The sequence below is a fragment of the Bubalus bubalis genome, chromosome 5 (assembly GCF_019923935.1).
Source record: "Bubalus bubalis isolate 160015118507 breed Murrah chromosome 5, NDDB_SH_1, whole genome shotgun sequence".
NCBI classification, from domain to species: Eukaryota; Metazoa; Chordata; class Mammalia; order Artiodactyla; family Bovidae; genus Bubalus; species Bubalus bubalis.
The window spans coordinates 42,469,299-42,613,477 of NC_059161.1; the positions used below are offsets into that span (position 1 = coordinate 42,469,299).

Sequence of the window (144,179 nt, forward strand, 5' to 3'; positions counted from 1 at the left end):
TTCTTATCATATGATATTTTCTGTTCTGCCATCCAAACTTTTTTGATGTTGGACTTGGAAGTAGGATGAAAGTCCTTCTTGCACATGAAATTGGCGAAGGATTTCCCCATTTTGGAGGCTGAGCTGGGGTATGCAACTGCTAGATCTGAGAGCAACGTAAACAAACTCTGCCGCCTAACTGGAACTGCCAGAACTGACTTTTATATGAGCATTTTATAAATTGGTGAGCATAAATATCAGTGATAATTTCTAAAATCTGTGTTTTCTTAGAACATTTTAGGATGGCACCAAATATCATTTATTTTTAATCCCAAATCTCCTTAGTTTCTCTGTAAGAGGTAATCAGTGTTTGGTAGTAAATGCTTCAAGTTCTAATTTTATTTGGATATGACTTAGCTATTCAATAGACTTCCAACACTTAGTTTAGCACAACTCTTAGAAGTTCAAGGGCAGTGGCCAAGAGGAGCTACCCCACATCCAAGATCAGGGGCGGTGGCTGAGAGGAGCTACCCCACGTTCAAGGAAAGGAGCAGTGGCTGCACTTTGCTGGAGCAACCATGAAGAGATACTCAGGTCCAAGGTAAGAGAAACCCAAGTAAGATGGTAGGCGCTGAGAGAGGGCATCAGAGGGCAGATAGACGGAAGCCACAATCACAGACAACTAGCCGATCTAATCACATGGACCACAGCCTTGTCTAACTCAGTGAAATTAAGCCATGCCATGTGGGGCCATCCAAGACAGACAGGTCATGGAGGAGAGGTCTGACACAATGTGGTCCACTGGAGAAGGGGACGAAAAACCACTTCAGTATTCTTGCTTTGAGAACCCCATGAGCAGTATGAAAGGGCAAAAAGATAGGACACTGAAAGATGAACTCCCTGAGTTGATAGGTGCCCAATAGGCTACTGGAGATCAGTGGAGAAATAACTCCAGAAGTAATGAAGGGATGGAGCCAAAGCAAAATCAACACCTAGTTGTTGATGGGACTTGTGATAGAAGCAAGATCCAATGCTGAGCAATATTGCATAGGAACCTGGAATGTTAGGTCCATGAATCAAGGCAAATTGGAAGTGGTCAAACAGGAGATGACAAGAGTGAATGTCGACATTCTAGGAATTACTGAACTAAGATAAACTAGAATGTGTGAATTTAACTCAGATGACCATTATATCTACTACTGCAGGCAGGAATCCCTCAGAAGAAATGGAGTAGCCATCATGGTCAACAATAGAGTCCAAAATGCAGTACTTGGATGCATCTCAAAAATGACAGAATGATCTCTGTTTGTTTCCAAGGCAAACCATTCAATATCACGGTAATCCAAGTCTATGCCTGGACCAGTAATACTGAAGAAGCTGAAGTTGAACGGTTGTATGAAGACCTACAAGACCTTCTAGAACTAACACCCAAAAAAGATGTCCTTTTCATTATAGGAGACTGGAATGCAAAAGTAGGAAGTCAAGAAACACCTGGAGTAACAGGAAAATTTGGCCTTGGAGTACAGAATGAAGCAGGCCAAAGGCTAACAGAGTTTTGTCAAGAGAATGCATTGGTCATAGCAAACACCCTCTTCCAAAAACACAAGAGAAGACTCTACACATGGACATCACCAGATGGTCAACATCAAAATCAGATTGATTATATTCTTTGCAGCCAAAGATGTAGAAGCTCTATACAGTCAGCAAAAAAGACCGGGAGCTGACTGTGGCTCAGATCATGAACTCCTTATTGCCAAATGCAGACTTAAATTGAAGAATGGGGAAAACCACTAGATCATTCAGGTATGACCTAAATCAAATCCCTAACGATTATAGAGTGGAAGTGAGAAATAGATTTAAGGGGCTAAATCTGATAGATCTGATAGAGTGCCTGATGAATTATGGATGGAGGTTCGTGACATTGTACAGGAGACAGGGATCAAGACCATCCCCAAGAAAAAGAAATGGAAAAAACCAAAATGGCTGTCTGAAGAGGCCTTACAGATAGCTGTGAAGAGAAGCGAAAGGCAAAGGAGAAAAGGAAAGATATACCCATTTGAATGCAGAATTCCAAAGAATAGCAAGGAGAGATAAGAAAGCCTTCCTCAGCGATCAATGCAAAGAAATAGAGAAAACAATAGAATGGGAAAGACTAGAGATCTCTTCAATAAAATTAGAGATACCAAGGGGATATTTCATGCAAATATGACCTCAGTAAAGGACAGAAATGGTATGGATGTAACAGAAGTCGAAGATATTAAGAAGAGGTGGCAAGAATACACAGAGGAACTGTACAAAAAAGAGCTTCACGACCCAGATAATCACGATGGTGTGATCACTCACACTCACTTAAGCCAGACATCCTGGAATGTGAAGTCAAGTGGGCCTTAGAAAGCATCACTACGAACAAAGCTAGTGGAGGTGATGAAACTCCAGTTGAGCTATTTCAAATCCTGAAAGATGATGCTGTGAACGTGCTGCACTCAATATGCCAGCAAATCGGGGAAACTCAGCAGTGGCCACAGGACTGGAAAAGGTCAGTTTTTATTCCAATCCCAAAAAAGGCAGTGCCAAAGAATACTAAAACTACCACACATTTGCACTCATCTCACACACTAGTAATCAGATCAGATCAGATCAGTCACTCAGTCGTGTCCAACTCTTTGTGACCCCATGAATCGCAGCACACCAGGCCTCCCTGTTTATCACCAATTTCAGGAATTCACTAAGACTCACGTCCATCGAGTCAGTGATGCCATCCAACCATCTCATCCTCTGTCATCCCCTTCTCCTCCTGCCCCCAATCCCTCCCAGCATCAGAGTCTTTTCCAATGAGTCAACTCTTCGCATGAGGTGGCCAAAGTACTGGAGTTTCAGCTTCAGCATCATTCCTTCCAAAGAAATCCCAGGGCTGATCTCCTTCAGAATGGACTGGTTGGATCTCCTTGCAGTCCAAGGGACTCTCAAGAGTCTTCTCCAACACCACAGTTCAAAAGCATCAATTCTTTGGCACTCAGCCTTCTTCACAGTCCAAATCTCACATCCATACATGACCACTGGAAAAACCATAGCTTTGACTACACGGACCTTTGTTGGCAAAGTAATGTCTCTGCTTTTGAATATGCTGTCTAGGTTGGTCATAACTTTCCTTCCAAGGAGTAAGCGTCTTTTAATTTCATGGCTGCAGTCACCATCTGTAGTGATTTTGGAGCCCAGAAAAATAAAGTCTGACACTGTTTCCACTGTTTCCCCATCTATTTCCCATGAAGTCATGGGACCGGATGCCATGATCTTTGTTTTCTGAATGTTGAGCTTTAAGCCAACTTTTTCACTCTCCACTTTCACTTTCATCAAGAGGCTTTTGAGTTCCTCTTCACTTTCTGCCATAAGGGTGGTGTCATCTGCATATCTGAGGTTATTGATATTTCTCCCGGCAATCTTGATTCCAGCTTGTGTTTCTTCCAGTCCAGCGTTTCTCATGATGTACTCTGCATAAAAGTTAAATAAACAGGGTGACAATATACAGCCTTGATGAACTCCTTTTCCTATTTGGAACCAGTCTGTTGTTCCATGTCCAGTTCTAACTGTTGCTTCCTGATCTGCATACAAATTTCTCAAGAGGCATATCAGGTGTTCTGGTATTCCCATCTCTTTCAGAATTTTCCACAGTTTATTGTGATCCACACAGTCAAAGGCTTTGGCATAGTCAATAAAGCAGAAAGAGATGTTTTCTGGAGCTCTCTTGCTTTTTCCATGATCCAGCAGATGTTGGCAATTTGATCTCTGGTTCCTCTGCCTTTTCTAAAACCAGCTTGAACATCATGAAGTTCACGGTTCACATATTGCTGAAGCCTGGCTTGGAGAATTTTGAGCATTACTTTACTAGCATGTGAGATGAGTGCAATTGTGCGGTAGTTTGAGCATTCTTTGGCATTGCCTTTCTTTGGGATTGGAATGAAAACTGCCCTTTTCCACTCCTGTGGCCACTGCTGAGTTTTCCAAATTTGCTGGCACATTGAGTGCAGCACTTTCACAGCACCATTTTTCAGGATTTGAAATAGCTCAACTGGAATTCCATCACCTCCACTAGCTTTGTTCGTAGTGATGCTTTCTAATGCCCACTTGACTTCACATTCCAGGATGTCTGGCTCTAGGTCAGTGATCACACCATCGTGATTATCTGGGTCATGAAGCTCTTTTTTGTACAGTTCTTCTGTGTATTCTTGCCATCTCTTCTTAATATCTTCTGCTTCTGTTAGGTCCATACCATTTCTTTCCTTTATCGAGCCCATCTTTGCATGAAATGTTCCTTTGGTATCTCCGATTTTCTTGAAGAGATCCCTAGTCTTTCCCAATCAGTTGTTTTCCACTATTTCTTTGCATTGATCACTGAAGAAGGCTTTCTTATCTCTTCTTGCTATTCTTTGGAACTCTGCATTCAGATGTTTATATCTTTCCTTTTCTCCTTTGCTTTTTCACTTCTCTTCTTTTCACAGCTATTTGTAAGGCCTCCCCAGACAGCCATTTTGCTTTTTTACATTTCTCTTCCATGGAGATGGTCTTGATCCCTGTCTCCTTTACAATGTCACGAACCTCATTCCATAGCTCATCAGGCACTCTATCTATCAGATCTAGGCCCTTAAATCTGTTTCTCACTTCCACTGTATAATCATAAGGGATTTCATTTAGGTCATACCTGAATGGTCTAGTGGTTTTCCCTATTTTCTTAAATTTAAGTCTGAATTTGGGAATAAGGAGTTCATGGTCTGAGCCACAGTCAGCTCCTGGCCTTGTTTTTGCTGACTGTATAGAGCTTCTCCATCCTTGGCTGCAAAGAATATAATCAATCTGATTTCGGTGTTGACCATCTGGTGATGTCCATGTATAGAGTCTTCTCTTGTGTTGTTGGAAGAGGGTGTTTGTTATGACCAGTGCATTTTCTTGGCAAAACTCTATCAGTCTTTGCCCTGCTTCATTCTGTATTCCAAGGCCAAATTTTCCTGTTACTCCAGGTGTTTCTTGACTTCCTACTTTTGCATTCCAGTCCCCTATAATGAAAAGGACACCTTTTTTGGGTGTTAGTTCTAGAAGGTCTTGTAGGTCTTCATACAACCGTTCAACTTCAGCTTCTTCAGCGTTACTGGTTGGGGCATAGACTTGGATTACCGTGATATTGAATGGTTTGCCTTGGAAACGAACAGAGATCATTCTGTCATTTTTGAGATTGCATCCAAGTACTGCATTTTGGACTCTTTTGTTGACCATGATATCCACTCCATTTCTTCTGAGGGATTCCTGCCTGCAGTAGTAGATATAATGGTCATCTGAGTTAATTTCACCCATTCCAGTCCATTTCCGTTCGCTGATTCCTAGAATGTCGACATTCACTCTTGCCATCTCTTGTTTAACCGCTTCCAATTTGCCTTGATTCATGGACCTGACATTCCAGGTTCCTATGCAATATTGCTCTTTACAGCATCGGACCTTGCTTCTATCACCAGTCACATCCACAGCTGAGTATTGTTTTTGCTTTGGCTCCATCCCTTCATTCTTTCTGGAGTTATTTCTCCACTGATCTCCAGTAGCATATTGGACACCTACTGACCTGGGAAGTTTGTCTTTCAGTATCCTATCATTTTGCTTTTTCATACTGTTCATGGGGTTCTCAAGGCAAGAATACTGAAGTGGTTTGCCATTCAATTCTCCAGTGCACCACATTCTGTCAAATCTCCACCATGACCTGCCCGTCTTGGGTTGCCCCACGGGCATGGCTTAGTTTCATTGAGTTAGACAAGGCTGTGGTCCTAGTGTGATTAGATTGACTAGTTTTCTGCGAGTATGGTTTCAGTGTGTTTGCCCTCTGATGCCCTCTTGCAACACCTACCGTCTTACTTGGGTTTCTCTTACCTTGGGCGTGGGGTATCTCTTCACGGCTGCTCCAGCAAAGCGCAGCCATTGCTCCTTACCTTGGACAAGGGGTATTTTCTCACTACCGCCCTTACTGACCTTCAATGTGGGATATCTCCTCTAGGCCCTCCTGCCCCCGCTCAGCCACGGCTCCTTGGACGTGGGGTTGGTCCTCCCGACCACCACCGCTAGTAAAGTAATGCTCAAAATTCTCCAAGCCAGGCTTCAACAATACGTGAACCGTGTACTTCCAGATGTTCAAGCTAGTATGAGAAAAGGCAGAGGAATCAGAGATCAAATTGCCAACATCCGCTGGATCATGGAAAAAGCAAGAGAGTTCCAGAAAAACATCTATTTCTGCTTTATTGACTATGCCAAAGCCTTTGACTGTGTGGATCACAATAAACTGTGGAAAATTCTGAAGGAGATGGGAATAGCAGACCACCTGATCTGCCTCTTGAGAAACCTGTATGCAGGTCAGGAAGAAACAGTTAGAACTGGACATGGAACAACAGACTGGTTCCAAATAGGAAAAAGTGTACATCAAGGCTGTATATTGTCACCCTGCTTATTTAACTTATATGCAGAGTACATCATGAGAAATGCTGGGCTTGATGAAGCACAAGCTGGAATCAAGATTGCCGGGAGAAATATCAATAACCTCAGATATGCAGATGACCTCACCCTTATGGCAGAAAGTGATGAAGAACTAGACAGCCTCTTGGTAAAAGTTAAAGAGGAGAGTGAAAAAGTTGGCTAAAAGCTCAACATTCAGAAAACTAGGATCATGGCATCCGGTCCCATGACTTCATGGGAAATAGATGGGGAAACAGTGGAAACAGTGGCTGACTTTATTTTTGGGGGCTCAAAAATTACTGCAGATGGTGACTGCAGCCATGAAGTTAAAAAACGCTTACTCCTTGGAAGGAAAAATATGACCAACCTAGACAGCATATTAAAAGCAGAGACATTACTTTGTCAACAAAGGTCCATCTAGTCAAGGCTATGGTTTTTCCAGTAGTCATATATGGATGTGATAGTTGGACTACAAAGAAAGCGAGCACCGAAGAATTGATGCTTTTGAACTGTGGTGTTGGAGAAGTCTCTTGAGAGTCCCCTGGACTGCAAGGAGATCCAACCAGTCCATCCTAAAGGAGATCAGTCCTCGGTGTTCATTGGAAGGGCTGATGTTGAAGGTCAAACTCCAATACTTTGACTACCTGATGAGAAGTGTTGACTCTTTTGAAAAGACCCTGATGCTGTGAAAGATTGAGGGAAGTGGTCAACAGAGGATGAGATGGTTGGATGGCCTCACCAACTCAATGGACATGAGTTTCGGTAAACTCCGGGAGTTGGTGATGGACAGGGAGGCCTGGTGTGCTGCGGTTCATGGGGTTGCAGAGTTGGACACGACTGAGCGACTGAGCTTAACTTAGAAGTTCAAGTTACTCCAGTCTGGATAGACTATTTTAGACAGTCATTTGTGAAGGATGCTGCTGCTGCTGCTGCTAAGTCACTTCAGTTGTGTCTGACTCTGTGCGACCCCATAGATGGCAGCCCACTAGGCTCCTCTGTTCCTGGGATTCTCCAGGCAAGAATACTGGAGTGGGTTGCCATTTCCGTCTCCAGGAGATCTTCCCAGGCTCCTCTGTCCATGGGATTTTCCAGGCAAGAATACTGGAGTGGGTTGCCATTTCCTTCTCCAATGCATGAAAGTGAAAAGTGAAAGTGAAGTCGCTCAGTCGTGCCTGACTCTTAGTGACCCCATGGACTGCAGCCTACCAGGCCCCTCCGTTCATGGGATTTTCCAGGCAAGAGTACTGGAGTGGGGTGCCATTGCCTTCTCCATCCTGAAGGATAGTTATTTTTAATAGAATTTATCTAATGGCTCATATCTTATTTACCTTTTTTTTTAGAAGTTTCTTCACTCAAGGTCATTTCTTTGCTGACAAACTTGTAACAGATATAATATTTAACTTATATTAAACCTAGATACAATGAAAATATTCTGCTTAATGTTAATTACTCTTAGACATGCCTACATTATTTAGATCAACAAGCAAATATTAATATCAGGTATTTAGTACTGGATATTTCCCAGTTCATGTGAATGTGAAATTCATTCAGGTTACTTTCTCTTGTATTTAGAATTATTTGATTTGTGCTTCCCTTTTTTTTTTTAAGGCCTATTAGATTAGAACTCATTTACAAACTGATCTCAGCAATTAGCAATATTATCAAAAAAATAAAGACATACACTGAGTCATATATACATCCAAACAGACACAAGAGATCCTATAGCTTTGTTTTCCAAACTTAGTTATGAATAAAAAAATGGTTGGAGTAAGATTTTAAAAGGCTTTGTTGCCCTTTTTGTTCCTTTTGGTTTCAGGAATTAAATATGGTCTAGATAAGTAGTCCAGAAAGCTCTGGTCTAAAAGTATCAGTTCAGTTCAGTTCAGTCGCTCAGTCGTGTCCGACTCTTTGTGGCCCCATAAATTGCAGCATGCCAGGCTTCCCTGTCCATCACCAACTCCCTGAATTCATTGAGACTCACGTCCATCGAGTCAGTGATGCCATCCAGCCATCTCATCCTCTGTCGTCCCCTTCTCCTCCTGCCCCCAATCCCTCCCAGCATCAGAGTCTTTTCCAATGAGTCAACTCTTTGCATGAGGTGGCCAAAGTACTGGAGTTTCAGCTTCAACATCTGTCTTTATAAAGAACAACCAGGACTAATCTCCTTTAGAATGGACTGGTGGATCTCCTTGCAGTCCAAGGGACTCTCAAGTGTCTTCTCCAACACCACAGTTCAAAAGCATCAGTTCTTTGGCGCTCAGCTTTCTTTATAGACCAACTCTCACATCCATACATGACCACTGGAAAAACCATAGCCTTGACTAGACAAACTTTGTTGGCAAAGTAATATCTCTGCTTTTAAATATGCTATCTAGGTTGGTAATAACTTTCCTTCCAGGGAGTAAGCGTCTTTTAATTTCATAGCTGGAATCACCAACTGCACTGATTTTGAAGCCCCCCCAAATCCACTGTTTTCCCATCTATTTCCCATGACATGATGGGACTGGATGCGATGATCTTAGTTTTCTGAATGTTGAGCTTTAAGTCAACTTTTTCCTTCCCCTCTTTCACTTTCATCAAGAGGTTTTTTAGTTGCTCTTCACTTTCTGCCATAAGGGTGAGGTCATCTGCATATCTGAGGTTATTGATATTTCTCCCGGCAATCTTGATTCCAGCTTGTGCTTCATCAAGCCCAGCATTTCTCATGATGTACTCTGTATATAAGTTAAATAAGCAGGGTGACAATATACAGCCTTGACGTACTCTTTTTCCTATTTGGAACCAGTCTGTTGTTCCATGTCCAGTTCTAACTGTTTCTTCCTGACCTGCATACAGGTTTCTCAAGAGGCAGATCAGGTGGTCTGCTATTCCCATTTCCTTCAGAATTTTCCACAGTTTATTGTGATCCACACAGTCAAAGGCTTTGGCACAGTCAATAAAGCAGAAATAGATGTTTTTCTGGAGGTTTCTTGCTTTTTTGATGATCCAGCAGATGTTGGCAATTCGATCTCTGGTTCCTCTGCCTTTTCTAAAACCCGGTTGAACATCTGGAAGTACACAGTTCACGTATTGTTGAAGCCTGGCTTGGAGAATTTTGAGCATTACTTTACTAGCGTGTGAGATGAATGCAATTGTGTGTAGTTTGAACATTCTTTGACATTGCCTTTCTTATGGATTGGAATGAAAAGTGACCTTTTCCAGTCCTGTGGCCACTGCTGAGTTTTCCAAATTTGCTGGCATATTGAGTGCAGCATTTTTGCAACATCATTTTTTAGGATTTGAAATAACTCAACTGGAATGCCATCACCTCCACTAGCTTTGTTTGTAGTGATGCTTTCTAAGGCCCACTTTCCTTCATATTCTAGGATGTCTGGCTCTAGGTGAGTGATCACAGCATCATGATCATCTGGATTGTGAAGATCTTTTTTGTACAGTTCGTCAGTGTATTCTTGCCACCTCTTCTTAATATCTTCTGCTTCTGTTAAGGCCATACCATTTCTGTCCTTAATCGAGTGCATCTTTGCATGGTTTGTTCGCTTGGTATCTCTAATTTTCTTGAAGAGATCTCTAGTCTTTCCCATATTGTTGTTTTTCTCTATTTCTTTGCATTGATCACTGAGGGAGGCTTTCTTATCTCTCCTTGCTATTCTTAAGAACTCTACATTCAAATGGGTATATCTTTCCTTTTCTCTTCACAGCTATTTGTAAGGCCTCCTCAGATGGCCATTTTGCTTTTTTGCATTTCTTTTCCATGGGGATGGTCTTGATCCCTGTCTCCTGTACAGTGTCATGTACCTCCATCCATAGTTCACCAGGCACTCTATCTATCAGATCTAGTCCCTTAAATCTACTTCTCACTTCCACTGTATAATCGTTAGGCGTTTGGTTTATATTGTACCTGAATGGTCTAGTGTTTTCCCCTACTTTCTTCAATTTAAGTTTGAATTTGGCAATAAGGAGTTCATGATCTGAGCCACAGTCAGCTCCTGGTCTTGTTTTTGCTGACTGTATAGAGCTTCTCCATCTTTGGCTGCAAAGAATATAATCAATCTGATTTTGGTGTTGACCATCTGGTGATGTCCATGTGTGGAGTCTTCTCTTGTGTTGTTGAAGAGGGTGTTTGCTATGACCAGTGCGTTCTCTTGGCAAAACTCTATTAGCCTTTGCCTTGCTTCATTCTGTACTCCAAGGCCAAATTTGCCTTTTACTCCAAAAAGTCAATATATAAGGTTTTGATGAAGGGGGAGTTTAATACCATGAAGCACTCAATTTGCAAAAGGTTTTTTGTTAGTCATGCGGGTCTGGTGTCACCATGAAGGGATCTAGTGCTTCTCTAGATATGAGGAGATGCAAGGACTGAGATCATAAAATCTGTTCCTAAAAACATCCAACTATCTAAAGACCTGTCCTACTAGATTCCCAGGAGCACAGAGTGCCTCACTCCACCCTGAACTCCCTCAGGGATTGTTGAAAATCAGCAGCTATAGCAACATATGGTTCAATCTCCATAGTGGCAGATGGCAGATGCCTTTGTTGTTCAGCCATTAGTAATGCTCCTGGTAAGTGCCAATTTATAGTTTACAAAATATACTTTGAGGAAGTGGTTGGAAACTTATGGAAATGCAAAGGCAAGCAGATGGGTATCTGTTTCCTTGTGGCAAATTTAAAAAAAAATTGCAGAGAAATTTTAGAAATCAATGCTAATGCTTAGAGAGAATAGTCTTAAAAATATATTTCTTCATTTAGTAAACACTTAAGTGTTTGAAATCCTGTAATAGCCTCTGATTGTATGGATTCTGCTTGTTTTAAACTTTTCTGAAGTTGTTAGAGAATATTTAGCTGTTGCAGTTATTTTTTGATTTTTAGTAAACATATCTGTAAAGTAATGAGCATTTTATGAGCAAGGAATGACCGAAAATACTCTCTAATTCCAAGATGTTATATAATGATTTATGCTATTAATATTGCATGCATATGAGGCCTTATTGATTTATACCCTCAGTATTTCTTGAAGAATACTGTGAATTACCAGGCTCATTTATTGTTATATATGTCATGTATTGAGTCACACAGAGTCGAACACGATTGATGCGACTTAGCAGTAGCAGGAGCACGTTTGTTTTAGCCACTGTTGACCCAGAGAATTCCTATTACTTGGAGATTTTCCTCCATTTTTACTTCTCTTCAATTAAAAAGTCATTTTGAGGGTTACTTTTGGCCTTAATTATACTCCCTAATGGAATACTTGGGGTGACGGCTGAGAGGAGCTACCCCACGCCCGAGGCCACGGGAGGTGGCCGAGAGGAGCAACCACACGTCCAAGGATCTGTGGCCGCACGGGTGAAGGAGGGCCAAGAGGAGCTACTCCACATTCAAGGTCAGGAGGGGCGGCTGTGAGGAGATACCCCTCGTCCAAGGTAGGGAGCAGCGGCTGTGCTTTGCTGGAGCAGCCGTGAAGAGATACCCCAAGTCCAAGGTAAGAGAAACTGAAGTAAGACAGTAGGTGTTGTGAGAGGGCATCAGAGGGCAGACACATTGAAACCATAATCAAAGAAAACTAGCCAATCTGGTCACACAGACCACAGCCTTGTCTAACTCAATGAAACTAAGCCATGCCATGTGGGGCCACCCAAGATGGATGGGTCATGGTGGAGAGATTTGAAAGAATGTGGTTCAGTGGATAAAGGAATGGCAAACCACTTCAGTATTCTTGCCTTGAGAACCCCATGAAAAGAATGAAAAGGCAAATGATAGAATACTGAAAGAGGAACTCGCCAGGTCGGTAGGTGCCTAGTATGGTACTGGAGATCAGTGGAGAAATAATTCCAGAAAGAATGAAGGGATGGAGTCAAAGCAAAAACAATACCCAGTTGTGGATGTGACTGGTGATAGAAGCAAGGTCCGATGCTGTAAAGAGCAATATTGCATAGGGACCAGGAATGTCAGGTCCATGAATTAAGGCAAATTGGAAGTGGTCAAACAGGAGATGGCAAGAGTAAACATCGACATTCTAGGAATCAGCGAACCAAAATGGACTGGAGTGGGTGAATTTAACTCAGATGACCATTATATCTACTACTGTGGGCAGGAATCTCTTAGAAGAATTGGAGCAGCCATCATGGTCCAACAAAAGAGTCCGAAATGCAGTACTTGGATGCAATCTCAAAAATGACAGAATGATCCCTGTTCGTTTTCAAGGCAAACCATTCCATATCACAGTAATCCAAGTCTATGCCCCAACCGGTAATGCTGAAGAAGCTGAAGTTGAATGGTTCTATGAAGACCTACAAGACCTTTTAGAACTAACACCCAAAAAAGGTGTCCTTTTCATTATAGGGGACTGGAATGCAAAAGTAGGAAGTCAAGAAACACCTGGAGTAACAGGCAAATTTGGCCTTGGAGTACAGAATGAAGCAGGGCAAAGGCTAATAGAGTTTTGCCAAGAGAATGCACTGGTCATAGCAAACACCCTCTTCCAAAAACACAAGAGAAGACTCTACACATGGACCTCACCAGATGGTCAACACCGAAATCAGATTGATTATATTCTTTGCAGCCAAAGATGGAGAAGCTCTATGCAGTCAGCAAAAACAAGACCAGGAACTGACTGTGGCTCAGATCATGAACTCCTTATTGCCAAATTCAGACTTAAGTTGAAGAAAATAGGGGAAACCAGTAGACCATTCAGGTACGACCTAAATCAAACCCCTAAAGATTATACAGTGGAAGTGAGAAGTAGATTTAAGGGACTAGATCTGATAGATAGAGTGCTTGATAAACTATGCATGGAGGTACATGACACTGTACAGGAGTCAGGGATCAAGACCATCCCCATGGAAAAGAAATGCAAAAAAGCAAAATGGCTGTCTTAGGAGGGCTTACAAATATTGTGAAAAGAAGAGAAGCCAAAAGCAAAGGAGAAAATAAGAGATATAAGCATCTGAATGCACAGTTCCAAAGAATAGCAAGGAGAGATAAGAAAGCCTCCCTCAGTGATCAGTGCAAAGAAATAGAGGAAAGCAACAGAATGGAAAAGACTAGAGACCTCTTCAAGAAAATTAGAGATACCAAGGGAACAATTTATGAAAAATAGGCTCAATAAAGGACAGAAATGATATGGCCCTAAAAGAAGCAGAAGATATTAAGAAGTGGTGGCAAGAATGCTCAGCAATACATGAACCGTGAAGTTTCAGATGTTCAAGCTGGTTTTAGAAAAGGCAGAGGAACCAGAGATCAAATTGCCAACATCCACTGGATCATCAAAAAAGCAAGAGAGTTCCAGAAAAACATATATTTCTGCCTATTGAAGATGCCAACCGATGCCTTTGACTGTGTGGATCACAACAAACTGTGGAAAATTCTGAAAGAGATGGGAATACCAGATCATCTGACCTGCCTATTTAGAAACCTATATGCAGGTCAGGAAGAAACAGTTAGAACTGGACATGGAACAACAGACTGGTTCCAAATAGGAAAAGGAGTACATCAAGGCTGTATATTGTCATGATGCTTATTTAACTTATATGCAGAGTACATCATGAGAAACACTGGGCTGAAAGAAGCAGAAGCTGGAATCAAGATTGCCAGGAGAAATATCAATAACCTCAGATATGCAGATGACACCACCCTATGGCAGAAAATGAAGAGGAACTAAAAAGCATCTGCTTGCAATACGGGAGACCCGAGTTCGATCTCTGGGTCAGGAAGATCCCCTGGAGAAGGAAATGGCAACCCACTCCAGTATTCTTGCCTGGGAAATTCCATGGATGGAGGAGCCTGGTGGGCTACAGTCCATGGGGTCGCAAAGAGTTGGACACGACTGAGCGACTTCACTTTCACTTTCAACATTTGTATAAGGCCCACTGTTGTTATGTCTATTTTTGTGGGGAAGAGTTGAGGGTGGCCGAGGTTGAATGGTTATGAACTGGTTTGGCTTGCTTTGTTTTGTAGAAATCTAGGTAGGTATATGAAGAAGGCAATGGCACCCCACTCCAGTACTCTTGCCTGGAAAATCCCATGGGCGGAGGAGCCTGGTAGGCTGCAGTCCATGGGGTCGCTAAGAGTCAGACACGACTGAGCGACTTCACTTTCACTTTTCACTTTCATGCATTGGAGAAGGAAATGGCAACCCACTCCAGTGTTCTTGCCTGGAGAATCCCAGGGACGGGGGAGCCTGGTGGGCTGCCGTCTATGGGGTCGCATAGAGTTGGACACGACTGAAGCGACTTAGCAGCAGCAGCAGCAGCAGCAGGTAGGTGTATTAGCTTCCTACTGCTGCTTTAGCAAATTACCACAAATTAGTGCTTTAAAACAGTACCAGTTTATTTTCTTATAGTTTTGGGACTCAGATGCCCAAAATGGGTTTCACTGGGCTGAAACAAAGTTGCTGGCGGTATTGTGCTCACTCTGGAGGCACTAGGGGAGGATCCATTTCCTTGCCCTTTTCAGCTTCTCGAGTTGTATTCCTTTAATTCCTTGCCTCATGGCTCCTATCTCCCTCTTCAAAGCTGGCATCACTGCATCTTCAAAAATCTTTCCTAACTTCCATCTTCCTTTTATAAAAAGCCTTGCAATTACATGGGGCCAGTCCAGATAATCCAGAAATCATTTCCCCATCTCAAGATCATGTCATTTAATCATGTCTGTAAATTTTCTTTTGCTATGTAAAGTATCATACTCGTAGATTCTGGGGATTAGGAATTGGTTCTTTAAAGAGGTTATTGTTCAGCCTACCACAGTAGGTATCCTGTTAGCTTAGAAGGTGGGAAAGAAAATTTGCTGTGATTTGGAAAAGTTAGGTCTGGGACATCTGGATGATATGAAATAATATGGGTTAAAAGGTAAATTGGAATCATCTATTCTGTCATCATTTCTAATATGAAGTAGCACTCATAATTATCTGAAAATTTTTATTGAAGCATGAGAGCAATATGTCACTTTAGCATTTTATTCATTTGGCAAGTATTCACTGAGCATATATTAGGTGCCAGACTATGAGTTCCAGAGTACTTAACCACGTGTAACATTTCCTTTCAGGAAATTTCAGATTTGTAGGGCAGAGAGAGAAGGACATTAATAATTTCACTACAGTGTGATGAATTTAATAATAGGTATTCAGAGCATTAAGGCAAAACATAGGAACAACATCCAACTATCTGATCAAAGAGGATTGGAAATGCATCTCAGATATATCAGTCAGGGTTCAATCAGAGAGGCAGAACCAGAGGTTTGACTGTAAGAAGCTGTGGAAGCAGGTGAAGAAATCTCTGCAAGGTTGCTGTGTTCACATCTGATGTTGGAGCTTGAAGTCTGCAGGACAGGCAACTGGGAAGGGAAGATGGGTGTAAAGTGGAGAGCAGGGATAAGGTAGAACCCACAAGCTGGGGACTGTGTCAGTCTCTTGCTGCCTCCGACACTGAGGATGTTGATGATGTAGTTGTCCTGCAGGATAAGTTGGTGTCTTTTGTAAACATTACTCAATCCACTTGGCCCAGAAGTGACAGAAGCTGGAGGAAGACCCAAGGGAAAGTACAGTGGCTGCTGCCCCACACCAGCAAGGTAAGCTGGCACAGAGATGAAAATGTGTGTGAACTGCAAGTTGACCCATCCCAAAGCCACAACACTGGAAGTGATGGAGGAAAAGGGGCTTTCATCTAACTATAAGTAGATGTCCCTGTGGCTGGGATGGTTTATATTAGGATGTGACACAGGTGGGAGGAAGGTAAGGTGAGATGAGTGAAAGATGAACCTGAAGCCTTAAGTCAGGCAAGATCACTGTAGATCAACATCTATATATCAACCTTCTTATAAACCAGAATAAAATGTTAAACAGGATCCTGATGGCAATGGGGACCACTAATTATGTTGATTATGCAGTTTTCATTTCAAAAAGTTTAAAGCCATTAGCAGAGCACACTCTTCCTCTCAGGTTTCAACTCTCCTTATTCTTCTCTCCTTAACCATCTGTATCCACAACAAACTCTCCAGCTTCCCCCAACACTCTTCTTGCCTCAATATCTCTATCTGGAATAGTTTGTCTGCTCTCAATCTTCTTCCCCTGCAATGCTATTTCTTTCTTTGTAAATACTGCACAAGGAGATCAAACCAATCAATTCTGAAGGAAATTAACATTGAATATTCATTGGAAGGACTGATGCTTAAGCTCCAATACTTTGGCCACCTGATGGGAAGAGCTGACGCACTGGAAAAGACCTGATGCTGGGAAAGATTGAAGGCAAAAGGAAAAGGGGGCAGCGGAAGATGAGATGGTTAGATAGTATCACTGACTCAATGGACATGAATTTGAACAAACTCTGGGAAATAGTGAAATACAGAGGAGTCTGGCATGCTGTAGTCTATGGGGTCACAGAGTCGGACATGACTTAGGAACTGAACAACAACAGGCAGCATTCAGTGCAGGATGGAAATAACAATACCATGTGTCTTCCTGAGGATGGAACCTTGTTGACATCATCCAAATATCCCCACACAGTGTCTGGCATTTGGAAGATGTTCAGTAGGTAAGTATTGACCACATCAAGCTCCAAGAGTTTCTCATCAAACACTTTGCTTATATGTTTTTTCAGTTTTATTAGTGGTTTTGATGAAGTAAGGCTTTTTAATCACTGTCAGACAGAGAGAGGCTGGACATTTCTACATTTGAGTTAGAGGATCAAGAAGAGACTATAAAAGTTTCTTGCATCCTTCACAAAAGCATCTAAAAAGGACTCCAGTTATCAAGGGAGAAAGGAAATCACTTCTCTTACGAGGAGTACTCCAAGGCACCGGGGAACCTTGCATTCTTTATCGATGCACCTTCATTCTTTATCAATACATCTTCATAATTATCTTTTGTGATGGCTTCTTTATCACTCCTGATTTCTTTAATCCCCATAGGACTGCCTGTCAGGTCCTTGGGCGGGTTATAATTATAAAGAAGCTTCAATTTTTTTAAGTAGATGAAGTTAAACAGTCTTTGGAAGCTTTGTTTAATATTTGAGGTGGTCAATTTATACGCTATTTCCATAAAAATTTTGTATGTTTTTTCTGCCAACTCTCTGATCACAGGATCTTCATCCCTAATCACTCGGTCAATAGCTGTAACAGTAGAAAGGCCATTAATTCAAAGCATTGCTTTCATAGTCTGAGAAGCTCTCAGACTCAAAACAGTCTCACCACCTTTCACAGGAGCCCCGCTGCCCTAATTTTTGTTACTTAGACAAATAGAATCCAGGAAGTTTTTGTCTTCTGTCCTCACTGGACCTCATTATGTGCTGAGGGCATATTATGTGTTGAGCATTCTGCTAGACAGCATAAACATATATTCATGAATAGGCTCAATATTGCTCAGAATAATGAAAAAAGTAGAATGTCTAAATGTTCATCAGCAGGAAAGGACTTAAAGTTATTAATGGAATATCATAAAGCCAAGTAGGACATACATGTTAACATGATGATATAGACTCATGTTTCTTAGCATGAAAAGATGTTTATGACATGAGTAAGTGAAAAAATTATAAAACAGTTATGATAGTTTAAAAAATAAATACACAATAGTTTATATTCTTTAAAAATACCTGCAATTAAATATATACCAAAATGCAAATATCATTATATCCAGATGCTGAGCTTGTGGGAAGTTATTATTTTCTTTCTTAATAAAAAGAAATAGAGATGGAAAAAACAGATAGATCCAGAAATGAGAGAAAAAGGAAAAGGAGCAGGAGGAGGAGGAAGAGAGCAAACAAAAATATCTGAGCAACATGGAGAGAGTGCTTAGCATTTAGCTGCTGCTGCTGCTAAGTCGCTTCAGTCGTGTCCGACTCTGTGCGGCCCCATAGATGGCAGCCCACCAGGCTTCCCTGTCCCTGGGATTCTCCAGGCAGCAAGCAGTCAATAAATATGAGTGAATGAAAAAATGAAAAAGGAAGAAAATGATGCGTCAGTGTAGGTTCATCAATTGTAACAAATATACCACTCTGCTGGGAGATGTTGGTAACAGGAGGAGGCTGTGCATGTGTGGGGGCAGGAGGTATACAGGAAATATCTAGTTTCTACTAATCTAAAATGTCTCTTCAATACAAAGTCTGTTACCAAAAGAAGGAAGGAAGGCAGCCACCTTATTTTCTGCTGCAACCTGTTTGAAATTCTGATCCCTAAGGGGAAATAGGCAGAGGCCGAGAGAGGTCCAAACATTTTGATAGAATAAGTATTGAAAAGTGAAAGTGAAAATCGCTCAGTCGTATCCGAGTCTTTGCAACCTTATAGTCCATAACACAAATGTAACACAAATTACAACATATGAGTGATAGTTGCTCCGTCCTGTCCAGCTCTTTGCAATCCATGAACTGTCACCTGCCAGGCTCCTTTGTCCATGGAATTCTCCAGGCCAGAATACTGGAGTGGGTAGCCTTTCCCTTCTCCAGGGGATCTTAAAAACCCAGATTGAATCCAGGTCTCCCACATTGCAGGTGGATTCTTTACCATCTGAGCTTCCAGGGAAGCCCAAGGATACTGGAGTGGGTAGCCTATCCCTTCTCCAGTGGATCTTTCCGACCCAGGAATAGAACTGGGGTCTCCTGCATTGCAGGCGGATTCTTTACCAAATGAGCTATCAGGGAAGCCCAAGTCACTCAGTCATGTCTGACTCTGTGACCTCATGGACTATACAGTTCATGGAATTCTCCAGGCCAGACTACTGGAGTGGGTAGCCTTTCCCTTCTCCAGGGGGTCTTCCCAAACCAGGGATCAAACCAGGGTCTCTTGTATAGCAGGTGGATTCTTAACCAACTGAGCTATCAGAGAAGCTCTTCTGATGCAAGTACATATTGCTATCTCCTAAAATGTAAATTCTCTAAGGGAAGGGACTTTGCTTTGTCTGCTGCTGTATGTCCTGCTCTTAGAATAGTGCTGTCATATAGTAGATGCCAGATAAATATTTGTTGAACGAATTAATGAGTGATTGAATTCTTAACTCTCTGTAGTTCCTAAGGATTCTAAGATGATAGCTTGGTCTTAGATAATGAGAGGGGTAGATGGAGAGATTGAAGCAGAGAAAGATAGAGGGAAAGAATAAAAAGTAAAAAAAGATGCCCCTTATCCCAGTCCTTCTACTGATTTCCCCTTAACCACCTAACTACCTCTATAGCACTTTCCCATCCCTGGCATCACTATAGAGCTCAGATATAAATGGAATCACAAATAGGGAAGTTATTTAGGCCTATATATAAAGATTTCATTATAATTTCAACACTTACCCTCAAGCATGACATCAATTTCATCTCTGAGCAGTAAATGGCCACCCAATTTTGCCAAGTACCCTATGCACAAATTAAAATTAAAGTTACCCCAAAATACATTATGAAAATACATTATCTGATAGTATCTACCTTCAGTGCTTTCTTCAAAGCAAAACATCTCTAGATTATTCTTGAATAATTAGTGATTTCAAATAATTAATAAATCTTTATTGAGATATATGTGTATAAATGTGCACAAATCACATTTGTACACCGTAATATATGACCAGAGTGAATACTTCTAGCTATCACCTAGGCCTTTAAATAGAATATTACCATTATCTTAGGAGCCTCCTTTATGCCCTTCCCAATTTCCTCCTTCACCTTTCAGAATACATTCTTTTGCTCAACACTACATTGTGAGATTCATCCTGTTTTTAAACATAGCAATAGTTCATTCATTTCCATTGCTACATGACAGAGGTTAGCAATGTTCTCTCGAAACAGAGCCATGCTTATTAGCTTATTTGCTTATGGATCATCTTCAGCTTTTCTCACCCTACAAACAGCAGAGTTGAGTGGTTGCCACAGAGCCTGGTATTCAAAGCCTGAAATATTTCCTATCTGGTTCTTCACAGAAAGAGTTTTCTGAATGCTTTTTGTATGATATGCCATCTTATTAATGCATCACTTTTTAGCCATTGTGCTTATGATGGACAGTGTGTTGTTTTTAATTTGAGGCTATTATGAATAGTGATGTTATTGTGGGCATTCTTGTACATGAACTTTGGTGTAGATTTATATGCATTACTGTTTGGTGTATAGCTAGGAGTGGACTTACTAGCTAATAAGTATGTTTATGGTCACCTTTAATCATTACTGCAGAAGAGCTGCCAAGGTGATTGTACCAATTTTCACTCCTACCAGCATTGTATGAACATTTCTACTGCTCTCCATCCTTTCTAACACTTGATAATTGTTAGTCAATCTTTCAGTCAATCTCATGGGTTTGGTGGTATTATTATATTGGATATACAAATTGGATATATAATTTTATATATGTTGAATATATAATTAGATATATAATTTGGTATATTGGATATACGGTTGTATATTTCTTTTGCAAAGCATCTGTTTCGTATGTCTCTTGCCTGTTTTTCTATTGAGTTGTTTTAAAATTATTTATTTTGGGGCATTTTAAATTCTGATTACTAGCCTTTTAAAAATATTACACCTATTACAACTATTTTCTCCTACCCCAGGGCAAAACTTCAGGGCAAAACTTTTCCATTTGTACTTTTCTTTTTGATAAGCAGAATTATTTATTTTTTGGCTGTGCTGGATCTTTGCTGCTCTGCAGGGGTTTTTCTCTAGTTATGGCTAGTGGGGGCAACTCGTGGTGGCTTCTCTTGTTGTGGATCACAAGCTCTAGAGCACAGGGTCCACAGCTGTGGCACACTGGCTTAGTTGTCCTGAGGCATGTGGTATCTTTCCAGACCAGGGATCAAACCTGTGACCCTTGCACTGGCAGGTGGGATTCTTAACTGCTGGTCCACCAGAGAAGTCCTCTAATTTTATTGCAGTCCAATTTACAATTAGTGAATTTGGGGGTCCTGATAGGAAATTTTTGCTGTCTCAAGGTCATAAAGATATTCTCCCATATTTACTTTTGGAAACTTTATTGTTTTACCCTTTTACATTTATGTATTTCAAATTCAACTGAAATTATATGGCATAAAATACAGGTTGATTAATTACCTATGTAATTAATCTAGCACTATTAAGAGAGAAAAAAAAGTCCTCTCCTTATTGCTTTGTAGGATCATTTATATCAAAAATTATGTGAGGGTCAGTGTCTTAACTCCATTCTATCATTGTGCCATTTCTATATTACCTTAATATATGATGGGTCTTGATATCTGATAGTATAAATTCTTCAACTTTGTGGGTTTTTTTTCAAATTTTCTTGGCTATTCTCAAACCCTTAAATTTTCATGTAAAAATTAGAATCAACTTCTCATATTTCATATACATACACACCCAAAACTCCTGGTGAAAATTTTTTTTGGGTTGTATCAAATATACCGATCAAGTTGAGGAGAACTGACCATGTTACAATAAAAATCTTCTCAGAATTTTCTAGTTTTGTTTTGTTTTCTGTGTGTGTGTATGTATGTTTATGATTCAGTCTTGTACCTCTTTCCTTAGTTTTATTTTGGGATATTTGATAAGTTTTGGTGTAATGTATTAGGCATTAAAAGATTAATTTTCTAGTATTTATTTTTTTATTTTTTTTATTTAATTTAATTTTATTTTTTAAACTTTACATAATTGTATTAGTTTTGCCAAATATCAAAATGAATCTGCCACAGGTATACATGTGTTCCCCATCCTGAACCCTCCTCCCTCCTCCCTCCCCACACCATCCCTCTGGGTCGTCCCAGTGCACCAGCCCCAAGCATCCAGTATAGTGCATCGAACCTGGACTGGCAACTCCTTTCATACATGATATTTTACATGTTTCAATGCCATTCTCCCAAATCTTCCCACCCTTTCCCTCTCTCTCAGAGTCCATAAGACTGTTCTATACATCAGTGTCTCTTTTGCTGTCTCATACACAGGGTTATTGTTACCATCTTTCTAAATTCCATATATATGCATTAGTATACTGTATTGGTGTTTTTTTTCTGGCTTACTTCACTCTGTATAATAGGCTCCAGTTTCATCCACCTCATTAGAACTGATTCAAATGTATTCTTTTTAATGGCTGAGTAATACTCCATTGTGTATATGTACCACGGCTTTCTTATCCATTCATCTGCTGATGGACATCTAGGTTGCTTCCATGTCCTGGCTATTATAAACAGTGCTGCGATGAACATTGGGGTACACGTGTCTCTTTCCCTTCTGGTTTCCTCAGTGTGTATGCCCAGCAGTGGGATTGCTGGATCATAAGGCAGGTCTATTTCCAGTTTTTTAAGGAATCTCCACACTGTTCTCCATAGTGGCTGTACTAGTTTGCATTCCCACCAACAGTGTAAGAGGGTTCCCTTTTCTCCACACCCTCTTCAGCATTTATTACTTGTAGACTTTTGGATCGCAGCCATTCTGACTGGTGTGAAATGGTACCTCATAGTGGTTTTGATTTGCATTTCTCTGATAATGAGTGACGTTGAGCATCTTTTCATGTGTTTGTTAGCCATCTGTATGTCTTCTTTGGAGACATGTCTATTTAGTTCTTTGGCCCATTTTTTGATTGGGTCATTTATTTTTCTGGAGTTGAGCTGTAGGAGTTGCTTGTATATTCTCGAGATTAGTTGTTTGTCAGTTGCTTCATTTGCTATTATCTTCTCCCATTCTGAAGGCTGTCTTTTCACCTTGCTAATAGTTTCCTTTGATGTGCAGAAGCTTTTAAGGTTAATTAGGTCCCATTTGTTTATTTTTGCTTTTATTTCCAATATTCTGGGAGGTGGGTCATAGAGGATCCTGCTGTGATGTATGTCAGAGAGTGTTTTGCCTATGTTCTCCTCTAGGAGTTTTATAGTTTCTGGTCTTACGTTGAGATCTTTAATCCATTTTGAGTTTATTTTTGTGTATGGTGTTAGAAAGTGTTCTAGTTTCATTCTTTTACAAGTGGTTGACCAGATTTCCCAGCACCACTTGTTAAAGAGATTGTCTTTAATCCATTGTATATTCTTGCCTCCTTTGTCAAAGATAAGGTGTCCATATGTGCGTGGATTTATCTCTGGGCTTTCTATTTTGTTCCATTGATCTATATTTCTGTCTTTGTGCCAGTACCATACTGTCTTGATAACTGTGGCTTTGTAGTAGAGCCTGAAGTCAGGTAGGTTGATTCCTCCAGTTCCATTCTTCTTTCTCAGGATCACTTTGGCTATTCGAGGTTTTTTGTATTTCCATACAAATTGTGAAATTATTTGTTCTAGCTCTGTGAAGAATACTGTTGGTAGCTTGATAGGGATTGCATTGAATCTATAGATTGCTTTGGGTAGTATATTCATTTTCACTATATTGATTCTTCCAATCCATGAACATGGTATATTTCTCCATCTATTAGTGTCCTCTTTGATTTCTTTCACCAGTGTTTTATAGTTTTCTATATATAGGTCTTTAGTTTCTTTAGGTAGATATATTCCTAAGTATTTTATTCTTTCCGTTGCAATGGTGAATGGAAGTGTTTCCTTAATTTCTCTTTCTGTTTTCTCATTATTAGTGTATAGGAATGCAAGGGATTTCTGTGTGTTGATTTTATATCCTGCAACTTTACTATAGTCATTGATTAGTTCTAGTAATTTTCTGGTGGAGTCTTTAGGGTTTCTATGTAGAGGATCATGTCATCTGCAAACAGTGAGAGCTTTACTTCTTCTTTTCCAATTTGGATTCCTTTTATTTCTTTTTCTGCTCTGATTGCTGTGGCCAAAACTTCCAAAACTATGTTGAATAGTAATGGTGAAAGTGGGCACCCTTGTCTTGTTCCTGACTTTAGAGGAAATGCTTTCAATTTTTCACCATTGAGGATAATGTTTGCTGTGGGTTTGTCATATATAGCTTTTATTATGTTGAGGTATGTTCCTTCTATTCCTGCTTTCTGGAGAGTTTTTATCATAAATGGATGTTGAATTTTGTCAAAGGCTTTCTCTGCATCTATTGAGATAATCATATGGTTTTTATTTTTCAATTTGTTAATGTGGTGTATTACATTGATTGATTTGCGGATATTGAAGAATCCTTGCATCCCTGGGATAAAGCCCACTTGGTCATGGTGTATGATCTTTTTAATGTGTTGTTGGATTCTGATTGCTAGAATTTTGTTAAGGATTTTTGCATCTATGTTCATCAGTGATATTGGCCTGTAGTTTTCTTTTTTTGTGGGATCTTTGTCAGGTTTTGGTATTAGGGTGATGGTGGCCTCATAGAATGAGTTTGGAAGTTTACCATCCTCTGCAATTTTGTGGAAGAGTTTGAGCAGGATAGGTGTTAGCTCTTCTCTAAATTTTTGGTAGAATTCAGCTGTGAAGCCGTCTGGACCTGGGCTTTTGTTTGCTGGAAGATTTTTTATTACAGTTTCAATTTCCGTGCTTGTGATGGGTCTGTTAAGATTTTCTATTTCTTCCTGGTCCAGTTTTGGAAAGTTGTACTTTTCTAAGAATTTGTCCATTTCTTCCACGTTGTCCATTTTATTGGCATATAATTGTTGATAGTAGTCTCTTATGATCCTTTGTATTTCTGTGTTGTCTGTTGTGATCTCTCCATTTCCATTTCTAATTTTATTGATTTGATTTTTCTCCCTTTGTTTCTTGATGAGTCTGGCTAATGGTTTGTCAATTTTATTTATCCTTTCAAAAAACCAGCTTTTGGTTTTGTTGATTTTTGCTATGATCTCTTTTGTTTCTTTTGCATTTATTTCTGCTCTAAGTTTTAAGATTTCTTTCCTTCTACTAACCCTGGGGTTCTTCATTTCTTCCTTTTCTAGTTGCTTTAGGTGTAGAGTTAGGTTATTTATTTGACTTTTTTCTTGTTTCTTGAGGTGTGCCTGTATTGCTATGGACTTTCCCCTTAGGACTGCTTTTACCGTGTCCCACTGGTTTTGGGTTGTTGTGTTTTCATTTTCATTCGTTTCTATGCACGTTTTGATTTCTTTTTTGATTTCTTCTGTGATTTGTTGGTTATTCAGCAGCGTGTTGTTCAGCCTCCATATGTTGGAATTTTTAATAGTTTTTCTCTTGTAATTGAGATCTAATCTTACTGCATTGTGGTCAGAAAAGATGCTTGGAATGATTTCTATTTTTTTGAATTTACCAAGGCTAGCTTTATGGCCCAGGATGTGATCTATCCTGGAGAAGGTTCCATGTGCACTTGAGAAAAAGGTTAAATTCATTGTTTTGGGATGAAATGTCCTATAGATATCAATTAGGTCTAACTGGTCTATTGTATCATTTAAAGTTTGCGTTTCCTTGTTAATTTTCTGTTTAGTTGATCTATCCATAGGTGTGAGTGGGGTATTAAAGTCTCCCACTATTATTGTGTTATTGTTAATTTCTCCTTTCATACTTGTTAGCATTTGTCTTACATACTGCAGTGCTCCAGTTTGGGTGCATATATATTTATAATTGTTATATCTTCTTCTTGGATTGATCCTTTGATCATTATGTAGTGACCATCTTTGTCTCTTTTCACAGTCTTTGTTTTAAAGTCTATTTTATCTGATATGAGTATTGCTACTCCTGCTTTCTTTTGGTCCCTATTTGCATGGAAAATCTTTTTCCAGCCCTTCACTTTCAGTCTGTATGTGTCCCCTGTTTTGAGGTGGGTCTCTTGTAGACAACATATGTAGGGGTCTTGTTTTTGTATCCATTCAGCCAGTCTTTGTCTTTTGGTTGGGGCATTCAACCCATTTATGTTTAAGGTAATTACTGATAAGTATGATCCCGTTGCCATTTACTTTATTGTTTTGGGTTCGAATTTATACACCGTTTTTGTGTTTCCTGTCTAGAGAATATCATTTAGTATTTGTTGGAGAGCTGGTTTGGTGGTGCAGAATTCTCTCAGCTTTTGCTTGTCTGAAAAGCTTTTGATTTCTCCTTCATACTTGAATGAGATCCTTGCTGGGTACAATAATCTGGGCTGTAGGTTATTTTCTTTCATCATTTTAAGTATGTCTTGCCATTCCCTCCTGGCTTGAAGAGTTTCTATTGAAAGATCAGCTGTTATCCTTATGGGTATTCCCTTGTGTGTTATTTGTTGTTTTTCCCTTGCTGCTTTTAATATTTGTTCTTTGTGTTTGATCTTTGTTAATTTGATTAATATGTGTCTTGGGGTGTTTCACCTTGGGTTTATCCTGTTTGGGACTCTCTGGGTTTCTTGGACTTGGGTGACTATTTCCTTCCCCTTTTAGGGAAGTTTTCAACTATTATCTCCTCAAGTATTTTCTCATGGTCTTTCTTTTTGTCTTCTTCTTCTGGGACCCCTATGATTCGAATGTTGTAGCGTTTAATATTGTCCTGGAGGTCTCTGAGATTGTCCTCATTTCTTTTAATTCATTTTTCTTTTATCCTCTCTGATTCATTTATTTCTACCATTCTATCTTCTAATTCACTAATCCTATCTTCTGCCTCTGTTATTCTACTATTTGTTGCCTCCAGAGTGTTTTTAATTTCACTTATTGCATTATTCATTATATATTGACTCTTTTTTATTTCTTCTAAGTCCTTGTTAAACCTTTCTTGCATCTTCTCAATCCTTGCCTCCAGGGTATTAATCTGTGATCCCATTTTGATTTCAAGATTTTGGATCAATTTCACTATCATTATTCGGAATTCTTTATCAGGTAGATTCCCTATCTCTTCCTCTTTTGTTTGGTTTGGTGGGCATTTATCCTGTTCCTTTATCTGCTGGCTATTCCTCTGTCTCTTCATCTTGTTTAAATTACTGAGTTTGGGGTGTCCTTTCTGTATTCTGGCAGTTTGTGGAGTTCTCTTTATTGTGGTGTTTCCTCACTGTGTGTGGGTTTGTACAGGTGGCTTGTCAAGGTTTCCTGGTTAGGGAAGGTTGTGTCGATGTTCTGGTGGATGGAGCTGTATTTCTTCTCTCTGGAGTGTAATGAAATGTCCAGTAATGAGTTATGAGATGTCTATGGTTTTGGGGTGACTTTGGGCAGCCTGTATCTTGAAGCTCAGGGCTGTGTTCCTTTGTTGCTGGAGAATTTGCTTGGTATGTCTTGCCCTGGAACTTGTTGGCCCTTGTGTGGTGATTGGTTTCAGTGTCAGTATGGAGGCATTTGATGAGCTCCTGTCAATTAATGTTCCTTGGAGTCAGGAGTTCCCTGGAGTCAGGGTTTGGACTTAAGCCTCCTACTTCCAGTTATCGGTCTTATTTTTACAGTAGTTTCAAAACTTCTCCTTCTATACAGCACCATTGATAAAACATCTACATTAAAGATGAAAAGTTTCTCTACTGTGAGGGTCACTCAGAGAGGTTCACAGCATTACATGGAGAAGAGAAGAGGGAGGAGGGAGTTAGAGGTGACCCAAATGAGATGAGGTGGAATCAATAGTGGAGAGAGTGGGCTAGCCAGTAGTCACTTCCTTATGTGCACTCCACAACTGGACCGCTCAGAGATGTTCACGGAGTTATACAGAGAAGAGAAGAAGGAGGCAGGAGACAGAGGTGGCCAAAAGGATAAAAGGGGGAAATGAAAAGGAGGGAGACAGATCCAGCCAGTAATCAGTTCCGTAAGTGTTCTCCACCATCTGGAACACACAGAAATTCACAGAGTTGGGTAGAGTAGTGAGGGGTTAGGGAGGAGATACAGGCGACCTGGTGGAGAAAATGGAGAGTCCAAAGGGAGAGAGAGCAGTCAAGCCAGTAATCTCGTTCCCTAGTGAAAAATGGGTCCTGAAGATTGGGTTCTTAAAGGTACAAAATTGGTAACAAATACATAAAAGCAAAAATTAAAAATCTAGAGTAGAGTTTGGAATTTCAAAAATACAATGTTAAAAAAAAAGAAGAAGAAAAATAAAGAGAGAAAACAAACAAACCAACAAAAACAATGTCGCAAAAATTATAAAGAAAATACAGGTACAAAATTGATATCAAATACCAAAAAGCATAAATTAAAAATCTTGAGTAGAGTTTGGAATTGCAGATGTACGATGTTATATAAAAGAAGAAGAGAAAGAAACAGAGGGAAAAGAAAGAAAGAAAAAAAAAGTCACAGAAATTATAAAAAAAAACTATATGTACAAAATTGATAACATATACCAAAAGGCTAAAATTAAAAATCTAGAGTAGAGTTTGGAATTTCAAAAATATGATGTTAAAGAAAAGAAGAAGGAAAAGAAAGAGAGAAAAAACAAACAAAGAAAAACAAACAAGGTCGTGAAAATTATAAAGAAACTACAGGTACAAAATTGATAACTAATACCAAAAAGCACAAGTTAAAAATCTAGAGTAGAGTTTGGAATTTCAAAAATACAATGTTAAAAAAAAGAAGAAGAAAAATAAAGAGAGAAAACAAACAAACCAACAAAAACAATGTCGCAAAAATTATAAAGAAAATACAGGTACAGAATTGATATCAAATACCAAAAAGCATAAATTAAAAATCTTGAGTAGAGTTTGGAATTGCAGATATACGATGTTATACAAAAGAAGAAGAGAAAGAAACAGAGAAAAAAAAAAGTCACAGAAATTATGAAAAAAACTATAGGTACAAAATTGATAACATATACCAAAAGGCTAAAATTAAAAATCTAGAGTAGAGTTTGGAATTTCAAAAATACAATGTTAAAGAAAAGAAGAAAAAGAAAAAAACAAAACAAAACAAAACACGGTCAAAAAATTATAAAATATATATATGAAGTTTGCTGAAGAAGAAAAAAAAAATAGGGTCTTTTTTTTTTTTTTTTGCAAAGTAATAGTTATAAAAGTGAAAATTAAAGGACAATAGAGGACTTAAAATTTTTTTTTAATTAAAAAAAAAGAAAAAAAAGAAAGAAAGATTGATCGTAAAAATAGTAAAAATATATCTAGGTCTTTCTCTGGTTTTGTTGTGAGTATTGTGGGTTCAGTTCATTTTTGGCTAGTTCCTTGGTCTGACTTATATTTCTCAAGATCCTATGTAGTCCGTAGTAACCACAGGGTTTTAATCTATGGCCTGTAGCTTCCAAGGCATTTCCCTCTGTTATAGCTTCTTCTGTTTGCTGGTCTCTTCAGTGTCTGGTTCCCGCCCTGACACAAAGGGGGAGGTGGAGGACACTATTTTTTTTAATTTTATTTAGGCTCACTTGTTCAGCCGCGCTGTGGGGAGGGAGGGAGGGATGCTGCAAATAGATAACACTGGCGTGCGCTCGCAGTGCCTCAGCCACACTGGGTCTGTCCCCGCTCACGGCGCGTGTAGCCTCCCTGCCCACACTGCTCGGGCTCTAGGTTGTTGCGCCGGGAACAATCAGAGGCCGGCCCTGGGCTGAGCTCCCAGGTCCAAGCCGCTCAGGTTCAGGCACTCGGGTAGTCCTCAGAGGCGCAGACTCGGTTGGGCCTGCCTTTTGTGCTCTTCCCAGATCCGAGCAGCTCAGGTGATGTGTTTGGCGGGCGCCAATGCTGCGACTTATCGCCTCCCCGCCACTCGGTTATCTGAGTGTAAAACCGGCGCACCTTCTCAGGCAGATGTTGACCGTCCAGACCCCCAAGAAGTTTTAGTTAGCAAAGAAGCCTGCTTACAGTTTTATAGATAGTGTCTCTCTTGGGCTGCGATTGCCCCCTTACGGCTCTGGCTGCCTGTCACCGGAGGGGGAAGGTCTGCAACAGGCTATCTCTGTTCAGTCCTTTGTTCTGTGCTCGGGCCTGGCGGTGTCTTAGGTTAGGGCTGGCTTTTCGTGTGGTAGATATCCCACAGTCTAGTTTGCTAGCCCAAATTATTTCGCTCAGATACCGCTCAGGACATTCGGGCCGATTCTTACTCTAAGGGACACAGCCCGCACCGCGCTTCCCTGCCCAGCCCCCGCTTGCTAATGCCGTGTGCAGGCGTCTGCGCTGCTTCTCCACTGGGGGAGTTACCGTAGGGCTCACAATCTGCGATTTTTAATTGTTTATTTATTTTTTCTCTCCCTTTTATGTTGCCCTCTGTGCTTCCAAAGCTCGGCACAGATTCAGCAGTGAGAAGGTTTCCTGGTGTTTGGAAACTTCTCTCTTTTTAAGACTCCCTTCCTAGGACGGAACTCCGTCCCTCCCTCTTTTGTCTCTTTTTTTGTCTTTTATATTTTTTCCTACCTCCTTTCGAAGAGTTGGGTTGCTTTTCTGGGTGCCTGATGTCCTCTGCCGGCATTCAGAAGTTGTTTTGTGGAATTTACTCGATGTTTAAATGCTCTTTTGATGAATTTGTGGGGGAGAAAGTGTTCTCCCCGTCCTACTCCTCCGCCATCTTGGCTCCTCCTCCAATTTTCTAGTATTTATTGTTAAGTGTGTAGAAACTCAGTTGATTTCTGTATATTGGTATTATATATAGAAAACTTGCTAAATTTAATTCCTATAGTTTTTCTGAATTCTTTCCAATGTTCTAAATACTCAATTATTTATCTGCAAATTTTGGAAGTTTTATTTTCTTTTTTTCCAAACTTACCCATTTTATTTCTTGTTATTACCTTATTTTAGTTTTGAAAAATTTTTGGTCATTATCTCTCTAAATATTTAGTCTTATTTTTTCCCACTATCCTTATGAAAGTGTATATTAGGCCTTTTAACCATATCTCATGTTGTTATGCTTTTTTCATATTTTCCATTTTTATCTTTTCAAGTTTTGATCTTGAGGCTGAATATTTTATTCTGACATTTCTATTTTTTCTCTTCCTAAATTTATTTATTTTAAATTGAAGGATAAGTACAATGTTGTGTTGGTTTATTCTGACATTTCTAATTCTCTTAATCTCATTTCAATTCTTTCTAATCTGCTGCTAACTTCATTCATTGAGATCTGCATTCTATCTCATTGTGTAATCTTTTGAACATACTAATCATATTTATTTTAAAGTTCATATCTGATAAAGTTGAATAACTGCATATACTAGATTCTGTTTCTACTGTTCTTCCTTGTAATTAAAAAAATCTAAATGATTTTTTAAATTAAATATCAGTTATAGTGTATACAGATTTGTGTTGATACTGTTAGTCTCTGGGCATTTTATCTTCTCCCAGAGAGGATTTGTTTTTGCTTTTTTGGCAGGCAGTTAGGCTAGAAGTATATCTCCTTAATTAGACCATGGAGTTAGATATTCAAAGATTCGATAATTATAAGGGTTGGTATATTTTTAGTTTACTCTTACTCCTAGGGTAGAGACATCAGGGATCGAGTGGAAAAGTTGGGTGTTTTTACCAGGATCCCTCCTCATTGTCAATCCACTCCAAGTTTTGTTCCACCAGTTCAGTGAAACAGCTAAAATTTCTTCATAGTTTATCAGCCTCCCACTACCCTTTTTGAATATAGAATTGGAAAATCCATAAAGGAAAATAACCCCCAAATATCAGGCCTGCTTCTTTTAGTTTTTCTACTTTTCACTGCCTTATAAAAGCTCTTAAATGTTTTCAGATAGACTTAAAAAGTATTTTTATTGATATTCTTATTATCTTCCTTTTACACATCATAAAAATTCATGTTATTATTGTTTAGCCACTAAGTCATGTCTGACTCTTTTGTGACCTCATGGACTGTAGCCCCACCAGGATCCTCTGTCCATGGAATTCTCCAGGCAAGAAGACTGGAGTGGGTTGCCAATTCCTTCTCCAGGGCATCTTCCCAACCCAGGGATCAAACCTGCATCTCCTGCATTGGCAGGCAGATTCTTTACCATTGAGCCACCAGGGAAGCCTGATAAAAATTCATAGGGATAAAGAAATTTGGTGAAGGTCACATGGCTAGTGGGTATTCATTCTGAGATTTCAATGGAAGCTTATATATTCTCACCAATATTTCACATTGCCCCTACCTCAGTTAAAATAGGGATCACAAAAATCACAGCAATACATTATTTTGATAATATGATTCACAGATAATAAAACTCGGGATATTCTCATTGACATGTGGAACATGGGCTTGAGAATTTAACACTGATGCTTAAAGACAAAGCCCTGTGTTGTGGAGGTATCCTTAACTGGCATACTTTTGCTTAATTTTGTAATCCAGAGTAATTCCTTTTAGAATTAGATTGAGGTTACAAATAAATGAATAAAAATTTCCTATGCCAGAGAATACTAATTTTCCCTATTGTCAAATTACTTCTCTATCTTTAGTTCTCTTACTAAAACTAAAGTGAGTTTTAGCTGGACACGTGGTTGTTCAGCATATGACTAGACTTTCAAGAGTTCTCTGCAGCTAGGTATGGCAACATGTCTATGTTCCGGGCAAATGATCATTTAGTAGGTTATAGTCACTCTTTACAGATATGGCTGTGTCCTCTTGATATATTTCCCTTCCCAGTTGACTGTTACATAGAAGTGATGGCAGGAGCTAGAGCAAACATCTTGGATCTGATGTAGGAAACTGTATGATGAGAATACAAGAGCAACAAAAGAACTGGCACTAGTCTACTTACACTAGGATTGGTAAATGAGAAAGAAAGCAGCTACTATCTTGTTTAAGCCATAATTAGGTTAACCCAGCGACACCTTTTGCCCTTTATGTTTTTGCTTATTTCTTGGTGTAATACTGCTAATATTGTCTGTCTGCAATGCAGGAGACCTGGATTCGATTCCTGGGTTGGGAATATCCTCTGGAGAAGGAAATGGCAACCCACTCCAGTATTCTTGCCTGGAAAATCGCATGGACAGAGGAGCCTGGTGGGCTACAGTCCATGGGGTCACAAAGAGTCAGACATGACTGAGCGACTAACACACACACAATACTGCTAAAATGCTGAAGTTAATCAGAAAAGACAAAGAAGGATAAAAACCACGTGCTAAGAATGATGGCATTATAAATCCAATGATGCAATGAATATCTACATACACATATCATTTCTCATGTGTGAATATATCATAGGATAAATTCTCTTGGGGGGAGATTATTGAGTCAAAAGAATATGCATCTCACATTTGGATGGATATTGCCAAACTGTTCTTAGATATTGTAGCTATTTACACTAACCAGTAATGTGATTGTCTACTTCCTGCAACCTGGACAGAACTGTAGAGTATAAATTGTTTTGTTCTTTGTCAGCTTGAGGGATGGAAACACTTTATCAATTCAGTTTGCATCACTTTTTGAATGAAGCTGTGAATATTTTATATATATGAATCAAATAAATTTTTTCATGTATTTTGTCCATTTTTCTAGTGGGTTGTTTCTTTTCTTAGGGATTTGTAAAGATTATTTGCTATGCCGTGTTTAGTTGCTCAGCTGTGTCCAACTCTTTGCAACCCCATGGACAGTAGCCTGCCAGGCTCCTCTGTCCATTGGGATTCTCCAGGCAAGAATACAGGAGTGGGGTGTTATGCCCTCCTTCAGGGGATCTTCTCAAACCAGGGATCGAACACAAGTCTTCCGAATTCAGGCAGATTCTTTACCATCTGAGTCACCAGGGAAGCTCAAGAATACTGGAGTGGATAGCTTATCCCTTCTTCAGGGGATTTTCCTGACCCAGGGTCAAACCAGGGTCTCCTGCGTTGCACGCAGATTCTTTACCAGCTGAGCTACCAGTAAGAACTTATTCATTTTTTATACATGATATGTGTTATAAACATGTTTTATTACAATTTGCCTTTTGATTTTGTTTACAGTGGTTTTTACTTGCAGAAATGTTTACTTCTGAATAGTGTGTCAATTTTTTCTTTATGACTTTTACTTTTACTTAGAATAATCTTACCTACCCCATGATTATAAAGCAAATTCTTCTACATTTTGTTTAATTTTATTTATTATTATGGTTTCAGTTTTAGTATCTGAGCCTTTGACCATCTGGAATTTATCTAATGTAAAAATTAAAAGAGGGATAAAGTAATCAAAATAATCCCAGATGGCTCACCAGATGTTCCCAAACCATTTAAGGAATATTCCATATTTTCATCCCTATTACTTAAAACCAATGATTCACTTTAAAAAATTGTATGTTTTAGCAGTTATTTTTGGATGGTATTTTATTCCATTTTTCTATTTATTCCACATGGTTATAATTACTGTTGTGTTAGTTGCTCAGTCATGCCTGACTCTTTGTGACACCATAGACTGTATAGCCCACCAGGCTCCTCTATCCATGGAATTCTCTAGTCAAGAATACTGCAGTAGGTAGTATTCTACCTTCCTCCAGGGGATCTTTCAGACTCCGGGATCGAACCCAGGTCTCCTGAATTGCAGGTGGATTCTTAACTGAGCCACCAGGAAACCCCACTGTAGCTATAGTAATATCTGATAAGGCTAGTCCGTTTTCTTTTTTGGTTAGAACTTCCTGGATATTCCTGCATGGTAACTTTTCTACATCAATTTTAAAATTAGCATGTCAGTTTTGAAAAAAGTCCCAGTGATATTTTAATTGGCATCTCATTCCATGTACAGACTGATTTAGGAAACAATTAAAGGACAGAAATGGTATGGACCTAACAGAAGCAGAAGATATTAAGAAGGGAGAAGGCAATGGCAACCCACTCCAGTACTCTTGTAGAAGATATTAAGAAGAGGTGGCAAGAATACACAGAAGAACTGTACAAAAAAGATTTTCATGACCCAGATAATCATGATGGTGTGATCACTCACCTAGAGCCAGACATTCTGGAATGTGAAGTCAAGTGAGCCTTCAGAAACATCACTATGAACAAAACTAGTGGAGGTGATGGAATTCCAGTTGAGCTATTTGAAATCCTAAAAGATGATGCTGTGAAAGTGCTGCATTCTATATGCCAGCAAATTTGGAAAACTCAGCAGTGGCCACAGGACTGGAAAAAATCAGTTTTCATTCCAATCCCAAAGAAAGGTAATGCCAAAGAATGCTCAAACTACCGCACAACTGCACTCATCTCACACACTAGCAAAGTAATGCTCAAAATTCTCCAAGCCAGGCTTCAACAATACATAAACCGTGAACTTCCAGATGCTCAAGCTTGTTTGAGAAAAGGCAGAGGAACCAGAGATCAAATTGCCAACATTGGCTGGATCATCAAAAAAGCAAGAGAGTTCCAGAAGAACATCTATTTCTGCTTTATTTACTATGACAAAGCCTTTGACTGTGTGGATCAAAACAAACTGTGGAAAATTCTGAAAGATGGGAATACCAGACCACCTGACCTGCCTCTTGAGAAACCTGTATGCAGGTCAAGAAGCAACAGTTAGAGCTGGACATGGAACAACAGACTGGTTCCAAATAGGAAAAGGAGTACGTCAAGGCTGTATATTGTCACCCTGCTTATTTAACTTATATGCAGAGTGAAGTGAAGTGAAGTGAAGGTCGCTCAGTCATGTCCAACTCTTTGTGACCCCATGGACTATAGGGTCCATGGAATTCTCCAGGCCAGAATACTGGAGTGGGTAGCCGTTCCCTTCTCCAGGGGATCTTCCCATCCCAAGGATAGAACCCAGGTCTCCCACATTGCAGGCGAATTCTTTATCAGTTGAGCCACAAGGGAAACCCTATATGCCGAGTACATCATGGGAAACCTGGGCTGGAGGAAGCACAAGCTGGAATCAAGATTGCAGGGAGAAATATCAATAATCTCAGATATGCTCAACATTCAGAAAACTAAGATCATGCATCCAGTCCCATCACTTCATGGGAAATAGATGGGGAAACAGTGGCAGACTTTATTTTTTGGGGTTCCAAAATCACTGCAGATGGTGACTGCAGCCATGAAATTAAAAGACGTTTACTCCTTGGAAGAAAAGTTATGACCAAAGTAGACAGCATATTCAAAAGCAGAGACATTACTTTGCCAACAAAGGTCCATCTAGTCAAAGCTATGGTTTTTCCCGTAGTCATTTATGGATGTGAGAGTTGGACTATAAAGAAAGCTGAGCATTGAAGAACTGATGCTTTTGAACTGTGGTGTTGGAGAAGACTCTTGAGAATCCCTTAAATTGCCAGGAGATCCAACCAATCCATCCTAAAGGAAATCAGTCCTGAATATTCATTGAAAGGGCTGATGAAGCTGAAACTCCAATACTTTGGCCACCTGAAGTGAAGAGCTGACTCATTGGAAAAGACCCTGATAAACTCCAGGAGTTTGTGATGGCCAGGGAGGCCTGGTGTGCTGCAGTCCATGGGGTCGCAAAGAGTTGGACATGACTGAGCGACTGAACTGAACTGACACATTTAAAATTTGATTCTTTCCATAAATGTCATTTATACTTTTCTATTTATTTAATTTTTCTTTGTGTATTTCAGTAATGCTTGCAAGTCCTTCATGGAAATATTGTGTACATTTTAAAGTTTCTTTTTAGATCTTCCTTCCTTCCATTAACATGATCTGATACACTTTGAATTGATTTTTGTATGGTTGTAAGATAGGAATTTGTGTGTGTGTGTGTGCGCATTTCCATTGTCCTAGCACTTTTTATTTGACAGCCCATCATTTCTGATCTGATATACATTGCCAGTTCTAATATTTATATTAGGTGTTTTTGTATGTGTAGATCTGTTTCTAGGCTTTCTATACTGTTTCACAGATCTCATCTTTCCTTGAGTGAGTAACAGATTGTCTACAATTTGTTAGTTATATTTCACATGTTGGTCTTGAGCTTCCACATACATCCAGAATCAACTTGTCAAGATTTATGGAATTATCTATTTTTTTAAATTATAATTGTATTTAATTTACTGATTAGTATTTTTCAATGGGGGCTCAGAGGGAATTCTAGATGGGATAAGTTGTTACTAGTACTGTTACAATTACTACTGAATACTAAGCATACTCCTGTAACATTAAATGCATTAATGGACATTAAATGCTATATGAACCTGAAGTAAGCAGACAAGGGAGCCTGGGGGATATAAAACACAGAAGTCAGCTTTTAGAGGCATGGAGAAATGTAAAAAATAGTGAAAAATGGATTGGGAGCTGGAAGTCCTACTGTTAAGCAGATACTGTATGTTCTTCAGTTCAGTCACTCAGTCATGTCCAACTATTTGCAGCCCCATGGATTGCAGCATGCCAGGCCTCCCTGTCTATCAGCAAGTCCCAGAGTTTACTCAAACTTATGTCCATTGAGTTGATGATGCCATCCAACCATCTCATCCTCTGTCGTCCCCTTCTCCTCCCACCTTCAATTTTTCCCAGCATCAGGGTCTTTTCAAATGAGTCAGCTCTTCACATCAGGTGGCCAAAGTATTGGAGTTTCAGCTTCGGCATTAGTCCTTCCAATGAATATTCAGGACTGATTTCCTTTAGGATGGACTGGTTGGATCTCTTTGTAGGCCAAGAGACTCTCAAGAGTCTTCTCCAACACCACAGTTCAAAAGCATCAATTCTTCAGTGCTCAGCTTTCTTTATAGTCCAACTCTCACATCCATACATGACTACTGGAAAAACCATAGCTTTGACTAGATGGACCTTTGTTGGCAAAGTAATGTCTCTGCCTTTTAATATGCCATCTAGGTTGGTCATAACTTTTCTTCCAAGGAGTAAGAGTCTTTTAATTTCATGGCTGCAGTCACCATCTGCATTGACTTTGGAGCCCCCAAAAATAAAGTCTGTCACTGTTTCCATTGTTTCCTCATCTACTTGCCATGAAGTGATGGGACCGGATGCCATGATCTTAGTTTTCTGAATGTTGACATTTAAGCCAACTTTTTCCTTCTCCTCTTTCACTTTCATCAAGAGGCTCTTCAGTTCTTCTTTGCTTTCTGCCATAAGTGTGGTATCAGTTGTATATCTGACGTTATTGATATTTCTCTGGCAATCTTGATTCCAGCTTTTTCTTCATACAGCCCCACATTTCTCATGATGTACTCTGCTGCTGCTGCTGCTGCTAAGTCGCTTCAGTCATGTCTGACTCTGTGTGACCCCATAGACAGCAGCCCACCAGGCTCCCCCATCCCTGGGATTCTCCAGGAAAGAACACTGGAGTGGGCTGCCATTTCCTTCTCCAATGCATGAAAGTGAAAAGTGAAAGTGAAGTCTGCTCAGTCGTGTCCGACTCCTAGCGACACCATGGACTGCAGCCCACCAGGCTCCTCTGTCCATGGGATTCTCCAGGCAAGAGTACTGGAGTGGGGTGCCATTGCCTTCTCGGGATGTACTCTGCCTATAAGTTAAATAAGCAGGGTGACAATACACAGCCTTGATGTACTTCTTTCCTGATTTGGAACCAGTCTGTTGTTCCATGTCCAGTTCTAACGGTTGCTTCTTGACCTGCGTACAGATTTATCAGAAGGCAGGTCAGGTGGTCTTATATTCCCATCTCTTTAAGAAATTTCCACAGTTTGTTGTGATCCACACAGTCAAAGGCTTTGGCATAGTCACTAAAGCAGAAGCTGTTTTTCTGGAACTCTCTCGCTTTTTCAATGATCCAACTGATGTTGGCAATTTGATCTTTGGTTCCTCTGCCTTTTATAAATCCAGTTTGAACATCTGGATGTTCTTATGCAATAATTTATCCATTCCTTCTTTAGTTGGCTAATTCCATCTATCAATGCTTTCTTTAAGGGTTCATGGTAAGGAACTTTTGCTGAGTTTTTGTGTTTTAGAAATATTTTATTATCTTTATAGTTGGATATAATTTTGATGGAGCTTCCCTGGTAGCTCAACTGGTAAAGAATCTGCCTGCCATGTAGGAGACCCTGGTTTGCTTCCTGGATCAGGAAGATCCCCTGGAGAAGGAATAGGCTACCCACTCCGGTATTCTTGGGCTTCCCTGTTGGCTCAGATGGTAAAGAATCTGCTTGCAAGGCGAGACACCTGGGTTTAATCCCTGGGTTGGGAAGATCCCCTGGAGGAGGGCATGACAACCCACTGCTGTATTCTTGCCTGGAGAATCCCTATGGCAGAGAGCTTGGCAGGCTGTTGTCCATGGGGTCACAAAGAGTCAGACATGACTGAATAACTAAGAACAGCATGGCATAATTTTGATGATCTAAAATTCTTTGGTCACATATTTTTCTACTAAGGATTTGTAGGTACTCTTCCACTATATTTTAGAGTTGAATACTGAAGTGGAGAAGTCTAATGGAAGATTTATTTATTTTGTAATGTATAGGTGACTTTTTACCCAAATGTTCAGAGAGTTCTTTAACTCTAAAGTCCCATAACTTTGTTAGGAATGTTTTATTCTGTATAAAATATGTCTTGAAAATTTTTACCATCTTCAGCATATTTAATTAAAAATTCTTTTAGTTTTTAAATTTTACCTTTGAATACTTTTTTTCTGTTTTAATTGTCCATTATTTCTTCAGGGATATTATCTTTCTGTAATCTGTCTTCTCTATCATTACTTCCTAACTTTTCAAACTATTTCTTATTGGTTTACATTTTATTTTGCTAACATTTCTCAACCCTTTACTTCTTGTCCCTTACTGGGTTATCAACACTATGTATTTTCTTCCATTGCCTGCAATGTAGGTTTTTTTTTTTTTTTTTAAATAATAGTTATATATTTTTCTTACATTTCCTACCATACTTTGAAAGATTATTTTTCATGTGCTCCCATTTTACCATTATATATTCCTGAGCACTTATATCTATAGACCTTTATTTTTAAAAGTTTTGGATTCATGAATATAATTATTATCATTTTCAAGTACTCTGTAGAAACATTTTTTAAGATTTGATTTGTCTCCTGCATTGCAAGTGGATTCTTTACCACTGAGCTACCTGGGAAGCCCACAACTATGATATGACTAAGTATTTTCTCATTCCTTGATGCCCTACGTACTTCCTGATGGCAAATGGGAACTCCTTCCTCTCATTCCAAATAAAGGATTATTAGTTTTGATCTTCGGAGAAGGCAATGGCACCCCACTCCAGTACTCTTGCCTGGAAAGTCCCATGGGTGGAGGAGTCTGGTAGGCTGCAGTCCATGGGATTGCTAAGAGTCGAACATGACTGAGCAACTTCACTTTCACTTTTCACTTTCATGCATTGGAGAAGGAAATGGCAACCCACTCCAGTGTTCTTTCCTGGAGAATCCCAGGGACGGGGGGAGCCTGGTGGGCTGCCGTCTATGGGGTCGCACAGAGTCGGACATGACTGAAGCAACTTAGCAGCAGCAGCAGCAGCAGCAGTTTTGAAATTCGTGGTAAGAAGCTAGTGGGAAAAAAATTGGTTGGTCAGATTTGTTCAAGGTCAAAAATTTTGGTTGTCTTCTTTTAGAATCTTACTGTACTCCCTCAACTCTACATTTTATTTTGTTGAACTTTATTGGATTTGGTAGCTCTTCCTCCTCTGTTGTGGGCTTCCCTGGTAGCTCAGATGGTAATGAATCTGCCTGCAATGTGGGAGACCCGGGTTCAGTCCATAATTTGGGAAGATACCTTGGAGAAGGGAATGGCAACCTACTCCAGTATTCTTGCCTGGAGAATTCCATGGACAAAGGAGCCAGGCAGGTGACGGTTGATGGGTTGCAAAGAGTTGGACAGGACGGAGCGACTATTACTCATATGTTGTAATTTGTGTTAGGGATGTTCATGTGTTGTTAAAGACTGGCATTTAAAAAAATGTATTATTCTTCAATGGGGAGAGGTGACTTTTAAGCAGCAAAGGAGAACTGTAGTGGTTTGCCACCTTCTTAAATTTTGAAATTCATCCAGTTGAATATTTTGTATGATAGTTTAATTACATACTTATACTCAGCTGTGTATTATAAAATAGAACTCTATTCTCATCATATATTTTAACTTCTGCTCATTATAGATATCATCGTGAAAATTAGAGTCCATCCTAAACAAAGAAAATCTATAATTTTTTCAAGGAAAACTTCTAGCTGCTATCCATTCATTACCTGTTAAGACAAATTAGGAAATGAGAATTGAATTTTACTTACCTAGTAAAATAACTGATCCTCTTCTCAGATATGTTCTGGAACTCTCCAGGAATCCTAAGGTCTCAGATATCAAATCTGTAATGTATTTTTGATGAGAAATAAGCTGAAAATAAAAAGGAAAAAAATTCTCTCACTTCTTGACAATACACATATGCTAAATTCAAAGAGGCTTCCAGGGAAACGAACTTGGTTGCTTATACCAAATCAGGGCCAGGTTAAAACTTGGGGGTTTCTATGTAGGAACATTACTCTCTTGCTTGCAGGTATTATTCAGCTTGTTATATGGTATCCAGTTTTTGGGTTTCCAACCTTTGATTAACATCCTTCCATCCCTACCTGTCTATTGTTGCAGTTTATGCTGATTTTCAGAAAACAAGCTCATTCAGCCATGGAAAACTAATTCCAGCTTTTCTTTTGGTGATCTGAAATGCTGTGCCCATCTTTAGACTGCTCAAAGTAGGTGGGTTGGAGGAAGAAAAAATAGATGATCCATGTAAAGGAGAAGAAAGTGGGAAAATTTAATTTTTGTCTGGTCTCAAGCCCTAGCTGTAATTGTCCACTTATTATCTTCTCTTCAGAGTCCTTCTAGATTCACCTTGTGCCCATTATGCTTTTCATCACTTTGTATATCCTTTAACATTGTCTTGGTAACTCTTAGGGTAGTAAATCTTGAGTGGACACTTACAAGATTGTTACAGATGTTGAGCACCACCAGCTCAAAATTGTAATATTCATCCTTTAGGAAATATAAAGTTGACCATTTTAATTCTGAGGCACAGATTTTTAATGTATATTTACATGCCTGTGAAGCAGAAAAAGGTCAGTAAAGATCCATTCCATCTGGTGTTATATAAAACACTGAGATTCTCTGCAAAACTAAGACAAACAAAATTTCAGGACTTACTTTAACTACTCTTTCCTCTGTATCTTCCAAAAACAGGATCAGAGGCACCAAGCCTGCATAAACCACATCATTTAGCATCCATGTGTACTGACTCATGTCCATGAGTAACTGACCAAAGTGGCGAATGGCCATACTCCGAATACCTTCATTACCCTAAACCATGCACACAGAAAAGACCTCATTTGAGGATATATATACACACACACTAAATATATACACACACTAACATATAGTATGTATATATACACACACACACACACTATGTAGTATATATATTTATATAATGTATATAACTATATATGATGTGTATATATGTGTGTGTATATATTTATCATTTGTATTTAGAAAAGATTCACCTTGGGTAAATTCACCTTGGGTCTAAGAAGTCATCTCTTCTTCTGATTTTAAAATAAGACTTACTTACCAAAATTCATATTACATGAAAGAAAATCCCCTGTGAAAAGTGAGCTTCTTAAATTTAGGAAGATAGTATTTAATAACATACTAAAGATATAATTGGGGATGGTCTTGATTACTGTCTCCTGTACAATGTCATGTACCTCCATCCATAGTTCTTGCTCCTTGGAAGAAAAGCTATGACCAACCTAGACAGTATATTAAAAAGCAGAGATATTACTTTGCCAGTAACAGTGCATCTAGTCAAAGCTATAGTTTTTCCAGCAGCCATGTATGGATGTGAGAGTTGAACCATAAAGAAAGCTCAGAGCTGAAGAATTGATGCTTTTGAACTATGGTGTTGGAGAAGACTCTTGTGAGTCCTTTGGACTGCAAGGAGATCAAACCAGTCAATCCTAAAGGAAATCAGTCCTGAATATTCATTGGAAGGACTGATGATGAAGCTGAAACTCCAATACTTTGGTCACCTGATGCGAAGAACTGACTCATTGAAAAAGACCCTGATTCTGGGAAAGATTGAAGGCTGGAGGGGAAGGGGACGACAGAGGACAAGATAGTTGGATGGCATCACCAACTTGATGGACATGCGTTTGAGCAAGCTTCGAGAGTTGGTGATGGACAGGGAAGCCTGGCATGCTGCAGTCCATGGGGTCACAAACAGTCAGACATGACTGAGCAACTGAACTGAACTGAAAGATATAACATGTAAAAATCCATATAACTTGGAGATAATTTCTATCAAAATACTTAGGGTGATGTAACCATGATGTATTCAAATGCTGGAGGCCTTTACAGAATTGCTACTGAATACCAACGCGAGTTCTTTGCATACTGGCATAATACTAGGTTTCCAAGGGTTTACTTAGTCCAAATAGGAAGGTGATTGGATTATAAGGATTCTAGAAGAGAAAAATTACAAGTCAGAGTAAGACGTTAATTTTTAAAAAATATAATATCACTTCCAGGTTTTACAAAAATATTATTCCATTTTGAAGATAATTACATGGACATACTAATTATCAGCTGTATGAATTTGGTCTAATATTCACTTCAGTTTGCCTCAGTTTGCTTGTATGTTAACTGGAAAATAGTAATAGAGTTGTCTTCTAGTGAAAGTGAAAGTCGCTCAGTCATGTCCGACTCTTTGGGACCCTGTGGACTATTCAGTCCGTGGAATTCTCCAGGCCAGAATACTGTAGTAAGTAGCCTTTCCCTTCTCCAGGGGACCTTCCCAACCCAGCGATTGAACTCAGGTCTCCCACATTGCAGGTGGATTCTTTACATGCTGAGCCACATGGGAAGCCCAAGAGAGTTGTCTAGAGAATTATATGAAATTGTCCATGTAATCCCTTAGAATAATGCCTGGTGTACAGTAAATGCTCAATAAATTTTAGCCAGTGTTATTATTACTATCATTATGTCCTTATAAAAATCTTTTCTGCCACTAAGTTTCCTCTTTCTATAATTTAATAATATTGAGCCCCCTTTCAATGAAATCTGCAGAACTAGTAAGAAGTTACAAATTTTGGCAAGATAATTTACTATGACACAGTTCTCTGGTTCACAAACAACTCATCGAAGGAGTCTTTAAAAACAAATAGATTTCTCACAGCATACCAATATGTTCTTGTTTATTAAAATACTATATTTTTAATAAACTATACATTTACCATAAATACTACACATTACCATAAAAATGAGAATTTTCAAAACACACAACTTTCTGATCAAAGACTTTCTAATTAATGTTTTCTATGATAATAAATTCATTTGGGGTATTACACATGTCAACTCTAATACCCATAATATGCCTGCTACTCACTCTGCTTTACAGATGATGTACTAACAGACTGAGCCACTTGCTCAAGATTTCACAGCTAGTCAGTGGCAGCACGGGGATTTGAACCTAGAAAGTCCAGATTCTGTGTTAACAAATATAGCCACTAAACTATAAATCCTCTTTCATCTAAGAATAAAGGCTACATTTTGACTCTCATTTCCTATGGTCAGACTTCTGTAGCTTAAAAACAAACATACAGGGCTTTCCTGGTGGCTCTGTGGTAAAGAATCTGCCTACCAATGCAGGAGACATGGGTTTGATCCCTGATCCTGGAAGATCTCTCTTGCCATGGAGCAACTAAGCCTGTGAGTCACAATTAGCCTGTGTTCTAGAGCCCAGGAGCCACAGCAACTGAGCCCATGTGCAGCAACGACTGAAGCCCACATGCCCTGAAGCCCATACTCTGAAACGAGAGAGGAAACTACAGTGAGAAGACTGTGCACTGCGACTCGAGTATAGCCCCTGCTTGCTGCAACTAGAGAAAAGCCCGAGCAGCACGGAAGACCCAGCACAGCCAAAAATAAATAAATACATAAAATTTTTAAAACGTGTAAAAATACATATACAAACCTAGAGCTTACTTGGTCAATATTATTATCTCTGGAAAACAAATGGCAGATCTGCACAAATTGACTGCCTTCTGTTCACTTATTCTGGAATGTAATATTATTGCCTTAGCTGGCGCTTCAGCTGAATGATGAAACCTAATGATCTCACATATCTGCGCAACTCACATGATCCATCAGAGGACAGTAGCTGGAGGCAATTCTGGTAGACAGGGAGGAGTAGGTCACCTTGTCCAGTCTGTCTAAAAGTTTTCTGAGGGTTATCAAGGCCCGGATTACAACAGTCATGTCTTTGGAAAGGAAGGCATCCAAGATGGATGTTAACAAGCTGCAGACATTTTCTATCTATGTATAACAGAAAGAAAATGGTGGGAATTAGGAACTAGAAGGAGACTGGAGGTAGTATTTGATACACACACCTCTGAGTTTGGGCACCATGCAGTGATGTGCTGGGGCTGGCTTATAGGAATCAATTGTCAAAAAAGGTCACTATTAAAAATTTAAATTTTATAAATTTAGAAATAAAAACAATGGTAGTAAATATTCAAGACTCATTTCTTCCTATTTCTTTTGCTAAATTTGCTAATTTTTTCTGCCTTTCAGGTTGTTTACATGTATTGTATCTGTATGGTGGAAATATTAACTAATAATGTGCTACTGTGCATCTCTGACCAGATCCATGTTTACTGATGTCCCTTTGATAGATTAAAATCAGCAATGGTGGGAGTATTTACACCAGGGAATAAGTGGTCTTATTTTCACAGAGTTGATTGTTTAGTAAATATTTACCAACACGCCATTGGCAGTACTAACGTCTAAACTAGATGACAATGACCTGTTTGGACATGAGAGCCACTAAGCTCCTGAGTTGTGGGCCTCAATTGCAGATCAGAGACATGCAGAGTATCAAGCCATTAAAACATGAAAAGGAGGCATCAAAAAAGAGAAAGAAAGGCTGGAAAGAAAAGAAGTAAAAGAAATAAATACTATTTGCCAAAGTAATAGCCAGAAGACACTTGTGTCATGCAGGAAAACTGAGTCCTTACTAGTAGATGGTATGTGAAACCTCAATCCAGATCACTTTCTACTGTGTCTCTCTTGGTCAGAGCACTAGACAAGGCAATAAAGAACTTTCTATTTATAATTCATACTATTGACTCCTATGATTTATCTAAAGCAAATTAACTATGGCTCACTTCATTCTAAATTTAAAATGAGTGCCCACTGACTGTCTTTAAGCTTTCAGAGACTATGCTTAATACATATACTGCTGCTGCTACTGCTGCTAAGTCGCTTCAGTCTTGTCCGACTGTGTGACCCCAGAGACCACAGCCCAACAGGCTCCCCCGTCCCTGGGATTCTCCAGGCAAGAAAACTGGAGTGGGTTGCCATTTCCTTCTCCAAATACATATACTAGGATTTATTAAATTTCTTATTAAATCAGTAACAATTTATGGAATATCTACAGTCTCAGCATTGTGCAAGGTACTTTGGAATTTGCAAGTGAATTACAAAACCTAGGAGTATGCTTTGATGTACTCTTCTGGGAAGACAAGCAGTATTCACATGACAGTGGGAAATGATATGGGACAGTAGTTCTCCAGTTTAGCCTGTACGAGAATCACCTGGCTAAAATCTTTAACTGTGGATCACAACAAACTGTGGAAAATTCTTCAGGAGATGGGAATATCAGACCACCTCACCTGCCTCCTGAGAAATCTGTATGCAGGTCAATAAGCAACAGTTAGAACCAGACATGGAATAATGGACTGGTTCAAAATTGGGAAAGGAATACGTCAAGGCTGTATATTGTCACCCTGCTTATTTAACTTCTATGCAGAGTACATCATGCAAAATGCTGGTTTGGATGAAGCAAAAGCTGGAATCAAGACTGCAGGGAGAAATATCAATAACCTCAGATACACAGATGACACCACCCTTATGGCAGAAAGCAAAGAGGAACTAAAGAGCCTCTTGATGAAAGTGAGAGAGGAGAGTGAAAAAGTTGGTTTAAAACTCAACATTCAGAAAACTAAGATTATGGCATCCGGTCCCATCACTTCATGGCAAATAGATGGGGAAACAAGGGAAACAGTGACAGACTTTATTTTCTTGGGCTCCAAAATCACTGCACATGGTGACTGCAGCCTTGAAATTAAAAGACGCTTACTCCTTGGAAGAAAAGCTATGACCAACCTAGACAGCATATTAAAAAGCAGAGACATTACTTTGCCAACAAAGGTCCATCTAGTCAAAGCTATGGTTTTCCCAGTAGTCATGTATGGATGAGAGAGTTGCACCATAAAGAAAGCTGAGTGCCGAAGAATTGATGCTTTTGACCTGTGATGTTGGAAAAGACTCTTAAGAGTCCCTTGGACTGCAAGGAGATGAAACCAGTCGATCCTAAAGGAAATCAGTCCTGAATATTCATTGGAAGGACTGATGCTGAAGCTGAAACTCCAATACTTTGGCCACCTGATGTGAAGAGCTGACTCTTTTGAAAAGACCCTGATAAAAAAAAAAAAAAAAAAGAAAAAAAGAAAAGACCCTGATGCTGGGAAAGATAGAAGGCAGGAGGAGAAAGGGACGACAGAGGATGAGTTGGTTGGATGGCATCACCAACTCGATAGACATGATTTTGAGCAACTCCAGGAGTTGGTGATGGACAGAGAAGCCTGGTATGCTGCAGTCTATGGATTTGCAAAGAATCAGACATGACTGAGTGACTGAACTGAACTGAACTGAGGATCACCTGGAGGAATTTTGAAGTCATAGGTTGGTGGGCACAACCTCTAGGATTTCTGATTCCATAGGCCTGTGATAGGGCCTGACAATGTGCATTTTTAACAAGTTTCCAAGAGACGCTGATGCTGTTAGTTTCAGAGTCATAGGTAGAGAGCCATAAATATAAATATTATATAAGCAAGTCTTTATAGTTGGTGTGGCTCTGAAAGGGATCAGGGTGCTAGAAAGCAGAATATTCAGTGAAATTTGACTTGAGATAATCATTGAAAAATAAGAAAAATGTGAATGGGTGAAGGAGGAAAGTAGTATAAAGGAAGAAAAAACTTGAACGAATGCTCTGAGACAGGAATTAATGTGTATTCATGTGTATATGTTGGAGCGAAAAATAACTTACAGGCATGTGGTTTAGACTGAAACAAGAGTGTTTATGCAAGGCAATTTTGATAAGTCCTGAGTGTAGTGAATAATCTTCTGGAAAAATATAAATAAGATGATAAAGCCTATTGACAACACATCCTTTCAATTCAACTCAGTTTCCTTATTGATAAAATACTTGACTTTGATATTGTTTTAATGATGTATAAACTAAAAATAATCAGTGTTTTGTCAGTAACAATATTGAGTTATATCAAATCTCAGATCATAACTTTGAGTGCTGGCAGACACAAATCACATACACATGCATACCTCATTGATAACTGGTGCCATACTGGCAATTTTCTGAAGGCTCAATTTGCAAACTGCAGGATCAGGGTCATTGACCCAGTTTCTGAAGAGAACCAAAAATTTTTCTGGGAATGGGTCCTTGAAGAAATTATTGAGAAGCTAAAAGAAAACAGTTAAGTTCGTAGATGGAATAATGGCCAAGCAAGATTTTTTTGCTTCAGTAATAAAAATCAAGACATGTTTAGTAAAACGAATACAAATCACACTAAAACTCTAAATACATACACATACTTTTACTTCACATATATTTCTGGGCCCATAGAGGGAAGGAGAAGTAGCAGATATAATAGGAAATATGTGCTTTGTTATATACATATGATGAAAGAAAATTTCATACATATAGATATGATGAAAGAAATTTTTCACATAGGATAATAGAGTTTATGTTAACTTTTTTTCTTAACTTTTTATACTTTTATGCTGCCTCCTCTTTCTCTTACCTGGAAAACCTTGGTGCCTAATAGTAGTTATATGTTTACTTATTCATTTTCTACCATGTAATGCATACCATGGGCTTCCCTGGTGGCTCAGATGGTAAAGAATCTGCCTGAAGTGCAGGAGCATGTGTGTGTGCTAAGTCACTTCAGTTGTGTCTGACTCTTTGTGGCCCTATGGACTGTAGCCCGCCAGGCTCCTCGGCCCATGGGATTCTCCAGGCAAGAATACTGGAGTAGGTTGCTGTGCCCTACTCCAGGGGATCTTCCAAACTCAAAGATCGAACCCGTGTCTCTTATGTCTCCTGTATTGACAGGCGGGTTCACCTGGGAAGTCCAGGAGACCCAGGTTCAATCACTGGGTCCAGAATATCCCTTGGAGAAGGGCATAGGAACCCACTCCTGTATTCTTGCCTAGAGAATCCCATGGACAGAGGAGCCTGGCCTGCTACAGTCCATGGGGTTGCAGAGAGTTGGACATGACTAAGCGACTAACACTTTCACTTTCAATGCATATCATAATCTTAAAATTATAGTATCAACACATATAACATCAATAAACCCTCTGAGGGGGGGGAAATATTTCTTTACAGATTTTTTTTAATCTTTGTGATTTATCTCACTAATGATGTTTAAAGTACCGTGTTCATATGTTACTTGATATCCTCCACAAATCTGTGGTGTGTGTGTGTGTGTGTGTGCGTGTGTGTGTGAGAGAGAATCATACAATTCATTAAGAAAAAACTAAGGTCATAGTAGCTAAATGGATAAAGATCAGGGTATCCATAATATGAAACTTTAATTTATAGATAATAATATTTTAAAAATGTTCAACCTCTCTGAAAGTTTTAACAGTAAGAACAAATCAAATCACCCGCAGGACATCTATTCTACCTCTCACATTGGAGAGCTTGTCCATGGTGGTGAAGTGCTATGGAATGAGCTCACCCATGAACTGTGTGGGGAGAACCGATGGCCCTGCCTTCCAGTTAACCGTCCCCAGCCTGAGAATGTTTATGTCGCTAAGTTGTGTCCAACTCTTCTGTGACCCCATGGACTGTAGACTGCAAGGCTCCTCTGTTCATGGGATTTCCCAGGCAAGAATACCGGACCGAGTTGCCATTTCCTTTTCCAGATGCTCTTCCTGACCCAGAGATCAAACCTGTATCTCCTGCATTGGCAGCCAGATTATTTACCACTGAGACACCAGGGAAGCCCAAGAATGTTTATACACTTAAGTTATTATTGCAAATTCTTGGAATCTATTATAAGAAAATAAAATACCAAAAGAAAGAAAATTGAGGCACAAAGATGTAAACTCGATTGCTATTTACAGTAGTAGAAAACTGCTGCTGCTGCTAAGTCGCTTCAGTCGTGCCCGACTCTGTGCGACCCCATAGACGGCAGCCCACCAGGCTCCCCCGTCCCTGGGATTCTCCAAGCAAGAACACTGGAGTGGGTTACCATTTCCTTCTCCAATGCATGAAAGTGAAAAGTGAAAGTGAAGTCGCTCAGTTGTGTCTGACTCTTAGTGACCCCATGGACTGCAGCCTACCAGGCTCCTCCATCTGTGGGATTTTCCAGGCAAGAGTACTGGAGTGGGGTGCCATTGCCTTCTCCAGTAGAAAACTAGAAATAACAAATATAAATATATGGCATGGGCATTGGTAATACTATCTTAGGTATCATTGGCTTAAAAGAACAAAATAAGGTAAAATACATAGATTGTGTGCTCAGAATAACTAAAGGCCAAGGGGCTGCCAAGGGGCTGAACTGGAAAGTTGACAATTGCCCAGAAATTCTAAACAGAGAAAGCAGTGGAAGAGTGTGGTCATTGCTGATTTCCTGGAAGGACAGTCATGTGACTCTCCAATTGTATTACATCCATGATGTAATACTACATCAAGTAAGTATTACATCCATGATGAGAGAGGCAACTAGGTTTCATTCAACATTATCAGGTATATTAATGATGCTTATATAAATTTTATGTAGTCTGTATGTTTATTTTTTGTTTTTTTTTCAGGCTCAAGGATTCTTATTTCATTCAAAGGATTTTAAGCCATTACTGTCAATCCTTTTGATGAACAGATTGTCATAGGTTTTCCTGGGGATGGTCCTTCAAGCTGGCTTCTGTGTCCTTTTGACCCATTCTGTCATTTTTTAAGTAAGTCTGGCAGAACAGGGTGTTTCAGATTCATTGCGTACATTCCCTGGAATCAACCATTCCTACAGGGAACCCTTGTTCCTTTTTGTGGGAAACAGTATGTAGAAAGCAAGATCTGAGGAGTAGAGGTACTCACAACTTCTAGGCCTTTCTGAGCTAAGAAATTTTTTTCTCCCTCCCTCCATCCTTTTTTTCTCCCCCACCACTTGTCTTTCTCTTCATCCATCTATTAATGTTAAAAACCTGAACTCATTTGCTTTATTTAAGATAGAAATTAAAAACAAATAGTAGGTGTAAATCTCTTTTAACTGTGTTATTGTAGGGGAGGGATTTTGTATGTTATGTTTTGACCAGTTCGGTATTTGTACATAATTAAAGGATAGTACAATAAAAATAATGAGTCACGTAATAAAATATGAGAGATTCAAATGTATTAAGCAAGTTTGAAAAACATAGGTGATTTGCTATTGCAATGTTAAGTTAAACTAATTCATGTATCCTTCTGAAAGCTTTAGAAGTACATACTATAGTGTAGGGGTATGCCTTTGTAATTTATTAACTATTTTGCTATGAAGTTTGAAATCATGTCATACTTTGGGAAATATTTAGCATCTAAATACCTTAGATAGAAACTTGTATATTATATATTACTTTTAGGGAAGATTAGATTTCATTTAGTTTTTTCATTTTATAGAATTTTCTACATGCCTTTTGTAAGCTAAAATCTTCAATTTGCTTAATTCTTTATGGCATTCCAATATTTGATGTAATGTTCATGTACAAAGTGATAGAGTTCTGTATCTTCATGTTACCCAGTTATTTAGTCCATTCTTTTTTTTTTTCCTCCATGCAGTCTGAAGTCTCATTTAGATCCAAATGTTACCTAGCACCTTTAGTAAACTCAATTATCCACATACTTTAACAAGCATGCAGAGATATATGAATTAGTGCTACAAAAATAATTAGTTTGCACAATTCACACCCCTTCAAAGTTCAACTTCTGGAACAGTCTAAAGGGACAACCCTCTCAGAGTCCAAATCTATCTTCACCTTACCCCCTCAGCTTCAGATATCTGTTATTGTCTTAACTTTTGGTAAGAATCAGTATATGGAGAGGGAGATAAAACACTGGAGTGTTGATTTAAGTTTGGATGAGGAAAGGAAATGAGAACCCAGTTATTCACAGTCTCCTAGTGAAACTCACTTCAGTGAGGAATATTATTGTGATGACACTGTCTTCTGACCTTCTAGGACCTTCCACAGCGAGTTTGTAGAGATAATGCAAGGTCTCTGGAAACTGTGGGAAGTTGTATTCACTGAGAGTTCTGTAAAGGAGAATAAGGCACTGAATTAGCAAAGAAGATTAAAACACTTTCTGCATCAGCAAATGCTAATGGTAGAAAAGGGAGAACCATTAGCCTTATATTTTGTATCATGCAGATAAAAAGAATATTCTCAAATATCCCTTAATCCAAGGTAAACTGCAGCCCCATTATGAATTCTATGCAGACTCTGGGGAGTTATATATACCTGGATCACTGATAATATCTCTGTCCTTAACATCAGTCCTCTTTCCTGTTTCTCCTATCCTGTGTCACAGTACAGACTGCCCTATGTTACTGCAAGCTCCCACCCATGCCTGACCAAAAGGAGAAAAAATAAATTATGCAAAATAAATATCTTGACAATCAAAGGTGACCACACAGGTTACATTGGTGGTTTTAGACCAAATCATTCCTTTGAATGATATAATTAAGAAGCTATCCTGGGAGATATCCTAGGTTATTAAGGAGAAGAGGTGGTGAGCCCTGATTCATTGAGCCATTCTCTACAAGACACTTGGGCCAGTGACCAGGCTCACAGTTATTCCAACATGCTGGCCTGATCAGATTGGCAGGACTGGGAAGGATCATGTAACAGAGCTTCGATTTGAAGATTCCAGGAAGAGAAGCACTAAAGTGTTGTTGTCCAGTTGCTATTTTGCATCTGACTTTTTGCGACCCCATGGACTGTAGCACATGGGCTCCTTTGTCCCCCACTATCTCCTGGAGTTTGCTCAAACTCATGTCCATTGAGTTGGTGATACCATCCAACCATCTCATCCTCTGTCACCCCCTTCTCCTCCTGATCTCAGTCTTTCCCAGCATCAGGGTCTTTTTCTGATGCTCAAATTTGAATGTGCATACAGATCAATCAGGGATCTTGCTAAAATGCAGCTTCTGATTAGTAGGTTTGGAGAGGGCCTTGAGATTCTGCATATTTCACTCCCAGGTGATGCTATTTGTATGTGGACCATGCTTTGAGTAAGAAGATTCAAATGTACTAAGGTACTGATGATAGAATGATTCTATCTGTAGGATGGAAAGGCACCACCTTTTGTTTTTATATAAAATAAGATATGTTCTTGAAATCTATGTGCAAACAAAATGTTGGTTTAAAAGCTCCAAGAGTCCAGGAACCATATGCACTGTACTTTCTGAGTCAGTCACAACTTCAAATGGTCTACTAAGTTGTCAAGGCCATATATCATGATTCTTGATCAGAAAATCTGATTCCTGTAATCAGAAGCTTGCTATTCACTGGTGGATTAGCTAGAAAAAGAACTGTGGTACAAGTAAAATCCCTTTTCTATTATACTTTCCCAAATTTATCTGTCTCATTAGGCACAGGTTTATATCAGACCTCTTCTAAGTGGGAGCACATGTATAACCATCTGATGTCTATAAAGCAGAAATCAGCTAACAACAGAGGAAGGAAGAAGCAGATTCCCCTCCAGTTCTCCTTATCTGAAAGAGAAACTTGTTGGATAGAGGAAGGATAATTTGTTATCCATATCATTAGGTAAGAGAGAAAGGCAAGGAAAAGTAAACTCCACCTCAAAAAAAAGTGAAAAAGTAGAAGTTGAATGGCAATTCAGATTATTAAGAGAGATTTGGAAGTTTGGAGTGGATACTGACCGTATTCCCACATGGCTCAGTTGAAGAAAGATGAAACAGGTAGGAAAGAGACAGAACATTTCTCAAAGCCCCTGCTCTTACTTGGCCACAAGGTAGACTCCGTGATGGTGAAACAGCACTTGGGAAAACTGGTTCCAGCAGTTCTTTCTCTTTAGAGCAGTATCCACCTCTTGAAGTCCAGAACAATTCAGCAGAACTCTCAGGGCATCCCGGGCATAGCTAAGGGCCCAAAGAAGAGAGTCATCACCTGCCAGTAACCGTTACATAACCAAATACAAATGACCTGGCTTTTCTACGATGGGCAGGATGCTGATTTTGGGAAAGGGGATGCTTCAAAGGAAAAGAGCACTAAATGGTCTTCATCTCTCCTGATTAACAGGGTGTGGGATGTGGAGTTAAACTGAAATTGTAGCATATAAAATCTAGGATTAATAATAGAGCAGCATATTAGTTTATTAAAAGCTTATTAGCAAAAGATGCTAAATGATGTGAAAACATGCTAAAGGTGCCTGTTGATTGTCTTCTTTGGATGCTTTAAATAAATAGAATACATTCTTACCTACTTGAGATGATTTGGTGTATGTCTGCTTGAAAGAGAGTGGATTTTATTAGCATACTTAATATCTTAATGGGACAGATTGTGTTTGAGAGTCCTGCCTGGCAAAGATGAGGGCAAATAGCAGACAGTTGGGTCCAGATTACCCTGCACAGTAGCAAAGCTAACTGTAATCTCTTGGGCAAAAGAGAAAAGCTGAATTTACCTTATGTGGACAGAATAACAGACTTCCCAGGTGGCACTAGTGGTAAAGAACCCAGTTGCAAATGCAGGAGATATAAGAGATGTGGGTTCAATCCCTGGGTTGGGAAGATCCCCTGGAGGAGAGCATGGCAACCCACTCCAGTATTCTTGCCTGGAGAATCCCATGGAGAGAATTTCCTGGTGGGCTGTATAGTCCATGGGGTTGCAAAGAGTCAGACATGACTGAAGTGACTTAGCATGCATGCACACATGGACAGAATGGCAGCATGCTATCATAAGCCCACTCATCACATCACCAACCACAAAGCAACTTTACATTTCACAAAACACATTTGGGCATATTATTTCACCTTACACCTAATTTACCCTGAGAGATCACTATCAGGGTAAATGGCAGTACATGTCCAGCTTTGGACCTGCTGCTCCTCCTTACTCTTTCTCTCTGTGTGGTGGCCTCCCTTTGTGGCAGGAATAAACTGTGTTCTGTGGGAGTGATTTTTTTTTATACACTACATACACATTCAGGGAAGGTCCTAGCTTACTTTGAGGTACTTAGGGTAATTACTTTTGCAAAGGCATCCTACCATTCAAAGGGGAGAAAACTATAATAAATGAATATACTGCACATGGGATTATGTAGTTCCAAAGGAACCCAAAGGAGTAGCGCATTTCTTATTCAGTCTGAAAAAAGCCCTAGTATCTCACAAAGGCCTGTCTTCTGTCATCAGTCTCAGGTTGCTGCTGTAAAAGAGTTGAAGCATGAGGGCCATCAAAAGCTGGGGGAAAAACTGGGCCACCGCTTTCTTGTAAGGACCAAGAGGCAGTAATGTGCACAGGGCCTGGGATGCCTGTAATGGAAAGGTTTGGCGTCAAGAATGTAACCATCTCCCTTTAAACCCAGTCAGCAGTGATGAGGGACGTGGAAAGGGAGGGACTCTGCAACCCTTCCCCCAACTTCCTTGAAGGAAACCTGAAGCGAGCATGTATACTCATTCATTCTATAACGGTCACTAAGTCCATTCTGAGGCAGGAACCGTGCCAAGCATTTTCTGGCCATGGGCTCCCAAAGCACTGTCAACAGTGCCTGACTGCCAAACTGGCAGGAAGCAAGCTGATTCCCAGGGAGGACACAGCTCCCCCGACTCCATGCCGACGTGGTTAATAACGCAGGTCCTCCCATTGCTTCAACAATCCAGGACAGTGAAATATTTAAGGCGGGGCAGGGCGTACCAGGTCACTAACAAATTGTTTGGTGCCCTGACCACTACAATACCTACAATATCAGAGAAACATATCTCACCATGTCATGTTTGTGGAACATTACCCATTTTTTCCTATTATATCTCTGTAAGACTTGAATTTACTCTCAGGAGTGCCAATGTGGATGCTTGGGAGATATATAATGATGGCATGAATGAGATTAGGCCTTCACATGCCTATCAAGTCTATGTGACCTGACTGGTGCCTACCTCTCTGACGATACCATCTCCTACACTTTCGCCCTTGCTTAGTTCTCTCCAGATGTTTTGACCTTGCTTCACTAACATAGCAGGTAAACTCCCATCACTACCTGGCTTTTGCCCTTCTCTCTGTCTAGGACTCTCATGCCCAGGTACCTGCAAGGATCACTCCCTCACCTCATTCAGGTCTTTGAATAGATTACTATAGTAGAGAGACCTACCCTGAGCAATTTACTGAAACCCTCCCAGCCACTTCGTTTTCCTACCCTGCTTTATATCTCTTCTAAGCTTTGTATCATCTGACATATGACACATTTTTTTGGTTCATTGTCTGTGTCTCTTATGAGACTGTAAGCTTTGTGATCATGGGTGTGCATTGAGTGAATGAATGAATGAGAGCCAAACTGTGTCAAGGAAGTATGACTGAGTCTGTGGGCAGATAGGAATTTTCATGATTAAGAAAACAATGACAACAAATAGAAATTAATCATTGTGTTATTTACCGCCACAGGCATCATATTCGTAGTGTCGAGAGAGAAAAGTTTTCTTTCTGTTATTATTTTCTCCATTTCTCTAGGCTTTCCTTTCAGTATCAACAAGATTGTCTTCAGTACATGAGGGACCACACTTGACTCAGAACCGGCTGCGTACCACATCAGTATCAAAATGCTGCAAACACAGACCCCCACCCCGATCATGAGAATCAAGTGCTTTTCATTTCCTGCTCAACAGTGCGACTCAAATCAGGAAAACAATCTTGGTTTTACATGTTTATAGAGCAAAGAAACTTCAGACAAGTCCAAAACAAACTGATATTCCCATTCCCAAATGATCCCATTAAGATTTTTGTCCTTGAAAACAGAGGAAGAATTTTAATAAGGTCTTATGGAAAATATAGTCTCTCAGTCTGCAAGTTCATTTCCTACTGTTATTTAAATATCTGTCCAGCTCAACGTCAGGAACTGATCAGCTTCTGTACCCCATACTCTTCCTTCCACCTTGTGACCTTGTTTGTCCAGGGATAATTGAATATTTTAAAACTGGTATCGATATACAAATTAATATATATGTAAATAAATCAATGTGAAAAGCTAGATAAGAAGGTAATTAAATAAAAATCTACATAACTTAAAAATTAGAAAGTTAAATTTAAAAACTAAGCCATTTCCCCAAATGTCACATATCTAATCAGTTCACCAGATGTGACTAGAACCCCAGCTTCTCAGCCTCCAATTCCCAAGTTCCTTTCCCTACATACCTGCTACTGTTCAAGATTATTCTTACTGTTGCTCATCTTAAAAACAGTCCTCTGTGTTGGTATATTCTTGATACCTTGTCAAGCCGTGCTGAGTTCTGAACTCTGTTGCTCATTCTCTCTGCATTTGGGTCTTAATATGGGGCCCTGGCACTTCAGAACATGGACACACTCAGCTCTCTAAAACGCTAGTACCAAATGCTTTTGTCTGCAAGGCTTATTCATAGAACCATGCTTAGAACCACATGGACATCAAATCTTTCAAGGCCTCTTCCTTTACCTCTTTATCATATCCTCTGGCTGACCAGATCTTCTTTCTGTTTCTCCGTTTAAGCTTACCTACAAATTTCAGTCTTTTTTACATCCATCCTCACCTACTATTACACAAGACCTGCTGGTGACCAGTTTAATAAAGTTCATCTAATTCTAATTATGTTTTCTTTCTGTACCTTCTCAGTTCATACTGTTTATGATGGACTCATTGGCAGCTTTTATCTTATATTCATGTGGGTATATTCACTCTCCTCAACAAAATGCTTGAAGGCTGGGAATACTTCACACACAGTGGGTACTCAGTTCCTACCTAAACAAGAAAACACTGAGTCTTATGAATATTTTTACTTTTCAAGAATTTCCTAAGTAGTAAAATCAGATCAGATCAGATCAGATCAGTTGCTCAGTCGTGTCCAACTCTTTGTGACCCCATGAATCGCAGCACGCCAGGTCTCCCTGTCCATCACCAACTCCCGGAGTTCACTGAGACTCACGTCCACTGGGTCAGTGATGCCATCCAGCCATCTCATTCTCTGTCACACCCTTCTCCTCTTGCCCCCAATCCCTCCCAGCATCAGAGTCTTTTCCAATGAGTCAACTCTTCGCATGAGGTGGCCAAAGTACTGGAGTTTCAGCTTCAGCATCATTCCTTCCAAAGAACACCCAGGGCTGATCTCCTTCAGAATGGACTGGTTGGATCTCCTTGCAGTCCAAGGGACTCTCAAGAGTCTTCTCCAACACCACAGTTCAAAAGCATCAATTCTTCAGCGCTCAGCCTTCTTCACAGTCCAACTCTCACATCCATACATGACCACAGGAAAAACCATAGCCTTGACTAGATGAACCTTTGTTGGCAAAGTGATGTCTCTGCTTTTGAATATGCTATCTAGGTTGGTCATAACTTTCCTTACAAGGAGTAAGATTCTTTTAATTTCATGGCTGCAGTCACCATCTGTAGTGATTTTGGAGCCCAGAAAAATAAAGTCTGACACTGTTTCCACTGTTTGCCCATCTATTTCCCATGAAGTGGTGGGACTGGATGCCATGATCTTCGTTTTCTGAATGTTGAGCTTTAAGCCAACTTTTTCACTCTCCACTTTCACTTTCATCAAGAGGCTTTTTAGTTCCTCTTCACTTTCTGCCATAAGGGTGGTGTCATCTGCATATCTGAGGTTATTGATATTTCTCCCAGCAATCTTGATTCCAGCTTGTGTTTCTTCCAGTCCAGAGTTTCTCATGATGTACTCTGTATATAAGTTAAATAAACAGGGTGACAATATACAGCCTTGGCGTACTCCTTTTCCTCTTTGGAACCAGTCTGTTGTTCCATGTCCAGTTCTAACTGTTGCTTCCTGACCTGCATACAAATTTCTCAAGAGGCAGATCAGGTGGTCTGGTATTCCCATCTCTTTCAGAATTTTCCACAGTTTATTGTGATCCACAGAGTCAAAGGCTTTGGCATAGTCAATAAAGCAGAAATAGATGCTTTTCTGGAACTCTCTTGCTTTTTCCATGATCCAGCAGATGTTGGCAATTTGATCTCTCATTCCTCTGCCTTGTCTAAAACCAGCTTGAACATCTGGAAGTTCATGGTTCCTATATTGCTGAAGCCTGGCTTGGAGAATTTTGAGCATTACTTTACTAGCATGTGAGATGAGTGCAATTGTGCAGTAGTTTGAGCATTCTTTGGCATTGCCTTTCTTTGGTATTGGAATGAAAACTGACCTTTTCCAGTCCTGTGGCCACTGCTGAGTTTTCCAAATTTGCTGGCATATTGAGTGCAGCACTTTCACAGCATCATCTTTCACAAATATTTTCACAAATACTTAGTAAAATACTTTGTGAATTTAAGCTTCCTTAAAAAAATGCAATCTCTCCGTTGAAAAAAGTCAACAACAACAAGAACAACCAACAAAAAACCAACAAACTTGGTTGGCTTGTTGAAAAAATCAACAAAATTGGTTTAGTGTTTTGTTGATTTCATTGACCTCTTATAGACATTAATTTAATCCATGTAACAGCTTCATAGATAAAAAGCTTCCTCATGTCACAGATTAGGAAATTGAGGATCATGATGTTTATGAAACTTACATGATGTCACACAGGATATAAAGGTCAATTTGTTTCCAAGGCCTGCATTCTTTCCATAATGTAACTTCCTGCCTATTACTCTCTTTTAGTAATAGAGAAGTAATGCCTTCCCTTCCAATGTATGAACTATAGAAATGGAGTAATGTGATTTAATAAGCTCTTCTAATTTGGCTGTTAGATTCATAAAGTCATGTAGGCTCACATTACCATCCTTTCTTCTTAAATATTTCTTATGATCCTGGATCATGAATTTCAAATAGACAGTTAAGGGACAGGGGACTCCCAAGTATACCTGGGAATTTTTTTGTTTTATTATCTTATTGGTGGGTGGAAATATCTTAGGTCTGTCCTTCATAAATGAAAAAAAAAAAAAAACCACTATGAATTCTATCACATATGGGGAAAAAACCATTATTACTTTGAGGAGAGGTTTTTCAATGTGGGATACACAACAGAACACAATTAAATCCTCGAATAAATAACAATTATCATTTCTTGATTGTCTACTGTGTGTCACATATTTTATGAAGCTACACATACTGTATATGATCTTAGTTAAACCTTACAATCATCTCATGTGGTGTAAAAATAGACATTATCTTTCAGGAAAAAAAGAAACGAGATCTGACCTGCCCTGCTCTATCTGACTCTCAAGACTGAACAAACCCTGCATGAGGGGCCTTACTCATCTGCTGGTACTGGATAGTCCATAAGTTGAAAGATGACCTTCTTTGGTGAAGTACGTGTCAACAAGGTGATGACCCGCAACATAGCTTCCCTCAAAATAGGAGAATCATCTCCACACAATTGCTTATAAATAGTATCCACAATTTTAGACACCTGTAAAAGCAATTTCACAGGCCAATTAGAGTCTCTTATTCCCTAGGCACTTATAAACCAAACATTTCTTAGACATTAAGAATTTAGTCTTTCTCAGAATAACCGAGGCAGCAACTAACACACAAATAAGCACCAATGGAAAGCATATTTATGTGCTTTTTTACACAATGAAATGATTATTTGCATGAGAAATTAACATGCATTTATTTTTTTCCTTGACTTTTTAAAAAATGTAATACTATTTATTTGATTTCAAAAACATTTAAGTACTCCAAACATACAAACAAAATTAATAGGACATTGCAGATCATGTTTAGTACAGAAGGTTCTTGAACTTTCATTGGTGCAGTGGCTCTTGGCTTTGTTGACAATGCAGAGTTCTATGGTTTGTTTAAAAAAGTTTAAAACTACTGTACTTCAGTGAAAGTGAAAGTCGCTTAGTCGAGTCCAACTGTTTGCGAACCTGTGGACTATACAGTCCATGGAATTCTCTAGGCCAGAATACTGGAGTGGATAGCCTTTCCCTTCTCCAGGGGATCTTCCCAACCCAGGGATCAAACCCAGGTCTCCTGCATTGCAGACGGATTCTTTACCAGCTGAGCCACAAGGGAAGTACTTCAATGAAAAATGATCCAAAACAATTCTCATTCCAGCTGACTCTCTCCTTTTCCACAGCTAATAATGGCAGCAGGATGCTATGTCACTATATACAAAAACAAGACAACCTTGGATGCCCACTGTAGTGTCCACAGATCCAGTTCCACAGTGCACGCCCTGAGCTACGGACCCTCTGGAAGGCATTGCCCCACAGCCTCCACACCAAACAAGGAACATTAAGAGTGTATCTCAGTTGCTTTGTTCTTTTACAAACTATGCATACATACAGTTGAGAACTTGGGATTTCTAGCCAATGACCATAAAGTTAACCCATAATCTTACAAATTAAAAAAAAAATGCCAGGAACATCTTAAAATGCCTTGTCACACCAACAGCAAAATGCAGAGTGAGGAGAATATGAGAGCCTTTTCATTTTAGAAATATGTTGTACAACACTGATACAGTTTTCATACAGTTTTGTACAGTTTGATACACCCATGGTCACTTCATGTAAACCACTGACAATTACTAGAACACTTTGAGAGACTAAGACATGATCATGATCCAATTGGGTAATTAAACCTAATGAGGGCAACAGACACATCTCATGCTTGCTGCCTCCATGAGAGTCGCTGCCTCCATGAGAGTCATCGCCTTCAAGTTTTATTGAGATCATAATTGACAAAAAGCATTGTATAAGTTTAAAGCATATAGCACAATGATTTGATGCCCATACATCATGAAATGATTACCACAATAAGTTTAGCATACATCCATCATGTAAAATAAAAGGAAAAGAAAAAATATTTTCTGGTGAAGAACTCTTAGAATTTACTCTCAACAACTTGCATATATAATATACAGCAGTGTTAGTTACATTTATCATGTTGTGCCTTATATCCCTAGTACTTATTTATCTTCTAACTGGAAATTACACCTCCCACCGGCCTTTGGCAAGCCACAAATCCTATCTCCTTTTCTATGAATTTAATTTGTTTTTGAAATATAATTGACCTACAACACTTCCTTAGTTTCTGGTGTACAACATAGTGATTCCATATTTCTATATGTTACAAAATGTTCACCATGTAAATTTCTCATCTGTCATTGTGTGAAGATATTACATTATTCTTGGCTATGTTTGCCACACTGTAACTTTCATCATCATTACTCACTCTAGGAGGCTCTCCAAGATCAGTGTGTTTGACCCACATTCTTTCTGAATTACTGCTTCTGCCCTGGGTCTTTGAGCATGTAAGTTTTACCGTGTATGCTTTAAGAGTAAAGTCTTCGTTTCTTACAGCCCTCTGACTCTCCTGAAAGCAAGGCTCAGAGGCCTTCAAAATCAGATATTCTGGGAGTTCATCTGTCTGGTGCAAACAGACCCCAAGCTGGCTAGCCCAATGTGGGCTTTAGATGCCTTACTCCTTGGACAGAACCTCTGAAATTGTGATTATCCTCTGCTTCATTGGTCTCCAACCTGGGGGTATGGATATTGACTGTATAGTGTGTCTGACTTCCTACCCATCTTATTGTGCTTCCTTCTTTAGTTCTTTAGTTGTAGATTTGTTTTTCTGCTAGTCTCCTAGTCTTTCTCATCAATAGTTGCTCTGTCAGTCAGTCAGTTGACTTGCTCAGTCGTATCCGACTCTTTGCGACCCCATGAATCGCAGCACACCTGGCCTCTCTGTCCAATCACCAAATCCCACAGTTCACTCAAACTCACATCCATCAAGTTGGTGATGCCATCCAGTCATCTCATCCTCTGTTGTCCCCTTCTCCTCTTGCCCCCAGTCCCTCCCAGCATCAAAGTCTTTTCCAATGAGTCAGCTCTTTGCATGAGGTGGCCAAAGTCCTGGAGTTTCAGCTTTAGCATCATTCCTGCCAAAGAACACCCAGGACTGATCTCCTTCAGAATGGACTGGTTGGATCTCCTTGCAGTCCAAGGGACTCTCAAGAGTCTTATCCAACAGCACAGTTCAAAAGCATCCATTCTTCGGCACTCAGCTTTCTTCACAGTCCAAGTCTCACATCCATACATGACCACTGGAAAAACCATAGCCTTGACTAGACGGACTTTGTTGGCAAAGTAATGTCTCTGCTTTTGAATATGCTATCTAGGTTGGTCATAACTTTCCTTCTAAGCAGTAAGCGTCTATTAATTTCATGGCTGCGATCACCATCTGCAGTGATTTTGGAGCCCAAAAATATAAAGTCTGATGCTGTTTCCACTGTTTCCCCATCTATTTGCCATGAAGTGATGGGACCAGATGCCATGATCTTAGTTTTCTGAATGTTGAGCTTTAAGCCACTTTTTCACTCTCCTCTTTCACTTTCATCAAGAGGCTTTTTAGTTCCTCTTCACTTTCTGCCATAAGGGTGGTGTCATCTGCATATCTGAGGTTATTGATATCTCTCCCAGCAATCTTCATTCCAGCTTGTGCTTCTTCCAGCCCAGTGTTTATCATGATGTACTCTGCATAGAAGTTAAATAAGCAGGGTGACAATATACACCCTTGACGTACTCCTTTTCCTATTTGGAACCAGTCTGTGGTTCCATGTCCAGTTCTAACTATTGTTTCCTGACCTGCATATAGGTTTCTCAAGAGGCAGGTCAGGTGGTCTGGTATTGCCACTTCTTTCAGAATTTTCCACAGTTTATTGTGATCCACACAGTCAAAGGCTTTGGCATAGTCAATAAAGCAGAAATAGATGTTTTTCTGGAACTCTCTTGCTTTTTTGATGATCCAGTGGATGTTGGCAATTTGATCTCTGGTTCCTTTGCCTTTTCTAAAACCAGCTTGAACATCTGGAAGTTCATGGTTCAGTATTTCTGAAGCCTGGCTTGGAGAATTTTGAGCATTACTTTACTAGCATGTGAGATGCATGCAATTGTGCAGCAGTTCAATTCTTTGTTCAATTCTTTGGCATTGCCTTTCTTACAGATTAGAATGAAAACTGAGCTTTTCCAGTCCTGTGGCCACTGCTGAGTTTTCCAAAGTTGCCGGCATATTGAGTGCAGCACTTTCACAGCATCATCTTCCAGGATTTGAAATAGCTCAACTGGAATTCCATCACCTCCACTAGCTTTGTTTGTAGTGATGCTTCCTAAGGCCCGCTTGACTTCTCATTCCAGGGTGTCAGGCTGTAGGTGAGTGATTACATCATCATGGTTATCAGGGTCATGAAGATCTTTTTTGTACAGTTCTTCTGTGTATTCTTACCACCTCTTCTTAATATCTACTGCTTCTGTTACGTCCATACCATTTCTGTCCTTTATTGTCCCCATCTTTGCATGAAATGTTTTCTTGGTATTTCTAATTTTCTTGAAGAGATCTCTAGTCTTTCCCATTCTGTTGCTTTCCTCTATTTCTTTGCACTGATTGCTGAGGAAGGCTTTCTTATCTCTCCTTGCTATTCTTTAGAACTCTGCATTCAGATGCTTATATCTTTCCTTTTCTCCTTTGCTTTTCACTTCTCTTCTTTTCACAGCTATTTGTAAGGCCTCCCCAGAAAGCCATTTTGCTTTTTTGCATTTCTTTTCCATGGGGATGTTCTTGATCCCTGTCTCCTATACAGTGTCACGAACATTGTTAGAAATGTTAGAAATATTATTATTTTACATGTAGCTGTTCAATTTTCTGAGCACAACTTGAAGAGATTGTCTTTTCTCCATTGTATATTACTTTCTTTGTTGTAGATTCATTGACCATAGGTGTGTGGGATTATTTCTAGGCTTTCTGTGTTGTTCTATTGATCTATGTATCTGTTTCTGTTGCCAGTACCATACTATTTTGATTACTGTAGCTTTGTAATATAATTTGACGTAAAGAAGTGTGATTCATTCAGGTCCATTCTTCTTTCTCTAGATTGTTTTGGGTATTTGGGGGTCTTTTATGTTTCCATATAAATTTAAAAATTTTTTGTTCTAGTTCTTAGAAAAATGCCATTGGTAATTTCATAGAGATTCCATTGGATGTATACACTGTTTGGGGTAGTCTACTCATTTTTGTAAAAAGTGTATTTATTTATTTTTGGCTATATTAGGTCTTTGTTACTGCATGTGGGGCTCTGATTCTGCTGAGCAGGGGCTACACTTCATTGCAGTACATGGACTTCTTATTGTAGTGATTTCTCTCATGTGGAGCATGGGCTGTGAAGCATGGGTTCTAGAGTACAGGTTCAGAGAGTTGTGATGCATGGGCTTAGTTGCTCCACAGCATGTGGGATCTTCCTGGACCAGGGATTATAACTATGTCCCCTTCATTGGCAGGTGTATTTTGAACCACTGGACCACCAAAGAAGTCTCAACCTAGTTGCTTTAATAATACTCCTCCAATCCAAGAATATGGTATATCTTTACTTCCCTTTGTGTCATCTTCAATTTTATCACCAACCTTTTAAACTTTTTCTAGTATAGGTCTTTTGCCTCCTTATTTTCAGTTCAGTTCAGTTCAGTTGCTCAGTCATGTCCAACTCTTTGTGACCTCATGGACAGCAGCACACCAGGTTTTCCTGTCCATCACCAAATCCCGGAACTTACTCAAACTCATGTCCATCAAGTCGGGGATGCCATCAAACCATCTCATCCTCTGTCATCCCCTTCTCCTCCAGCCTTCATCTTGCCCAGCATCAGGGTCTTTTCCAATGAGTCAGTGCTTCACATCCAGTGGGAAAGTATTGGAGTTTCAGCTTCAGCATCAGTCCTTCCAATGAATATTCAGAACTGATTTAATTTAGGATTGACTGGTTTCATCTCCTTGCAGTCTAAGGAACTCTCAAGAGTCTTCTCCAACACCACAGTTCAAACGCATCCATTCTTCGGTACTTAGGTTTCTTTATAGTTCAACTCTCACATCCATGCATGACTACTGGAAAAACCATAGCTTTGACTAAACAGACCTTTGTTGGCAAAGTAATGTCTTTGCTTTTTAATATGCTGTCTAGGTTGGTCATAACTTTACTTCCAAGGAGCAAGCATCTTTTAATTTCATGCCTGTAGCCACCATCTGCATTGATTTTGGAGCCTAAGAAAATAAAGTCTGTCATGGTTTCCATTGTGTCCCCATCTATTTGCCATGAAGTGAGGGACTGGATGCCATGATCTTAGTTTTCTGAATGTTGAGTTTTAAGCCAACTTTTACACTTTCCTCTTTCACTTTCATCAATAGGCTCTTTAGTTCCCCTTCACTTTCTGCCATAAGGGTGGTGTCATCTGCATATCTGAGGTTATTGATATTTCACCCAGCAGTCTTGATTCCAACTTGTGCTTCATCCAGCCCAGCATTTTGTATGATGTACTCTGCATATAATTTAAATAAGCAGGGTGAAAATATAGAGCCTTGACATACTCCTTTCCCGATTTGAAAACAGTCTGTTGTTCTATGTCTGGTTCTAACTGTTGCTTCTTGACCTGCATACAGATTTCTCAGGAGGCATGTCAGGGGTCTGGTATTCCCATCTCTTTAAGAATTTTCCACAGTTTGTTGTGATCCACACAGCCAAAGGCTTTGGTGTGGTCAATAAAACAGAAGTAGATGTTTTTCTGGAACTCTCTTGCCTTTTTGATGATCAAATGGATGTTGGCAATTTTATCTCTGGTTCCTCTGCATTTTCTAAATCCAGATTGAACATCTGGAAGTTCACTGTTCATGTATTGTTGAAGCCTGACTTAGAGAATTTTTAGCATTACTTTGCTAGCGTGTGAGATGAGTGCAATTGTACGGCAGTTTGAACATTCTTTGGCATTGCCTTTCTTACGGATTGGAATGAAAACTGACCTTTTCCAGTACTGTGGCCACTGCTGAGTTTTCCAAAGTTGCTGGCATATTGAGGGCAGCACTTTCACAGAATCATCTTCCAGGATTTGAAATAGCTCAACTGGAATTCCATCACCTCCACTAGCTTTGTTTGTAGTGATGCTTCCTAAGGCCCGCTTGACTTCTCATTCCAGGATATCGGGCTGTAGGTGAGTGATTACATCATCATGGTTATCAGGATCATGAGGATCTTTTTTGTACAGTTGTTCTGTGTATTCTTGCCACCTCTTCTTAATATCTTCTGCTTCTGTTACATCCATACCATTTCTGTCCTTTATTGTCCCCATCTTTGCATGAAATGTTTTCTTGGTATTTCTAATTTTCTTGAAGAGATCTTTAGTCTTTCCCATTCTGTTGTTTTCCTCTATTTCTTTGCACTGATCACTGAGGAAGGCTTTCTTATCTCTCCTTGCTATTCTTTGGAACTCTGCATTCAGATGTTTATATCTTTCCTTTTCTCCTTTGCCTTTTGCTTCTCTTCTTTTCACAGTTATTTGTAAGACTTCTTCAAACAACCATTTTGCCTACATTTCTTTTTCTTGGGGATGGTCTTGATCACTGCCTCCTGTACAATATCACGAACCTCTATCCATAGTTCTTCAGGCACTCTATCAGATCTAATGCCTTGAATCCATTTCTCTCTTCCACTGTATAATCGCTAGGGATTTCATTTAGATCATACCTGAATGGTCTAGTGGTTTTCCTACTTTATTCAATTTATGTCTGAATTTGGCAATAAGGAGTTCATGATCTGAGCCACAGTCAGCTCCTGTTCTTGTTTTTGCTGACTGTATAGAGCTTCTCCATCTTTGGGTGCAAAGAATATAATCAGTCTGATTTTGGTGTTGACCATCTGGTGATGTCCATGTGTAGAGTCTTCTATTGTGTTGTTGGAAGGGGGCGCTTCCTATGACCAGTGCATTCCCTTGACAAATGTTAGCCTTTGACCTGCTTTGTTTTGTACTCCAAGGCCAAATTTGCCTGTTATTCCAGGTTATCTCTTGACTTCCTACTTTTGCATTCCAGTCCCCTACAATGAAAAGGACATCTTTTTTGGGTGTTAGTTCTGAAAAGTCTTGTAGCCATTCAACTTTAGCTTCTTCAGTATTACTGGTTGCGGCATAGACCTGGATTACCATGATATTGAAAGGTTTGCCTTGGAAAAGAACAGAGATCATTGTCGTTTTTGAGATTGTATTCAAGTATTGCATTTTGGACTCTTTTGTTTACTATCATTGCTACTCTATTTCTTCTAAGGGATTCTTGCCCACAGTAATAGATATAATGGCCATCTGAGTTAAATTCACATATTCCAGTTCATTTTAGTTCACTGATTCCTAAAACATTGATGTTCACTCTTGCCATCTCCTGTTTGACCACTTCCAATTTGCCTTGATTCATGGACCTAACATTCCAGGTTCCTATACAATATTGCTCTTTATAGCATCGGACTTTGCTTCCAACATCAGTCACATCCACAACTGGGTGTTGTCTTTACTTTGACTCCATCTCTTCATTCTTTCTGGAGTTACTGCCCCACTGATCTTCAGTAGCATATTGGGCACCTACCGACTTGAGGAGTTCATCTTTCAGTGTCCTGACTTTTGCCTTTTCATGCTGTTCATGGCGTTCCCAAGGCAAGAATACTGAAGTGGTTTGCCATTCCCTTCTCTGGTGGACCATGTTGCATAGGTTTATTTTATTCTTTTTGATGTGATGGTAAATGAGATTGTTTCCTTAATTTCACTTTCTAATCTTTTATGGTTAGTGTATAGAAATGCTACATATTTCTGCATATTTATTTTTCATCCTGCAACTTTACCGAATTCATTGATGAGTTTTAGTAGTTTTCTGGTAGCATCTTAAGAATTTTCAATCTATAGTATCACATCATCTGCAAACAGTAACAGTTTTACTTCTTCCTTTCCAATTGGATTCCCTTTATTTCTTTTTCTTCTCTGATTACTGTGAATAATACTTCTGAAACTGTGTTTAATGAAAGTGGTGTTTAACTGTCTTGTTACTGATCTTAGAGGAAATGCTTTCAGCTTTTCACATTGAGTATTATGTTAGATGTGGGTTTGTCATATATGGTCTTTATTGTGTTGAGGTATGTTCCCTCTGTGCCCACTCTCTGAAGAGTTTTTTTTTATCATAAATGGATGTTGAATTTTATCAAAAGATTTTTCTGCATCTGCTGTAATGATCACATGGATTTGTTCTTCAATTTTTTAATGTTTTATATCACATTATGATTGATTTGCAGATTTTGTAAAATCCTTGCATCTGTGGGATAAATCCCACTTGGCCATGGTATATGATCCTTTTAGTGTATTTTTGGATTTGGTTTGCTAACATTTTATTGAGGATCTTTATGTCTATAATCATCAGTGATATTGGTGTGTAATTTTCTTTTTTGTGTTTTTTTTATTATTTTTTAAATTATTTTATTTTATTTTTTATCTTTACAATATTGTATTGGTTTTGCCATATATCAACATGAATCTGCCACAGGTATACCCGTGTTCCCATCCTTAACCCTCCTTTCTCCTCCCTCCCCGTACCATCCCTCTGGGCCGTCCCAGTGCACCAGCCCCAAGCATCCAGTATCGTGCATCGAACCTGGACTGGCAATTCATTTCATATATGATATTATACATGTTTTAATGTCATTCTCCCAAACCATTTTTGTCTGGTTTTGGTATCAGGGTGATGATGGCATTATAGAATTAGTTCTAAAGTATTCCTTTGCAATTTTTTGGGAACAATTTTAGTAGCATAGATGTTTAGTAGATGTTAGTAGTATAGATGTTTATTATAGTAGTTTTCTCTAAATATTTGGTAGAATTTGCCTGTGAAGCTAGCCATTCTGGAACTTTTGCTTGTTGAAAGTTTTTAAATCACAGTTTAAATTTCAGAACTTGCTATTAGTCTGTTCATATTTTCTATTTCTTCCTGGTTCAGTCTTGGGGGATTTTACCTTTCTGAGAGTTTGTCCATTTCTTCTATATTGTCCATTTTGGAGTGTATAGTTGCTTCTAGTAGTAGTATGATCCTTTGCATTTCTGTTGTATCCATTGTAACTTTTCCATTTTCATTTCTAGTTTTATTGATTTGGGTCCTCTCCCTTTTTTTTTTTTTTCTCTTTATGAGTCTAGCTAAAGGTTTATCAGTTTTTAAAATATTTTCAAAGAACCATCTTTTATTTTTGTTGATCTTTTCTTTCTTTAGTCTATATTTCATTTATGTCTGCTCTGATCTTTATGATTTCTTTTCTCCTATTAATTCTGAATTTTTTTGGTTCTTTCTCTAGTTGCTTTAGGTGTAAGTTAGGCTGTTTATCTGAGATTTTTCTTGTTTTTTTTGATAACCTCATATCGCTTTAAGCTTAGCTCTTAGAACTGCTTTTGCTGCATCCCATAGATTTTAGATCATTGTTTTAATTTTCATTTGTTTCCAGGTATTTATTTCCTCTTTGATTTCCTTAGTGATCCATTGGTTGTTTAGGAGCATATTGTTTAGGTTCCATGTATTTGTGCTTTTTGGAGAAGGCAATGGCACCCCACTCCAGTACTCTTGCCTGGAAAATCCCATGGACAGAGGAGCCTGGTGGGCTACACAGTCCATGGGGTCGCTAAGAGTCGAACACGACTGAGCGACTTCACTTTCACTTTTCACTTTCATGCATTGGAGAAGGCAATGGCACCCCACTCCAGTACTCTTGCCTGGAAAATCCCATGGACAGAGGAGCCTGGTGGGCTACACAGTCCATGGGGTCGCTAAGAGTCGAACACGACTGAGCGAGTTCACTTTCACTTTTCACTTTCATGCATTGGAGAAGGAAATGGCAACCCACTCCAGTGTTCTTGCCTGGAGAATCCCAGGGACTGGGGAGCCTGGTGGGCTGCCGTCTATGGGGTCGCACAGAGTCGGACACGACTGAAGCGACAGCAGTAGTAGTAGTAGTATTTGTGCTTTTTAGATTTTCCCTTATAGTTGATTTCTAATCGCATAGTGTTGTAGTTGGAAAAGATGTTTGATATGATTTCAATTTTATAAATTTAATGAGGCTTGCTTTGTGGCCCAGAACTATCCTGGAGACTGTTCCATGTGCTCTTAAAAAGAATGTATATTCTGCTGCTTTCAGATGGAATGCTCCATCTAAATATCAATTCAGTCTATCTAGTCTAATGTGTCACCTGTATTTCCTTATTGATGTTTTGTCTAGATGATCTGTCCATTGATGTAAGTGGGATGATAAATTTTCCCACTATGATTGTGTTGCTGTTATTTTCTCCTTTTGTGTTTGATAATGTTTGTCTGATATATTGAGATGCTCTTATGATGGGGGAACATAGAAATTTACAATTGTTATTTCTATTCCTTGGGTTGATCCCTCAATCATTATGTAGTGTCCTTTTTTTGTCTCAGATAACAGGCTTTATATTAAAGTCTATTTTGTCGGATAAGTATTGCTACTTCATCTCTCTTTTGATTTCTATTTGCATGGAATATCTTTTTCTATCACCTCACTTTTGTCTGTATATGTCTCTAGATCTTAAGTAGGTCTTCTGTAGGCTGCATATATATGAGTCCTACTTTTGTATCCATTCAGCCAATCTATGTCTTTGGTTGGAGCATTTATTCCATTTATACTTAAGGTAATTATCAATATGTGGATTCTTATTGCCATTTTGTTGATAGTTTTGAATTTGTGTTTTGTAGATATTTTCCTCCCTTTCTTCTTTTGTGATTTGATGACTATCTTTAGTGTTGTGTTTGGATACCTTTTTTGTGTGTATAACCATTACAAATTTTTGATTTGCGGTTACCATGACATTTGGGATAGCAGTCTATATATATGTGCATGATTATTTTAAGTTCCTGATCTCTTAATTTCAAATGCATTTTTAATATCCTGCATTTGTACTCTTCTTCTCTCATGATTACTGATTTTGATATCATATTTGTCTGTGGATAATCTCCTACATTTACTGGTGAGCTACTACTTTCATAATTTTTTTTGTTTCTACTTGTAGTCTCTTATTTTCCACTTTGAGAAGTTTCTTTAGCATTTATTGTAAAGCTAGTTTGGTGGTGCTGAATTCTTGTAGCTTTTGCTTGTATGTAAAGCTTTTGATTTATCTATCAAATCTGAATGAGATTATTTCTCTTTTATCACTTTAAATATATTATTCCACTCCCCCTTGGTCTACAGTTTCTGCTAACAAATCAACTGATAACTATTTGGGAATTTCTTTGTTATCTTATTTGTTGCTTTAAATGTTTTCTCTGTGTTTAAGTTTTGTCAATTTGATTACAGTGTGTCTCTGTGTGTTCTTGCTTGGATTAGTCCTGTATGGGATTCTCTGTGCTTCTTGAACTTAGGTGATTGTTTCCTTTCCTGTGTTAGGAACATTTTCAGCTGTTATCTTTTCAAATATTTTCTCAGCTTCTTTCTCTCCCTGTTTTACTTCTGGGACATCTATAATGTGAATGTTGGTGTATTTGACCCCGTTGTCTCTTAAACTGTCCTCACTCCTTTTCGTTCTATTTTCTTTATTCTGTTCTGCAGCAGTCATTTCCAATATTTTGTTTTCCAACTCACTGATTCGTTATTCTGCCTCACATATTCCACCCTTAATTCCTTTGAGTGTATTTTTCATTTCAGTTATTGTATTCTTGCAGAGAAAGCAATGGCACCCCACTCCAGTACTCTTGCCTGGAAAATCCCATGGATGGAGGAGCCTGGTGGGCTACAGTCCATGGGGTTGCTAAGAGTCGTACACAACTGAGCGACTTCACTTTCACTGTTCACTTTCATGCATTGGAGAAGGAAATGGCAACCCACTCCAGTGTTCTTGCCTGGAGAATCCCAGGGATGGGGAAGCCTGGTTGGGCTGCTGTCTATGGGGTCGCACAGAGTCGGACATGACTGAAGCGACTTAGCAGCAGCAGCAGCAGCAGCATTGTATTCTTGAAACACAAGTTGTACACACACACACACACACACACACACACGTGTGCACATGAAGTGAAATGAAAGTCACTCAGTTGTGTCTGACTCTCTGCAACCCCATGGACTGTGGCCCACTAGGCTCCTTTGCCCATGGAATTATCCAGGCAAGAATACTGGAGTGGGTAACCTTTCCTTTTTCTAGGAGATCTTCCTAACCCAGGGATTGAACTCAGGTTTCCCACATTGCAGGTGGATTATTTACTATTTGAGCCACCAGGGAAGCCCAAAGAAATTGGGCTTCGAAGAGATTGAAAGTACTCAAGAAATTGAGCACCGAAGAATTGATGCTTTTGAACTGTGTTGTTGGAGAAGACTATTGAGAGTCCCCTGGACTGCCAGGAGACCAAACCAGTCAATCCTAAAGGAAATCAGTCCTGAATATTCATTGGAAGGACTGATGCTGAAACTGGAGCTCCAATAGTTTGGCCACCTGATGTGAAGAACTGACTCATTAGAAAAGATCCTGATGCTGGGCAAGATTGAAGGCAGGAGGAGAAGGGGATGACAGAGGATGAGTAGGTTGGATGGCATCACTAACTTGATGGACATGAGTTTGAACATGCTCTGGGAGTTGGTGATGGACAGGGAAGCCTGGCGTGCTGCAGTCCATGGGGTTGCAAAGAGTCGGACACAACTGAGTGACTGAACTGAACTAAACTGATTGTATTCTTGATAAAAACTTCTTGTGACTTCTTGTTCTGTGAATCCATTCTTTTCCCAAGTTCTTGAATCATCTTTATGTTCATTACTTTGAACTCCTTTCTTGGATAGATTGCCTTTTTCCACTTCATTTCACTTAGTTGTCCTTCTGAAGTTTTATCTTGTTCCTTTGTCTGGAACATTTCTTTGCCATCTATTTCTCGGTCTTTTTTCTAAATTTCTATTTGTATTTTTATGCATGTAGTAGGTTAGTTATGTTTCTTGACCTTGGAGAAGTGACGCTCTGTAGGGGATGTCCTATGTATCACAGCAGTACATTTTCCTCTTATTACCCAATGGCCAGGGACTAACTGGCCCCAGGGTAGTTTCTGACTTGTGTTTGCACACTCAGTTCTGCAGGCTGTGGAATTATGATTTTCTTAGTCTAGTGTCTGCCCCCTGGTGGGGGAGGCTGGATTAGAGGCTTGTGCCGGCTTCCTGGTGGGAGGAGTAGGTGCCTGCCCTCTGGTGGGTAGAAATGGGTCATGGTTCTCTTGCGGACAGAGACATGTCAAGGGGTGTATCTGTTGGTGGCTGTGGGCTCAGGAAGTCTTTAGGCAGCCTGTCTGCTGTTGGGTGTGGCTGTGTTCCAACTCTGTTGTTTGACCTGAAGGGCCCCAGCACTAAAGACTACAGGCTGTTGCATGGGGCCAGGTCTTGGTGCCAAAGACCCAAACAAGACATTTTACTCATGTAGATGAACACTCCCCAATATGTCCACCACCAGCTTTTATGACCCCAGAGAGAGCCAGAGCTTCTCCTTGCCTTCTCAGGAAACCCTCCCAGACCAGCAGGTAGTTCTGGCCCAGGCTTCTATGAAATAACTACTTTTATCCTGGATCCTCTTACACACAAGAACTTGTGTGTACCTTCCAAGAGTGATGTCTCTGTTTCTCTTAGTCTTGCAGACCTTCTGCAGTCAAGCCTTACTGATATTCAAAGCCAAATACTCTGAAGACTCCTTCTCCTAATGCTGGTCCCCTAAGCTGGGGAGCCTGGCATGAGACTCAGAGCTCTCACTTCTGGGAGAACTTCTGTGACATTATTATTTTCCGGTTTGTGGGTTACCCACCTGAGTGCTATGGGATTTGATTATATCACTACTGTGCCCCTCCTACTGTTTCATTGTGGTTTCTTCTTTGTGTCTTTGATGTAGAATATCTTTTTTGGTATGGTCCAGTCCTTTTTGCCAATGGTTGTTCAGAGGTTAGTTGTGATTTTGGTGCATTTGTGAGAAGAGGCAAACTCAGGTCCCTCTACTCCACTGTCTTGTCTTCAACCCCTCTTCACTTTTAAATGAGTTTTAGCTAGACCTGGAATTCTTCTCAAACCAAAGGTTGTATATTCAACATCAAGCTTAATCTACACACCTCACCTCACTTCTTATTTCAAAAATGCTTCTCAGAGATTATAAGCTGAAAAGTTGGTTGATGTAAATTTATATTCCATTGCAGTTTCCTTATGTACAATTGAATTATCTGTGTACAACCCTTTACTCTGGGGCTTCCCTGGTGGCTCAGTAGTGAAGAATCCTCCTGCAATGCAGGAGTCTCAGGAGACACAGTTTCAGTTCTGGGATTGGGAAGATCCCCTGGAGGAGGGCATGGCAACCCATTCCAGTATAATTGCTTGGAGAATCCTATGGACAGAGGAGCCCAGCAAGCTACAATCCATTGGATTGCAGAGTTGGAATTGACTGAAGCAACTTAACATACATTCAACCCTTTACTCTAAACAAGTGTTTACTGTAAAATATTCATCCTACCAAGGTGAACATGAGATGGAAGACATAAACCATTGTTCTTCTCCACAGATCTCTTAACTATTAGGTTTGGAGCTTTTTCTTCTCATCCTCCCCCTACTACTATAAATTCAGCATGCCCCTAAAACAAGCCAGCTATGTTACTGTATGTTCAATTGTAGAAAAGATGATTTTTTTTCAATCCTCAAGGAAGGATGTGCTGGATTAGATTATTTAGAAATTGTAAGCCCACAAACTATATTTGAAATTTAGGAGATTTTCAGGAAAATTTTAATGTGATTTTTCCTTATAACTGACTTTAGAACCTAACCCTGTTCAAGATAAGAATCCACTGTATTCAGTAGTTCAATTGTTTGTGGGAGCTGGGGAAATACGTTCCTAACCCCCAGTTTGTTCATTTTTTCTCCCTAGTTAATGATTTTTGTAGAACAGGCTGGTTTTACACATCTAGTTTTCTATTTGGCTTCTCTTCCTCTCTATGACCTGATATGGCTTTACCTAGATTCCTTTCCTCACTGCATGAGAGGAGAACTTTATTTTGTTAAGGAAATGACTGTTGCCCTCAAGCTTGCTCTGCTTTGCCTTTTGGAATGCTCTGCTTGCCTTTTGGAATGCTCCTGACTATATTAGCATGGGAGTTTGTAAGAAGCATTACTTCCTTTTTCCTGCTCTCTGAATTTGCATGCAAGCACTCAGTTTATCTATAATCATGTAACACTGCTATGTCAAGAGAGGGAACTGGGAGGTCAGCCCTTATGTCTCCATCAGAGCTGGTTTAATGGGCCTATGACCTATGCAACTGCATAAGGTCCCATATGCTGAAGATCCGTCAGTTTGTTTAAACATCTGCTGTCACTATATTGAATTTTTAATAAGTTTTTCCTTTAGCTTGTGTTTTTAAATAAAGTCCCAAAGGACAGTGGAGCCTGCGTGTACATGGAGGAGATAAGTACAATATGTGAGTCAGTGAAAGCCTCTCAGTCATGTCCAACTCTGCAAACCCATGGACTATACAGTTCATGGAATTCTCCAACCCAGAATACTGGAGTGGGTAGCCGTTCCCTTCTCCAGGGAATCTTCCCAACCCAGGGATTGAACCCAGGTCTCCTGCATTGCAGGTGGATTCTTTACCAACTGAGCCACCAGATAGGCCCAAGAATGTGAGTCAGTAGCCCCTTTCAGAGGTAGCATTCCCAATGCCCTAAGGCCATAGAATTCCAGTGGCTACATTAATGTGTAGGGGTTCAGTGGGAAATCAAAACAGGTATAAGATAAGCATTTATTGATGCTTCAGTCAATTAGGCTGAAAATGACAACAGAGGAAAGAGAAAGATGTGGCAATCCATAAATTGTTTTCCTTCCGATCTTTCCGTATTCATGAGTAAGATGGTGATAGAGAGTGTTAAAGAATGTGTGAATGACAAGAAGTTGAATAAAGACAATTAAGTTAGTTTTGTGTAGTGTTTATAACTTTTTTGGCAAGAATAAAATGCATGTGCATGCATAAGCTATGAAATAGGAATTGTAGTATTTTGTTAAGTTGTGTGGTCTTATATTTGCATCTATAACTGGCGTTGCACAATATAAAGGTGGACTGCAGAATTCATGCTAAAATTTTAAAATTTTAGTTTTTTTTTTAAATTAGAAAATAACCCCATGATAAATTGAGGAGGGGGAGCTTCATATGCTTGTACATTTAATACTACTTTTTTCTATGTTTTGAATAAGAAGTTCCTACATTTTAGTTTGCACTGGGACCCACAAATATGTGGCCAGCCCTACAGCAAACTGAGGGCTCTTAAAACTTTCCTTAATGGTTACACAGGGTATTTCAATTATACTTGTACTATTTTATTGTTGTTAATGTATTTCTTTAAAATTTGAAGCAAGTATAGCAAAATGTTACAATTTGGTATGATTGGTGGTTGGATGTTCATTACACTAGTTTTTAAACTTTTCTGCATGCTTCAACTATTTCATACAAAAAGCTTCATTTGATTGAAGTGACATAATGAACAATGACAAGAAATATATATGAAAAGAAGTAGGCATATAACAAAGTCAGAAAAAGCCCATTTGAGAATGTACTCTGTACTCCTCCACTCATTGTGAAATATCTTACCATGGTGACCTTATGGGCATAACATTCCAGAGTCAGTTTCAGTATGGTTGCTGCCTCAGATGCAATTGATTGATCAGGTACAGAGAGTTTCATCAGGAGACTCCACACAAAGTCAGTCAGCAAGGGTGGCAATAAGGTTTTTCCTACACTCTGAAACCAAAAAGAAGAATCATGATCTCACACCTTACTTATATCAACAAAGACAGCTACATGATTTTTGTGGGTCTTAGGTACCTTTGCTATTGTCAGCCTCTTCCTCCATTAAACATATTAAAAATTACACTTTACACTGTGTTAGTATTAAGATGACTGTCATTCAAACTTAATCATATCTATTTTTCATCTTATTTTAAAAGCAATTAAAACGTTTTCACCTGAATAAGTTAGCTCTGGGGCAAGCCAGGGAGAAGTGGGAAACCATGGCATTAAAATTTAGGGGAACTATAAAATATTGATTTAACCCTATTTCAGCTATTCAAATACTAAAAACTATTGTGAAATTCTTCAGCTTTGGAAATAAGCTCATTCAGATGCAAAACAAGCATGATTTGTAGAAGATGAAGGAAAGGATAGGATAAGAAAGGAAGGGCCACTGAAGGGTGTGTATTTTTCTCTTTTTCAGAGAAGCATCAAGAAGTGGGAAGAGAAAAAAGGGCACATACGTCTATGATTGAGGCACAACAACTGTAATTCAAACAATCTCTTTTTAAAGTTAGAGGAACATCCACGGACCATAAAATGCGAACAGAATCACAGTACTATGGATCTCTCAGTTAAGAAAGACAAATGAACCACATTTTCTCCCTTTCTAAATGTATATGTATATATACAAAACTTCTTGTGTGTGTGTGTGTGTGTGTATGCCATTCTCGAAATACAGAAAGTATTCAATATTGCCAATAACAGCTTTTCAGCATCCCCATTAAAGGAATGGAGCATACATCTTTCTGGTCAGTAGGGAAGGATTGAGGTCTAATTGAAAACTGATGACCACCAGGCTCCCTCCTACTGAGCAGAGAGGTGAGGTATAGTATTTTTGGAAAGCTATGAAAGAAAGATAAAGGATGGTCACTAAGGCTTAGTGAGGTGAACAGAATATCATAATTGGCTATACTTTGAGAAAGTAAGATTTGATTATACAAGATGTTGAGTTAAAAAAATCATTGAAGAGGGGATATTCTTTTGGGATATTTGTTTATTCAACAAAATAGCTTAGTGTCTATTAAGAGTTGTGGAAGGAGAAATTCCTAGTGAAACTTAGAGATAGAGTTAGAAGTTTCTGTCATGTGAAGGTAGAATGGAGAAAAACAAACCTGACTCCATATTGGATCTATTCCTTTAACTCTAGCCTTTGTGCTCCATAACCTGTGATTAGAAATGCTGGCTTTGCACTTTTATCTCAAATAGTAAAAGAGTGTTGCCTATAGCCTGAAATATACATACTAGCCCTTTCTCAACAATGTTCTGCCTCCCAGGCTTGACCTTTACAGTATAACACATTTCCATTCATATAGAGGTTAAATGTTGAAGAAAAGAAAATAACAGTTGTTATTTCTGAAGGTTTATAGGAGCATTTTGACCAGACCAACCTGGACAGCTGCAGAACAAAGGATTCCAGTACCAATAAGTTTCCAACAACTAGCCACACCTCCTCCATTTTTAATATAAAAGAAGCTTAAATTCTAAGTCCAGTAAGATGGTTCTTTGGGATACTAGTCCACCATCTTCTTGGGTTTTCTAAATATGTTGCTATTTCTTATCCCAACACCTTGTCTGTTGATTTATTGGCCTATTGTGTGGTAAGTAGTATGAACTTGGACTCAGTAACAAAAGTATAGATATGACAGTAGAGTGCATCAAATGATAGACTCCCTTACAAAACGTGATCTAGCTCTCTTGGCTAAAAACCTTGATGCATATCCTCCTATTTGCATCCTCTGGACTTTGTTGTTGTAAATGGTCCTGTTGGTTTCCTTACTACAACCTTAGATTCTCTCACCTACCTGTCCCAATCTACCTCTGAAAGTCCCTACCTCCGGATTTTTTAGCTACTGCACTTGTACACAGTGCTGTCCTAGGCCTGTTTTGATCTCACAGTTGGGAACTGAGTAATAGAGGTCATGAACACAAGGACCCAGGGCACCCTCCCCAAATCCAGGATTTCTAAATCTTATGGACATTAAAGTCAGATGAGAGGACACCAAGCTGGAAGTGGAGATAGTAAGCTTCATAAACCACTTGAAAGAGACATAGAGTCTCATGATTTTCCCTAATGTTGGGTCAATGTAGAAATTACTTACTTAGTGCTAAGGTTTATCACTTAAACTTAAGAAATTTTTAAAATTTAATAGGTTTTTAAAGTATATACCAAATTATTTTGATGTTTGCTGAGTAAATTATAATAGCATTGAAAAACCTCTTAATTGCTGATGTCACTAATTTTTCTAGAAAACCAGAGGTTTCCCATCTTTAGTAACTTATTAGCCAAACAAAAAGAAGCATAACAACTAGGAAACACTTGCCTCATTTTGCTTTCTGTAAGAATTGCCTAGTAAATAATGTAAATTGCTATGTTCTCAAATAATAGGCATAATTCTTATTAACAGATGAAGATCGAGAAACCAAATACTCTATCATTTACTCTTTGCTTTACTGAATTTAATTTAAATAAAAGAGAAGAAATCTATTAATATAAATTTTGTTGAAATAAGTTGCCACTAAAAGTAATTTACACATGAAACAAAAGCTATAGGATAAAGTGGGAGCTAAGTTACCTGAGCAATTTTACTTTTGTCTTTTTGCAAATTCTTGGGTAGAAATTCTGTACCAGAGGAAGAAGGCTGGATACAATGATTTCCAGGCTTATCATACTTTTTATTTTTACTTTTTGAGGTACCCTCTGTATTAAGGAAGAAAGTTTAAGATTTTCATTTGATCATTGGTTCCTTCTATAACATTGCTATTTCTAGTTTCCTCTTCCTGCCCAATTCTGGGAATGTAAAGTTTTCTGAATGTTTAACTCTCTGCTGAAAGTTTAGTCACATAAAATATTAATATTATGACCAGAATTTATAAAGTGTTAAGAGAAGTCTCTGTGGAGGACATATATAATTTTAATAGGATGACCAAGTATCAAGTACATTTTGGCCATCAAATGCATAGTTCAGTGCAATGGAAGAGCTACTGCTAAGTTGGAAAGTCTATTGGTAAAAGAGCAGACTTGGAGGCATTTTGCAAAGAACTGAGGGAGTGGTATAGCAACAAAGAGAAAAGCTTTCACATAAGCTTCACGAGCAGATGTCTTTAGTTCTAGAAAAGGTAGATTTTAACTGAATTTTTATTTGCTAACAGCTTTATAGAGATATAATCAATATGAAACATATTTAAAGTGTATAATTTGGTAAGTTCTTAAAAGGAAAGGCTACCCACTCCAATATTCTGGCCTAGAGAATTCCATGGACTACAGTTCATGGGGTCGCAAAGAGTCTGAGTGTATTTCAGAAAGGACATGACTGCGCGACTTTCACAAATGACATATATATATATATATATATATATATATTCAGTTCAGTTCAGTTGCTCAGTCGTGTCTGACTCTTTGCAACCCCATGAATCGCAGCACGCCAGGACTCCCTGTCCATCACCAACTCCCAGAGTTCACCCAAACTCATGTGCATCAAGTCGGTGATGCCATCCAGCCATCTCATCCTCTGTCGTCCCCTTCTCCTCCTGCCCCCAATCCCTCCCAGCATCAGAGTCTTTTCCAATGAGTCAACTCTTCACATGAGGTGGCCAAAGTATTGGAGTTTCAGCTTCAGCATCAGTCCTTCCAAAGAACTCCCAGGACTGGTCTCCTTTAGGATGGACTGGTTATATATGTGTATATGCCCATAAGAGTATTACTGCAATAAAAAAGATTTATTCCCTCCAGAAGTTTCCTCCTGTCCTTTTATAATTGCTCAAACCTGCTACTGGATACACACTACAGCACTTCCTGATTCAAAGATACACACAGATCTGCATTCTTTCATTTGTATTTTCTAATTTCATGTAAGTGGAGCAATTTAGTATGTGCTGCTCTTCTGTTGCTTGGCATCTTTTATTCAGCAAAATTATTTGCAATTCATTCACATTATTGTATTTGTCAGTAGTTGATTGATTTCTCTGTGATGAATACTACCCCATTGTACATATATACCATCATCTATGTATTCATTTGCCTCTTGGTGGACATTTGGTTGTTTCCAGTTTTGGGCTATTAAAAATAAAGATCCTGTCAACATTCATGTACGAGTCTTTGAGTGGATATTTGCTTTCATTTCTTTTAGGAATGACTGGATCATATGGTAGATGTATGTTTGACTTTTTAGGATACTGCCAAATTATTTTCCAAAGTTGTATCATTTCACATTCCCTCTGACACTGTATGGTGGCTCAGATGGTAAAGAATCTCTGGCCTGTAAGGCAGGAGACCCACGTTTGATTCTTGGATCGGGAAGATTCCCTGGAGAAGGGAATGGCTACCTACTCCAGTATACTTGCCTGGAGAATTTCATGGACAGAGGAGCCTGGCTTACAGTCTGTGGGATTGCAAAGAATCAGACACAACTGAGCAACTAACACAGATGGACTGAATGGCACTAAAGTAATTCAGGGATAATTTTCTTCCTCCTGATGAGACAAAATCTCTTTGAGTAATCTGCTTTATTACTTGTGAATTATGAAGTTTCAAATTCTAGCTTATAGGCATGGGCACCATTTCCAGTTCTTTTGGAACTCAGTGCTTTTACCTCTTTAACCATTTTGGGTATTACCCCCTCACCCCACAAACCTCAGGTAGTTTCCTTACATAGCTAAATAGTTAAATGGACTCTCTGCAGATCTCTGGAGCACTCCTTTCTGGTACTCTGCCATGTGAACTCTAAATATCTTAATCTTTCTGGATTCCCAATTCTGTATCTTCAACGTGAGACCCTTGCGTTGCTCATTTCTGGGCTGCAGCCTAGAAACTTACTCTAGGTTGTAAACTCAATAAACTGTAGACTCTGCTTTATTTATTCATTTGTTCTCTTCTCTCAGGAATTATTGTCCTTTGTTATCTGTTGTCTTTAAACATTTTTTTATGGGAGGGCAAATCTGTTCTCTGTTTAAGTACTTAGGAATAGTTTGATACCATAAGGTCTTGCCGTCACGCTTTGTTAGGTAGACCAGAACAGCATTTATTTACATCTTTTTCCCCATCATTGAAGCAAGAATTTTATTTGATGCTCCATTAGAGACAAAAAGAATGCCTCTTTTTAAAGAGTCCCATATGGTTTTTCCAGTGGTCATGTATGGATGTGAGAGTTGGACTGTAAAGAAAGCTGAGTGCTGAAGAATTGATGCTTTTGAACCATGGTATTGGAGAAGACTCTTGAGAGTCTGACCTTGGACTGCAAGGAGATCCAACCAGTCCATCCTAAAGGAAATCAATTCTGAATATTCACTGGAAGGCCTGATGCAGAAGCTGAAGTTCCAGTATTTTGGCCACCTGAGGTGAAGAACTGACTCATTGGAAAAGACCCTGATGCTGGGAAAGACTGAAGGCAGGAGGAGAAGGGGATGACAGAGGATGAGATGGCTGGATGGCTTCACTGACACAATGCACATGGGTTTGGGTGAACTCCAGGAGTTGGTGATGGACAGGGAGGTCTGCGTGCTGCGGTTCATGGGGTCGCAAAGAGTTGGACATGACTGAGCAACTGAATTGAACTGAACTGATTGGTAATTTTTCTGCTCTTTCTTCCCTGCCTCCACCCAGCATTTCTGTCCCTGCCAGTAACACCCCGACACTAATCTAAGTATGAAAGTGAAAGTGTAAGTCACTTAGTCATGTCTGACTCCTCGTGACCCCATGGACTCTAGCCCGCCAGGCTCCTCTGTCCATGGGATTTTCCAGGCAAGAATACTGGAGTGGGTTGCCATTTCCTTCTCCAGGTGATATTCCTGACCCAGGGATAAATATTGAAGAACCAACTATAACATTTTTAAAATAATTCTAAAAGAGATTTAAAAATACATTTTGATAAATGGAGCTATAGATCTTGGGGCAGGATTTAGAAATATACAGATGTAGTACCTCCTTGGAACCCACAGTAGAATAATTAGGAACAGATTCTTCGTAACCCTTACAAAAGATAAGTCTTACCGCTCTGACACTTTGCAATGCAGAGGAGGTGATACATTCCCACAAATGCCTGTTGTGTGATTGAGGGATCAGAATGAGAACACAAAAGAGATAACTCTGCTGCCAGGACACCCAAACATGGAGCATTAACACTTGCCTAGTGAACAAAATAGAAAAACGCATTTGCTAAGCATAGTCAATGTTAAATGTTTGTGTCTGATATGCACACACACATGCACACACATACACACACACTCACACAGACTCAAACACACAGTAAGTCCTCCACATATGAACATACTCTGTTCTGAGAGTGTGTTCATAAGTCCAATTTGTTCATAAGTCCAAAAAATTTACCTTAGGTACAATCGGCTATAGAGTACTCTACTGTAATAGGTTTATAATACTTTTTACACAAATACATTAAAAAAACCACAAAAATATCACATCTAAAATCTTGCAGTACAGTATTTTGAAAAGTACAGTAGTACAGTGAAATGGCTGGCATATTTGCATTCACATCTTTGAATGATCACAACTTGAAGATTTATATGTGGGGGGCTTACTGTATCTGACTATGGTTACAGTTGAGTGTCAGAGTACACAAACTATGTATTAAAATCCTTGCTCTGTTACTGAGTCTCAATTTTCTCATCTATGAAATGCATATAACAAATGCTACCTTGTAACATTATGGTGGAAACTAAGGGGGTAACATTTATGACAAAAAGGAAAGTTCCTAGCAAAGTGCTTGGAAATACTAGAGATTCCACCTAATATTAGTTTCTATTCCATAAAGTAGGTACCTATTTGTAGGTAGCAAATTCTTAGGATACTGGGTAGGGGAGCAAATGTCCAAAACTTTCATGCTCCTTCTCCATGTATGAAACACTTCAGATGACTCTGTGAGTGAGTCACTGGAGAAGTGTGACTTTTCTTCCTACAATTGCTCTAATTCTTTCCAGGGAAATTAATTTTTTAAAAAACTCAGTACATTTGCTTCGGGTATGAAAGCTATTATCAGAACATTTATGTATCTCTCCTCCCACCTTCCCCCACCCCATACACACACAACTTCCCTGTGGCTTCTCAAATAGGCTTCTCGAATACTTAGGTTTTCATCTTGACTGATTTGTTTGGTCAGATCACATGTAAATAGAGAGGGAAGCAGACATGTAGAAGAAGAGATGGAAGAGACATTTTGCTTTTCTGAAGGTGTGAGTATTATTACCAATTTTTAAAAAACAATTAGGACTCTGCCCATATGTAGGTTTGCTCAACTAGTGGACCTGCAGAATCTTCTGTCTCTAAGATGAATTATTACTTTTCCTAGATAGATGTTTTGATGAATGAACAATGGTTGGTGGTAAAAGAGTCAAACCAACCTTCCAGGGAGATCCCAAGACCTGTTTCTCCTTCTTTGTATTACTCTCATATACCCTTATCTCATATACCTTCTCTTGTTACTTGACTCACTCACATCTATCTCAGTCTTACACACATTCACACACACACAGCACACACTCACACTTATATGGAGTCATTCCTGAAAAAACATGAGGTGACCTAGGTCATGTGCCAAGGGTATAACCAAGTTAGAATGCTGGGAGTGATGGTCTAAGTAGAAGGGAAGATAATCTCTTGCTTCTTTGGATGTCTTCCCTGGATTCTTTCTGCCTATACTTCTTTGTAAGGATACCTGGGGCTCCCCCCATCCTTAGGTGGCTCTGTGGTAGAGAATCCATCTGTCAATGCAGGAGACACAGGTTCGATACTTGGGTTGGGAAGATCCCCTGCAGTAGGAAATGGCAATCCACTCCAGTATTCTTGCCTGGGAAATTCCATGGACAGAGAAGCCTGGTGGGCTACAGTCCATGGGGATGCAAAGAGTTGGACAAGCCTCAGCACGTGATTTAGGAGAATCTACAAGCAGACAGTAAAGGTCACTGTTCAGGCCCTAGGAAGAAACCTTTTATTTCCACTGGATATTCTCCTCTTTTGGTATGCATTCCAAGTTTCTTTTTCCATTGAATGGCAAGATTTTCAGAACTGCAATTGTGTTATAGGTTTAAGAAAAAAGGGCAAGGTGCTCTTTTTCTCTATTGTGGGTAACGGAGGAGTATGTGTCTAGTATTTTTGCCACAAGCTTCTCAACCATAGAAATTTTTGCCACATACATTTCTGCTGCAAACATTTTAACACCTGACTAATTGGTAATAAGGCAATTTTACTGTGAAAGATAAAATAATTTAGACAGTTCGGCCTGACACTTTGGTTTCAACTGGTTGAAATGAGTCAGACTTTCTTTCAGTTAGCCCATTTATTGATGGCTTTATTGAGCTGACAGATGACAATGATTTGCCCCAAGAGTTGGTTTCTTATTTTGAAACATGCTACATTGAAGGAAAAAGAGGTTAAAAGTCTCAAAGGCTCAGAGGTGAACCTACATTTCCCATAGAATGTTGGAATGTCTACGAACAGACATGTGGTAAGATGCCAAAACAAAAAACAGGAAAGAGGTTTTTATGACACAATATAAAGCTCAGTTACAAATATGCATTCTAATACCCAGAAACCAATGCCTGTCTTAATGAAGGAAGAAATTTTGGCAAAAAAAGAGAAAAATTGCCATGCTGAATGAGGAGATGAATCAACAAGCAAAAAATGTATACTATGAATGAAAACCTTCAAAGACAAGTGCTTAAGTACCACCCACAAAATAAAATCCATTTTTTTGCAGGGGTAGGATTGACACGAATTAACACACATTTTAAATGTATTTAAGTTGCATTTCTCAAGAAAGTCTTTTAAATTTTGTTATTAAATTTTCAACTTTCATAACGACCTTTTCAATGTCCTCCTTTTATTTTTCATGAAAAAAAAAAATTGCCTCATGGCCAATTAGTTACACTACAAAGATATCTATGGCAAAGATGCTTATAGACAAAGTATCTAGAACCAGGTGAGTGTGTCTTACAGTTTATCTCACTGGAGCTGGGGAGCATTTACAGGGGATAGGTGTGGTCATGTCTAGATTGCATAGCATGTTTGAGGTGGAGGGGAGACATGACCTAGTATGGGCAAAGAGAAGAGTAAGGTTGTTTGAACCTCGGGGCACACTGATTATGCCCTGCACAGGTCCTTTCAGAAGTCTGCCAACCTCAGTCACACCTCCTTAAACACAAGACTTCGGGAATTTTTAATACAGTAAAATTCTGTCTGTTTTTTTTTTTTGAAAATCTATATAAAGTGCTGAAAGTAGGAAAGAGTTAAGATCTGGAGAAATGTAGCTTCTCTGTTTCTGTCCCTAAGTGCTCCTACTTAGTTTTCTGGCCCTTTCTTAATGGATTCCTTCTTTTGCACACCTCTGGCCTCTCCATTCCTTATAAGAATTATGAGAGTTTCAAGTGTTAACTTCCAAAGGCAAACATTTACTAAGTCATTTAGCTGCTTCTTATCCATCTCTAAACAATGGACTTCCACTTCAGTTCTCACATCAGTTTGGGGCATTGCCTATCTATTCCTGCTTGATGAATCAGTACAGAGGCCATATTCACTTTTTGTTGTTTCCTTTTGGAATATGAATATTTCCTCTTTACTCCTTTTGAGACTAGATACTCATCTGTACCCCAAATTATCTATTTTTGATAATCATTTTTGTACTCTTTATTTACCTGGGGCTATTGTATTTGGAGGGTTTTCTCAAATGCCTGCCAAGTGTCAGTTGTCTAGTCATATTTAAGAATGGGATGCTACTAGGGGATTTTGTATGTGAGCAAGACTTGTCAACCGGTCGACTTGGCTTTAGAGTAGCTGAATGGGGACACTGGGGTCATGCTGAAGTATGTCTAAACAACAGAACCAAGATGATTTTCTCAGGGAATTTGCAATTGTTTTGAGAAATAAGTCCTCACATTTTGTCTACCAGTGGACTCATTTCCCTGTGGAATAGTATAGGAGGATGGGATGCAATGTAGATCCTTCTGTAGGAGGTGAGTCTTTTCAGTGAGTTAGCACATCTTCAAGCTTCCTCTGCCTCCCACCCTTCATCATTACTTCATAGCTTCAGATTCTCCAGGGTCCATAGGGAAAACTACCTCCCTATTCAGCCATCCTCCATCCTGATGTTCACATCCCCCTGTCTTTCAGCTTCTCCTGCCAGACTTTATCAGTTACCATCTTCTATCTCAGAGAAGGCAATGGCACTCCATTCCAGTACTCTTGCCTGGAAAATCCCATGGATGGAGGAGCCTGGTAGGCTGCAGTCCATGGGGTCGCAGAGTCGGACACAACTGAGCGACTTCCCTTTCACTTTTCACTTTCATGCATTGGAGAAGGAAATGGCAACCCACTCCAGTGTCCTTGCCTGGAGAATCCCAGGGACGGGAGCCTGGTGGGCTGCCGTCTATGGGGTCGCACAGAGTTGGACACGACTGAAGCGACTTAACAGCAGCAGCAGCAGCAGCAGCATCTTCTATCTATTCTGTCATCCAGAAGTTTGCTGACCTCGCTAGCCCATTAGGATCCCTTTACTAATTCTCTTTGTTGGTGTAGCTTTATACATTCAATGCATTTTATTACTATCATTTTGTGGAGGGAGTGGAGATAGACATGTGGACAGCTGTTAGCTTCAACTGGAAATCTTTCATCTGTCTTTTGAATGCTGATATGCCAAATCTAGGAAAAATCTCCTTTGATAAGATAAGGTGACATGTTTAGCTCACATGTCTTCACCTGTTTGAAAATAGTTTAATCGAAAGGACAAATATTCTTTGAGTGGAGCCATTCCTTCACCCTGATGGGCACCCAGGTCATGTAAAAGGAATACCATTTTAAAATATATTTCTGATAGAATACAAATGAAAGAATTGTTCAATAGGACAAGGGCCTCTGAGAGTCTGGAAGACACAGGCTATGGTAATTTATGAAGAAAATAGTTTTGATTCAGTGAATGGCCAGAACTTGAGAACAGAATGGGTAGTTATATTCAGTTAGAGAATAGCAGAACAAATCTTCCTTTATTATTTACACTGTGTCAGATATAGATACACACAGACCTACACAGACCTTGCCTATGGGAAGTTTAGCTTTTAATTTGTTAATATTTTTGCCCATTGTATGTATTCGTCCCCTCACCTTCATTAATTTCACTGACTTAATTATCTTTAAAAATTGTGATCTTCCTGTGCTTCAAAGATGGCTTTGATGGTAAAGAATCTGCCTGCAACATGGGAGACCTGGGTTCGATTCCTGGATCAGGAAGACCCCCTGGAGAAGGGAATGGCAACCCACTGCAGTATTCTTGCCTGGAGAATTCTGTGGACAGAGGCTATCACCCATGGGGTTGCAAAGAGCCAGGATACGACTGAGCGACTAAAATAATGATTATCGTTAGAAGACATTATTTAAAGAGAATGTTAACTTAGCAAAGGTTTGTTTCCAAGACTGAGATAAGCTGCTGCTTGCTGCTATTGCTAAGTCGCTTCAGTCGTGTCTGACTCTGTGCGACCCCATAGACGGCAGCCCACCAGGCTCCCCCGTCCCTGGGATTCTCCAGGCAAGAACACTGGAGTGGGTTGCCATTTCCTTCTCCAATGCATGAAAGTGAAAAGTGAAAGGGAAGTCCCTCAGTCGTGTCCGACTCTTAGCGACCCCCATGGACTGCAGCCTACCAGGCTCCTCAGTCCATGGGATTTTCCAGGCAAGAGTACTGGAGTGGGGTGGCATCACCTTCTCCGGAGATAAGCTGGATGAGGCTATTACAGTTCCCACCATCTGGAAAATGTTGGTGTGCTTCCACCTGGTGGCATTCAGCAAACACTGCAGAACAAAGGAAAGCAATACTGCAGAAGCGCAGTCTTTAGGAGCAGGTGGCAAAGGAGCAGTCCCTGTGACTTACAGATCCCCTGACTTTCCTGGCTGCAAAGCTTAGCACTCTGCTGATCACCACCATGGCTTCCTCCTGCACGTACGAATTATCTTCATTCATCCATACAGCCATTTCCTGTTGAAAACACAAGAACCATCCTAGAACCGTGGTGTTTCTATTTCCACAATTTCCTTTCTTCTGCTCAGATCATCACCTTCACAAAGCCAAGATTCCCCATGATCTCCCAATAATTTCACACCTATTCTCTATGTATTTAAAAAGTATGACAATGAGCTTGTATACCACTGTCTATAACAGTATAGTACTTCATCTGCCATAGTAGCTACACCTGGGTTTTGTTTTATTTAATTTTATCCAACACGTATTTACTAATATCCACTATTAACAATCACTTTGCCAGACATCATGAAAAGTTCAGCATGGATTATTAGGATTACCATGATTATCATGGATTATCATGGAAAACAGGATTATCATCAACTGCTTCTCCTCTTTTTATTTTAAAGTGCATGTTAATTCTCTCTGTTAAATCATAGGATCTGATTTTCAGTTTTAAATAAGAATCAAAATGTTATCTGATCCTGAAATGTCATTTTATTCCAGAATTTCCTCTGCAAATTCATGATACAAATATTTTCTGTCTCATGGTATAAAATATATTCCTGGAGGCAGCTCAGTGAGAAAGTTCTTGTTAATTTTGATTCATTGCTAAATTTGGTGTGTCTTGCTGTGGCTTCTGCCTCTTTGTTCTAAATCCTCAGGTGCAAGGACATAGGTACAACCTTGGGAAAGGAATAAGACTGCATGTGCCTCGCATGTTAACCACCATTAGTAAGTAGACTTAAGACTGATTGTTGAAGTCCTTAGTATTTATGCCAATGGTTGGCTAAATCTCTTCCCTTTCACTTGCTCCCTTGTATAAAACTGTTCTGAAGTTTATTTCCTAAGAATGAAGAGTCTTTAAATCTCAGCCTCTTCCTTCTCCAGGAGTGAGGTTCAGCTCTTTTTGAGGATCAGGAGAGTTTCTAGATGTGGTACGTTTAAGAATAAGGTGGTCAAGTAATGGACTCCCAAGTTATAGTAGCGCCTCCACTCATTAGAGGCCCACATGTTGCTTCTCTCTCAGCTTCCATTTCCTTATCTGAAAAATGGGAGAAATAATTTTAACTTTCTCATAGGGTTATTTTAAGGATTAAATTAAATAACCCATTTATTAAGTATTCAGCTTAGTGCCTGATATAGAGTAAATGATCAATAAGCAGCATAGGGTGGTTGAAAAAGTATACATGGGAGTGTTAGTGAAAGTGTTAGTCACTCAGTTGTGTCCAACTCTTTGCCACCCCATGAACTGTAGCCCACTAGGCTCCTCTGTCCATAGAATTCTCCAGGCAAGAATACTAGAATGGATAGCCATTCCCTTCTCCAGGGAATCTTCCTGACACAGGGATTGAACCCACATCTCCTGCATTGCAGGCAGATTCTTCAGCATCTGAGCTTCCAAGGAAACTCTTGGCTTTACCTTTCACTTTCAATAACCACCTTAAAGTGCATGGAAAATAAATGGCTAAAATCAGGCACATATTACTAAAATCAGGCACTGCATATTTTATTATCTTTCACATTTCTATTTATCTTCATATACATCAATTCTACTTCTTTCCTTGAATGTATTTTATGATTTGCAAAACCCATCAATCTAGTTTCTCAGTATTTCCAGACAGCTGCCTCTGGAAGCTATCATATTAAAAATGCAAAACTGAAAATCATAATATGTCCAGATAAGTCTCTGTCTCTGGCTGGCACATTAAAAATATACTGAAGTCTTGGACTTGGGAACATTGGGATTATGAATGTTTATTAGATCTTCCTTGATACCATGATATCCATGAAGATAGGATGACCATGGAATTCCCTAGTCCCAGAGTTGTGAGGGAAGAACATGAATATTAACATTATCAAAATATGGCTAACTGTTACATGGACCTGAAGATGGTTTTGACCAATCATTGTATGTTCTGCTACCCTATATTGTGTTCACACTTATGTTGCCACATAAAACCTGGCTTCTTAAGTGTCTGTTGTTGCCATACTCCCAAAATTGAATTCTTAAAATTCTGTCTCTGTGGTTCAAATAAAAGGAAGGGATTTCATTTGGGAGATAATGACACATTCTGAAAGGCAAAGAAAATCTTTCAGCTGCCAGATACTTGAAGGACATGTAAGTATGGCAAATGGTAAAAAGTAAAATATAGTATGGGCTTCCCTGGTGGCTTAGTGGTAAAGAACCTGCCTGTCAATGCAGGAGACACAAGTTCAATCCTTGGGTTGAGAAGATCCCCTGGAGGAGGAAATGGCAACCGATTCCAGTATTCTTGCCTGGAAAAATCCCAAGGACAGAGGAGGCTAGAAGATTACAGCCCATGGGTTTGAAAAAGAGTTGGACATGACTTAGGGACTAAACAACAATAACAATATAGTATGCTCTTTAGCTTTATGACAAGAAAACAAAGCCATTTATTTTCCCTTTACCTTTAAGATCTGCAGTTTGTAGACATCTTTAGACACTAAGATCAGAAGAGTGTCCTCAAATATGTTTAAAATAGTTCGGTATAAATTCTGAAAAACAAGGAAGTTAGACAACCAACCAGCCAGTAGTTATGTAATCCTGGATCCTCAGTTCTCCCCATATATTGAAGGTAAAAAAAAAAAAGCAAGATGTAGCTATGGAGGTGAGACCTCATTCCATACAACATGCCATGAATTGCTTTAATACCTTGTAGGACAAGTGAACTGTGTAGCAAGACTGAGAAATAAAAAACCATGGATGTTACTGATCTTACTACAGAAGTCTGCCTACCTGCACTTTTCTTGGCTCCTATTTACTTTGAAGCACTTGCCAGTAAACTTGCTGGACTTGCTAAACAAATTAACCAAAATCTCTTCACCCATTTGCTTCTATAAATTCTATACAATTCCTTACACCCCAGGGATTGTAGAGTTCACCAGGAATCCAGGAAAAGAGATTAGTGCTGGAATATGCTATTTATCTATTATATCCAAAAAGAGTGAAGAAGAAAACATAGATTACAACTTGTGGGCAGACATTCTGTGGGATTGCTGTGCATAAAGATGTCTCATCATGATTAAAGGAAGCAGAGTCTTACTTCTAGGTCATTTTCGTCTTCATTCATCCCAATTTCCCTCACTTCATCAAGATTTGTGACAGCAAATGCCATTTTAAAGGATGACTTTATTATCTTCAATTGAGTTTCAAACTGCAATGCAGGATCCACGAAGCTGACAAAAAAAAAAAGATATAATTATTAAACTAAGGAAAGAACAGATGTAAGCTAAATTTAGTGGCCTTTTCTTAGTTTAAGAGTCAGTATACTAGAACACGAGGCCCAACTTTTGGCTTTATATACCATGTGAATTTTAAATATTACTCTAAAATTATTATGGTGATTTAAATATAAAGGAATCATTTTTGGGTAAAAAATAATTTGTAATCAGTTATTTAGAATTCAGAATATATTTCTCCATAGACATAATACTTTACAGGGTGGTTATTTCCCAGCTAAGCTCTTCAAGCCATGCTGAAATTTAGGTAGTTGAAATATATCACTGCCACATTTTACATAATCCATGAGACTGTGTTTTTCACATGTAACACTTCTGATATTGAGATATATCTTCCAGTAGATGGCAAAATAAACCTTCCCATCAACCGTTAAAAAGATAAGTTGTGACACAGCTATTTTTCCTTTGATAAGTGTGATCTGGATAACGGTGCCTCCTGATTTTTTAAAGTACAAATAATTTTTTTTTTTTACAAGATGGTAATAGAGTTGGTAAAGGTAGGAAATCTTGCGCTGAACTCAGAATCATTTCCCTCTACTGGATAAGAAGATCTAAATATCTGCTATCCATTGTTTGAAATGGAATCTCCTGGAACATAGTAGATAATTTTTTAAATCTTAGGAAGATTGATTTGACTTATTCATGGACTCCAGTGGATTTTCAGACTCTGAACAAGTAAAAGTGTGTTACCTATCAATAAGTTCCAGTGGTTTTTTTTCAGTGGTAGGATTCTAGGGATGTATGATTTGGTTTAGGAAAATGAAAAATTAATATTTTGATAAAACAGGAAATTATCTTGAAATGTACTTTGAAATCATATTACCAGTTCTAAAAATGCTAAAACGGTCCACATGATGAACAAGGATTAGGAAAGTAGCATGATGCTCCCGGTAGCTCAGCTGGTAAAGAATCCGCCTGCAATACAGGAGACCCCGCTTTGATTCCTGGGTTGGGAAGATTCCCTGGAGAAGGGATAGGCTACCCACGCCAATATTCTTGGTCTTCCCTGGTGGTTCAGATGGTAAAGAATCCACCTGTAATGTGAGAGACCAGGGTTCAGACCGTGGGTTGGGAAGATCCCCTGGAGGAGGGCATAGTAACCCACTCTAGTATTCTTGGCTGGAGAATCCCTATGGACAGAGGAGCCTGGTGGGCTAGAGTCCATGCAGTCATAAAGAATGAGACACAGCTGAGTGACTAAGCACACTAAGCACACACGTGATGCTCTGATGCCGTTCACAACTGCTGATGGAGTAAGAATCTTCCCATTTAAATGTGAAGAAGGTTGAGGGGCAGATATTGGTGATAATAAAGAAGAAAGCCCAACAAAAATATATGGATCAACATAGACAATTGCCAGCAAATACACTTCTGAGAATTGCAGTGTAAAACTTTTCTTATATTCTAAGATATATAACAATATGGTATAGAAATAAATGTGAGAAGAAACAATAAATATCTCTCACAAATTACTGTATGCTTTAAAAAAATTTTTGAGCTAAATACTTGTTTCTGATATTGGAGTGAAGTGAGAATTAGCGGTAAACCAAATATACTAAAAATTTTTCTGAAAATGTTTTATTTCTTCTCATTATAGAGCAATAGTATTATATAATATTAGTAAGTGAAATTTTTGCAAGATTAATTTCAAGAATCACAATTGAATAAAGGAAAGTAGATGCCTCGATAAAAGCATAGGAATATTATATAAAACATGATCAGAAATAAATCAGGAGGGCTATGTCAATATGCTGTATGATTAATTCAAATAAAAAAGTATTAAGAGATATGTACAGTTAATGTAAATGGATAAAAGTCATAGTTATTAACATAAAATCTCAAGCACATAGAAACAAAATTGAAAATTGTTGAACATATTTATTAAAATATAATATAAAAAACTATTAAATTATTAAGAATATAAGGAGAAATAGAAGCACATAGAAGATTAAACATTCAGTTATTAGTATGTGGCAGGTAAAAATTATAAATCTGCAAGTGATAATATCTTTAATATAATTAATAAGGAGATATAAATAAATTATACTAATCAGATAACAAGGGTTATCTCTTTAAATAATCAGGGAATGCTGAAAAATATTTTTCATATAGTTAGCCATAGAAAGTTTCAAACTATAAAAGCATATATATTTCATTCTCTCATCACCATGAGAAATCTATTTTAAAAATTAGAAAATTTGAAGTATTTAAATATTATCAACATTTTTTTCCTTATTTAAAATGAGACAAAAATAATAAACTATGCATATAACTTAAGATTCTGAAAGGGCTAAAAATACAACCAAAGAAGTGAAGGGCATAAACAAAATAAATACATTATTTAAAAAAAATTATAAGGGGAAATAAGTATAATGGCAATTTTAAAGATTTAAAAGAGAAGTAAAAAGGGAGTAGAAACTAAATAATTAGGAAGACTAAATTAGTCAAAAAAAGAAGGAAGATATTATATGGGTTTAATTTTGTTATTGTTTACTTGCTAAGTTGTGTCTGACTATTTTGCGACCCCATGGACTATAGCCCACCAGGTTCCTCTGTCCATGGGATTTCTCAGGCAAGAATACTGGGGTGGGTTGCCATTTCCTTCTCTAAGGGATCTTGTCAATCCAGGGATTGAACCCACATCTCCTGCTTGGCAGGCAGATTCTTTACCACTGAACAACCAGGGAAGTCCATGGGTTTAATAGTAACAAAATTCTTTTATATTGTTAAATTGTACAGGTATATATGAAGATATAACATGTGTAAATCTTTATATATCAAATAATACTTGATCAAAATATGAAAAGCAAAATTTATAATAAATTTTTAAAAATAAAGGAAAACCATTATGTATGTGGGAGATTTTTAACACATTTAAGTAGACCAAAAAATTAAAATATGGAGAAGGGGATTCTAATCTACAGTCTGCCTTTCCATGAACCTTGTAAAATAACATAATATTCCAAATCTTGTCTATATGTATCTTTGTATATATGCATGCATATCTTCCAGGTGACTAGGCTTTGATGAAACACATAGGTGCAGTTCTTCTGGAGAACGAATTGACGCTATCAAAAGCTCTAAGACAATTCATCTCATTTGCATTACTTGGGGTTAAAGGGAAACAGATGCTAAAAGAGGATTTTAAGAAGTCTAAGAGAAGTAAAAGAAATTTCCAAAAGAAGCAGAGAAGGAAGGAAGAAAGATCAAGGTAGGAAGAGTCTTGGATTACAGCAAGTTCCAAGGAGGTTTCAGCCTGGCTGATGAGGAACTCTCAAGCTGAAGTCACCCACTGGCACCCATTGGAGTTATTTGTCCTACCATGCTGGGTCACTGATGCGAGCAGCCCACAGGAAGTGAGGCCCACAGACCATGTTGGCAAATCTACACAGGCAGCAGCTGTAGCTGTTGGCCAGTGAAGATCTTCCAGAGCAGGGCATTTTTATGGTTGCCTATCATTTAAATCAGGGCTTCCCTGGTGGCTCTGTGGTAAAGAAATACACCTGCCATGTATGACACTTGGGTTCAGTCTCTATGTTGGGAAGATCCCTTGGAGAAGGAAATGGTAACCTGCTGGGGTCCAGCCCCAGCAGGATCCAGGGGTACCCTCAGGATGATGGCTTAGGCGATAAGGATAGCAAAGCAGAGAGCAGGGCTTGATCTTCCTTGATTAACACAGAAAGCCAATAAAGCTCCTGTGTTCCAAGGAGTCATCCTGAAAGATCAGAGAGAGAAAAGGAGGGAAAAGGGAAAAAAAGAACGACACGGGGAGACCAAGCTTCAGTGAGTGAGGCCCATAACTTTATTTTCAAAAGGAACTTTTATACCTTGACTTGTACATAGAGGGAAATGAAAGATGCAAAGTCATACAGAGTCAGCCCAAACATTACATCTGTTTATCAAAACCAGGATTTTTTCTGCATACCTTTCCCATAAACAATGTTGTGTACAATATCTTCTGGCCTTGGAGGCCTGTGGACATTTTATGACCCTTTTTTGGTAAAGGCTGATCAGTCAGAAAACTTATTTTCCCTTAAAGTGTTTTTTCTCTATTTTTCCCAGCCTCAGAAAATAATAAACAGAGTTACATTCTCACAGAGCAAAGGTGCAGTAAGTTACAACAAAGAAAGAACCAATTAGCTCAAAGGTCTGATGTGGTTAATTCCAAGGCTGCTACTTGTTTTTCTTACATTCCAACTATGTTAACTAATGCACTCCCAGGTGCACAATGGATAAGGGATATGGGAACTTGGCAAAGCATTGGCCCAATAATGAAGCCCTTTACCAGTACTATCTATTCTAATAATTTTTCATCCCTTAAAGGACTCTATGCTCATTAGGACTTTTAGAATGTTTTGGCTTCCTGTGCCTTTCAAGGTTAGGGAGTTATGAACAATCATGTGTGTTAATTGCAAGAGTATAGATAAACCTGTCAGGCAAGCTAGAATGCCAACAGAGGGGTTAAAATAGAAATATTCCTTTTATGTCCAAGAGACTTATTAACTAAAGCCCTAAGTTGACTTTTTCCAGAGAAAGGTGGTTGGGGATAGCCCCCTGTTAATGTCAGAAGAGTTGGTGAAAGGCACAAAATAGTAAGACAGACAGATTTTGGTTTTGGGGTAGATGCTCGAACAGATTCAGGGGGTCCCTCGAGGCCTGATCCGCATTTGCCTGTCAGGTCTCTTCGGCATGACCTTTGTCATGGGTGGGATCTCCCATGGTGGCTCCCGGCAGTAACCCATCCCAGTGTTCTTCCCTGGGAAATACTATGGACAGAGGAGCCTGGTGGGCTACAGTCCATGGGGTAGTAAGAGAGTCAGACATGACTTAGCGATTAACACACACACACACACACACACACACACACACACATCACTTAAACCAGAAACCTCACTCTCAGAAGGGTATTTCAAAGAAGTTTTTCAGAGCAGATACAATCTTTTATGTACAAGGATGATCATCATAGTATTGATAAAATTTAGTTTCAGTTCAGTTCAGTCGCTCAGTCGTGTCCAACTCTTTGCGACCCCATGAATTGCAGCATGCCAGGCTTCCCTGTCCATCACCATATCCCGGAGTTCACTCAAACCCATGTCCATCAAGTCGGTGACGCCATTCAGCCATGTCATCCTCCGTTGTCCCCTTTTCCTCCTGCCGCCAATCCCTCCCAGCATCAGAGTCTTTTCCAATGAGTCAACTCTTCGCATGAGGTGGCCAAAGTACTGGAGTTTCAGCTTCAGCATCAGTCCTTCCAATGAACACCCAGGGCTGATCTCCTTCAGAATGGACTGGTTGGATCTCCTTGCAGTCCAAGGGACTCTCAAGAGTCTTATCCAACACCACAGTTTAAAAGCATCAATTCTTCGGCGCTCAGCTTTCTTCACAATCCAACTATCACATCCATACATGACCACTGGAAAAACCATAGCCTTGACTAGATGGATCTTTGTTGGCAAAGTAATGTTTTTGGTTTTGAATATGCTATCTAGGTTGGTCATAACTTTTCTTCCAATGAGAAAATGTCAAAATTTGGAAGTATTCTGTGCCATTGAAATGAAAATATGATCTTACAGAAAAGTTAAGACAAAGTAAAAGTAAAAAGTAGTATAGTAGTTTATCTGCCTATTTATGCAATACAGAAATGTTTATAAACATCAGAAAGAATAGATGCTGAATTAGGGTGGAGGAGCCTGGAGTAATTTTTCACATTGTTCATATGTATCTATTACATTTTAAAGGTATTCAACTAGTCCAATAAGACAGCATGAAAGCTTATTATACCTGGAGTTCAAGGCCAGGATCATGGCTTGATTACTTATCAGACCTGAGTATGCGTCCCATAGGCTGGTAGCTGATTGCTCCTGCAAGTACCAGGAAAAAGAAAAGAGTCAATGATGATATACCTGTGGGGCTCATAACACCATGTGTAATTCTGCCTTCTACAGAAACCAAAGAGACCAAACTGGACTTGAAACATAAGCCCAAACTTTTATAGAAGTGTTGAGACCAGACAAATTGTAATTTAAAACCTATGCATGATACTAAATACTGGCCTTTTGTAGCCAACCATGGTTGTCTGTGTAATTGGCATTTCCAGACAAAATTTTGTTAGGAATGCTCTTTACCAGGTGCTCTCGTATACACCACTGTTAAGTGCAATATACTCCTTGTGGAGTCTGTCTATGAAGATACCAGCAAGGTGATTTATGTTAGGCCTTACTGAAGAATGTCCAAACTCACACTGCTATAGAATGAGAACCAGGTACAGGTCAACATATAGCTGTCTAATGTAACTATTTAAACTTATATATGATATTCAGTGGGATCCCAATAAGAATTTCCATTTTTTTATACAAGAAGTTGGAAAACTAGAGAAGGACTAATAGAACAGGATCTCTTTTCTTCTCTGCATCTCACCCTTGTTTATGTAAGCCTCTGTTGCAATGTCACTTTCTTGTATCAGGCCCATTAGTACTGTTGATAGAAATTCTCAGTATTTCTGAAATAGCTCAGAGTTCTTTTTCAGGTGCATGTATGTGAGCATAGTCACTCAGTCATGTCTAACTCTTTGTGACCCCATGGACTGTAGCCCACCAGGCGGCTGTCTCCATGAAATTTTCCAGGCAAGAACATTGGAGTGGGTTTCTAATTCATACTCCAGGGGATCTTGCTAAACCCAGGGATCAAACACACGTCTCTTTACCACTATGCCATCTGGAAAACCCCTTTGTTTTAGGTACTGCTTTATGATAATGATTTTTCAAAGAGGGTTTTTTCTCTCTAGCGCATAGGCAAATGACTGCCCCTGATTGCTTATCACCCTAAAAAAGCCCTTCTCCATTTGCTCAGTGCTGCTCCATTGACTCCAGCAATGAGGGCCCTGTGGGATCTATGTTCTGCCTCTGTGGAGTGTAAGAACAATCTTGAAGGATAGAACTATATTCCTGTCTATTAAGTCCATGTTGTGGGGTGCATGTTTGAATTTTCATAAATTTCTATATTGAAATGCTAACCCCAATGTAATGATATTAGGAGGCAGGATCTTTTGGAGGTGATTAGTTTTAGATGAGGTCATGAGAGATAAGTCCTTCGAGCAATTAGAGCCTTTCTAAGAGAGAGCTTGCTTTCAATTTATCTCTTTACCAAGTAAGGATACAAGGAAAGGATGGCTGTCTGAAAACCAGGAAGAGGTATCCCACCAGATACTGAATCTGCCATTTTTTGGTCTTGGACTTCACAGCATCCAGAATTGTGAGAAATACATTTCTGTTGTTTAAACCACTCATTCTCCTGTTGTTGGTTAGTGCTTGCTGCTACTGCTAAGTCGCTTCAGTCGTGTCCGGCTCTGTGCGACCCCATAGACGGCAGCCCGCCAGGCTCCTCCATCCCTGGGATTCTCCAGGCAAGAACACTGGAGTGGGTTGCCATTTCCTTCTCCTATGCATGAAAGTGGAAAATGAAGATGAAAGTGAAGCCGCTTAGTCGTGTCCGACTCCTCTTCGCGACCCCATGGACTGCAGCCTACCAGGCTCCTCCAGCCATGGTATTTTCCAGGCAAGAGTACTGGAGTGGGGTGCCATCGCCTTCTCCATGGTTAGTGCTTAGTCATGTCCAATTCTTTTGTGATCGCATGGATGTAGCCCTCCAGGCTCCTCTGTCCATGGGATTTTCCTAGAATACTAAAGTGGGTGTAGAATACTGGAGTGGTTGCCATTTCCTCCTCCAGGGGATCTTCCCAACCCAGGAATCAAACCCACATTTACTGCTTGGCAGGCAGATTCTTTACCATTGAGCCACCTGGGAAGCCCACCCATTTTCTGGTCCATAAACCAGCCCAAACTAACTGAAATAGCCATAGAAACTTCCTGATTGGGGATCTTAACTAGAAAATAGCATCTTCCCACTAGAGATAAGCATCCTGCCATGACCTTTCTGGGAATCACATTGATTGTTGTCTAACACCTCTTCTCTGTGCTGTGCTCAGACTGAGTGGTGCAGAGGACTATTTTCTTTTCTCTAAAATATTTATATTCATATTTAGTATTGATTCCTAACAACATCAAATATGATTTTACTTAATCTTGAGAGAATAAGTCTTTGCTATGCTACTTATTAACATTTTTCACATTATTATTACTTAGCATGGAACCTTCTGTATGGCAGACAGCTCTCACTGTAATATGGAAGTATAATGGTAATTCGTTTATTTTGGAAAGACATTTTTGTCCTCGTCACCACTTTCATTTGATTTGCCCAGAGATCCATTAGTTGTATTTCTTAACAATGACTAACTGAACATTTTGTCTGATATGAGTAATGATCCTCTGGCGACATTGTCTCAGTGGCAGATTTTCTTATAAAATATATTCTAACTGAGCTTGAGTCCTTGGAAATTAATATATGACACTTTAAATCTCAGTCACTGGTTCTCAACACTGGCAGTATATTCAGTTCAGTTCAGTTTAGTCACTCAGTTTTGTCCGACTCTTTGCGACCCCATGAATTGCAGCACACCAGGCCTCCCTGTCCATCACCAACTCCTGGAGTCCACCCAAACTCATGTCCATTGAGTCGGTGATGCCATCCGGCCATCTCATCCTCTGTCATCCCCTTCTCCTCCTGGCCCCAATCCCTCCCAGCATCAGGGTCTTTTCCAATGAATCAACTTTCGCATCAGGTGGCCAAAGTATTGGAGTTTCAGCTTCAGCATCAGTCCTTCCAATGAATGCTCAGCACTGATCTCCTTTAGGATGGACTGGTTGGATCTCCTTGCAGTCCAAGGGACTCTCAAGAGTCTTCTCCAACACCACAGTTCAAAAGCATCAATTCTTCGGTGCTTAGCTTTCTTCACAGTCCAACTCTCACAGTACATTAAGGGGTTAAAAAATACTGATTTGAATACTGGACCACACCTTCAGAGATTTGGATATAATTAGTCTGTATTCAAGACCTGGCATCAACATTAAAAAAAAAAAAAAAAGCTTCAAGGAAGTTTTGATGTACTGCCAGAATTGAGAAGCCCTTTTTAATCCTCCTGCTTGCTTGTGCAGTAATAATCATCGTTAAGTTGATCTATAATAATGTGGACCTCTGCTTCTCCTGTTAACTAGCATCTCTCTTTTTCATGGAGCCAGATTTGTTACCACAACTCTAGCACCATCTTATTGTTCTGCCCATATTACTTTAGTATATCATTTGTGGATTCACTGATTCACAATACTCCTTCCTTGTTATCAGCATGCTTTCATCTGGGCTATATATACTGATAATGCTTACCTAATTCCAAAAGCCAGTGTACACACCGATAAGCAATAAGGATTGTCTAACATATACCTATCCAACCAGTTCATTCTGAAGGAGATCAGCCCTGGGATTTCTTTGGAAGGAATGATGCTGAAGCTGAAACTCCAGTACTTTGGCCACCTCATGCGAAGAGTTGACTCATTGGAAAAGACTCTGATGCTGGGAGGGATTGGGGGCAGGAGGAGAAGGGGATGACAGAGGATGAGATAGCTGGATGGCATCACTGACTCGATGGATGTGAGTTTGAGTGAACTCCAGGAGTTGGTGATGGACAGGGAGGCCTGGCATGCTGGGATTCATGGGGTCGCAAAGAGTTGGACACGACTGAGTGACTGAACTGAACTGAACTGAACATATACAAACTGATTCTCCAGGGGTGTCAATATAGGAAGTTATAGAATTTAGCTAGGAATTTTTGCTTTTCCCAATTAGGCTTTTTGTTTTTCAGAATATATAACATGTTCACCAGTGTTCACAGAAATTCTTCAGTGCTTCCTCTGGGGAGATACATTTATCATTATAGCTTTAACTTCTATTATATGGATAAGTTCTCTTTTATATCATTTTCAATTACTCCTTAATCACTATGACTCTTCATTGGAAACCCGTAATAATTGACAAAATGGTCACAATCCTGGAAATGTGTACTTCGTAATATATTTCATAACATTGGATTTTAGGGCTAGTCTTATGGGCCTTAAGCTTCCATATTTATTATTTAGGTTTTCTTCTCTAAGCTAGCCATCTGCTTTTTATATATATCTTATATCATTGACATCTTTGTTCAGTATCACTTGTCATTCTTGGCAAGAAAAATTGGAGTTGTGCCAACTTGGCTAGTTTCTTGAATCTCAGATGTTTCAAATCATATATATATCATGTGTGTCTTATGCTACCTTAGCCAGGGTATTATCATAATAATCATTATCCTGAGGGAATTTGAACTCCCCTGTGGTAATTCACAAACTCTCCTGGGAATGTTCAAAGGGAGCCATGGACTGGTCTTCTAGAATAGTATGTGAGTCTGTACCTTTTCCTTCATCTCTACCTCACTAGAACATCTCCTTTCTCTGACAACAGCAAAATATGAAAAGTTCAGGGAAATGGGGCATGTGAATTAAGGTATGAGTATTCAATGTCCTTACCTCTTCGTTTTGTGCTGGTGCCACACGGAAGGTAGTGATACTTGTTGCTGATGCTCTTGTGTCCCTACCAACCCTGCCAAGACCAGATACTAAGAGAGCCGAAGGCTACACCCAGAATAAATTCACCCCCTACCCAGGTGGCTCAGAGGTAAAGAATCCACCTGCCAAGCAGGAGATGCAAGTGTGATCCCTGGGTCAGGAAGATCCCCAGAGAAGGAAATGCAACCCACTCCATTGTTCTTGCCTGGGAAATCCCTTGGACAGAGGAGCCTGGTGGGCTACAGTCCATGGGGTCACAAAGAGTCAGATACGACTTAGTGACTAAAACAACAACTCTGCAATCCAGTTAAATTATTTTTCACTACTACAAAAAGCACCAGAACCAGTGTAACTATGCTGTGCACTCTTAGTATTGTAGTTTTTTCAGTTTTCACTTGTTCTTACATTCATTTCAGACTTTAACTCTGGGGGAGATTGGTGGGACAAATTCCCGAGAGAAATTTACAATGTTGTTATATTACATAGAACTGCCCACCTCCTTTTAAAAACTCATTCTATTTAAACTAGTTTTGTGCCTCCACTGTCTTTCCTTAGAAAGCTATTTTCCAGAGAGGTGTGGGACTCTCATCTCTGCACCCTACTAGAAGTCATACTTCACCGATTCTCCAGACATTTTAGGGTTTTAGTGTCAACATATTAATAGCTTGACTTGTGATAGGACCCCAAATACACACTCCCCTCATCAAAAAGCCTTTGCCATTCTTACAAATCCTCCCTTTCGACCAAGCATCTTGTTATGGAAAAATAGAGAACTGAATAGTTCTTTTATATTACTGTAAGATTGCATTCCCAGGATGCAGATATTTTCAGTTGACCATCAGACAGTTATTTAGTATCTACCATGTACTAGGCACTGTGTTAAGCAGTGGGACTAGAGCAGGGGGCAAGACAGATAGTATTTGCCTATAATCTCGTGGGTAAGTAAACTTGAAACAAAGGAAATTGGTACATGATCAAAAGAGGAATTACAGGGACTTCTATGGGAAGCTAATCTAGCAGAGGATATCAAGGAAAATTTGTTTTCTAAAGAAGTTTTAGACTTACGTTTAGAGACTTATAGGGGTCAGGAGAGCAGAGGAAGAGTTTTTCAAACAGAGAAACACTAGGGCCTAAAGATGACTTGAGAAAGTATTTGTTGCATTACAGATGTGGTTCTCAGCCCTGGCTGAACCTTAAAATCACTTGGATCCCTTCTGAAAATACAAATGCCTAGACTTCACCTCACAAAAGTGATTCAAAATCTCCAAAGGTGTGGCTCTAACAACAGTATTTAAAAAGCTCCACACACAATTCCATTGGGTTGGCCAAAAAATTCGTTTGAGTTTTTCCATAAGATGGCACAAAAACCCAAATGAACTTTTCGGCCAACCCAATAATATGAAGCTGGAATTGAGAACCATTGTATTGAGGTCATAAAATGAAACCATATGGATGGAGCAAAGAAAGTAAGGAGAATGGTAAGTCATGGGGCCAGAAAGGGTAGATCGCAGCTGGTCCTATTGAGAGCCCTTTTGTGAGTAAAAGGACTTAGTACTCATCTCTCAGTACAGTTCAGTTCAGTTCAGTCTCTCAGTCGTGTCTGACTCTTTGCGACCCCATGAATTGCAGCATGCCAGGCCTCCCTGTCCATCACCAACTCTCGGAGAACTCATGTCCATCGAGTTGGTGATGCCTTCCAGCCATCTCATCCTCTGTTGTCCTCTTCCCCTCCTGCCCTCAATCCCTGACAGCATTAGGGCCTTTTCCAATGAGTCAACTCTTCATATGAGGTGGCCAAAGTACTGGAGTTTCAGCTTTAGCATCAGTCCTTCCAAAGAACACCCAGGGCTGATCTCCTTCAGAATGGACTGGTTGGATCTCCTTGCAGTCCAAGGGACTCTCAAGAGTCTTCTCCAACACCACAGTTCAAAAGCATCAATTCTTTGGTACTCGGCTTTCTTTATAGTCCAACTCTCACATCCATACATGACCACTGGAAAAACCATAGCCTTGACTAGACGATCCTTTGTTGGCAAAGTAATGTCTCTGCTTTTTAATATGCTGTCTAGGTTGGTCATAACTTTCCTTCCAAGGAGTAAGCATCTTTTAATTTCATGGCTGCAATCACCATCTGCAGTGATTTTGAAGCCCCCCAAAATAAAGTCTGACACTGTTTCCACTGTTTCCCCATCTATTTCCCATGAAGTGATGGGACCGGATGCCATGATCTTAGTTTTCTGAATGTTCAGCTTTAAGCCAACTTTTTCACTCTCCTCTTTCACTTTCATCAAGAGGCTTTTTAGTTCCTCTTCACTTTCTGCCATAAGGGTGGTGTCATCTGCATATCTGAGGTTATTGATATTTCTCCTGGCAATCTTGATTCCAGCTTGTGCTTCTTCCAGCCCAGCGTTTCTCATGATGTACTCTGCATATGTTAAATAAGCAGAGTGACAATATACAGCTTTGATGTACTCCTTTTCCTATTTGGAACCAGTCTGTTGTTCCATGTCCAGTTCTAATTGTTGCTTCCTGACCTGCATATAGGTTTCTCAAGAGGCAGGTCAGGTGGTCTGGTATTCCCATCTCTTTCAGAATTTTCCACAGTTTATTGTGATCCACACAGTCAAAGGCTTTGGCAGAGTCAATAAAGCAGAAATAGATGTTTTTCTGCACCTCTCTTGCTTTTTCCATGATCCAGCAGATGTTGGCAATTTGATCTTTGGTTCCTCTGCCTTTTCGAAAACCAGCTTGAACATCAGGAAGTTCACAGTTCACGTATTGCTGAAGCCTGGCTTGGAGAATTTTGAGCATTACCTTACTAGCATATGAGGTGAGTGCCATTGTGCAGTAGTTTGAGCATTCTTTGGCATTGCCTTTCTTTGGGACTGGAATGAAAACTGACCTTTTCCAGTCCTGTGGCCACTGCTGAGTTTTCCAAATTTGCTGGCATATTGAGGGCAGCACTTTCACTGCATCATCTTTCAGGATTTGAAATAGCTCAACTGGAATTCCATCACCTCCACTAGCTTTGTTCGCAGTGATGCTTCCTAAGGCCCACTTGACTTCACATTCCAGGATGTCTGGCTCTAGGTGAGTGATCACACCATCATGATTATCTGGGTTGTGAAGATCTTTTTTTACAGTTCTTCTGTGTATTCTTGCCACCTCTTCTTAATATCTTCTGCTTCTGTTAGGTCCATACAATTTCTGTCCTTTATCGAGCCCATCTTTGCATGAAATGTTCCCTTGGTATCTCTAATTTTCTTGAAGAGATCTCTAGTCTTTCCCATTCTGTTGTTTTCCTCTACTTCTTTGCACTGATCACTGAAGAAGGCTTTCTTATCTCTCCTTGCTATTCTTTGGGACTCTGCATTCAGATGTTTATATCTTTCCTTTTCTCCTTTGTTTTTCACGTCTTTTCTTTACACAGCTATTTGTAAGGCCTCTCCAGACAGCCATTTTGCTTTTTTGCATTTCTTTTCCATGGGGATGGTCTTGATCCCTGTCTCCCGTACAATGTCACGAACCTCCATCCATAGTTCATCAGGCACTCTATCTATCAGATCTAGGCTCTTAAATCTATTTCTCACTTCTACTGTATAATCATAAGGGATTTGATTTAGGTCATACCTGAATGGTCTAGTGGTTTTCCTACTTTCTTCAATTAAATCTGAATTTGGCTATAAGGAGTTCATGATCTGAGCCACAGTCAGCTCCCAGTCTTGTTTTTGTGACTGTATACAGCTTTTCCATCTTTGGCTGCAAAGAATATAATCAATCTGATTTCGGTGTTGACCATCTGGTGATGTCCATGTGTAGAGTCTTCTCTTGTGTTTTTGGAAGCGGTGTTTGCTATGACCAGTGTGCTCTCTTGGCAAAGCTCTATTAACCTTTGCCCTACTTCATTACATATTCCAAGGCCAAATTTGCCTGTTACTCCAGGTGTTTCTTGACTTCCTACTTTTGCATTCCAATCCCCTATAATGAAAAGGACATCTTTGGGGGTGTTAGTTCTCAAAGGTCTTGTACTCATCTCTAAGGCCAATAAAAGTGAAAGTTGCTCAGTTGTGTCTGACTGTTTGCAACCCCATGGACTATACTGTCCATGGAATTCTCCAGGCCAGAATACTGGAGTGGGTAGTCTTTCCCTTCTCCAGGCCATCTTCCCAACCCAGGGATCGAACCCAGGTATCCCACATTGCAGATGGATTCTTTACAGCTGAGCCACAAGGGAAGCCCACAAGGCCAATGGGAGCCATTTAATAGAAGGAGGGATAAGACCACAGGGCTGCTTTGTAGAGACTTGATTGAATGAGATAAAGTTGTTGCCAAGAGAATGTTATCAAAGAGAGATTGTAATAGACTAGGATTAGAATGTTGGCAGTAGAAAAAGAGAGATGCATAGTGACTGGTAGTAATATCAAATGCTGTGTAAAGGTCATACAAGAAAATTATCCTTTAGATTTGAGACATGAAAACTACTGGAGACCTGGAGGGTTTCTGTAGATGCCCATACTGGCAGATCATTATGCTGAGTATTCAGCTCAAGTTTTATATTTGGATCTGAGGTTCTCAGCTATCTTTAGACACAAATGAAGCTATACACAAATAAACAAAGAAAAAAATTCTACTCGTCAAAGATTGCTTTTCCTTTCTACAAGAAAGGCCAAAGTCAACAAGTGAGACACTCAAAACGAAACGAAAACAAGATGTGTTATTGTGACAAAACCATTTCATTTGTTCCCATTTCAGAACCATGTATACTGGGAACAATAGTTGTCACTTATTGATTCTGGTGTGACAAAGTAATACTCATTGAAACTTGATATTCTATGCCTGCTGCTGCTGCCAAGTCGCTTCAGTGGTGTCCGACTCTGTGCAACCCCAGAGATGGCAGCCCACCAGGCTCCCCCGTCCCTGGGATTCTCCAGGCAAGAACACTGGAGTGGGCTGCCATTTCCTTCTCCAATGCATGAAAGTGAAAAGTGAAAGTGAAGTCGCTCAGTCGTGTCTGACTCCTAGCGACCCCACGTACTGCAGCCCACCAGGCTCCTCCGTCCATGGGATTTTCCAGGCAAGAGTACTGGAGTGGGGTGCCGTTGCCTTCTCCAACCTTAAATAGTACCTTTTCCTATCTCATTTTTCTCAGCTGGATTTCTGCCCCTTGTGCTTTCTTTGATTTCTCTACTCCAAACAGAGCAGTGAACATTATTGATGGCCACTATAGTATACTTTCATGAGGCATCTCAGAAGTTATAGCATGACTTTAAAAGTAGACAACCTTTTCAGAGACCCAACTATCCCTCCCTTCCTTCACTTCCAAAGGGGAAGATTTCCATTTTGTTTGATTGAATCCAGCAAAAAGAGGAACTTTTTCAAGCTCAAGTGTACATGGACATTGTAACCAGTTAATATATCCAGTATCACTGCCTAGTATCAATAGTATCAGTACTTAAGTCCAAGTCTTAATACGACTTCATTCCAAACCTTTTTGGTGATTGTGCACTTTGGAGCCCTATATATTCATATATCCACTTCAAAATCTAAGAGAATTCTGCTGATAAAACTTAATCGTTTCTTCCTCTTTCATTTTTCAAAAATATAATTGTATAAACCATCAGAACTAGTAATACAGTATTATGAGTACATACATACAAAAAATCATGAGCAGAACAGGTGATGAAGCTGTAATATTCACATCAACTTCAGTGGTTCAAGAGGATGAGGATTACTAGTTACTTATTTTCCCAAGGCTCCTTATAACCCATTCCTCTAATAAATCCCCAATTTAGACCTAGATTAGACCTCTGAGTTAGGTCAATAGGGATTATTGTAATAATATAAACATTCTTGACATCTCTTCCATGGTATCTGTGGAAGCAGAACACGTTTTTTTCCAAATGATTAATAGGGTTTAACCAGTTGGTGATACAGACATTGTTTCCTAATCCCCACATTTTAGAAAGGCCTCTAGAACAGGTCAGGAAGATCTCCTGGAGAAGGAAATGGCAACCCACTCCAATATTCTTGCATGCAAAATCCCATGAACAGAGGAGCCTGGTGGGCTACAGTCCATGGGGTCCCAAAGAGTCGGACACAACTGAGCGACGTCACTAGAACAGGCACTTATTTTGGAACAATTTCAATTTAGCTTTACCTAGTCAATCTAGTATTTCAATTTGCCATCTGTTATGCCTTTTATTTTCCAAAATCACGTTATCTGTGAACACTAGTAGTTCTAGGTAACTCATATTACCTAACTGCTTATCTATTTAGTGTTGAAAAGTTCCTCTTTAAATGAATAAATCTTCAATGGGCAGAAAAATCCTTTATTATTATCCTCATCAGTGAATGTTATATGATAATTGGAAGCAGTAACACTGACTTAGCCAGTGTAACCCATGGAAAACCATAACATTCCAGCAAGCAGTCTGATGACTCTTGAAGGCAAGATAGAGGGCATTTGCTCAGTGATTATGTTAATACACGGAATTTTAAAAACTTCTGTATTCCTTTTTACTGTTACTCTTGGACAGACATTTAGCAATAGCAGTTAGAATGGAAAGCTACATTCTAACTATATGAATACCTAAGGCATTAATCTCTCCTCACATAGTCCTTCTAGAGCATTGTTGAAATTGTCTTGTCAGTGAACATTCGATGTGCCAAATCACTAACACATACACCTCAGTCTCTCCACAAGGAGAACCTCTTTGGTTATGTCCTGAGTTGATTCTTCAGTATGTTTTCACACATCTCAGATCAAAGCCAGGAGATCTTGGAATTTCTTAAAATGTTACAGTATAATATCTAATAGGCATCTCAGGGGAAAGAATGAAGAAAACCTGAGGAAGAAAATTGTCCAAACAATAATACAAAATAGGGGCTTCCCTGATGGCTCAGTGGTGAAGATCCTGCCTGCCAGAGAGCAAATAAGCACATGCTCCACAACTACTGAGCTTGTATTTTAGAGCCCAGGAGCTGCAACTTCTAATGCCCATGTGCTCTGCACTCTGTGCTCTGCAACAAGAGAAGCCCACAATGAGAAGCCCGCACACCAATGACTAGAGAGCAGCCCCTGCTTGCCGCAACTAGAGAAAAGCCTGTGCAGCAATGAAAACCCAGCACAGCCAAGAAATAAATAAATAAATTCTTTAAAAAATAATACAAGATAGTTTCTCAAAGATAAATGGGCTGGAATCTGGAGATTGAAATATGAGTAAGTGCCTAACATACTTGAATAAAAAATGCACCTAAAACTATTGTTATGAAATTTCAGTTTAGCCAAGATGAAGAAAAATCTTAAAGCCTTCTAGAGAAATAAAACAGATGACTAAGGCTGCAGAATCAGATCATGATCAGATTTTTCATTGATTATACTGTATACCAGAAAATGTAAGTTATGCCTTCAATTTTATTGTTTAAAGAAAATTATTTGCAACCTAGGGAAATGGATAGAATCATCATTGATGATAGCTGTTTTTATTATTATATTTAAAAATTTTCATCTGTATTGCATTATTTAAAAGATGGAAGCATACTACTTTTACAAAACTAAAAAAAGCCGTTTAAAATTGATCATATATCTACTTCACACACACACACACACACACACACACAAATCTCTAAGTTCCCAGAACAGAAATTGTGCAGGTCACATTTTGCTGCAACAATGCTATGAGATTATATGTTAAAAATAAAAGAATGAAACAATGGGTATGTATATGTAAAAAGATGAATTTATATTCCTACCTCACACCTAAACAAAAATAACTCAAAATAGAGAATAGATCTAAGTGTAAGAGCTACAACTGTAAAATATTTAGAAGAAAATGTAAGAGAAAATCTTTTTCACTTTTGGTTTCGGCAACATTTTCTTAGATACAGCCCCCAAAACACAGTCAACAAAAGAAAAGAAAAATTAGATTTGATCGATACTAAACATTTTTGCTTTTCATAAAGACACAATTAAGGAAAAGAAAAAAAAGTCAATGTGCTGGGAGAAAATATTTACAAATCATATATTGTATACTCAATAACTATAAATATATAAAATACACCTAGATAAATTATTAAGAAATATTTAAGGTATACATGAAAAAAACTTTACTGAAGATTCAAGTAAATGAGAGAATAAAACATGTTCCTGATGATAAGAATTTAAATGATGTCTTCATAAACTAGTCTATAAATTTAGTATTTGTTGTTGTTGTTGTTTAGTTGCTAAGTCATGTGTGACTTTTTGTGACCCTGTGGACTGCAGCACACCAGTCTTCCCTGTCCTTCACTATTTCCCAGAGTTTGCTCAAACTCATGTCCATTGAGTTGGTGAAGCCATCCAATCATCTCATCCTCTGTTACCCCCTTCTCCTCCTGCCTTCCATCTTTCCCAGCATCAGGGTCTTTGCCAGTGAGTCACTTCTTTGCACCAGGTATCCAAAGTATTGGAACTTCAGTTTCAGCATCAGTCCTTACAATGTATATTCAGGGTTGATTTCCTTTAGAATTAACTGCTTTGATCTCCTTGCTGTCTAAGGAACTCTTTTCCAGCACTGCAGTTCGAAAGCATCAATACTTCAGTGCTCAGTCTTCTTTATGGTCCAGCTCTCACATCCATACATGACTACGGGAAAAACCATAGCTTTGACTATACGGACCTTTGTTGGCAAAGTGATGTTTCTGCTTTTTAATATGCTGTCTAGGTTTGTCATAGCTTTTCTTCCAAAAAGCAAGTGTCTTTTAATTTCATGGCTGCAATCACTGTCCTGAGTGATTTGGAGCACAAGAAAAGAAAGTCTGTCACTGTTTTCATTTTTTTTCCCCATCTATTTGCCATGAAGTGATGGAACTGGATGCCATGATCTTAGTTTTTTGAATGTTGAGTTTTAAGCCAACGTTTTCACTCTCCTCTTTCATGTTCATCAAGACGCTCTTGAGTTCCTCTTCACTTTCTGCCATTAGGGTGGTATACAATTTAGTATAATTCGAATCAAATGCCAAAAGAAATTCTAGGAGAAATTTAACAAGTACAATTCAAAATTTTTCTGAAAGTGGGGACTTCCCTGGTGGTCCAGAGGTTAAGACTCCACACTTCCACTACAGAGGGCACGATCCTGGGTGTGGAAACTAAGATCTCACATGCAGCACAGTGTGACCAAAACAAAAAAATTAATCTGTAATGGCCCATACAGAAAAAAATATATAAAAAAGAGTGGATAAACGTATAAGTAATTACTTTCCTGTATACCTGAAACTAATGCAACATTGTAAATAAACTATACTCCAATAAAATAAATAAAAAAATAAAGTTGTTTTGAAAAGCGTAAACAAGTAAAATTAGTCAATACATTTTTGAAAAAGAGGAACCACTGGATCAGATCAGATCAGATCAGTCTCTCAGTCGTGTCCGACTCTTTGCGACCCCATGAATCGCAGCACGCCAGGCCTCCCTGTCCATCACCAACTCCCGGAGTTCACTCAGACTCACATACATCGAGTCAGTGAGGCCATCCAGCCATCTCATCCTCTGTCATCCCCTTCTCCTCTTGCCCCCAATCCCTCCCAGCATCAGAGTCTTTTCCAATGAGTCAACTCTTCACATGAGGTGGCCAAAGTACTGGAGTTTCAGCTTCAGCATCATTCCTTCCAAAGAAATCCCAGGGCTGATCTCCTTCAAAATGGACTGGTTGGATCTCCTTCAAAATGGACTGTTTGGATCTCCTTGCAGTCCAAGGGACTCTCAAGAGTCTTCTCCAACACCACAGTTCAAAAGCATCAATTCTTTGGCGCTCAGCCTTCTTCACAGTCCAACTCTCACATCCATACATGACCACAGGAAAAACCATAGCCTTGACTAGACGATCCTTTGTTGGCAAAGTAATGTCTCTGCTTTTGAATATGCTATCTAGGTTGGTCATAACTTTCCTTCCAAGGAGTAAGTGTCTTTTAATTTCATGGCTGCAGTCACCATCTGCAGTGATTTTGGAGCCCAGAAAAATAAAGTCTGACAGTTTCCACTGTTTCCCCATCTATTTCCCATGAAGTGATGGGACCGGATGCCATGATCTTCGTTTTCTGAATGTTGAGCTTTAAGCCAACTTTTTCACCCTCCACTTTCACTTTCATCAGGAGGCTTTTGAGCTCCTCTTCACTTTCTACCATAAGGGTGGTGTCATCTGCATATCTGAGGTTATTGATATTTCTCCTGGCAATCTTGATTCCAGCTTGTGTTTATTCCAGCCCAGCATTTCTCATGAAGTACTCTGCATATAAGTTAAATAAACAGGGTGACAATATACAGCCTTGATGTACTCGTTTTCCTATTTGGAACCAGTCTGTTGTTCCATGTCCAGTTCTAACTGTTGCTTCCTAACCTGCATACAAATTTCTCAAGAGGCAGATCAGGTGGTCTGGTATTCCTATCTCTTTCAGAATTTTCCACAGTTTATTGTGATCCACACAGTCAAAGGCTTTGGCATAGTCAATAAAGCAGAAATAGATGTTTTTCTGGAACTGTCTTGCTTTTTCCATGATCCAGCGGATGTTGGCAGTTTGATCTCTGGTTCCTCTGCCTTTTCGAAAACCAGCTTGAACATCATGAAGTTCACGGTTCACATATTGCTGAAGCCTGGCTTGGAGAATTTTGAGCATTACTTTACTAGCATGTGAGATGAGTGCAATTGTGCAGTAGTTTGAGCATTCTTTGGCATTGCCAACCACTGGATAGATTCACTTAATTAGATATAGAAAAGCTCTGTGCTATTAATATATAGCTGAGCCATCTATAATAGACTAAAGGTGTGATAGCTTCTTTACTGCTGTGATATACTAAGATAATACTGACTATTTTTGCTGTATGTAAAGGATCCGCTTGCCAAAGCAAGAGATGTGAGTTTGATCCCTGGGTTGGAAAGATCCCCTGGAGTAGGAAATGGCAACCCACTCTAGTATTTTTGCCTCCATGGGCAGAGGAGCCTGGCAGGGTACAGTCCATGGGATTGGAAAGAGTTGGACATGACTGAGAAAGCATGCAGTTTTGCTTGAGCCAAATGATGCTGCTGAAGCGGCCATCTGTCAAAGGTATTGATACTGCTGCTAGTGCTTGCTGGTAGAGTCCCATGACAGATGATACCCACAATCAAGAGAGCCCGTAACTTATTTTACTTAGCACAATATCCTCTAAGTCTATTAATGTTGCTGCAAATGGCAAGATTTCATTCTTTTTATGGCCGAGTAATATTCCATTGTATATATGTACCACATATTTTTTATCCATTTATTTGTTGATGGACAGTTATGTTGCTTCCATATCTCGGCTGCTGTAAATAATGCTGCAGTGAACATAGGGGTCATATATATTTTCAATTAATGTTTTTGTTTTCTTCAAATAAACACAAAGAAGTTGAGTTACTGGTTTGAAGTAATATAATTTGAAAGTCAACTATACTTCAATTTAAAAAGAGAAAGAAAGAAAACTGGCCTTGCACAAAAGATTCTCTCACTTTCTAGCAAGAGCCACAGGTGACTGCATTCACTCTCACCATTTTATCTACTCATTGCTTCTCTCTCTTTTACAGCAGCCCCATCTTTCTAGGACTTGGCAGCTAGGACTGCTATAGTAAGCCTGCCCACCCTTCTACCAGCCCATTGTCCTTGAATCACACTTATGCACCTTGATAATATTTTCACACAAGAGGTGTTCTTCTCTTGCAGTCTCTTCCATCCTGATAGTCCTGTCTCATCTGGAGTGGTCCATCTGAAGTGGGCCTGAATTCTAGCAAGAACTTAGTTTAGGCTCAAACCATGACCTTTACATGAAACAAGTTTAATTTTCGTCCCATGAATCATTTGACAATCTCCTGTCTCAGTTCAGTTCAGTTGCTCAGTCATGTCCGACTCTTTGCGACCCCATGAACTGCAGCATGCCAAGCCTCCCTGTCCATCACCAACTCCCGGAGTCCACCCAAACCCATGTCCATTGAGTTGGTGATGCCACCCAACCATCCCATCCTCTGTTGTCCCCTTCTCCTCCTGCCCTCAATCTTTCCCAGTATCAGGGGCTTTTCAAATGAGTCAGCTCTTTGCATGAGGTGGCCAAAGTATTGGAGTTTCAGCTTCAAAATCAGTCCTACCAATGAACACCCAGGACTGATCTCCTTTAGGATGGACTGGTTGGATCTCCTTGAAGTCCAAGAGACTCTCAAGAGTCGTCTCTAGCACCACAGTTCAGAAGCATCAATTCTTTGGCACTCAGCTTTCTTTATAGTCCAACTCTCACATCCATACATGATCACTGGAAAAACCATAGCCTTGACTAGACAGACCTTTGTTGCCAAAGTAATATCTCTGCTTTTGAATATGCTATCTAGGTTGGTCATAACTTCCTTCCAAGGAGTAAGTGTCTTTTAATTTTATGGCTGCATTCACGATCTGCAGTGATTTTAGAGCCCAGAAAAATAAAGTCAGCCACTATTTCCACTGTTTCCCCATCTATTTTCCATGAAGTGATAGGACTGGATGCCATGAACTTAGTGTCCTAAATGTTGAGCTTTAAGCCAACTTTTTCACTCTCCTTTTTCACTTTCAAAAAGAGGCTCTTCAGTTCCTCTTCACTTTCTGCCATAAGGGTGGTGTCATAAGGGTGCATGTCTGAGGTTGTTGATATTTCTCCTGGTAATCTTCATTCCAGCTTGTGCTTCTTCCAGCCCAGCATTTCTCATGATGTACTCGGCATAAAAGTTAAATAAGCAGGGTGACAATATACAGCTTTGATGTACTCCTTTTCCTCTTTGGAACCAGTCTGTTTTTCCATGTCCAATTCTAACTGTTGATTCCTGACCTGCATGCAGGTTTCTCAAGAGGCAGGTCAGGTGGTCTGGTATTCCCATCTCTTTCAGAATTTTCCACAGTTTATTGTGATCCACGTAGTCAAAGGCTTTGGCATAGTCAATAAAGCAGAAATAGATGTTTTTCTGGAACTCTCTGTCTATATACATCTATTTCCAACATAAGTCTATGTCATTACCTTAAATATAATTTGGTTTTTGGAGCTAAGTGAAATATGGACACTGCTTCTGAAAAACATTAAGAACTGAAATTACAGTGCAATTTTAACCTTCTTAGGACCATATTCTTACTTTACGAGTTTAGCAACTGTCTTACTAGATCACCAGTTTATCTCTGGAGACATAGCAGGAATCAGTAAAACAGCTGACTGAACAACAGTTAACAACAAAACAGTTTCAAATTCACACAGTAAGATTGCTCTATATTAATTTATTTTATTAAGATACCCCCTCACCAGAGAAACAAAAGGGATTAGGGGTGACTTAGAGACCAAGAAAAGAAACCCAATGACATACAAGTAAAATAGAGATTAAAATTAGGATAAAATTGATCTGTGAAGCACATTTACAGACATACATAGGAAACAGCATCTTTACAAGAGCAGGAGATAGATTTCAAATTTAGATACAAATGTGTAGGTTGAGCCAGTGATGAAACTTAATTATCTATAGAAGCATCTTTTTGAGTAAAGTTTTAAAGCACTATCTTGATTTAAATATTTTAAAAAGTAATGCACACACATACAGCAGAGCACGATAGGGTAAATAGTGACAAAATTTCCACATCTTCCTTCTATCTATCCAGAGATAGAATACACCGATATGGAAGTGCTAATAACACTGTTTTGGTTGAAAAGACCAGGAAATGGTTTTATTTTTTCTTGTAACTCTTCTACCGTACTCTATCCGTCTCTATTCACTGATCCGATCCTCTCCTAAATCGTTGTCTCCCTTATTGACTTCTAAGTCTGATTTCATGAACTTCCATCTCTTTTGGTTACTAAAATGAATTCACCATTATTTTTAATACTGAATCCTGTTTATTTAAGATCTTCAACCTTATTATTTATTCCTTGATCCCAAGGGCAGGCAAGATTCTTGGGTTTAGGGCCAACACATTATAACTTGGTGGTGATACCAGTGATTCTGGGACCAGATTCCATGAATTTGTATCCTGTTCCGCCACTTGAAAATTATGGGCCCACTGGCAGGTCACACCTCTTGCCTCAGTCCTCATTTTCTGAGCAGGGATAATAGAAGTACTTACTGTGTAGGACTGCTGTGAGGATTAAATGAGCTTTTCATGTGAAGCACTCAGAGCATAACTAAGATGTTATTAAAGCTATCTAAGTGTTAGCCATTTTTACTATTATTGGAGTGAATAATGGGGTTTCTGTCTCTCACAGCTCTCCTTGTCTCCTCTGTCTTTATTTTTATATTTAAAATAGTATTTATTTTATTTTTGGCTGCCTTGCATCTTCATCGCTGTGTGAGCTTTCTCTAGTTGTGGCAAGTAGAGGCGACTCTCTAGTTGTGGCGTGCAGGCTTTCATTGTAGTGGCTCCATTGTTGTGGAGAACAGGCTCTGGGGCGCGTGGGCTCGGTAGTTAACGCTCCTGGGCCCTAGAGCACCGGCCCAATAGTTGCGGCACAAGGGCTTAGTCCTCCACTGCATGTGGGATCTTCCCAGACCAGGGATCGAACCCATGTCTCCTGCATTGGCAGGCGGACTCTTTACCACTAAGCCACCAGGGAAGCTTCTCTGAGGTTGTGGTGGTGAACTGGGAAAATAGTTTTCTCTTTTGTCTGCCCACAGCATGACCTCTTGTCCTCTTTCTGGTGGTCATTCACTTCTGACCTAGTTTGCTGGGAAGGATTTCCACAGTAATGAAGAAGAATAATGGGCTATTGTAGCAGGCCAGTCAGGAGGTGAAGGTGGATGGGGAAAATAGTGTGATGAGTCAAAACTTTCTTCCTTTTGAATTAGTGTTGAAGGTCATTTTGGGGGGCACACAAGGCTAAGCAGGAATAGGACTCTGACAAGAAAAAGCTAAAAACAGTTTTCAACCAAACTGCCCTTTTCTCTTCCATCTACCCACACAATTGTATTGTTTGTTTCCCCCCCAAGAGATTTCGGTTACATTAATATACTCATAAAATATCACTTACCACACGGTGCCACTTGACACTGGACTGTAGAATGTGGAGATTACTTACTAGTCAAAGAGAAGAGAGAGACTCATTAAAATGTATTTGTCAATGTATGGTAAAAACCACTACAATACTGTAAAGTAATTAGCCTCCAATTAAAATAAACAAATTAATTTTAAAGAGAGAGAGAATGAACTCTTACCACCTGTTGGAACATATCCCCAAATCTAAAGCTTTGTATAACCTTAATGGCAAAGCCCAATAAAGATAGTACATGAAGACACACACAGACACACACACACACACACACAGGAAAACTTCAGACAAATTCATCACAGATTTTACTGAACGCTTAACTAAAGATTAGCCAAAGAGCCATATTAAAAGTATAATCAAGTGGTATTTATTTCAAACATACAAGAATGGTGATATTAAAGAGAACATAAAATATAATTCTCGACTTTAATTATTAAAAAATTACATGATAATTTTTATTAAGGCAAAATTCTGATAAAATTTTAAATCAATTCTTGATAACAATTCTTTAATAAAATAGATGTGTGTCATTCTCTTAAAGTGATGTATAAACACAAAAGCCAGAGCCAGGTGTAATAGAGAGATAATTAGAAGCATTCTCAATTAAAGAACAAGACAAAGATGACCATTATTACTACTATCATTTGCCATTTCTGGACATTCCATCCAGTATTACTGAAAAATAGAAAGAAATAAGTATATTAAAATTGGAAAGAAAAAGACTGTATTATCTTTTAATTCTTTATCTCATGGGAAAGTATACGAGTGCCTTTTAAATGTGTCTATATCAGAATGATTTAACTAGCATTGTAGTTATGGATGACTGAAGTGTTTGGTAAAATACTCTAATAAAACTTTTAGAACGTAATATGTTTTGTTTGCTTCTTTAAGGGGGTAGCCCTTTGATCATTACTTTCATTTCTTCTAATTGTTCTATTTAAATGTTCTAGGTCTTCTGTGCTTCTTTTTAAAAAATAATGTCTTTATTTTAGAATAATTTTAGATTTACAGAAAAGTTGAAAAAATAGCATAGAGTTTTCATGTACCCCTCACCTTATTTCCCCTAATGTTATCATCTTACATAACCATGGCACATCTGTAAAAACTGAAAAGTTAATAAAAGTACAACTTTATTAACTAAACTGTAGACTTTGTCTACTAAAGTCCTTTTTCTGTCCCAGGATTCAATTCAGGACCCCATATTGCATTTAAGTCATTTCTCCTTCATTTCCTCTATTTTGTGATTATTTTGTAATCTTTCCTTGTTCATGAATTTGACTATTTTGGAAGGGTACCTGGTCAGATGTTTTGGAATGCCCCTCAAGTTTGCATTTATCTGATATTTTATTAACATTTCATTGGAGATATAGGTTGTTTTTCTTTTTTTTTTTTAGAAAATATCACAGAAGTGAAGTGTTCTTCTTATCAGAAAGTATCAGATTTTGAGTTTATTTACTAGTTGTACTGTTTTTCCTTTATCAAATTCAAGGATGCAGCTTCATCTTTATGTATGCCTTCTTTCCTCCATCTTCCTTGGATTTACTGTGAGGTTCTTTTTCTAACTTCTTGTGGATTCTTGATTCACTTATTTCCATCCTTCCTAGTTTATAATTCTAAGTATGTAAAGCTTTGGATTTTTCTCTGCATGCTCTTTCAGCTATATGTTATAGATTCTAATATGTAGGGCTATCAAGATTCTGTAACTTCTGTATTAATTTTCTCTTTAACCTAAGAGTTGTTTAAATAGAATATCTTGTATGGCAAATGATAGGAATTTTTTGTTTCCTAAATTTATTACTAACTTATAATTTTTTTTTGCATTGTGATAGAGAATATTTCTGCTGTTTCTACATTTTGGAATTTATACAGAAATTTCTAGCTTAACATATGGTTATCTTTTATGAGTATTCCTTTTTGTGGGCACTAGGGAAAAAAAGACACATTCTTTGCATTCAGGGCTAGAGACTGAAGTTTCTCTCTCTCGTCCACACACGTATATACACACTTACCTTTGTCTTCAACATAGCCTAAATTCTTACTTGCTTTAATAATCCTTGAGGACATGCCAACAGAGGTGACTTAAAGCCTTCTGCTACTAATGCTGTAAAAGAGTATTTTGTATTAGTACATAAACCAGTATGTGTTCCTAGAGCTTTGTTTTGCTTTATAAATTTTGATACTACTATGTTACATGGTATTTCAGTTCAGTTCAGTTGCTCAGTTGTGTCCGACTCTTTGTGACCCCATGAACTGCAGCACGCCAGGTTTCCCTGTCCATCACCAACTCCCAGAGTCCACCCAAACCCATGTCCATTGAGTCAGTGATGCAATGCAACCATCTCATCCTCTGTCGTCCCTTTCTCCTCCTGCCCTCAATCTTTCCCAGCATCAGGGTCCTCTCAAATGAGTCAGCTCTTTGCATCAGGCGGCCACAGTATTGGAATTTCAGCTTCAACATCAGTCTTACCAATGAACACCCAGGACTGATCTCCTTTAGGATGGACTGGTTGGATCTCCTTGCAGTCCAAGAGACTCTCAAGACTCTTCTCCAACACCACAGTCCAAAAGCATCAATTCTTCAGTGCTCAGCTTTCTTTATAGTCCAACTCTCACATCCATACATGACCACTGGAAAAACCATAGCCTTGACTAGACGGACTTTTGTTGACAAAGTAATGTCTCTGCTTTTGAATATGCTGTCTAGACTGGTCATAACTTTCCAAGGAGTAAGCATCTTTTAATTTCATGGTTACAATCACCATCTGCAGTGATTTTGGAGCCCAAAAAAATAAAGTCAGCCACTGTTTCCACTGTTTCCCCATCTATTTGCCATGAAGTCATGGGACCGGATGCCATGATCTTAGTCTTCTGAATGTTGAGCTTTAAGCCAACTTTTTCCCTCTCCTCTTTGACTTTCATCAAGAAGCTCTTTAGTTCTTCTTCACTTTCTGCCATAAAGGTGGTGTCATAAGGGTGCGTATCTGAGGTTATTGATATTTCTCCCATCAATTTAGATCATTTTAATTTTCAATTGCTGTGTAACAAGTTACCACAAATGTAATGATTTAAAAAAACACCCATTTATTATTTCACATTTTCTGCTGGTCAAGGTCAGGTGGTGCTTAGGGTCTCACATGTCTAGAATCAAGTTGTCAGTATGAACTTCCATCTCACTTGAGATTCAGGATCTTCTTCCAAGGTCATTAAGTTGTTGGCAGAGTTCAATTCCTTGAGGCTGAAAGACTGAAGATCCTTCCCTCTTGCTGGCTGTGGCTGAGGGCATTTTTCAGCTTCTAGAAACTGTCTGCAGTTTATTGCTCTGTGGCCCCTTCACACTACCAATACAACTTCTGTCTCCAACATCTAAGACCTAGACTTAAAGGAATCATGTGATTACATAAGACCATTCATAATACTCCTTTGATTAACTCAAAGCCAACTGTCTAGTAACCTACTTACATCTATAAAATCCCTTTTGCCAAGTATTATGTAACAATCATATCCCATTATATTCAGAGCCCCAGGCTTTATCCTTTCTTAACCTTTCAGCTTCAAGAGGTGAGATTTATACAAGGCAAGGATACCCAGAGACAGGAATATTGGAGGACATCTTAAAATTCTTTTTGCCTCATGCATTTTTATCTTCATTATGGTTTATAGATTTTTTCATTACGTGATGCACTTTAAAAATCACATTTAATGCTTTAAAGTTAATTCAAGCCTAAAAGTCAACTTGTCTGAATTAAGATCCTGACTCCTAATTTGTTGTTGTTGTTTACATTTTCTTTGTGTAGTTTGCCCCATTTTTGAGTTATTTTGCTTTTTAAATGTTTCTAGTAGGTAGAATATTGCTGGGTTTCATGTAACTTTATCCAGATTCCTTTCTCTGTAATGCAAAAGTAGGAAGTCAAGAGATACCTGGAATAACAGGCAAATTTGGTCTTGGAGTACATAATGAAGCAGGGCAAAGGCTAATAGAGTTTTGCCAAGAGAACGCATTGGTCATAGCAAACACCCTCTTCCAGCAACACAAGAGAAGACTCTACACACAGACATCACCAGATGGTCAACACCGAAATCAGATTGATTATATTCTTTGCAGCCAAAGATGGAGAAGCTTTATACAGTCAGCAAAAACAAGACCAGGAGCTGACTGTGGCTCAGATCAGGAACTCCTTATTGCCAAATTCAGACTTAAATTGAAGAAAGTAGGAAAACCACTAGACCATTCAGGTATGACCTAAATCAAATCCCTTATAACTATATAGTGGAAGTGACAAATAGATTCAAGAGATTAGATCTGATAGACAGAGTACCTGAAGAACTATGGACGGAGGTTTGTGACATTGTACAGGAGGCAATGATCAAGACCATCCTGAAGAAAAAGACATGCAAAAAGGTAAAATGTTTGTCTAAGGAGGCCTTACAAATAGCTGTGAAAATAAGAGAAGTGAAAGTCAAAGGAGAAAAGGAAAGATATAAACATCTGAATGCAGAGTTCCAAAGAATAACAAGGAGAGATAAGAAAGCCTTCCTCAGTGATCAATGCAAAGAAATAGAGGAAAACAATAGAATGGGAAAGACTAGAGATCTCGTCAAGAAAATTAGAGATACCAAGGGAACATTTCATGCAAAGATGGGCACAATAAAGGACAGAAATGGTATGGACCTAACAGAAACAGAAGATATAAAGAAGAAGTGGCAAGAATACACAGAACTGTACAAAAAAGATCTTCATGACCCAGATAATCACGATGGTGTGATCACTGACCTAGAGCCAGACATCCTGGAATGTGAAGTCAAGTGGGCCTTAGAAAGCATCACTATGAACAAAGCTAGTAGAGATGATGGAATTCCAGTTGAGCTATTTCAAATCCTGAACGATGATGCTGTGAAAGTGCTGCACTCAATATGCCAGCAAATCTGGAAAGCTCAGCAGTGGCCACAGGACTGGAAAAGGTCAGTTTTCATTCCAGTCCCAAAGAAAGGCAATGTCAAAGAGTGCTCAAACTACCGCACATTCCACTCATTTCACACGCTAGTAAAGTAGTGCTCAAAATTCTCCAAGCCAGGCCTCAATAGTATGTTATCTATGAACTTCCAGATGTCCAAGCTGGTTTTAGAAAAGGCAAAGGAACCAGATATCAAATTGTCAACATCTGTTAGATCATTGAAATAGCAAGAGAGTTGCAGAAAAACATCTACTTCTGCTTTATTGACTATGCCATAGCCTTTTGACTATTGGATCACAACAAACTGTGGAAAATTCTTAAAGAGAAGTGAATACCAGGCCACCTCACGTGCCTCCTGAGAAATATGTATGCAGGTCAGGAAGCAACAGTTAGAACTGGACATGGAACAACAGACTACCTCCAGATCAGGAAAGGAGTATATCAAGGCTGTAAATTGTCACCCTGCTTATTTATGCAGAGTATATCATAAGAAATGCTGGACTGGATGAAATACAAGCTGGAATCAAGATTGCAGGGAGAAATATCAATAACCTCAGATATGCAGATGACACCACCCTCTTGGTAGAAGGTGAAGAAGAACTAAAGAGCATCTTGATGAAAGTGAAAGAGGAGAATGAAAAAGTTGGCTTAAAGCTCAACATTCATAAAAGTAAGACCATGACATCTGGTCCCATCACTTCATGGGAAATAGATGGGGAAACAGTGGAAACAGTGACAGGCTTTATTTTGGTGGTGATGAGGGGGTGCTCCAAAATCATTGCAGATGGTGACTACAGCCATGAAATAAAAGATGCTTACTCCTTGGAAGGAAATTTATGACCAACCTAGACAGCATATTAAAAAGCAAAGACATTACTTTGCCAACAAAAGTCCATCTAGTCAAAGCTATGGTTTTTCCAGTAGTCATGTATAGATGTGAGAGTTGGACTATAAATAAAGCTGACTGCTAAAGAATTGATGCTTTTGAACTGTGGCATTAGAGAAGACTCTTGAGAGTCCCTTGAACTGCAAGGAGATCCAACCAGTCCATCCTAAAGGAGATTAGTCCTGAATACTCATTGGAAGGAATGATGTTGAAGCTGAAACCCCAATACTTTGGCCACCTGATGGAAAGAACTGACTAACTGGAAAAGACCCTGATGCTGCAAAAGACAGAAGGCAGAAGTAGAAGGGGACGACAGAGGATGAGATGTTTGGATGGCATCACTGGCTCAATGGATATGAGTCTTAGTAAACTCCGGGAGTTGGTGATGAACAGGGAGGCATGGTGCACTGCAGTCCATGGGCTCGCAAAGAGTTGAACACCACTGAGCAACTGAACTGAACTGAACAGAGTAGATTTTGATCTTAATTTTGTTAAAATTTTATGCTGTTTTTTGGTTGCTTTTGCTACTTTTAAGTCCTTTAATGCTTGGTATTTTTTCCCTTTCTTTGTGTGTGTGTGTGTGTGTGATATGGTGTGTTTTGGGGTATTTCTTTAAATATGAAATGTTATATTCCTGTTGTGATTATCATTAAGATGACTATAATTTTTTGTAATGTATTTATTTCTCAAAACTTTATGGACTGAATCTGTCGATTCCAGCTGTGAACAAAGATGAAGTTTGTTTATTTCTATTTCCTCCCTTCCCTCATTCTTTATATGATTTTAGTTGATTAAATCACTTAGTGAAAAATTTATGCCTTTTTGTATATATTACTTGATGACCTATTAATCCTCAAATTTAAATAATAAAGAAATCAAGGTACTTACATTTTATTCTTTCTTATTTCCTAATTTTCATGGGTGATTAGTTATATAATTTTTATGCTTACAAGGTTTAAATATTTACATTCAGTTCTGTAAAAACAATCCCCATTTTCTTTCAAATAGATTCAGTGTACACTGCTTCTCTAGCATCTCTTTGAGCTGAAGTTTATTTTCTATTAGTCTCTTGAAGAAGGGAATCACATTCCTTGAGTTCTTTCTTGTTAAAAGCCATTTCTCACACTCTGATTGTTTTTTTCAAACATTCCATATTTACTAAATGTGTATTACCAGTTTACTGTATCAAAGTCTTAGCTTTAGCAAAAGTTTCCCCTTTAAAATTCTCACAGAATTGAATACAAATGTGAGGAAATTTTAGAACAGATCTAGAAGTTTTCCTGCGATACAAGTTTTGCTATTTTGGGTTTTTACATGTGCAAGGTTTATTTTAATAAATAAACTGTGACTGACATTTAAAAAATTGATCTTTAAACTACTTAGTCTCGAGCGTTTCACCACCTGATGAATTTTTCTGTTTCCTGACTCCTTGAAATCCAGCTTCATTGAGCAAAGTAAATGTTTTATGGAAAGGAGCTCAATTTTAGAGCTTGAGTGCTTGAGGTGAGTCTAAATTTTGATGGTGTAAACTGCTGTAAGTTAGTATAAGTACTCGAGATGCCTGTGAGGCAAGAGAGATGTGGTCAAGATGGTGGGAAAGAAGATCGACAGGGAGTCAGGAGATTAACAAAAATGAACTCTTCCAAATGGCAAGTTTGTTAAGAACTTTAGAAGAGGGCTCATTGTGAGGTAAATTATAATATATTCATAATTTTTTCAAGAGAACAAAAACTAAGAAAAGTAATCAAGGTTAGAAAGAAGACAGGCTTTTGACTGAAGGATCAATAGAAGAAAAAACACTTAACTTATGTGTAACTTCTTTGCAATTGATATCAGGCAGGTAGTGAAGAGAAAGTCCAGTGTTTTACCTCTTAGACAAAGGAATCCTTTGAGATGTTGTTGCTCGTCATGACAACAATATATTTCAAAGATTCCATTTTGGAATGGACATGGTTCTTGCCTAGAAAGTACTGATATGCCCAAATGGCTGGTAATGCTCACTGTCACTCCCGGGGAGGGAAGCCTTTGGTTCCTATGTTATCAGCACTTAAGGTAGCTCTGCAAACCAACAGCTTGTCAGCCAGTGGACAAAGGATATGAGTAGAAAATTCACAGAAGACGAGAAGTGATTGGTCAATACAGATTACAAGATGCTTAATCTTCCTCAAAGTCACAGAAATGCAAACCAGTAAAGTACCATTTCACAACAAATAAGTAAAAATAAAAACTAAAAACAAGTAAAATTTAAAAACTGATTATTAAAATATTGGCAAAGATCAAAGAAACTGGAACTTTCTCACACCACTGGAGGAAGTACAAATGACATAGCTACTTTGTAGAGCAATTTTCACATTTTAGAAAAATTGAAAAACTACATGCCAGAATTTTCAGCTGTTGGTCTATAGACAGAAACGTTTATAGAATTTGCAAACTTGGAGGCATGGGGAAGGATATTCACTGCAGCATTATTTTTATGACAAATTTAAGATATATTTTACATTCCATAAAATTTACCATTTTAAAGTGTACAACTCAGTAGTTTTAATTATAATTACAGATTTGTACAACCATCAGCACTACCTATGCAGCTATAACTACAAGAGATATAAATCTAGTCTGAAGTTGTCTTTAGATGTCTTCATCTGGTTTGGTATCAGGGCCTCATTGCATTAGTCAGACATGTTCAATCCTCTTCTACTTTTTTTAAAAGAGTTTATAAAATTGGTGTACAATTATCTTTAAACATTTGGTAGAACTTGAGATCAGCCCTGGGATTTCTTTGGAAGGAATGATGCTAAAGCTGAAACTCCAGTACTTTGGCCACCTCATGCAAAGAGTTGACTCATTGGAAAAGACTCTGATGCTGGGAGGGATTGGGGGCAGGAGGAAAAGGGGACGACAGAGGATGAGATGGCTGGATGGCATCACCGACTCAATGGACATGAGTTTGAGTGAACTCTGAGAGTTGGTGATGGACAGGGAGGCCTGCAATTCATGGGGTCGCAAAGAGTTGACATGACTTAGTGACTGAACTGAACTGAACTGAACCATTAAAGTAATTTGGTTCTGACATTCTTTTATAGGAAGGTTTTTGACTATTAATTTAATCTCTTGTTATAGTTCTGTTCCATCTTTTCCTACTTTTTGAGTCAGTGTTGACAGTGTGTGTCTCTATAAATCTCTCCATTTCATATGTTATGTAATCTGATGGAAATTATTCAGAGCATTCCCTTATGATCTTTTCAATTTTGGAAAGGTTCTTCTTCATTTTTAAAGCATAATTTTGCCAGATATAAAAATCTTAGTTGACAATTTTTTTTCCTCCCAGCCCTTTTCATATCACCCTACTACATTCTGCCATCTGTGTTTCTGATGACAAACCAGCTGTTAATCTTATGACAATATCTTATACAATAAGTGAACTGCTTTTCATTTGTTGCTTTTAAGATTTTCTCTTCGATTTTGGCTTTAGACATGCTGTTTCACATTCTCTGAACTTCCGTGTGTGGAGGTTAATGGCTTTTTGGGTCAAATTTGGGAAGCTTTTGGCCATTATTTCTACATATATTCTCCCTCTCCTTTCCTTCTGTTACTCATATTAGGCATATTTTAGTATACTTGATGATATACCATGAGTCTCTGAAACTTTATTTTTCCTGATTCTTTCAAATTTCTGCTTTTAAAACTGGATAACCCCAACTGACCTAGTTGCAAGTTTGATGATTTTGTCATCTGCTATTCAAATCTGCTGTTAAGCCCCTCTAAGTAAAATTTTCATTTTAGTTATACTTTTTACTTCAGAATTTCTATTTGACTGTGTTGTATAATTTCTATTTCCTTTTTGATATACCCTATTTGGTAAGAGAAACATTGTTTTTATATATATTTTTAAAACAGTTTCCTTTAGTTCTTTCACTATATTTTTTACAATCTATTAGAAGTCTTTGTCTAGTGGGTACGACATCTGGTTTTCTTAGCAACCATTTCTATTGGTCTTTTTTTCCCCCTGCATATGGACCATAGTTCCTTTTTTATTGCATGTCATAATTTTCATTAAAATATGGATATTTAAAATAACTTAATAGCAGCTCTAGTGATCATATTGCTCCCCTCTCAGAGTTTGTTGTTATGCTCATTATCGTTATTGTTGGTGGTGTTTTTTTGTGTGTGTGAATGTAAGTGACTTTCCTGGACTAATTCTGTAAAGTCCATATTCTTGGTCACATATGGCCACTTTCTTTGCTCAGTTAGCTAATGATTGTGCTCTGTTAGTTGCTCAATCGTGTCCAACTCTTCACTACCCCATGGACTGCAGCCTACCAGACTCCCCTGTCCATGTGATTCTCCAGGCAAGAACACTGGAGTGGGTAGCCTATTCTTTTCTCCAGGAGATATTCCTGACCGAGAAATCAAACCAGGGTCTCCTTCATTGCAGGCAGATTCTTCACCAGCTGAGCTACCAGCTAATGATTAGACAGAGATTTTCTTAAGGGTTTTGAACCACTAAGTCTTCCTTCCTTTGCCAAGGAGCTCTGTCTGTGTGCATGTGTTGTTGTTGAATGCCTTCCACACTTGCAGCAGTTTACAACACTGCCTTAGCCTTTGCTCCCTGATTGCAGAGCCTTAACGTTGCCCAAAGGTAAGAGATTAGAACCTTCTCAGGTTTTTCCCTGGCATGTGCAGAGCCCTGAACATGATTCCCAGAAATGTGTCAGAGCTTTCAAAACCTCCTATGGGCACTTATTTTTCAATTTTTTTCTTCTTTGTCAGCCTCTTATTTGCTCCAGCTGGTATTGCCACCTCTGGGAGATACATGTTAAACAATTACCACTGATTGGTTTGGGCAGTTGCTCTGAGAATAAAGCTGTTTGCACTGAAAAATCTCTGAGTCAGGTAAAACAGTGACAGGCCCTATGAACAGTAACTTCTCAGGGAGATAACAAAAAAGTCAAATAGTAATCGTTCCCTAAAGGATTTGGGAAATCTACGAACATATTCTGCCCTCTCTAGTAGTGGCTAGGCTGCTGATTTTCACAGCTACCATGGTATTGGGGTTCTTGGTTTTCAGCTATTTTTAAAAATAAACATTTCTTACATGATTGCATTAATTAATCCCCCAAGTTATAAAAAAATTAGATTTTGCTAGTGTTCTCATTGCTTTTATAGAAGAATAAATTTTTAGAGGTTTTACTCCATCATTGGCTTACCAGGTGACACCAGTGGTAAAGAACCTGGTTGCCAGTGCAAGAGACACAGAGACGAGGATTGGATCCCTGGGTCTGGCACATCTGCTGGAAGAGGGAAGGGCAACCCACTCCAGTATTCTTGCCTGGAGAATCCCTTGGACAGAGGAGCCTGATGAGCTATGGTCCATAGGGTCACAAAGAGTTGGACATGACTAAAGCAACTTAGCACACATGCACAGACTCCACCATTATGAAAGTACTTACACAGCCTTACTTTTAATAGGAAAAAAATTGTAAAAATATGTTATACTAAGAGAATGGACAGTTAATTGTGATCTCTGTACAGTGGAACTCAGCAGTTAAAATAACGGACTAAGAGTATAAATCTGTACATGGATAGCTACAAAAACCAAATTGTAGAATTATACCTACAGTAAAAATATTTATATAATTAAGACACATAAAACACACTAATATTTTTGATATGTGTATATATTGAAAGAAAATTATTTTTACAAAACACAGGCTGGGAGGGTAAATACCTATGCACAAGTGATGGAGATTTGGAATAAAAAAATAAGAGCAACTTTCCCCATGTTTATTTATAGTATTTATTCTTTTATGAAGAAAACATGGACACATGAATGTTTGCTATATTATTTGTGTGGTTTTCTCTATTTGAACTCCGGAAAAAAGAAGAACGTCATAATGGTTTGGGTTCTGTTCTCTGGTAATTCACTTGACTGTTCAATTTTTTATAATCTATGGGTGAACAGAAAAGACAAGACAAGAGTAAGATAAATAACTGCTGAGTCACAATTGGGTCTGTTATAAAATGATTTTGAAATGGATTTCAAATCTGGAATGTCAAATTCTGGTTTTCATTCTTCTTTAAAAAAAATAATCACAAGCTCAAACCATACAGAAAAAACGTGAATCATTCCCTTCAGCCTTCCTAAAATCTCCATAGTATGTCTCTGCTCCAGTGACGGAAATGAAACAATCGACAGAGTTTCTCTTCTCTCCAAATTCTTGGTTTGTAATGCCTCCATAGCTTTCCAGTGGAGGGAAAAGGAGTTACTTTACAGTTATAACCACTTGAAAGAATTATCACCTCATTTCCAGAGATTCCTGACATCCCATTATAGGAGCACAGATATCAGTTCTATTTTACAAGCAGTAAGTGGGGTTATTTGAATTGCCATGATACATAATTTTTCTCACAGACTATTTGACAAGGTAAAATGAAAAACAAACCTAAGCCTAGTCCCTCTTGACCTGTTACTCAGCCGGAGAAAGCATCAAAAAGAGTTGTCATTACCACGTGGAACCACTAGGTGTCACTAAAGATAAAGCTTGTATACATTAGCGACTACAACTAGGAAAACAGAAAAGGCAAGCGCAATTCATCATGTTAATTGAGAGAATTGAAATTTCCACCTTCATTTGACACAATGGAAAATGGCTTAATACCTAGCTTAATACCCCTAGGAAATGGTTTCAGGCCCAGTCATATCTGTGCATGGACCCATTTGGGTTGGCAAAAGCATTTAGCAGAAAAATAACAAAATGACCTCACAAAAAACTCAAGAAGTATGTTATAGAATGACTTTGTTAATAAAATGAGGTTAAAATTTCAAGCCTCAAGTTCTGGAGTCCCTCTTGGGAATTGTGTCTAAAATTTCAACAGCTGCCTCCAGGTGGCAGTGAGTCAGATAAATTAAATTCTCTTTAGACAAGGAAATTGAGATATAATTTTTTTTCAAATTAATTTTTACTTTTCTCTATAATTTCCCCCATTTATGTCTTTATCCTGAAAAACAAAACTGGCAGATAGTATAAATTAAGTACATATTTGCTGGATGAATACTATGAATCAAGGGAAGGAAATCAGTATTTATTTAGTTCCTCTTTATGCCTTGTTCTCTTCTGGCTTTCTTTCATTCCCCTTTTACCTAATCTTCACAAAAAAACCCTGTGAGGTAGTTATTGTAATCATGGGTAAGTACAAGCAATACTCACAGCATATAAAGACAAATGGTCTTTACTTTTATCTCTCAGTTCAGTTCAGTTCAGTTCAGTCGCTCAGTCATGTCTGACTCTTTGCGACCCCATGAATCGCAGCACGCCAGGCCTCCCTGTCCATCACCAACTCCTGGAGTTCACTGAGACTCATGTCCATCAAGTCAGTGATGCCATCCAGCCATCTCATCCTCTGGCGTCCCCTTCTCCTCCTGCCCCCAATCCCTCCCAGCATCAGAGTCTTTTCCAATGAGTCAACTCTTCGCATGAGGTGGCCAAAGTACTGGAGTTTCAGTTTCAGCATCATTCCCTCCAAAGAAATCCCAGGGCTGATCTCCTTCAGAATGGACTGGTTGGATCTCCTTGCAGTCCAAGGGACTCTCAAGAGTCTTCTCCAACACCACAGTTCAAAAGCATCAATTCTTCGGCGTTCAGCCTTCTTCACAGTCCAACTCTCACATCCATACATGACCACAGGAAAAACCATAGCCTTGACTAGATGGACCTTTGTTGGCAAAGTAATGTCTCTGCTTTTGAATATGCTATCTAGGTTGGTCATAACTTTCCTTCCAAGGAGTAAGCGTCTTTTAATTTCATGGCTGCAGTCACCATCTGCAGTGATTTTGGAGCCCAGAAAAATAAAGTCTGACACTGTTTCCACTGTTTCCCCATCTATTTCCCATGAAGTGATGGGACCAGATGCCATCATCCCTTAAACCTTTATTCAGTAGGAAAATTCTTTCCCTGCTCCTGGATAAAACCTTCAGGCACACCTAGGATATATGATCTCCTATTGATACTAAAACATCCTATGATCACTTTCAGTGGTAGAACTGTCACAATTTGATAATGAAAACTGTACAATTTCATGTAATAACACAACTTATTTCACTCAAAATCACAACTTACCTTCCCCAAGCTGGGGCTGGTGGTGGTCTGGCAGCTTCCAAAAGTGACTAACATACTCTTCTCAGCTCCTATGGTACTTCTACTCATCTCCTTTCTGACTCCCTAACATACTTTGGAAAGAAGAAGAGACAACAAGGGAAGTAAATGGTCTTTTTTTGAATGGTGCTTTTGAGATAGAAACATTTGATTGCACTTTCAAAGGTTCAAGCTAAGCATTTTCTTCTAGCTGGCCACTCTCTCTCAGTCTTTCATATATTTTAAATTTCTTTATTTTATGTCAAATTTATCTTTAATATACCTTTCTTGATTACATACTGTGGTATTCCCTCCTTCTATAATAATAGAAGTCCCAAGTTTTAGCTGAGCCCACGGTCCCTTGCAATAAGGACTTCATTTCCCACTCACCTGTATCATGTTGCTAAGTCACTTCAGTCGTGTCCGACTCTGTGCCACCCCATAGACGGCAGCCCACCAGGCTCCCCTGTCCCTGGGATTCTCCAGGCAAGAACACTGGAGTGGGTTGCCATTTCCTTCTCCAATGCATGAAAGTGAAAACTGAAAGTGAAGTCTCTCAGTCGTGTCCAACCCTCAGCGACCCCATGGACTGCAGCCTTCCAGGCTCCTCCATCCATGGGATTTTCCAGGCAAGAGTACTGGAGTGGGGTGCCATTGCCTTCTCCCTGTATTATGATCTATGTACAAATTCTTGAAGCATCCTTAAATGGAGAGGCTAGCTTTGTTTTTCCTTTCCTCTTTCATATCAGCTGGAGCAAGGACATAGTCTTGCAGGCTCTGTGACAGTGAGGTGGAAGCCCTGTGTTGAGGGCCTTGGCAATCATGGAACTGACTTGGCAGCTTTGTATACATAGGCTTCTTTTAATGAAGATAGGTAAACTTCTAGTCTACTGCTTTAAGTTTTTATCACCTGCAGACAAGCAAACTCCTAAGTGATAGATTTGGAAAAGACCCTGATGCTGGGAAAGATTGAAGGTGGGAGGAGAAGGGGATGACAGAGGATGAGATGGTTAGATGGTATCACTGGCTTGATGGACATGAGTTTGACTGGGACATGGACCAGGAGTTGGTGATGGACAGGGAAGCCTAGCGTGCTGCAGTCCATGGCGTCACAAAGAGTCAGACATGATTGAGTAACTGAACTGAAATGAGAGGAACATACAAGTAAATGAGACTTAATTTTAGAAGAGGTTTGTTAATGAAGAAAATCAAGATTAAGAAAATGGCCTTTAACTTTTATCACTTTACATTCATGACACTGTATGAGGTTCTAGAAGAAGAGTAAAGGTGAAGTAAAGGAGGTTCTGCCCACAAGAGGTCACTCTCATCCTCTTCTCATCCTTCCCATGCCAGACTCTGAATCAACACCCTGAGGCTGATTTCTTCTCCAACATTCCATAGCTGCTGCTTCTCTGTTCTCTGAGGCAGCACGCCTTGTTTTTTCCTTATTAAATTCCAAGAATATCTACTGACATCCGGGGAAATAAGTAAAGAATGAAAGAATGTTGCCATGGTGTTTTCATGCTTAATTTCCTATAATTATATTTCTCTTAGATAAATTATGTATTATAATGTGTTATAAAAATATATAGGAAGAAATCAGATTTTTTTTTCCTAAAATGGTAAATTCTCTGTCACATTCTGAGACTGTTTCCACAAGAGACTTCCAGTTCAAGGACATACTCCATGAACAAAAGATTCTATAGTTACTGCCTCTTTTTTGCAAGTTCATGTTGCACATTAGCATATTAAATGGCAGAGTACTCCTGAGGTGCTCTCAGAAATGCGTTTAATTTTCTTTAACCTAGCATTTTCCAATCTCATTTTATTAGGGGACCCTTTCATCCTATGGCATCTATTAACATGTATTAGTACAGCACCCTCTGCATCCTGGGGTGTCACAGTGAGCCTTTCATGTTGTCTACAAGTTTGATCACTGATTGAATAATAACAGTCTTTCATAATTTTCAGATAGAAGTTAGGCTTATGCAGAGCATTTCCTTAGTTTGAAGTAATTTTCTCATAAATTTTACTTAAAACTCTGGTATCAATGACTGATTTTCTGTTTGACAAAATAAATGTACAAGTAACAATCATTATTACTGAAAAAAATTTTTAAAGAGACAATTATAGATTTAGGCTTATTTTTCCAAAGTAATAGTTTCCATGGTTGTGATTTTATGTTATGAATATATGGTATTGTATGTTTGTTAGAAAAGTATTTGTGGGTCTTTTGATAAAATGTATTTTGATACTGTCTTTGGTTGTGTGTGTGTGCATGGATGTTCAGTCGTATCCTCTGACTCTTTGCAATCCCATGGACTATAGACAGCCAGGCTCCCCTGTCCATGGAATTTTCCAAGCAGGAATACTGGAGTGGGTTGCCATTTCTTTCTCCAGGAGATCTTCCTGACCCAGAGATTGAACTCTTGCCTGTTGTGTCTCCTGCTTTGACAGGCAGGTTCTTTACCAGCTGAGTCAACAGGGAACCCCATCTCATGGTAAATCTTAAAGGTACAACTGAGGAGCTAGAGAACCTTCACTCTTTGGATTGAGTGATGAAAGCGTGAAAGAGCAGGAAGGCAATTGGGGGAGGGACTTGAGAGCAGGGAAAAGAGGGAGGAGGAAACATTGCTTTCTTATTAATGAAAGCACTACAAAGTCCACCCTTCCCATGTTTATAAACTGACCTAAAGAAATGTCAATAACCTCAGATATGCAGATGACACCACCGTTATGGCAGAAAGTGAAGAACTAAAGAGCCTCTTGATGAAAGTGAAAGAGGATAGGGGAAAAGTTGGCTTAAAGCTCAACATTCAGGAAACTAAGATCATAGCATCTGGTCCCATCACTTCATGGCAAATAAATGGGGAAACAGTGGAAACAGTGGCTGACTTTATTTTTGGGGGCTCCAAAATCACTGCAGATGGTGATTGCAGACATGAAATAAAAAGACGCTTACTCCTTGGAAGGAAAGTTATGTCCAACCTAGACAGCATATTAAAAAGCAGAGGCATTACTTTGTCAACAAAGGTCCGTCTAGTCAAGGCTATGTTTTTTCCAGTAGTCATGTATGGATGTGAGAGTTGGACTATAAAGAAAGCTGAGTGCAGAAGCATTGATGTTTTTGAACTGTGGTATTGGAGAAACTCTTGAGAGACCCTTGGAGTGCAAGGAGATCCAACCAGTCGATCCTAAAAGAGGTCAGTCCTGGGTGTTCATTGGAAGGACTGATGTTGAAGCTGAAACTCCAATACTTTGGCCACCTGATGTGAAGAGCTGACTCATTTGAAAAGCCCCTGATGCTGGGAAAGATTGAGGGCAGGAGGAGAAGGGGACGACAGAGGATAAGATGGTTGGATGGCATCACTGACTCAATGGACATGAGTTTGAGCAACCTCTGGGAGTTGATGATGGACAGCAAGGCCTGGCATGCTGCAGTTCATGGGGTCACAAAGAGTCGGACACGACTGAGCGACTGAACTGAACTGAGAGAAATGTCCTTGTTTTTTTCCCCCAGGTACCTCTCTTTCTTCTCTTTACATTGTATTTCAAAATGGAAAGGACATGGTTAAAATGAGCAAAGGCCATTCTGGTTTTTTACTACCTAGCATTTAATTATAGGAATGATAAATATATGAAGCTAAAAATAATGCCTAGTGGAAAACAATCCCTAATGGAAAAATCAACAGGAAGGCAGGATGCTGGCCCCATCACTAACATGTACATTGTAGTTTAGAGTTCCATTGTATTTGATTTTTTATTTGGTTATTTTAAGCTTTTAATTAATCAGGATATTTCTTTAAAACTATAGCTGAATAATTATACCACATTTTTGTAAAAAAAGAATTAAACTTTCCACCTTCACATTAAAGAAAATTCTTCCAACAGTTGGCCTTAATTTTTTTAAGTTTAATTTCTGGAAAACTGGCAATTTGATGAGGTAGAGGGTGGAAGAAGGACCTAGTTATATATCACATTTTCATTTAGATATGGTAATTTTCAGGATGTACCATTGAATTTAGAATGAAATTCTTATAATGGGAAAAAAAGGAGGAAAGTCCATAAACAATTTTAGCATGCAATCTGTTTCATAGTAAAATGTGAGAATTGTTACAAAGTGACTCCCCCATGGAAGTCTTTAAATATGAAAAATCCATAATACTCTTGGTAGTCCACCATCAAGTTTTTTAATTTAAAAGATTTATGTAATGTGTAGGGCACCGGACATTATGTAATAATTTTCTGTCCTTTCACACCATATTTCTCCATTCAACAAGAGCAAATAAACAAAAAAGACTCTCATAAAAGTATGATCTAGTCCCATCAGTTCAGTCACTCAGTTGTGTCTGACTCTTTGAGACCCCATGAATCACAGCACACCAGGCCTCCCTGTCCATCACCAACTACCGGAGTTCACCCAAAGTCATGTGCATCGAGTCGGTGATGCCATCCAGCCATCTCATCCTCTGTCGTCCCCTTCTCCTCCTGCCCTCAATCCTTCCCAGCATCAGGGTGTTTTCCAATGAGTCAACTCTTCGCATCAGGTGGCCAAAGTATTGGCTTTTCAGCTTCAGTATCAGTCCTTCCAATGAACACCCAGGACTGATCTCCTTTAGGATGGACTGGTCGGATCTCCTTGCAGTCCAAGAGACTCTCAAGAGTTGTCTCCAACACCACAGTTCAAAAGCATCAATTCTTCAGTGCTCAGCTTTCTTCACAATCCAACTCTCACATCCATACATGACCACTGGAAAAACCATAGCCTTGACTAGATGGACCTTTGTTGGCAAAGTAATATCTCTGCTTTTGAATATGCTATCTAGGTTGGTCATAACTTTCCTTCCAAGGAGTAAGCATCTTTTAATTTCATGGCTGCAATCACCATCTGCAGTGATTTTGGAGCCCCAAAATATAAAGTCAGCCACTGTTTCCCCATCTATTTCCCATGATGTGATGGGACCAGATGCCATGATCTTCGTTTTCTGAATGTTGAGCTTCAAGCGCACTTTTTCACTCTCCTCTTTCACCTTCATCAAGAGGCTTTTTAGTTCCTCTTCACTTTCTGCCATAAGGGTGGTGTCATCTGCATATCTGAGCTTATTGATTTTTCTCCTGGCAATCTTGATTCCAGCTTGTGCTTCTTCCAGCCCAGCGTTTCTCATGATGTACTCTGCATATAAGTTAAATAAGCAGGGTGACAGTATACAGCCTTGATGTACTCCTTTTCCTATTTGGAACTAGTCTGTTGTTCCATGTCCAGTTCTAATGTTGCTTCCTGACCTGCATATAGGTTTCTCAAGAGGCAGATCAGATGGTCTGGTATTCCCATCTCTTTCAGAATTTTCCACGGTTTATTGTGATCCACACAGTCAAAGGCTTTGGCATAGTCAATAAAGCAGAAATAGATGTTTTTCTGGAACTCTCTTGCTTTTTCAATGATCCAGCAGATGTTGGCAATTTGATCTCTGGTTCCTCTGCCTTTGCAACACTCAGGCTTATTTTATTTTCAAAGTATTAAGATGAAAACATTAAAGAATATGTTGAAGAGATTAAAAAGTATAAAAATTTAGAGACTGATGATAACCTTACTACCCTCAAGGTCACCCTCTAGAATGAGAAGAAAACAATAAACAAAATCAAAATATAGGGTGTGATTTGGTTATAAATCCTGCCGAAAAAAGGAAAAAATAAAGTAGAGAAGAGGGAGCAGAGATTTTGATTTTGGGCATAAGAGGAGGGGATGTAATTTGCAGTTTTAAATAATGTGGATAGCAAATGCTTCAGTAAGAAAGTGATACTTTGGCAAAGACTAAAAGGAGTGATGGAGAAACCATGCATCTACCTGGAATGAGGGCATTCCAGTAAGGGAAACAGCAAGGGTGTAGGCTATGGGACCAAAGCATTCTTGGACTCCTTGAAGAGACCACTGTTGACTGAAAAAAAATATGAAAGTCTTGGGTTAAGTTTTATTCAGGGTAAAATAAGGACTATTACCCCAGAGATAGCATTTCAGATAGCTCTGAGAAATTACTCCAAAGAGGGGGCGGGGCGGGTGGGGGGTCAGTATACATATAATTTTGATGAAAGGGGAGTACATGCAATCAAACACAGAATTTTTGCAGAATGTTGCTGCTAGTCTTGTGAAAGTTATTGCTAGTCCTGTCACTGTGAAGGACTAATGCTTTTCTAGATACAAGCAGATGCAAGAATTGAGCTCATAAAATCTTCTCCTGAAAATACCTAACTATCTGAAAGCCTGTCCTGCTATTTTTTCCCAGAGCACAGAGTAACTCATTCCTGATTTGCTCCCTGAGTTCCTTTCAGGGGGTGTTGAAGGTCAGTAGCTATAGTAGCTCATAATTTGATCCTTTTAGAGGTAGATGGCAAGCGCCAATTTGCAGTTGATACCAATATAGTTGGGCATAAGTGAGAAAGGATTCAACTATTAGGACAGAAGGTGAAAGAGAAACCTCATAGGCTAGTATAGTCACCTCGCAGATATTATGCATGAGAAAAGAATCTATTAGAGACTTTAGGTAGAAGATGGACATAATCTGACATATCATTCTGATCTCTTTTGAGAAGTATATAGAGCAGTTAAGAGGTATTTGTAATAATTCAAGCAAGAGATGATGTTTCTGAGCCAGGGTTAATGCAGTGCAGGTAAGAACAATGGTGAGATTCTGACTTTATTTTCAAAGTAGGGTGTCTGTATTAGGTGATGGATTGGATGTGGAGAAAAAGAGAAATTATGAGGAAATAGAAGGATGGACATCCCATTCTGTAACAAAGGAAGTCTAGGGAGGGAGTGAAGAGCAAGGATGGTATAGAAAATAAGGAGTTTAACTTTTGTATACTAATTATGCAGATGTTCTAGTAGAGATGTAGACATATGGATATGAGAGTTTAGCCTGTGATACGGGATGCATCATAAGACTCTGAAGAACATATGAATTAGTCAACAGAAGGTGCAGGGAAAATGAGTTATTCAGGAGAAATTAGTTTGGGGGTTAAATTTACACTGTATAGCAAAAGGAATTTAAGTTGGACTAGAGAAGTCAATGTTTAAAAAATAATAGGAAAAATGTTCAGATTTCTGACCTCTGAATGAAAAAAGATCTGAGTATAACAATAATGGAAAAATCAAAAGGGAAAATATTGGTAGCTTTATGCACCTGCAAGTTTGAAATACCATCAAAAACATAATGTGAATAACAGTATTTATTTGTTGTTGTTCAGTTGCTCAGCCATGTCCGACTCTTTGTGACCCCTTGGACTGCAGCATGCCAGGCTTCCCCATCCTTCACCATCTTGTGGAGTTTTCTCAAACTCTATTTAGTAAGTGATGCTATCCAATGGCACCCCACTCCAGTACTCTTGCCTAGAAAATCCCATGGATGGAGGAGCTTGGTAGGCTGCAGTCCATGGGGACACTAAAAGTTGGACCTGACTGAGCGACTTCACTTTCACTTTTCACTTTCATGCATTGGAGAAGGAAATGGCAACCCACTCCAGTGTTCTTGCCTGGAGAATCCCAGGGAAGAGGGAGCCTGGTGGGCTGCCGTCTCTGGGATCGCACAGAGTCGGACACGACTGAAGCGACTTAGCAGCAGCAGCAGCAGCTATCCAACCATCTCATCCTCTTTCGCCCCCTTCTCCTCATGCCCTCAATCTTTCCCAGCATCAGGGTCTTTCCCAATGAGTCTGCTCTTCGCATCAGGTGGTCAAGATACTGGAGTTTCAGCTTCAGCATCAGTCCTTCCAATGAACATTCAGGATTGATTTCCTTTAGGATTGACTGGTTTGATCTCCTTGCTGTTCAAGGGACTTTCAAAAGTCTTCTTCAGCACCACAGCTCAAAAGCATCAATTCTTTGTCACTCAGTCTTCTTTATGGTCCAATAACAGAATAGGGGAAAATATATCATAGATATGACAAATGTGACTCAATAGTCTTATATAAACAGGTTTTATAAAACAGTGATAAAAAGACTAAAATTCAGCACAAAAAAAGTGAAAGGTCATGAGGATACAATTTATGGAAAAAGGAAAGGTCAGTAAATATATTTTAAGTATTCAAACTGACCAGTAATCAAAATGATGAAAATTAAAATAAAGCACTCCCCCATCATTTTTCTTTTATCTTTTGCTTATCAACATGTCTGTTCCCAGCCATTCTGCAGGAGAACTCCGAGTGGGGCTAGACTCAGACCCTGTCATCTTCTTCTGAGAATGCACACTTGCACCTTCCTGACACATAATTCAGAAATGTAAATCCTTGGAATAGTTCATGCCCTGTGACACAACAGTCACATTTCAAAAGATTGAAAGGAGATTCAATAGAAAGTTTGTTTACAAAGATATCCATCACAGTATGGTTTATACTGTGAAACATAAGAATAATGCAACTACTAACAAAAGCAAAATGATTGCCCCAGACCTGGAGGATCTCCTGGGCAAACCATAGGATTTTGAGAAATGTCAAGCTACTAAATTTTGTATAATATATCACAAAGCTAACTGATATGCTTAATCACTCAAGCCCAGGGAGCAACTATTCTATTATTATGTGCTGTGCTGTGCTTAGTTGCTCAGTCATGTCTGACTCTCTGCAACCTCATGGACTGTAGCCCACCAGGCTCCTCTGTCCATGGGGATTCTCCAGCCAAGAATACTAGAGTGGGTGGCCATGCTTTCCTCCAGGGGATCTTCCCAACCCAGGGATCGAACCCAGGTCTCCCGTATTGCAGGTGGATTCTTTACCATCTGAGTCACCAGGGAAGCCCAAGAGTACTGGAGTGGGTAGCCTATCCCTTCTCCAGGGTAACTTCCTGACTCAGGAATCGAACTGGGTTCTCCTGTATTGCAGATGGATTCTTTATCAGCTGAGCTACCAGGGAAGCCCAATAGTACAAGTGAACCAGCAGGCAAAGGGGACACATTTTGTGCTCCTCTTACCTCATTCTCCATACTTTCACCTCCAGAAATGTAGGCTTTATCACGGGTGGAAGTTCTCCATGTTAACTTTGCGTGGCATTGTAATCCCATAGGGCCATAGGAGAAGCCTGAGCAAAGGCTTATCTGACCTTCGGTACTTCAGGAGAGCTATCTGTCTCCCACTGCTTTTCCAGCTATTCTTGTAAGACTCTAGCTGTCCCTTTAGTCTGTGTAGTGGGAAGAAAGTGTGGACCATAGTTAACTGAATTAATAAAGTCATACTTCAGAGTGCAGAAAAGCATCTATCACCTTTTGTCAGGTGACTGGGCTTCCCTGGTGGCTCAGATGGTAAAGAATCTGCCTGCAATGCAGGAGACCCAGGTTCGACCCCTGAGTCAGGAAGATCCCCTGAAGAAGGAAATGGCAACCCACTCCAGTATTCTTGCCTAGAAAATTCCACAGCTCCACAGCATGGAGCCTGGTGGGCAACAGGCCATGGGATTGTGGAGCCAGACACGACTGCGTGACTTTCACTCCCTCACTTCCTGAAAAGGAAAGGCAGGGAATTCAAATGACATTTGAATGTTGGAAAAACAGGTTGTCATTTCTTGGCAGCACAGTCTAGTTCTTTCTTAAGGACGTTGGGTGGAAATTTTTCCCTCCCTTCATTTTTTTCAGCTCATATGTATTTCCAGGGAAATCCAATCCTTATATTTCTGATTCATTTGCACTTAACTCATCACAGTGTTTTTCAAGAATATTTCCAGTGGGCCTTTAAAACATGACTCCATTTATTGGACAAATGAGTTCTTCTTGCTGCCTATCCCAGGTAGCACACACACAAGGAGGAAGTGACATTCTCTAGAAAAATCATTGGAATGTACCTTCATGAGGGAAGCAGGACCCTACTGGATAGATGGCTTTAGTGCTTTTCATGCTCTAAATAAAGGAAACTGGAATATCCTGGTGGCTCTTAGTGACTAGGAATTAGTTTAGTTGGGAGAATGGCAAGAACCGTCCTGGAGGCGATGATGGACTCTAGACCTAGGAGAATGTATAGATCAGCTCATCTGACTGAGGCAAGGGTGTCAGGAACACCTACAATAACTCACTGGGAGCAACCCTTGTAGCAGAGGACTGAAGTATGTATGCTTCAGTCTGGATTAAGTAGTCTGTTTAATGACAATGAATAAACTCAATCTGAAGAACATTTCTGGAGAAAAGCTCAGTTATCTCAGAGGTCCTATCTTCTTTTTTCTCTTAACTCTATTTTATATATATATATATATATATATATATATATTCCCACACCCTCTTTAGAGAAGTTAAGTAATCAGCTGTCCTCTCTCTTTTGTGGTCTTTCTCCATTGTTGCCTTCCAATCAGCATACAGGCAGGCACACCTCTCCATATAAAGCTACCCTTTTAACCCTCGTCACTCTACCACTCACCTGTCTCCTTCAGCTGAGATTCTAGGAAAATTAACTCACACACTATCCATCCTTTGACTCTCAGTTGTCTGTAGAAGGGGAGCAGAATAAGTGACTCACAAATATGCCACATTTGACAACGGATTATTTCGAGCTGAAGTAAATCACCCCATTAGACTCAAATAAAACAGAACACAGCTCTCCTACCTCTCCCTTAACTTCCTAAAAGAATTTAGATAGGGAGACTGACTGAGAGAGAGAGAGAGCTATTACCAGAGATAACTTTTATCTGAATGGCATATCTGTATGGCAGAGCAAACATCTAATTATCAACTATCTGCTCTTCTTACAGTCTTGTAACCTATCCTCTTCCCCTTTGAAGTCCCAAGCCCTTATCTCATTCCTTGGCTCAGGATGACAAATAAACCTCAACTGCCTGACTTGCCTTTGCGTCTCATCTTCTAATGGGGATCCCATACATTTATAATTAGATTTGTTTTTCTGTAAATCTGTCTTATGCCAATTTAATTAACAGACCAGCCAAAAAACCCTAGATGGGCAGAGGAAAATTTTTTTCTCCTCTGTACTGCTCAACACATAAAAAACTATCTTTCACTTTTACCACTCATTTAATCCTTTTTTTTTTTTTTTTTTTGGCTGCTGCTGCTGCTAAGTCACTTCAATCGTATCCGACTCTGTGTGACCCCATAGATGGCAGCCCACCAGGCTCCCCCGTCCCTGGGATTCTCCAGGCAAGAACACTGGAGTGGGTTGCCATTTCCTTCCCCAATGCATGAAAGTGAAAAGTGAAAGTGAAGTCGCTCAGTAGTATCCGACTCCTAGCGACCCCATGGACTGCAGCCTACCAGGCCCCTCCATCCATGGGATTTTCCAGGCAAGAGTACTGGAGTGGGTTGCCATTGCTTTTTTTGGCTAGGGCTGGGCAAAAATCTTCATAATTAATATATTTAATATAGTGGAGTGGCACATTGCACTGTGCATCATTCTTGATGTCTCTATTGCTTTGAACACTATGGAAGTATCTCCCTACATTAATGTATATCACAACAAACTCAGCTGAACTTTTGTGTTCAGAGTTTTATTGGGGTTTTGTTATGTAGGCATGACTGATTGAATCATTGGACATGTAATTAAACTGGATCTCCAGCCCCACTTCCCTTTTTGCAACCCTCTGGTAACAGAGTTGGTCTTTCTTTCACGACCAGAACCTATCCAGGGGCCAGCATGAGTCATTTTGTTAACATAAATTCAGTGTAGTTCCATGTGG

The 144,179-nt window shown here is 39.2% G+C and overlaps 1 protein-coding gene and 1 pseudogene across 1 annotated transcript; both read right to left on the bottom strand.

Moving 5' to 3' along the window:
• Positions 1-189, bottom strand: part of LOC102411361 — a 1,784-nt pseudogene extending 1,595 nt beyond the window's left edge.
• Positions 190-17,065: 16,876 nt separating this feature from the next.
• MROH9 (maestro heat like repeat family member 9) lies at positions 17,066-120,731 on the bottom strand. The gene is made up of 21 exons (XM_025285960.3): positions 120,563-120,731; positions 118,536-118,582; positions 98,817-98,896; positions 92,840-92,972; positions 92,205-92,291; positions 89,685-89,789; positions 83,807-83,942; positions 80,394-80,518; positions 77,620-77,769; positions 60,447-60,601; positions 56,646-56,811; positions 55,388-55,530; positions 54,004-54,141; positions 52,170-52,290; positions 48,326-48,463; positions 45,062-45,238; positions 42,071-42,223; positions 41,852-41,968; positions 41,167-41,269; positions 19,719-19,781; positions 17,066-17,559 (listed from the first exon to the last, which is right to left on the bottom strand). Exons 1-21 carry the CDS (start codon positions 120,615-120,617, stop codon positions 17,225-17,227), a joined length of 2,727 nt encoding a protein of 908 aa, XP_025141745.3. The 5' UTR covers positions 120,618-120,731; the 3' UTR covers positions 17,066-17,224.
• Between the last annotated feature and the right edge of the window lie 23,448 nt (positions 120,732-144,179).

Excerpts from the sequence above, each read along its gene's own strand:
- MROH9 (XM_025285960.3), bottom strand. The coding sequence starts at position 120,617 with ATGTCCTCAAGGATTATTAAAGCAAGTAAGAATTTAGGCTATGTTGAA. Across the intron at positions 45,239-48,325 it reads TGGCACCAGTTATCAATGAG|ATAGAAAATGTCTGCAGCTT; the intron begins GTATGCATGTGT and ends TGTTATACATAG. Across the intron at positions 17,560-19,718 it reads AATTGATGTCATGCTTGAGG|CTATTGACCGAGTGATTAGG; the intron begins GTAAGTGTTGAA and ends CTACTGTTACAG.